The 144,179-nt window shown below is 42.6% G+C and overlaps 1 protein-coding gene across 1 annotated transcript; it reads left to right on the forward strand.

The window, feature by feature from the left end:
- The first annotated feature begins 24,820 nt into the window (after positions 1–24,820).
- On the forward strand, positions 24,821–88,814 carry LOC309558240 (galanin receptor type 1-like). Its single transcript, XM_082261279.1, has 2 exons — positions 24,821–25,276; positions 86,997–88,814. The coding sequence occupies exon 2, from the start codon at positions 87,139–87,141 to the stop codon at positions 88,438–88,440; it is 1,302 nt and encodes a 433-aa protein (XP_082117405.1). The 5' UTR covers positions 24,821–25,276; positions 86,997–87,138; the 3' UTR covers positions 88,441–88,814.
- The last annotated feature ends 55,365 nt before the right edge of the window (positions 88,815–144,179 follow it).

The following is a 144,179-nucleotide window of genomic DNA, read 5'->3' on the forward strand; positions in this document are numbered from 1 at the left end:
TAAGTAGTTCTCTCCGCACAGATTTTGTTAAATAAAATATTGGCCAACCAAGTTACTGTGACGGGAGTCACCTTGGGCAGGGGGCTTGTGGAACCCAGCTTACCTTAAAGAGATTGGAAAACTCCTTGTCCAGTTTCCCCGGCCCCTCCTATGTGTAAGTCACCCTGTGTCTATTGGGGGCACAGGGTGACCGAGAACCCCAATCGGGTCTGTAATAACCAGACTCACCGTACAACCACATCGGATTTCATGTTACCCCGTTTATCCTGGGTTCTACATGTGTAGTTTGTGTAGAAAGAATGAAGGGGCTTTTTCACTTAGGGCAGTAACATTTATGAACAATATCCCTCAAGAAATATATGAAGATAAAAAAATTCCATGTTTCAGACTGTTAGAATATTGTAGGAGTGTCACAGACCATTGCATATAAGGCTATTTCTGCACTTTAGACTAGAAGTTAGGAATAATTGCAGACTTAGATTTAGATGTAACAGTAAAATCCACTTTTTTTGCTGCAGTATAGATTGCTCTCAGTGGCTGTAGACCTAAAAAATATAATCTCGTAAAGGAATGTGATCAATCCAGATCCCAAGAGTGTCTGTTTAATGTAATACGAGGATATTAGGACATCAAACCTGGAATGGTATTTTTCTAGCTTTGCAGGTTCGCTATACCGGGTCATTAACTTAATATACAAACAGCGACTTCTGTCACTTTGACACATGTGATATGCTGCTTGCCCTCCACTTAGTGCTAATGTACGATGAAGATGTTTGACATGTGGCTGCCTCACTCATTCAGGCAAAGAAAATGATGATGTGCAAAGTGCAGTAACTATAACGACCAATCCAAAATCATCTTTTATTAAAGTAAATGTAAAGAGCTCTTTAAATAACCTTATACCTGTGTCACAATAATAATGGTGTCACTGCCAACAACTTGGCAGAGAGAGTTAAAGAAAAAATGACTAAGCTCACCTTCTCCTGTGGAGGTACTCTTTAGCTGCCCAAGCCAATGAGGTATTTCTCGTAAGTATTGAGATTCTGGAGAATTTTGGTTGTCACTATTGTGATATGGCCTTTCATGTAGCCACATAGGCAGCAACCTCATCATCTGGTGGCCAACCATCAAACTCAAATAAGCTTCTTTTTCATTCACTCTACGTGAAAAGCTTTCATCATGCAGTAATCTTAACCTGTGCTTGATGTATACAAAATAATGCGCTTGAAGCCACAGATGTGGATTGTTAAAGTTTATTAAATCCCAAACATTTTTTTTTAAATTTTGGATAGAGTAATAAAAATGGTTAAAACCCTTATTTATTATTATGTTAAATTGCAGGAAAATATATAATGATGTGAACATTAGACTATAATATGACAGTTAACCTAGACCACAATAACATTGAACCATGTTAACTTGATATGCACAGAACTGATAAAGAACAGCATAAACAGTGAAAGGTATAAATAGCATTGAAAAGTCTCATAGTAAGTCTTTGCAACGACTGTTAAAAAAAAAAAGTCCCGAAAGTATGTTCCAGAGTGTGTCTTTATGCCCTGGTTGTAGGTATATGTAAATTTTCCTTGGTGGGATACCCCTAGGATGTGTTTGTGTAGTACTTTGTTTGTAAACGCCTAATTTGTAAACTTAAGCCGGCTAACGTTAGGGCCTGTCTGTACTTAGGTGCTCTTATTTACTACTCCTGCATGCAGTAGTTAGCTCCTAGTATAGACTAGTCCCCTTCCTGATCTGTAAGCAGCGGTAATGATGAGACTCACAGTAGTGTTTCACCAGTCCTGGCAGCGCAGCAGATCTTGCTCAGGACAAGCGGTTGGCAGTCCCCTTTGGCTCTGCTCTCTTGTATTCGGTGCCCACAGGCTCAGTCCCAGTGCTCCAATCCTCACAAGCTCCACTCTAGCTCTCTGGTCCTCAGTGGGTCTGTCTGCCTTCTCTGCACCCCAGTACAGGTCTCTCCCTCTAGGCCTTATGGGCTCTATCACAGCCACACAAGACACCACTCCTGCTCCCACCTTTTCCTGGCTCTTGTAGTTTACTGTAAAGCTGTATTCCTATACAGTGCAGATCCTCTTTAACACAGCTCAGGCTTTAGGACATGCACTTACAGTGAAGTTCTCAATGGATTCTGACTCAAATAAAACTGAATGGAAGTTAATGCTGAATAGCTTTAGTAGCTCACCGATAGGTTTCATCTACTATTTGGAATAGCTGCTTGAGAGCTAATAGATGAATATTGAAGGTTTTAAATAGCCTCACCAGCAAGATTTTTTTGGGTTCCCAATTTTGTCCCATTTAATGCACAAATTGTTCTAGTCTGCATTCATAGCTGAGAAGCAAGCAATCAGAGCATGCCAGTGAGATATAAGAAGCTAGTAGGTGATTCATCCAACCAACCTGCACCAAGATGTGAATATCAATTTTGGGTGGAATTAGTCTTTTTTTTATTCTCATTTTTTCACACAATGCACAGTGATGTCCCCACAGACTGCCCTGCAGTACATATACTGTTCATCCATGACAGATTAAATGAACCTTGCCCTTTTCAGATTGTGCATGCTTCCACTGAGCTGGTGTGATGTACTAATAAATATGAATAATAATTTATTTTCTGTCGCAGTACATAACATATATGGGAAGATGTGTCATGCACAGACTGGTAAACATAAAACCAGCATCTGTGCTCTCATCTTTGTTTAGCAAAGCTGTGGCAGAATGTTACGTGATCTGTGTGACTATGAATGAAATTGGAAGATCTATCTCTTTTAATGTAATAGTTATTGCAGTGCTGTCTTTCCCTGTATATGGTATGTTTTATAGATGGTGTACATTTCTATGACTGATTTCCAAGCCATTATATTTTAGAGTTTGCGCTGCTCTATAAAAATATGTAAAATATATGAAAGCAACGTTAACTTCTGGAACATATTGTATGCTTTATGCACGGAGCTATCATTGGGCAGTACAATTCAATAAAGAGAAAAAGTAGATAGCGGTTTATTGCTTGAACTGTAAAGTCCTTGAGTTCAACAGCAGATCCAACAGCAGTTGAGTACCCTAACAAATCTACAAGTCTTTCTTCAATGCACACTAGAAGTTTTCCCAACATAGGACAAACTTAGCAGGTCAGTATTGGCAGTTTTTCTATATCGTAAATTGAAACTACACTGCACCTGAGCACCACAGACTAAAAATGTTGTTTAATTAATTTTTAATATTTAAAGCAAACTTACCCTTCCATCCAGCCTGCCCTGGGTTAGGGGTGCGCAGCACCCCACTCCCACAGACACTGCCCTGATTGCAGATCCCGATACCCATATCCCGGTGATCATGTGATAAAATGAAATAAAAAATTGTGGAAAAAAAAAATATTTTATTCAATGAATTCATTTTTAAAAAACAAAAGTGTGACAAAAAATTACAACTTCAAAAAACTCGCCATGCCTCTTACTAAATACACTCTGTCTACTTTCCAAAAAAAGGAGTCATTTGGGGGTATTTGTACTGTCTTGGCATTTTAGGTGCCTCAAGAAATGAGATGTCTCTATCAGAATTGATACATTTTCAAATATACTGTATATGCCATAGATCGTAGATGTTATAACGTTGACACAAACCAATTGATATACACTTATTGGGATTTTATTTTCACCAAAGACATGTAGCAGAATACATTTTGGCCTAAATTTCTACATTTTAGGTACATCACAAAAAAAATAAAACACGTAACGATGAAATACCACCAAAGGAAAGCTCTATTCGTGTGTAAAAATGTCATTTGTGTATAGTATTGCATGACCATGCTATTGCCAGTTAAAGTAGCACAGTGCTGAATAGCATAAAATGCCCTAGTCATGAAGGGGGTAAAACCTTCTGGAACTGAGATTGTTAAGGATAAGAGGTATTCTTTCAAAGACACTGCAGTCCATAGTTTGGACAGAGTGGACAACTGGTTTTGCAAGAGGCCATCTACGTCTAACTAGAACAATCATTACTAAACAGGGATGGGGCCTTGAATACGATCTAACATCTACATATAATGCTGTTTTCACACCACCATCCTGGCGATATAAAAACAATTCACACCTTCATCCATGTAAGGGTCCTTTCACACGAACGATCCGATTAGATCTGCCTGTCAGTTTTTTAGGTGGATCTGATCGGATCCTCCATGCATCCCTATGAGGCAGCGGATGTCAGCGGTGACATGTCCGCTGACACCCGCTGCCATCCGCATCCGATCCTGTCTGTGAAATCCGGATGGATGGAAACCCTATTTTCCATCCGTCCAGGGGATCGGATCGGATGGGATCGGATGAGAGCGGACAGCCCTCTTTTTACCATGGTTACCTTCTTGTCAGGAGCGGAGCTTCAGCCAAGCATTACTGCTCAAGCCGCCTCTGCGCATGCACTCCCTAGAGTTAGGCTTTTAAGAATATGTGAACCCTCACCTTGTAAAACAACCCATCACATTTAAAATAGAAATAAAAGACAAAACTTTTATGTATACATATAAAAAAACATTGTAAATACAATTTTTTTCCTTTTTATAAGTGGTCACATAACCTTCTCAGCAGCATAAGGAGCTCAGAGAGCTGGAGGAGAAGAAACAACAGTACACCAATCTCCCCAGTGAATGGCTGTGCTTTGGTGGGGGGTTATGTCAGCACAAGTCTGATCACTGAAAGAGAGCAGACTGAGTTCCCAGCACATCCAGAAAACTGTTCATGCTGTGCTGTCATGCCTAGTGTGATCAGTTTTTAATAGGAAAGCAGAGAGACTGTCAGGTACACCAGGGGTTTAACACAAAGGAAACAATGCAAAGATAACAGGATATTTTTTCATATAAGTACATGGTACAGCAGGCATATATCGGGAATATGAAATGCTGGGGTGACATATTCTTACCTAACATATGCTTACAATGGTGTTATGTACATGCTTTACACCTTAAAATAATTGTTGCTATAACTGTTTTAATTTAATTTTTTGTTTCTTTTTTTTCTAAGAGTCCATTAAAAATGATATGTAAACCTAAGATTACCCTGTCCACAGGGTGACAACGCTGCTGTGCAATTTACCTGCAGAACTAACAGCATTGTCACTTTGGTAAAAAAAAAAAAAAAAATGGAAAAAGAATGGACCTACTTGCAGGATCAACAGGTGTAACTATAATTTTTATGCTGCACTTTATTGACCAATGTATTTATTAATTATTAACTGCAAATACTATGGTTTTTTTTAAGCAGCCTGCGAGCACTTAGGACTTTAGGACCCAGCAGCCGCAGCTTTGCTTTTATTTAAAGCGGAGTTCCGGCATCGGCAACTATTTTTCAATAAAAATACCCCCGGGACAGTCAGGGCTAGTACATTCCATAATGGACTGCCTATGAACTGTCCCGTTTTACTTACCTTTTAGAAGAAATACTTACCTTGAAAATGTCTTGTCCAGCGCTGCCATCTCAGATGTGGGCAGCTGAAGCCAGCGCGTCCTCTTCGGTGTCCTCTTCCGTGTCCTTTTCAGTCCCACAATGCACTGCACCGGCCCTACTGTCACTTCCGGGGCAGGCGCGTCATCCCTGCACAGCTTCTGGGCAATGCACGCATTGACTCCTGGAAGTGATGACGTTCAGCTCCCAGGAATCAATGCAAGCAGGAAGTGACGGCGCGGGCCGCGGCCGCAGAGGGAGGAAGTGGAAGAAAGGTAAGTATATTTTCTTCAATATCAAGGTAAGTAATTGGAAAAAAATTGGGACTATCCATTTCTTTTTTAGGTGACACAGAACAAGCGGATGGCCCAAAGTGTATTTTGAGGCCGGAACTCCGCTTTAAGCGCTGATCCAGTATGGCGCTACAAAGGCCTGAAGAAGGAGTGCGTGCTCGCAAACCTGTTGCCTGGATTTCCCTGCACCTGGAAGTGATGTCAGGACCAGCCGCATGAGCGTCCTAGGGCTCCGGGAAGTACCGGCATCCACCCCCCCCCCCCGAGTCACAACCGCTGAGGCCATCCTGACACTGCTCCGCTGACAGGGCATCTTGCAGCGCTTTTCTCAATGCTCGGTTTTTGGATATACTTTGTGAGTAACATTCAACAGATTGAAAATAAAGTTTCATGTGCTGCACCTAGTATGGCGCTTGTGTTTTCTTCCCAGCCACTCACAAGTCTCTTCTTACTTGCACACCAAACTGCCATCCTACAGGAGCTTGCATATGGACTTGTGCTTTCAAGTCACAGACTATTCTTGTGAACAGACTTTTAAATGACTTACAACCCCAGTGGGGTACAGCTATACACCTTATTTGCGCCAATATACACTAATACCTTGGTTTGCAAGTATAATTCCTCCCAGCAGCATGCTTGTAATCCAAAACACTCGTATATCAAAGCAAATTTTCCCATAAGAAATAAAGGAAACTCAGATGATTCACTCCACAATCATTTATTGGTATAAATACAGATATCCTGCTATCATATCTAAAGTAAAGTACTGTACAGTATAAGCATACCATCCCCTCGGTTACATAACATTATTTATCCCTGTGTTTGTACTGTATATAAAAGATGCTGATTTCTAACGTATCACAGCGCCTCCCGGCGCTCACGTGACTCCTCTGCTCTCTGCTTGCTTCTTTCCTCCCCTCCTCCCCTGATGACATCAGCGGGAGTGCTCAGCCCTGCCCGCCGGGGAGAGCAGAGAGGCAAGGAGTCACATGAGCGCCGGGAGACACTCTGATACAGTAGAAATCAGCATCTTTTATATACAGTATAGGCACAGGGACACATAATGTTATGTAACAGAGGGGATGGCATGCTTATACTGTACTAAACCACTTTAGCATTGCTAAACCACTTTAACATTGTAAGTCTAATACTGCTCATATATCAAGACAGCGCTCGCATATCAAGGCAACATTTTTTTAAAAATATTGCTCATCTTTCAAAACGCTCATAAACCAGGTTACTCGCAAACCAAGGTATTACTGTATATTTATTCCATTCCTCTGTAACTCTAAACTGGTACCGTAGTTTGGCGCCATTCCACGTGTGCGCACAATTTTAATGCATGACATGTTAGATATCTATTTACTCGGCTTAACATCATCTTTTATAATATACAAAACAATTAGGGTATATTTTATGTTTTTCTTTTTTTAACTCATTAAAGTGTATTTTTCCCCAAAAAATTGCATTTGAAAAACCGCTGCACAAAAAAACGTGTGACATAAAGGATGTCAGCGACCACCATTTTATTCTCTATGGTCTCTGCTAAAAAAAAATATAAAATATTTGAGGGTTATAAGTAATTATGTAGCAAAAAATACTGATTTAAGCAACAAATGTTAGAAAAAGGCCCGGTCAGCAAGCAGTTAATGCCTTCAGAGAACGCTAGCTTAACCACAGTGGCACACATTGTGCTAAGCAGAACACACCTAGAAAGGAATAATTCTATGCATTCCGTTTCCTTTTGTATAATAATTTGCTTCTTTGCAATAAACTATATCTAATTTTATGCAGCGCAGTATATAATTGGTTGTTGATTTTTCTTTTGTTTTAAAAGTAACAGGAATTGATCATTGTTGATGAAAATTTTCCTCCCACAGCTACAGTAATGATGGCAGGCCAAGGATATATTTAGCGATCAGAGCCCCAGCTAGTTTTTCTTATGAATAAACCATTTTATAATATCTCTACAACCCGATGAAAAGAAATGCAAAAAGATGTGATTTACAGAAACATGAAAATTATCTTCATCAAAATATATCATTAAAATTATTTTCTGCAGAAATGTTTTCTACTATTGATCTAATTTTATGACAACAGAACTGGTATATGATATTAAAGTATCCCACATCTATTTTAGTTAATGGTTTCTTCTGAAAGTATTACACAAAGGACCATTTATACATGCCAATTTAATCACACCTCTTCTGATTTAAAGGCTAATTTCAAGTTTTTTAGGGCAAATTTAATACTTTAAAGCTGAATTCCAGGTATAGCAATTTTACACAGTTACATGTACCCAGCTTGGCTAAAAATGATTGCTGCACTGACTGCTAGGGGATACATTATATCACCACTTTTTGTAATATAAAAACTTATAAAATTTATGAAGACCAGTCAATCAAATGTCTATTTTATTATATAATACTATTAAACTGACATTTCATTGTTTAGTATGAGTCACACCTTCAGTTTCTCTTTCACAGTTTTTTTGGTAAATGAAACTCACTCTTTCTAATATGTTAAGGGGTATTTTTATTTTTTTTTTAATTGCAAATATGTTTATCAATCCAAACTGCATGTAAATTCTTTCTGTGCGAATGGGTCAAAAATGTTGTCTGCAGATTAAATGCTTAAATGGGGAAATACCACTTTTTGGCCACTAGATGGTGCTGAGTATCATCAGAAATAAGTGTGCTCATCTGTTCCATCTAGTGACCATACTGCAGTATTTTTCCCATTCATCCATCTGTTGTGCAGCAAGATTGTTCTGCCCCACTTGCATAGAATAAACTTCAGTGGGCAGATATCTGTACAAAATTGTTATAAATACATCTTTTAGAATACTAGATCCAAAAACAAACCACGTCCATGCTTGGTTCGGATGTGTAGGAGTAAACCACGTCTAACACTAAAAGTCAATTTGTGGTTTTCTTGGGTAACTGCACATTTATGTATCTTTTTCTGTTATTCTATATGTCTTTAAGGGTAGGCATACACAACCATAGAAGATTTGAGCAGTCAGGCTGCCTAAGGGTTAACTTTATAGTAGAAGAGCATATTACTGCACACAGAGAATTTCTGACATATTGCTGGATGGAGTGCTAATCTTTAATTTTCCCTATGAGGGGAAAAGGGAATGTATCTTTTGTTGATCAAGTGCCACACTTGTTCGTCAAATAACAGAAAAAAGGGCTCTTAGGCTAGGTTAAACCATGCGACAGCCCTTGCTGCTCCTCAGGAAAAGTGAACTGTTTTGGATTGCTTTTCCGAGGCAGTTGTCAGGCAGTATGTCACCTCCTCAATGCCTGTTTTAATCCTGTAAATGCCACACCATTCACTTGAACAGGTTGGATTCGGTAGCAGTACTGCCTGCCAAATGCAACAAAGGGTGTACTTTTGTCAGGAAAGCATCATGGCCCTAAGTCAATGATTACATGTCGCTCTCTGATGGTGGGTGGCATACCATGAGGTAAAGAGGTAAAAATATAGAAAGTAAAAAATGGGTAGAAAAATATAAAAAAGGATGAGGTGGAAGGGGGGAGTGGGCCCACGAAAAGCGGCTGCCAGCTGGAGCAAGGAGAGGCTCTGAGGAGAATAAACATAAAGAAAGCAGCGCCAGCTTAGTGAAGCATAAGGTTTATTAATACAAAAAACACATAGTGACTTACTCTTAGGTAAGTAAAGGCCGGTAGGGTAGGTGAATGGGATCATCCATCTTCTTGTCCTGGATGAACAGAAAGGACAATGAAGGAGCACGGATGCTCCGAAAGCTAGCAACGCCCATCTTTCCCTCCGCCTCACAGGAAGTGATGTCGGGCTGACAGGAAGTAGGAAGTGGAGCTCCACTGAGAGTCCTCCACCACCACAGCACCATCAGACAGGCTGCCAGACAACAGCCTCCACGCACCACAGGCACCCTGCACCCCTCCTTTCTGCAACGGTATCCAGGACAAGAAGATGGATGATCCCATTCACCTACCGTACCGGCCTTTACTTACCTAAGAGTAAGTCACTATGTGTTTTTTGTATTAATAAACCTTATGCTTCACTAAGCTGGCGCTGCTTTCTTTTTGTTTAAGCATCATGGCCCTGGCAGGGGGCGATACACACGCAGCTAAGCCAAAAGTGTAAATGAGCCTTAATGAGACCTCTGCCTGTCCATGGCTAAATTAAAGGACAACTTTATTAAAGAATATATAATTCTGGAACTGTATAGAGTTAATACATGTAATAATAGCATTACTGTATATAAAGTTATAATTTATTTCAAATGCCATTATTTGTATGTTTCTCCATACTTGCAGGTGGAGGTGTCTAGCAAAAGTAACAGTTACAGGGGTTGTAGTTAAACCATGTTACTTTGGCTGGGGGTGGGGGGTGGGAATGTCAGCATGTTGACTATCACAGCCATCATACAATCGAGAGTCGGTCTCAATGGTTCATGATCATTAGTACAGCTTGGGCTGTGCAGTAGGAAAGCACAGTGAGCACGCTCCAAGCTGAATCACATAGATGTATAGATTAAGGCACCTAAAATGTCCTTATTGGGTAGACTTTAGGGAGTAGTATGGCCAGAGCTTTTTTGTTCATACTTCTGTTCTGGGTCAGAGGAGTGCACTTACTTGTGCTCTTCTGTGAGCCAAAATCAGCCGTCAGCTGGCTTTAGACGTTCTAGGCTCTGGAAGGACCCTGACTGTCACCGCTCTCTGCTCAGACCAGACTGAGAACTGAGTGATCAGCAGTCATGTGATCACTCAATAAGCAGGATAGGAGTTGATGCATCACACATACCTATATAGCATCAAGGGGTATGCAGTTAATGTATAGTCATTAGTCTGGTGTAGTTGATGGCTGAAATAGATGATACTCAGGGCCAGCTCAGCTGCAGAGAGAAGTCAGCTCTGAAAGAGGAAATAAAAACAAAAAGCAGAGCGCCTCTAAGTGTTATCAGTTTAATTAAAAGCAGTGGCGGCCCGCCCATAGAGGGCGCAGGGGCGCCGCCCCCCCCCCCCCCCCCAAACACAAGCAAAAAAAAAAAGATTAAACACAAAAAAAAAGTCAGACTTAGTGCTGGGTATGGGGGGGGGGTTTGACCCCACCCTCGCCTGGCAGAGGTGCCGATTGGCGCTCTTCTGGGGGTCATCGGGGCGCAGAGCAATGCGCCCCGACACACCCCACTTTAACGATGTGTGGGCTGTGATTGGTCCAATCACAGGAGGACATCGGACCTGGTGACGTGACGCCTGAGGGCGATGCACCGCCCTGGCGTCACGTTCACCTTCAGTTCCCGCCCGCCAGCACCGGAGAAGAGAGGAGACAGGAGAGCCGCCGCCGCGCATGAGGAAGAAGAAGAGAGTGTGACTGTCCAGTTCGTCTCCACACCGTAACCACTGCATCCGCAGACAGTGTAGTCCCGCTGCCGCCCCAGGCCGACTCAGAGCAGCACGCCATCTGTGACTAGTGAGGTAAGTGTTCTGACACTGTCTGCTTTGAAGGGGGCACGCACGCTGATCTCTACATTGGGGACATGTACACTGGTCACTGCATTGGAGGCATGCACGCTGATCTCTGCATTGGGGACATGTACACTGGTCACTGCATTGGAGGCACGCACACTGATCTCTGCATTGGGGACACGTACACTGGTCACTGCATTGGAGGCAGGCACGCTGATCTCTGCATTGAGGACATGTACACTGGTCACTGCATTGGGGACATGTACACTGGTCACTGCATTGGAGGCACGCACGCTGATCTCTGCATTGGGGACATGTACACTGGTCACTGCATTGGAGGCACGCACGCTGATCTCTGCATTGGAGACATGTGCACTGATCACTGCATTGGGGGCACGCACGCTGATCTCTGCATTGGGGACATGTACACTGGTCACTGCATTGGAGACATGTACACTGGACACTGCATTGGGGACATGTACACTGGTCAGTGCATTGGGGACATGTACACTGGTCACTGCATTGGGGACATGTACACTGGTCACTGCATTGGAGGCACGCACGCTGATCTCTGCATTGGGGACATGTACACTGGTCACTGCATTGGGGATATGTACACTGGTCACTGCATTGGGGACATGTACGCTGGTCACTGCATTGGGGACATGTACGATGGTCACTGCATTGGGGACATGTACACTGGTCACTGCATTGGGGATATGTACACTGGTCACTGCATTGGGGACATGTACGCTGGTCACTGCATTGGGGACATGTACGCTGGTCACTGCATTGGGGGCATGTACGCTGGTCACTGCATTGGGGGCATGTATGCTGGTCACTGCATTGGGGGCATGTACGCTGGTCACTGCATTGGGGGCATGTATGCTGGTCACTGCATTGAAGCAGGGCACGCATGCTGATCTCTGTTTTGGGGGCATGTATGCTGGTCACTGCATTGGGGACATGTATGCTGGTCACTACATTGAAAGGGGCATGTATACTGATCACTACATTGAAAGGAGGCATGTATACTGGTCACTACATTGAAAGGAGGCATGTATACTGGTCACTACATTGAAAGGAGGCATGTATACTGGTCACTACATTGAAAGGGGGCATGTACAGTATACTGGTCACTACATTGAAGGAGGCATGTATACTGGTCACTACATTGAAAGGGGGCATGTATACTGGTCACAACATTGAAAGGAGGCATGTATACTGGTCACTACATTGAAAGGGGGCATGTATACTGGTCACTGCATTGAAAGGGGGCATGTATACTGGTCACTGCATTGAAAGGGGGCATGTATACTGGTCACTACATTGAAGGGGGCATGTACGCTGGTCACTGCATTGAAAGGGGGCCTGTACTGTGGGGTTTGTGCTAGGGGGCTTGTACTGTGGGATTAGTGCTAGGGGGTCTGTAATGTGGGGTTTGTGCTAGGGGGTCTGTACTGTGGGGTTTGTGCTAGGGGGCCTGTACTGTGGGATTAGTGCTAGGGGGTCTGTACTGTGGGATTAGTGCTAGGGGGTCTGTACTGTGGGATTAGTGCTAGGGGGCCTGTACTGTGGGATTAGTGCTAGGGGGTCTGTACTGTGGGATTAGTGCTAGGGGGTCTGTACTGTGGGATTAGTGCTAGGGGGCCTGTACTGTGGGATTAGTGCTAGGGGGTCTGTACTGTGGGATTAGTGCTAGGGGGTCTGTACTGTGGGATTAGTGCTAGGGGGTCTGTACTGTGGGGTTTGTGCTAGGGGGCCTGTTTCCCAAACTTTAATATAGAAAAACGGCTGATTAACTCACTTGTTGTATAATCAAAGCAAACCTATATACACGAACATCGAGCTCGTCCTCCCATGTCTTTTCCGGTCTGTCTATCGTTCAGTCCCGACGTGTAGCATCACGCCCACCTTCATCACGGGTACAAAGCAGAGACTAGGATCCATGCCTTCCCCTAGCAAAAGCACCTCCCACAGTTTAGAAAAACACAGGTGAGGCACACAGTTAACTCTTTGATCGCCCCTGACATTAACCCACTTTCCAGTCAGTGTCATTAGTACAGTGACAGTGCATATTTTTAGCACTGATCACTATTTGACTTGTGTCACCGGTCCCCAAAAAGTGTCAAAAGAATCAGTTAGTGTCACAATGTCCGCCACAATATCGCACTCCCACTATAGGTCACTGATCACCGCCATTACTATTAAAAAATAAATGCAAATATCCTACAATTTGTAGACGTTGTAACTTTTGCACAAACCAATTAATATACGCTTTTTGGAATTTTTCTTTTCCAAAAATATGTAGCAGAATACATTTATTTATGAAGAAATTTGATTTTGTAACAATTGTTTGTCAGTCTTTATTTTTTGTTTATAGCGCAAAAAAAAAACACAGTGGTGATCAAAAACCACCAAGAGAAAGCTCTAAATGTGGGAAAATTTGGGTACAGTGTCGCACAACCGAGAAATTGTCAGTTAAAGTAACGCCGTGCCACTAAAAATGGCCTGGTCATTTGGGGAGTAAATCTTCCGGAGATTAAGTGGTTAAGTTGAAGGACACTGTTTTGTTACATAGTTTGTGAGGTTGAAAAAAGACATCAGTCCATCCAGCTCAACCTATGATATGTGTGTTTGCTGTTAACCGTACATTGAATACCCCTGTATGTTGTGGTCTTTAAGGTGCCCATCTAATAGTTTTTTGAAACTATCGATGCTCCCTGCTGATACCACTGCTTGTGGAAGAGAATTCCACATCCTTACTGCTCTGACAGTGAAGAACCCCTTACGTATTTTAAGGTTAAACCGTTTTTCCTCTAGCTGTTGTAGCTGTTTTGGTGCCAAGATCAATGCAGTGAGAAATACTGTACTGAGATTACCGTAGTTTAATTTTTTTTAATATCCATGACATCAGAATTATGTTTATCCTCCAATGTCCTTGAGTGACTTTATCTTTGTTTGCCAAAATAAATTAAGAACACGAACACTACAAGGCGCTTCTGCTATATAAATCATACAACTCACAACAATGCTTTAGAGAGTTATAACCTCTGTAATAATCAGGCCACTACTTTAATCTTCAAGTACTTAATTTCCCTCTGCTGGATGCCGCTGGATAAGCAGTAAGTAATATCAGTGTCATCATTTAGAAAATAATGGTTAGATTCTCCAACACATTGTCCAACATATGTTCCTTCACTGACTAACATTCATTTTAATTGCTTGACCATTCATTTATAACTTTCTTTTTCAGAACATCAGCTGTACCTTCGTTGGCCACAAAGACAACATTTGGCACTCTCCCATTTATTATTTTTATCTTCATCTGGTGACATTTGTGTGAAATTGTACATCTTATCTCAGTGTAACTGGTAAAACAGTCGTTCCCCTTTTCTCCATTCTTTACTCATCCAGTTCCATCATCTCTTCTACTTTCTTCCTCCTTCCTCTTGGAGCACTACCCCCATTTGAACTGCTGATCGTATTAGCTCATCTGTTCATACCCTGACTTTTCAAAAAGCCTTAACCCCTCCGACACGCAATTTTGCAGGGTCTGAAGATCACCCTGAAATCAGATTCAAGACCATATAGTGGATATTAGTGGATAATATCTCTTGAGAAGCATACACACAGAATATAGCAGTACAATATATGATAACCCATGCAATTCACTGGAAATGTGCGCAAATAGTCCCTAATTTTCCTATAGAACAAAAAGTATGTCTGGACAGCCGCACTCCAATGCAAATATTTATTGAAAAGAGGATAAAAATACCACAGCTTACAGAGGTACAAGTCAAAGACAGCTGACGCGTTTCACACTACTAACAGTGCTTAATCATAGATACCTTAATTTTCTTAGTTGATTGCTGGCTACATTGGAGCCCTGGTGTCACTGGCATGCTTGATAAGGGATAATCACCCTGCCCACAAAGTAGTGTAGTGAATTTGAATATGTGACTATGTGACTATGACTTGAGTTATTGGCACCTAAAAAATCCTAGCTCCTATACAGGGGCATTCCCATGTGTTCAATTCTTAGAGAAGCTTTCCCTGATGTTGAGGAATTTTAATCCCCTACGTAAAAATCCTATAGGAGGGGACGGACCATTAGGGATATGATTAGTAAGGAGATCGGAAAGGCAGAAGATTTTTTTTTATCTTAATGCAGCCCCCCTAGTACTTACCTGAGCCCCATCTCTATCCAGCAATGTTGCAGAAGTGTCTCAGCTGCCCTGGACCCTCCTCATTGGCTGAGACAGCAGCGCGGCGCGATTGGCTCCCGCTGCTGTCAATCAAAGTCAATCAGCCAATCAGGAGAGAGAGAGGGGCGGGGCCGGGTCACGGCTCCATGTCTGAATGGACACAGGGAACTGTGACTTGGCTCGGGTGCCCACATAGCAAGCTGCTTGCTGTGGGGGCACTCAACAGGAGGAAGGAGCCAGGAGAGCCAAAGAGGGACCCGAGTAGAAGAGGATTCAGGCCACTCTGTGCAAAACCAACTGCACAGAGAAGGTAAGCATAATATGTTTGTTATTTAAAAAAAAACGAGAGTTTACAATCCCTTTAAGTCCGAGTTTCAGAGTGAGAAAGTGATGGGAGGGCCTACATTTTTAGGTTCTATGGGAAATGACTCCTTCTCCTGCTGATAATTGCTCCTATATGATCAAGGACACTTCATTTACACATCCCCAGTCAGGAAAGTCTATTGACATTAAGGGATTTTATACATGTCAGAGTACATATGTAATTTTTTTTTTTTTACATATGTAATTTATGTTTTGAAATGTCAATGCAGATTGTATTATGTGGGGGAGATCACTCAGAAAATCAAGGATAGGATGGGTTGTTTTATAAGGGTTTACATATACTTTAGGTTGTTATCAGTGCAGCCTTACCTATTAGGACTAGTTTCAGTTGTATTCTCTCCCTGTCAGAACAGAAATGTCAGCCTAGAATTAGGCTAAAAATCCACTTGGAAACGAACCTGTCTTTTCCTTATGAAATTGAATCATTACCTGAGGGGACTGCATCCTTATAACAGTTGAAGTGTTGGTGCTTGAACATAAAATTCTCTGCTCTGCTCCGCTTCTCTTCACTGCCACTTTAAACCCAGGAGCCGGAGGATGTACGCGCTGTCTCCGCTCATAGTGTTAAAGAGAAAGCTACTGCACACCGGAGGGATTACTGGTGTTCACAATTATTATGAAGGATAACCACAAGTTTGATATTGACAGCCCTCATTCAGGAACACCCCTCAAATGTGTTTCACCCAATGGGCTTAGTGAACATATGACTAAGCCCTATGGGTGAAATGCGTCAGATGGGCAGCCTTAGACAAGTACTGATAGTGTAACGCTTGTGGATATCCTTCCAAATAAATGTGAACACCAATGATCCCTCCACATGCGGTAGCTAAAGAGTGAGGATTCAGATTATTATGCCCATTGTTGACTGGTCCTCTTTAAAGTTATTGCGTTCTTTTCTTTTTTTTTTCTTTTCTTAACTAACAAACTGGTTTATACCTACCTGCTCTGTGCAGTTGAATTGCACAGAGTGGCCGCAAACCTCCTTTTCTCAAGTCCCCTGATGGTGCTCCTTGTTCCTCTCTGGCCAGTGCCCCCATAGAAGGCTGCTTCCTATGGGGGCACTCGTCTGCATTTCTCCCAAGCCAAGCTGTGTGTGTGTGTCTATTGACACAGACAGCGAGACTTGGATTCCACCCCCCGCTGTCGCATCAATGGCTCCGGCTGCTTCAGCAAAGCCTCTTAGACCAATAAGTGAGGGGAGAGAACAGCTGCAGACGGGCACAGCACTGGATCAAATGAGGGGATAGGAAAGTAAAAGAGGGGGTGAGGGGAAATTCTGATGCCTACACATTTTTTACCTTAAAGGTAAAAAATATTTAAGCTTTATAACTACTTTAACCACTTCAGCCCTGGAAGGTTTACCCACCATCATGACCAGGCCATTTTTTGCAATTTGGCACTGTTTTAATTTAACTAAATATTGCGCGGTCGTGCGACGCTGTACACAAATAAAATAGATGTCCTTTTTTTCCCACAAATAGAGCTTTCTTTTGGTGGTATTTGATCACCTCTGCATTTTTTTTTTCACTATAAACAAAAAAAGTCTATTTTGAAAAAAAAAAAATATATATATATATATATATATTTTGTAATTTGTGCTATAAATCACATCCAATAAAAAAGGTGTAAAAAATCGAATTTCTTCTTCAATTTAGGCCAATATGTATTCTACTACATATTTTTGATAAAGATAAATCCCAATAATCGTATATTGATTGGTTTGCGCAAAAGTTATAGTGTCTACAAACTATGGGATATTTTTATAGAATTTTTATTTATTTATTTTTTTTACTAGTAATGGTAGCGATCAGCAACTTATAGCAGGACTGTGACATTGCAGTGGACAAATCTGACACTAAATGACACTTGTCTGGGGTCCAGTGACACCAATACAGTGATCGCTGCTAAATAATATGCACTGTAACTCTACTAATGACACTGGCAGGGAAGGAGTTAGCATCAGGGGCGATCAAAGAGTTAAATGTGGTCCCTGAGAGTGTCCCTCTGTCTTCTCCTGTCACCGATTTGGCGATCTGCCTTGTTTACATAGGCAGACTACTGTTCTCTCTGCCTTGGGAACGATTGTTGGGTCCCGGCAGACATCAGGTCTGCCGTACCTTCTGACTGGCTCCCCCTGTGTCCAATCGCAGCTAGAGCTGGTCACCGGCGGTGCGTGCCCCAAACTAGGAAGAGCAAAAAAACATACAGATAGAGGCCGCCCCACTGCAGTAAATGTATGTGGGGCGGTCCAGAGGAAGTTAAGGAATGGCCCCCAAAGTATACTCCAATAAATTTGTCATAAATACAGACACTCCCGAGACCACCAACCTCACTTCAGAATGCAATGAACAATCAGAGTATTCAACACCATATATATTAATGACTGCTGTAAGCCTGATTGTCCTGATGATGGTGCCAACATGTTATAACAAAAATAAAATTGCAACAATCGTACGCATAGTGCACTATAATCCATTTATCAATATCCATTGAATAATTCTGTAATACATTTACATACATGGCTTATTTATGCTGGGCGGCCTCTTTATTCCACATAGAAACCTAGACCGTGATGTGACCACTTTTGCTTCAGAATGGCTTGTATTCAGTATGGCAGAGTGATGTTTGTTTTCAGAGCAGTCATATAGAGGCTCCCAAACTATATAGATATTAAGGTTATTCAAATGTAGAAGGGGAACTCAACTAACCACACTCTACAGTAAAGTGTGGGGTGAGATAAGGGACTTTAAATGTGCTGTTTACATATCAACAATAACCTCATTTAAAAAAAAAGAAGTATAAACTTTATTCTAAGTATAAAAGAGCAACCAGCGCTGAAACCCCTTTAAAACGGTGAACCATACATCACTGTAAACAATATTGAAAAAAACTTGCACAGTATTCTTAAAAAGATCAATAAAGCAATCAATACGTAATATAAGTGGAATAAAGTGCCAAGTGCAAACAAAATGTGCAAAAAAGTGCTAGATTGATATAAGCGGTGGCTGAATTGAAATCAGAGGATGATCCGTGCTCCAGGAAAATTAGTGGTAAAATGTATAGAACCTGTACAATCGCTCATTATCTGCACATATCATATTTTACATTTTACCACTAATTTTCCTGGAGCACGGATCATCCTCTGATTTCAATTCAGTCACCGCTTATAGCAATCTAGCACTTTTTTGCACATTTTGTTTGCACTTGGCACTTTATTCCACTTATATTACGTATTGATTGCTTTATTGATCTTTTTAAGAATACTGTGCAAGTTTTTTACAATATTGTTTACAGTGATGTATGGTTCACCGTTTTAAAGGGGTTTCAGCGCTTGTTGCTCTTTTATACTTATACTTGATCGTATGTGGTGACACTACAGAACTAGCTGCAGGGCCTCTGGTGCTCCATTTTTTCACCTCTTCTTTTCCGACACCTGTTTTCTCTTTTGGTAGCGCATAGATTATTATTCATTAATAAACTTTATTCTATTACATAATAAAATATTAGGATTAAAGCATGTCAACATAGAGTCTGATAGATACAGGGCTCGATATGTTCAGGAAACCACATTAAAATTTGTAGCCCAGATGTAGCTATTGTTAACAGAAATTGCGCATACAGGAGTGACGCGTTTCGCTTTTCAATAGCAGCGGTATGGAACAGTACAACTATGTACATTGAGAATCAAAAAACAGAAATATATATTGTTTAGAGAAATACAAAAAAAAAATTACAAGCATATACAAATCAAGTACATATTCCATTCCTCCCTCCTCCTTTTTTCTTTCCCTCTCCTTTTACTATGTTCCTAGTGGATGTCTAACCATATATGTACTTGATTTGTATTTTTTTTCTTTCTTTTTTTTATGTATTTCTCTAAACAATATATCTTTCTGGTTTTTGACTCTCAATGTAGATAGTTGTACTGTACCATATCGCTGCTACGGATTCTGATGAAACATTGAAAAGTGAAACGTATCAATCCTGTTTGCACATTTTCTGTGAACGATACCTACATCTGGGCTACATATTGCAATGTGTTTTCCTGAATATATTGAACCCTGTATCTATCAGACTCTATGTTGACATGTTTTAATATTTCGATTTTATTATGTAAAAGAAGTAAAGTTTATGCTTAAAAAAAAAAAAAATTGAGTTGTTGTTGATAAGAAAACGGCACATTTAAAGTCCCTTATTCCACCCCACACTCTACTGTAGAGTATGGTTAGTTGAGTTCCCCTTCAGAATTTCTATTTTATGGGATGGTGTCTTTATATATCGAAATGTTATTACTCCACCCACACAATTCATGCTATTCATTTAAATGAATTCCCAAATGCTATTGCTGCATACATCTTTGTGTAGCCAGTCACTACCAGGCCACCTGTGTTTCTGGGCCCCATAGCAGTACTGTTATCTGCTTTAGCTGTTTACACTCCTGTTTCTTAGGGATCTGGATATGTGCTGACTTAACAGCATTACACAGTTACTAAAGATTTGTTGATCACATGCTAACGTTGTAAACCTTAGTCCCACCTCATTCCTAAGAGTCCATATTGTGTACGACAAATTCTAACCCTACTGGATGCATGTCACAGCGGAAATCAAGATACTCTATTTTTCCAAATGTATTGAGACACCTGCCTTTACACGTATGTGAACCTAAATGGCACCCTTGTATTAGTCCATATGGTTCAATATTGAGTTGGCCCACAAGTATAACAACTTCAACTCTTCTGGAAAGGCTGTACACAAGGTTTAGGACTGCGTCTATAGGAATGTTTGGCCATTCTTCCAGAAGCACATTTGTGAGGTCAGGCACTGTTGTTGAACTAGAAGGCCTGGCTCGCAGTCTCCACTCTAATTCATCCCAAAGGTGTTTCTATCGGGTTGAGGTCAGGACTCTGTGCAGGCCAGTCAAGTTCCTCCACCCCAAACCCACTCATCCATGTCTTTTTGGACCTTGCTTTGTGCACTGGTCCAAATCATTTGGTGGAGGGGGAATTATGATGTAGGGTTGCTTTTCAGGGTTTGGGCTTGGCCCCTTAGTTCCAGTGAAGGGAAGTCTTAAGGCATCAGCTTACCAAGACATTTTGGATGTCCATTTTATGCTCCCAACTTTGTGGGAACAGTTTGGGGATGGCCCCTACCTGTTCCAACATGACTGCACAACAGTGCACAAAGCAAGGTCAGTCAAATTTGACCTCAGCCAAATAAAACACCTTTGGGATGAATTAAAGCGGAGACTGCAAGCCAAGTCATCTCACCAACATTAGTGCCTGACCTCAAAAATGTGCTTCTGGGAGAATGGTCATACCCATAGACACACTTCTACACCTTATAGACAATCTTCCCAGAAGAGTTGAAGCTTTTATAGCTGCAAAGGGTGTGCCAACTCAATATTGAACCCTACAGACTAAGACTGGGATGCCATTAAATGTCATGTGTGTGTAAAGGCAGGCGTCCCAATACTTTTGGTTATGTAGTGTATGTTAGACCAGTTGGTGACTATCTGTCAGTTTGAACAAGCCTAGCTATTATTCCCTAACGTTAATTAGTTTATTTGCTCATAGAACATCTGTTCACTTAATGCCTGTTGCTTTTTTTCACGATTTTATGTAAACTCTATTGAATGAGGTCCCCCAAGATCCTAGGAAGACAACTGTTTCTAAGATGATAAATGCTGGGAGGTGGCTTTGCTTCTTTATCACATGACCACTGGAATTGGCTCTCACAGCGGTCACATGATTGGGAGCCTATCCCACTGGCTCCTGATCAGAAGCTGTGAGAGCCAATGAGACAGAGACAGCTTTGGTCAGTGTGCTGGCAGTAAGCTTTTCTCATCACTTACACCTAAATAGGCATTTAACCCTTACAAATGAGGGTAGCAGTACTGAGTTTTTACTTTCCCTGGAGTTAGGCTTTGCTGTGATGGGGAAACTTATTATAAGGAGGCACTGTGACAGGATCACCTGATGTAAGGGGGCATTCTGATAGGGGTCTATTTTTTGATAGACATATAATGATTTCATGCTGTATATGAGTAATTGCACAAACATGAGATTTAGACCTCTGCTGGAAGAACATTTTACTGAGTGGACCTCCTTGAACATTAATTTTATAAAAAATTCAGCCCAGCGCTCACTCCAAATGGGAAGACTGGCGTGCTGCTCTCCTCAGGCAGGGAACTCCAAAGCGGGTACATAGAAAAGAAAGGAAGAGGAGGCGCAAACACCTAGTGCATTACCCGTGGTCAATGTAGCAAATATTTAATAAAAAATGCCAAATGCATACTCACAGACATAAAGATAAAAACATGTTACAAGAATCCACCATGTGTGAACTGGAACAAGTCCTTCAGTCAGGACCGCTAACGCGTTTCGGGGGTCAGGCCCCCTTCCTCAGAGCTGGTCTTGCTACATTGACCACGGGTAATGCACTAGGTGTTTGCGCCTCCTCTTCCTTTCTTTTCTATATTAATTTTATAACACTGGTCTAGTAGAACAAGAAACACAGGTTACCATACTCAATCCTCCACTCCTACACCCTCTCTCCATGCTGCAAGTCCAGTTCCTGTAGCGAAAAGAAGGTAGGGTGTACCTGCGCTACGGAAGGTGTATGCAACACTAATACTTGAACATAAATGGAACAGGTGGCTGTGCTGCCTCCAACTTACCACTAGGGTAAAAGGTAATTGGGGTTTGAGTATTTGTTGGTCAGGGGCGCTACAATCCTTGCACAAACCAATTTGTGCAGAAAGTACAGTATATGGATTATAATAATCTTAAATGGTATTAAAAGTGCACTGTGCTCAGAAATTTTGGCTTTTAAGCAAAAGTATGTGCAAAAAAATCAGAAAGTAACAGAAAGTGCCTTGTGCTATTGACATAGTCTGCATTCTATTTAGTTGAAGCAAAAATTAATTAAAGTGCACTTGTGCTATGTAAACCAATCTGTGTGCCAGTTAGCCGGGTGCAGACTTTAAAACAACCGGCTGGTGCTACTTACTTATAAGTGCCAAAGTGCTATAAATAAGTGAATAAAAAGTTGTTGCTATAAGTACATTTATTGTGAAATCCCCATGTTGGGGGTAAAACCTTATAATCATGATCAAAGAAAAAGTAATACAATTCCAATCTGTGTGTGAGTGGCGCCCGGAATGCAAGTGCTAGTACCCGTGGTACAGACTGCTTCCCTTGGAGAGAGACAACAGGAAGTGAGAGGATATCTACCCCTAGGAAGGAAAATTCACTCCTGTAAGAGTTATCATGGGAAAGAGGTGTCTTCACTAAAGATTTATCACCAATCCTTGTTTCCACAACAACCCACAATTTTCAAAATTCAATTGTCAAAGGGACAGAAAGTGAGATGAAATCTTCTGAACAGAGGCACATACAGCAAAACAAGCCTTACAGGGTTGTGTTAACCCTTCCCTATGCTATGTCTGGAGTTACATTTAAAAAATATGCCTGTTCGAACTTACATACAAATTCAACTTAGGGACAAACCTACAGAACGTATCTTGCTTGTAACTCTGGGACTGACTGTAATTTTTTTCTGCTCTACTTCTTTATCTCACTGGTGACTTTCCTACTCTTGTTTCTCCTTTTCAGACATCTTAGGCAACACTAAAAAAATGGATTACCATCTAACTTGGTACCAATCAACAGGCTTGCAGAAACACAGAGACATAGAAAAGTGATGGCAGAAAAAAAGACCAAGTTGTTCATCGAGTCTCTCCCCATTTTTTTATTTTAATTTATAAAGTTTTTTTTTTTTTTAAACTATTTTGTCTGAATATGGATCTATGTTTGGCACAAACATACAATTGTAATTCTTATTCACTATGGACTAGAACCCACAATCTTGGCATGGACATTTACTGTTACCATTTCCTTCAATAGGCTTTATAGGAGATAGTTCTACCATTTGATATTCATCCTGCATCAAATTGTACCTTAACACGTCTTCTAGTTTAGTTGCCAAGAGATATGCCTGGAAATCTTGTTGTCAATGTGCGCTGTACTACTATTGCAATAGAAATGTACTAAAAAAATAGAACATTAAATAACTAGTGTGTAAACCTACCTGAACAATCCATTCATCCTCTCCCATGTTCATGTTGAGAAAGGGCAGCAAATGAGCAAGGATCATTTATTATTTACTGGCACCTTAATCAGCCCTTAGAAGGTATCATTGTGTAACTATCCTGTTAAAATAATTTGACCCAAATGCTCATTCTTTCTGTATTATATTTGCTTGACACATTCCTGGTACATCTTCCAGTAGGAATCCTGAACAATGAATCATTTCTAATAGAAACACAATCGTTGTTCTATGGCTTTTTATAAAAATGGAAAAAAGCACAGCTTCCAACCCTTATTTGCTCTCCTTAACAGAAATAAATGAAAATGCAGAGAATACAACACTTCACAGAAGCACATCTGGGCTGATTGCTCAAAAATAAAGCAAAATAAAATGAAGCAACAATTTTGCTGTCACCTGTGGCAACCAAATTACTTTTTATTGACCAGACCAAAAAATTAAATATATATATATATATATATATATATATATATATAAAGTAAAACAGAAAAACACGGCGCTTGCAAAAATATATAAAGTGCCTAAAATAACAAAATTTATAATAGAATCCACAAAATTGAAAAATATTTATTTACCGCCGGTTTAAATCATCACATCATATATATATATATATATATATATATATATATAAACTGAAGCAAAATAGAACCATTTTCCATAGCATTACCCCAGAGGAGTGCAACAGAAAGTCTAATGAATTTAAATGAGCAGCCTATTTTTCTATATAAGATATATTCTTTATTCTTTCCAAAAATCAAAATCAATCACTGCTTAGTTCTTCCAGCATGGCTCTGCTTCTTTTTTTTGTTTAGGGTAAATCAACACCAGCATATATGCAGACCATAATAAGCTATGCCTAGTGCTTAATAGCTTACCTTTATTGTAGGGAGGAGCACAGTCCCCATTCATAGCTGGACCTTTAAAACCATAACAGCAATGATCACAGCAAGGCAGCTTGCTTCTAGACTTCAGCATCGCTGACAATTTTTTGTTCCAAGCATGAAATCTGCACTTTGCTGATCTGACAGACATTGGACTGAGGTTCAGACAGGACTAAGAGCTGCATAGTCAGCCTTTGACTTTTAACAGATCAGGAGCAGAGGGTGGATTAATGACACAGATCCTCATTTAACCACAAGTCAACCAGCAGCACAAAGTAAGTAACGGTCTGGTTGTTGGAGGGATCACTTTGTAGGCATCCAAGCAGAATGGACATGTGTTATTGAAAGTGCAAGTAGAGTACAGCAGAGCAAGAGAGGATGTATAGAGAAGCATTTGCCTTACAGAGCATGGACTGATCTCTGCTTCACCGGTGAACTATGTGAAAAAGGCACAGTTTAGAAAACAGAACAGGACTTCTCATTATTTCACATCAAGAGGTAAGTTCTATTCTGCACAAATTTTCTTTATGTTTAGTGAATGAGAGAAATGTGATCTTAGTTGACACTGTCCTTAGGGAAGTGTACAGATGCCCCTTCAGTACCATGGACAGCATCCCATTGACATGCATTGGCATTTCCATTTAACACAGCATGCCATGACAACACTAACATCTGAAGGACAAGAGAGAACACAATACAGACTCTGTACCAGGCATGTGTCTAGGTAGAATAGTACTGAAGATAGCAATATACAGCTTATATTGATGTACATTTTCTGCTTTTTTTTATCACTAATAGGCATAGCCTTTTCTCATTAAAAGGGGGGCTTTCATAGAAAATCTGGGTGAGCTTATGGGGTGAAAGGTTCACCATTTAGGGTCTATTATAGAATATGTCATAGAGATAATACAGCCCTTTGTTATATATCGCTATCCATTTCCATGGTGATATGGTAACAATATGATCAATTGCTTTTTGTCCTGAAAGAATGCATGTTGCCAGATGTAAATGCATGGCTTAAAATATGCAGTGTGAAAAATATAGGATCAGTTATCGTAAATGCAAATGAGTTTATAAATAAAAGCGAAAACAAATTGATGTGTTAGTGCAAATGTGTCTTTAGTTGTGTGTGTACAGTATGTCATAAGGGTATTCACACTGTTTTGTTAGTTATCAGCAGTCACAGATGCATTTTCTTTAATACTGATTAATATGAATTTCCCTTGGGATTAATAAAGTGTCTGAATACACCTGTGCTCTTACCTGGAAAGCTGGAAAACATGTAATTATACAGCAATTTGCAATAAATTCTATATTTTGTAAATGTGAAGTTGTTGTCCCTAGCAACCGGTTAAGTTTTTTGCATCCTCACTGTTTATAATGATAGATAGATATAATTTGATTGCAATTCTTATTGCGTTTTGATAGATTGGTCTCTCTCCCCATCGTTGGTGCCCCAAGGACCAGATCTGCGAACCAGTGTAACAGATAATCTTAGTGTTAATGTTTGTTTAAGAACTTTATCTCTTGCATTCTGAAATCATTTTTGTATTTAACAGCAGTCAGCATTGCTTCCATTTAAAGGGTCAAGTTTTGAATAGATGCTCTCAGATTCATTCACCTACCAACTTCTTACATCCCTTCTGAACTTTGGAAATTAAATTGTTATCTGAGTTCCCAGCTCTACCCATGTGCTATGACCAATGCAAGGCAGTTTACCTCTGCCTTTTGACTGTTAAATGTATCCTACTTTGAAATTGCAGCCAAAGGAATAAGACTCCTGTTGCTGCACCAAGAGTCACACATCTTGGCTAGAGAGACATAGCCAGCTAGAGATGTTATTGCTGGAGTTGCCATAGCAAATAAGAAGCAAGTCTGCTTGTAAGTGCCACTGGGTTGAATCACAAAGTAGCATTATTGAAGTATTGGGACCAAACCTTGGTATCTGCTTCGGAAAAGGAATCCCATTAGCTTCTCATTAATTGCATCACTACTGCAAAGAATGCCTGCCTATGACTCGTTCATGCTTTCCATTTGGAAAAAAACTACAACTGTTGAAATGTGTGATCTGTTAAGTGATCTTGAAAAAAAGAATATATTACTCTTATCTACCAGTGCAGCTTCATGACATGAAAGAACGATCTTATATCTTGATGTATGGTGATTTGTTTAAAGTAATTTGCATCAATCCAACCATGCAACTGCGAACACGTTTTAGATACATCACACATACATATTAAATTATGCATGAATCACAGCAAGCAGTGGTGCCCAAAGGCATCTTTTTGACTTAGGATTCTTGAGGAACTTACGTTTGCTCCATTTGTCAGTGTCATTAAAGCCTCATTATTATTTGCTTTGATTAATTGTTAGAATGAGATGCTGTCTAGGTCCAGGAATTGGTGAAAGCTTTAATTACTGACTTTTTGGTACAGTGTAGTGTGCTGTAAGGATATTGGGACTCATAAATGTACTACTGTTTGTCATTGATTCTCAAGTGTAAAAGTGGATTTAAAGTAATATTGAATTTTTTTTTCTTTTAATCCTCTTTTATTTTATTTTATACTTAGTAAAAAATAAATTTCCTATATTCAAATCAGTGTATATATGAAGGCATTCATTTTAGTTCCATTTAGAAAAATAAGTGACACCCTTTTACAGCTTCCTGTATTAGGGCTTAAAGGGTAAGTACACCCTTTCACGAAAAATGAAAAGGTTAACTAAATTGTAATGTACTAGGCACCCCTCTGGACTCCACTACACAGAGTGGCCATGATGCCCCGTGTTGCCATTGTAGTGAACCATATATCATAATGGAAAGGGCTCATTGGTCAGTGTGACCTCTTGACCAGTAGATTCATATTCGCCAGCACACCAAGGATCTTGCAAAAGCAGTCCAAAAAACTTTATTCAAGATAAGATCACATCAGAAAAATATAGTGCAACGTTTCGGTTTCGGGAGAATTATGTCATCATAGATGGGTGTCATCTAAATGCACTGTTTTCTATTGGTGCTATGTCTCTATATATCCACAGCTCACGAACTGCACTGTATCACATGCCTGACAAAGGGGTCCTGTGTGGCTCCGAAACGTTGCACTATATTTTTCTGATGTGATCTTATCTTGAATAAAGTTTTTTGGACTGCTTTTGCAAGATCCTTGGTGTGCTGGCGAATATGTATCTACTTGTAACTAATCCAGTTGCCAACTGGTGATCGCTTCAGCACCCAGTACACACGAGCCTACAAACCAGGAATGTGTGCGATAGGAATATGAACTATACTGACCTCTTGACCACTCTTTCTTCTGGGACACCTTACTCGAAAAAAAATGCCTCTGATATGCTTCTCATTGGTCAGCATGGTTACATTGCTGTGCTATTGCAAGCATTATGATGGCATCAGGGCTACTTTGTGCAGTCTGGAGTAGAAGCCAGGATGTTTGGATAAAGTTCACCTTTTTATTTTTCATGAAGAGGTGAAATTACCCTTTAACCACTTTGGCTATTTGAGCTAACTAGGTGGAAGAGAAAATATTCATACATTTCCAGTAAACACCTTTATAAATTCAGGCTTATATGCATTCTATCTATGCACCTGAGTGAGAGATCCAATCTAGTCCAAAATGAGAGCAAGTTGTGACAATGGATCAAAATAATAATGAAAATTACAATGAAGTTTTCTTAACCACTTGAGAGGAGAAAATCCCCCACCCTTCCCCAATAGGAGAAAAAGGCAGGAGAAAAGAGGGAATTTCATGGTGCCTTACACAAAAACAAAAATATAAACATCAGAATAATTTAATGATACATCAAATGTTAAAATCATCCAAGAAAAAACAATAATGTGATTAACTATAAAATGTATGTATTTATTCAACTGAGCAGAATCAGGTACAGGCAATGTGGGTAATTCAGTATCAACGCGTTTCGCCAAATAGGGTTTCCTCAGAATCCGAATATGAAGAATTAACATCACTTCAATGGCCTAAATCAGCGTCAAGAACAAACATCTTCAGTCAGTGCCAGCCATTCACCGCCTCCCCCGTCCGATCCATTGGCCCGATGCGCTGATGGATCAGACGGGTGAGGTGGTAAACGGCTGGCACTGAGTGAAGCTGTTTGTTATTGACGCTGATTGTGAGACTGAAGGCCACAGTTACCAATAGGCACTCGAGGGTTGATGCTCCCGAGGTGTTCTATGACTGTTGGTCGTGATATGGAAGAAGCTGACTTTAGTGTGCACCAATATGTGTGAATTGGGGTTTGGACGGCACTGATGGGCACTGATAGGCATCAATAATGGGCATTGATAGGTGGCACTGATGGGCGGCAATGATGGTGGCACTGATGGGCGGCACTGATGGGCACTGATAGGCACTGATGGGGCTGCACTGATAATCAGGTCACTGATGAACAGTGTCCTGATTATATGTGTACATGTCCCCTGTCACACTTCCCAGTTACTGGCTCTGCTCTCCTCACTCTGTGACAGCACGTGAGGAAAAGACTGCCCCCTGCACACCCCAGGGAGAGTGCAGGGGGGCGTGGCTCGGGGAGGACATCCATGGACGCCCACCTGGAACAACAGAGTCACGCTGTAGCCATCTTTCGGCTATAGCACGGTTATGAAGTGGTTAAATTGTTCACAGAAGATAGAAATAAATTAATCAACTCAAAGAAATAAAAACTTTATTATTAAAGACTCTATCGAGAAAATACTATAATAATATAATGTACCCGATAACAACTTGAAGTACTTAAACTATACACATCAGGCCCTATTACAGTTAATTCTTAAAAGCCTATCTTCTTTCAGCTGTCAATTTGTAAAAATGTTGGTGCAATCTTCATACATGTAATGTACAATAGCGATGGTCATCTCCATCTATCAGCCAACACGCACACTACTTGGTTCAATGTTTTCCCACTATAGCACGCACACGAGAAACCTCCAGAAACTTGCAAGGGGGGCCCCGAGGTTTCGACTGCCTAGGGGCTTCCACAGGATTTAATACAGAACTGTTTATATCAAATATATGGTGAAATTATATTCTAAGGGAAGAAGGGAGCTGGGATCTTAGCAGACATTGTAAATCATCATGATGTTTGTATTGTTTAGGCATTAAGTCTAATATAAAGTATGTTTATTATTTCATGTCATCCCATTACAACAATATTGCTTATGAACATGCTGTTTGGTTCCTCCTCAGTGTGATCTGTGCCTCTGGACATGGAAATCCTAACTGTAGTCTAGGAATGAAGGTCCCCTTTGGCCATTTTTTGTGCCCACTGATACAAGAGGAGACAACGTAAATTCCCACGCTAACTTATACTCATTGTTCAACTGCTCTTTCTGAATATTTCTGACAGTATTGTCAGAGAGTAATCTAATCCATACATCATGCCTGGAGTATTAGAATTAGCATCAAGTATCTTAAAGAAAACCCATGCTGTGTGTTATGCAGGGGCTACAATTCTAGACCTCTCCATCTAAAAATGTTGGCTGGATGCAATAATATCCTTCAGCTTGCAGTTGTGTCTTTTTACTGCAAGATGTCCTCAGTATTCCAAACTGAGAAGATCCTGCTGCCTGAGGAACGTCAACATGATACACTTTACTCACGGTATATTGATGCAGCGAATAGCCCTGACACCATGTCAGTGCTGTGTTCTGCATTATCAGGGCCACCCAGTGCCACAGAAGAGGCGAAGAGGACCTATCCGCATTGTGTGACTGGCCTGGAGACATGTTGAAATTATAGGTTTAAAAAAAAGCATAACATACTGCTGGGGAAAGGAGGCCTTAGGAGGGTAAAGGGTGCAATTGTGAGGTAAGGGACAAATACAGACTTTAAAGCCAGACAGACCCTGTTATCTGTGGCATTTCTCTTAGCTTTGGTTTCCAATAAATAAGAACCCCAACCTCACGAAAAAATAAAAACATTATTTTAAAATGAAAAGTTTTCGAAGTGTATTTATATATCATTTCTTTCTTTATGATGTTTAGCCCTATATTTTGTTTGCATTTGTTCACATGGCCAGCTGGCTTTGAAACACACTCTGCAGTGGATCACTTTTAGATTGCAAAAGATTTCAGATTGAGTTGGTTTACTGTACAAGCAGACAAAAGGCGATACTTCTATCTCCTAAACATCTGTTTTTTGATCCCAATAGGGATTTTACATTTAAATACCATGACACATCTGCCACAGCTGCATTTTGAAAAGCGGTTGTGACACGTTCCCATTGATTTAATTAATACATTTGACAGGTGTAACCAAACACAGCATGCTAAGCTAGAACTCCCACAAAATGACACAAATGTGTGCTAGTCTGAACTGCCCGCTTCAGCAGTAAAGAAAAATAACAGGCATGGGTGACGCTACCACAACATAAGTTGCTGTGTTGTACTATGATCCTCTGCCTGTGTGAACAAGGTCTACATTTTTAGTCAGGTAAGTATAAAATATCGCATGCAATTTGCAGCCAGCAGTTGGAGCTCTAGGCTCTTTTACATATATCACCATGCTAATCTTAACATGCCCCCCCCCCCCAAAAAAAATAACAAACAGATTTGCATACTGACCATTGCACCAAAGGCACTCATTAGTTAAACAGTTACTTACAATGACTGTTTTTCCACTTCCTGGTTGAGTGAGGCACTGGTGATGTAGCCAGGGCCTCTAAGATGCATCCTGGGTAGTCCATATCACAACAGTGTACATTACCGCCAATGAAACAGATTCACCACTGTGAGAAGAATTGGGAGTAAAAGATAAATAAGGTATGCAAAGAATAAAAAGAGCACAATTACCTAAAATACCTGTTTGAAAATTGCCACTACTAAACATTTCTAAGGCTTGGTTTGTTATATTTTTAGAAAATGATGTTATAAAATCATGATAGGAAAGTACATTTCCAAAAAAGTATATGTAAAAAATCCATACAAAATGTTATTGTACAAATTGTTAAAAGGGTGGCTGGTGTCCATTCAAGTCAACATGATACAAAAAACAACAGTGAATACAATTATACATAATCCCCGAACTGCAGTGATAATGTCACCAAGGCAGAATAAGCCAGGAAAACATTTCAGAAGTTCATTATTTCATCAGGGGTGTGTATTTTTATAAATTGGATCACTTATGTTGGCAAGCATTTTTTAGAAAATACCTGCATGCAACAGCCACAGAATTGTTAAAAAGAGCCAATGATGTCCATCACAGTAAGCCCAGAAAGAGGATGTACTTGCCATTATCACCCACAAAAGGGGAAAAAGGACACATCAAGGGCAAATTCACTATCCAGTCTGCAGAGAAGTTGAAGATGGGGGTGCTAGATAGAAGGATGCCGCACATCCTTATCTCCTGGATTTAGAGGATGGATGCTTCTACCTAGCACCCCTATCCTCAACTTCTGCTCTCCATGTAAAAGTCAATGGAAACACAAAAGCAGCTTCAAACAGGTTGATGCAGCTTAGAAAGAGACCAAATGCAACTCAAATGGAGATCAACTGCAGGTCAAATGCACCTGTTAATTGATTCTGAATTAATTAAAAAGTGTCTCAAACACAAACCAAATGAACCTGAAAGCAAGTGGCATTATCTCAATGACACAACCCCTAAATAATTGTACACTGGATGGCACTGCAGACAAGCAGTGTTAAACCACATAAAAGGCTATCCTAGTCTACAAAAAGTCTCCAGTTTTTCGCAGGCCAGACTTGAATCTGATTTCTTTTTTTATGGCACAACACATACAGGTTTATAAAGTTATAGCCTTTGACGTTGGCACACATGGATCAAAGCGGAATATACTTTTCCTCTCATTATCCAAGCAAGCAGTTTTGGAAAGATGATGGGTGGAAAACAGCACTGGTGGAGTAATAAGGGGACAAAGTATGGTGGTTGGAAAGCATTTTTTCTAAAGCAAAACTGGCAAAATGGCTACAAAATACCCAGTGTATGGTTTTATAGTATTGTTACAATGCTATTTTTTTTTTATATAGAAGAAAGATTGCAATACTTATTTCGCTGATAATAGGTATTGTATGTAGCCCATTCAATGTGTAGATGTTATACATTTGAAAGAGGATTGTCCTTGGTCTTGTATTGTAGTGTATTTTCACATGATACCTTTTCTTGTGGGGTGTGCTGTCTTCTTTGTGTCATGTTAATGCAGAAATTAGCACATTGTATATTCATGAGTACTTCATAAAGCCATATGCAGAGCATGAAATCAAATAAAAAATAGTAAATCTGGCCAAAGGAATTAGACAGCAGTTGGACAGGTATGCATAAAACACATTAGAGTCCATGTATATGTCTATAGGAGTAGACACACTTACCTCTCACCAATATTGAGAAAATATTATTGGTTATATTTAAATGTACATCTTAACCAGAAGCTACTTTTCCCAAATGTGAAAAAACTAAATTAATACCCGCGCTGGTAGATCAGCTAAAAATATGTGAGTCAATAAATATAAAGTGCATAAATAGTGTGTATAAATTTAAATATATGCAGCGGCTGCAACACTAAGCAAATCTTAGAAATGTATTAAAAACCAAAATTAAGCAGCTAACGTAATTAAGCATTAATGCTAGCGCTGCTTAATTTTGGTTTTTAATACTTTTCCCAAATGTTCTGCTGTTGGCTTTAAATGAGACAATAGTTTGCTGAACTGGCCAAAGTTGTTCTCAGTTACAGGTCTGTCAAACCCTGTTTGACATGCCATCATTATCTGCCTAAATATTCTATCTGCTGATAAATGTATGTGGTGCACATGTAGAAAAGGTTTGCTTCTTTTTCTACAGGAAATTTGGATTGATCAGTGCATAATCCCAAATTGATTTTTAAATACACTATATGAACAAACATTTGTGAACACCTATATGAGCTTGTTGGAAGCCCAATTATAAACCCATGAGCATTATTTTGGAATTGGCCCCCATTTTGCATTTAAGGTCAGGTACTGAATTTGGATGAGAAGACCTGGCTCACAATTAGTGTTGGGCAAACGGTTCGCACCGAGAAAAGGTTCGGACAGAACATTGGCTGTTCGCCCGTTCGGCGAACACCCTAATTGGCAGGGCATTTAGCCATTTGTTTGGCCTGCCAAATGCCCCACAATGCACTGCATGCCACATATTGCGTTCTAAACCCTGATTGGCTGAAGTAATGAAGGCTTTGCCCATTCAGGGCACAGACCACTGCCAGAGCCATGACTAGAGAAAGTCATGATAACTTTGCACAATCATGGGTTATTGCTCATAGACCCAACCCACACTATAAAGGGTTCCTTCCCAGAGGAGCCATGTGCAGTATGATATTGGAGTGGAGATAGATAGAACAGGACTCTGTTCATTGCTACTAGCGAGTTAGTGTGCTATTGTGATTCTATTGTGAGTGTAGAGAGTCAGTGTAGTGTGAATATAGTAATAGTGCAGCGACAATGTAGTGTGTCCTTGCAGTTTTACTGTAGTGTCATTGTAGTGTGTCAGGGCAGTTTTACTATAGTGTCAGTGTAGTGCATCAATGCAGTTGAGTCTGTTGGTGTCCTGTATCCCCAGCATGCCACTGAATACAGGAGAGGGCTGGCCACCACAGACTCATAAAACATCTTCAGCATCGTCCAGCAGATGTTAAATGACCTCAGTCTCCTTAAAAAGTAGAGGTGACTCTGGCCCTTTCTATAGAGCACCTCAGTGTTCTTGCTCCAGTACAGCTTATTATTTATGTGCACTCCCAGATACTTGTAACTCTCTACTTCTCCACATCCACTCCTCAGAAGGAGATTGGGGTCACTAGTGGCTTCCTCTTTCTGAAATCCACAGCCAGTTCCTTTGTCATTGTCACATTTAGATACAGATTATTATCCTCACACCATGTGACAGTCCTATACTCAATCTCTTACCCATCCATGATACATTCTACTACCGTAGAGTCATCAGAAAACGTCAGAAGATGGCAAGACTCTGTCTGGTAGCTGAAATCAGTGGTATAGACAGTAAAAAGAAAGGAACCGAGAACTGTCTCCTGTGGAACCCCAATATTGCTGATCACCCTATCTGACACACAGTTTTGCAAATGCACATACTGCGGTCTTCCTGTCCCCTGACTAGTCTACAATCCACCACACAAGGGAAACATCAACCTGTATTGCTGCTAGCTTCTCGCCAAAGAGGTCTGGCCTGATTGTTTCAAAAGCACCGTAGAATTCAAAATACATGACCCCCACAGTGCTTTCTGGCCTTTCCAGGTGTGCATACATGCGATTTAGCATGAAAACGATAGCATCCTCAACCCCCAGTTTTGGCTGGTATTCAAACTGAAAAGGATCTAAAAATGTACTAACCATGGGTTGTAATCTATTTAAAACCAGTCTCTCCAAGGTCTTCATGATGTGGGAGGTCAAAGCCACTGGTCTGTAATTACAGCCTCAAGTATTTTTGAGTATAATGCTAGAAGCTTGGCGCACCTATTTTTGGGCAGTTTCTTCTATTCTTTGCAGGACCTCTCAAGCTCCATCAGGTTGGATGGGTAGCTTCGGTGCACAGGCAACCTGTGAAGCTCTGGTGAACTCCATGCCCAAGAGGGTTTCGGCAGTGCTGGAAAATAATGATGGCCACACAAAATATTGACGCTTTGGGCCCAATTTGGACATTTTAACTTAGGGATGTACTCACTTTTGTTGCCAGTGGTTTAGACATTAGTGGCTGTGTGTTGAGTTATTTTGAGGGGACAGCAAATTTACACTGTTATACAAGCTGTACACTCACTACTTTACATTGTAGCAAAGTGTAATTTCTTCAGTGTTGTTACATGAAAAGATATAATAAAGTATTTACAAAAATGTGAGGGGTGTACTCACTTTTGTGAGATACTGTAGGTCTGGAATTAGCTCAACCTTCTAGGCAGAGCAAACTTCAGACCCTTATCTAATATAATCTTTTCAGACTCCATCAGGATTGTTCGACTCAGATTGTAAATCCCAGTATTACCTATGTCCTTTTTCTTTTTTGCTTGTATCCTCCTCCCCCCTCTACATAGTTACATAGTTTGTGAGGCTGGAAAAAGACATCAGTCCATCCAGTTCAACCTATGATATGTGTGTGTGTCTACTGTTAACCGCACATTGCATACCCCTGTATGTTGTGGTCTTTAAGGTGCCCATCTAATAGTTTTTTGAAACTATCAATGCTCCCTGCTGATACAACTGTTTGCGGAAGATAATTCCGCATCCTTACTGTTCTTACAGTGAAGAACCCCCTGTGTATTTTAAGGTTAAACCGCCTTTCCTCTAGTTTTAGTGAGTGGCCACGTGTCTTATTGTATTTCCTTTCTCTGAATAGTTTGTTCCGTATGCTAGGGTTGCCAGTACAATATTTGTACATTGATATCATATCCCCCCTCTTCTCCAGAGAGAATAAGTTCAGTGCTTGCAGTCTTTCCTCATAGCTGATGTCTAGTTCCTCTCTTTGTTTGACCGGTCACTTGATGCCTTGATTGGGTCTGGTCTGATGTTTACTTATGATCCCCATACTTTTAAATCAATGGTGGTAATACAACTTGTTGCCGCCTAGTTTTATTTTATTTTTAGACTACTAAGAGTAATGAGATAGTATGGATGGGATAGCTTTCCTTGGTTAAGATGGCAAATTGCGTGAGGCGTGGTTGTCGTGGATGTAATATATAATGCGGTGAGTCAGCACGCCGCCCGTGCCCCAGGACGTCAGATTGTGGCGAAACGCGTAAGATCCAGAGACGTCCTGACGTCACTGTGCTACTGTGATCCTGGAAAGACAGATAAGTGTGTTATAGCCGGCCGGCTACGTTATTTCATGTGGGTTTATTCCACACTATTGTAAGTGCACGTTGTTTTATTAGCGATTGAAATTTAATACGTTTTTAAATATGGAAAGTTTTTTATTGTATATATGGGGAGTGTCACTTCATGAGATGTTTTTACCATTTGCTGCATGTTTCTAAAGGAGATCAAATTATTCTGTTAATCCCTCTGGAGCCACAAGACCCAAGTGCGGGTTACCTTTGTATGAGGTCAAATTTTCTGGTAAGCAGGCAATTTTGCTTTGGTGGAGGATATCACATTTTTTTGGTGGTGGAAAGAGATATTATCACAGAGAAGATCCATTTTTGGAATTTGTGTGTTGGACATTATTTGTTATTAACATTTTTGCATAGGTGTGGATGGACTATTTCTTGTGTAATTTCTTTTGTTGTTTCTGATATTGTTTAATGTTATTATTGCATAATGCAAATTGTATGTGATTCAATTACAAATGCACAAGGCAACTTCATTTTTATATATTGTTTATCTTTGTGTCTATCTCACATTTGAGTTGCTGCTTTTTGATTAGTTATTATAGCTCTGTTTCTTATTCCTATTTTACATGAGCCTGAGCCCCCCCCCCCCCCTCCAAAAAAATTTCCCTAAGGGCTCTTTCACACGGCCGCTCCATGTGAGAGCTCCGCTGCGGTCCTTTTTTTTTTTCCATGGAGCGGATGACATTTCTGTCATCCGCTCCGTATGCCCGCATATCATCCCATCCGTTTGCGGATGATATGCGGACATAATGTAAGTCTATGGGGGTCTGCGGATGTCAGCGGATGACACCGCTGACATCCGATTTTCCTTCCTTTCCGTTTTTTGGACGGAACAAAAATAGGGTTTTGTTCAGTTCCAAAAAACGGAACAGAACTGACAGGAAGAAAATCGGATGTCAGCGGATGGTATTCCGCTGACATCCGCAATGCCATAGACTTACATCATGTCCACAAATCATCCGCAAAAAAATAGGATGATTTGCGGACATACGGAGCACCCGTGTGAAAGGGCCCTTAGGGCTCTTTCACACGGCCGCTCCATGTGAGAGCTCCGCTGCGGGACTTTTTTTTTTTTTTCCACGGAGCGGATGACATTTCTGTCATCCGCTCCGTGTGCCCGCATATCATCCCATCCGTTTGCGGATGATATGCGGACATAATGTAAGTATATGGCATTGCGGATGTCAGCGGATGACACCGCTGACATCCGATTTTCCTTCCTTTCCGTTTTTTACACGGATGAAAAAATAGGGTTCTGTTCCGTTCCAAAAAACGTTCCAAAAGAACTTAAAGGAGGAAAATCGGATGTCAGCGGATGGTATTCCGCTGACATCCGCAGTGCCATTCACTTACATTATGTCCGCAAATCATCCGCAAAAAAATAGGATGATTTGCGGACACACGGAGCGGCCGTGTGAAAGAGCCCTTAGTAAAATTGCTTCCCCCAAGCAAAATCTCCCCATCAAAAATATCATGCCTCCAGATGGCACTGGCACTATGCATTCCTTTTGATCACTTTTTATTTTTTTTAAATAAGAAATGTAAGCTTTGGTACTGACCAGGTTGTCTGGTTGCTGTGGTAATTTGCTGTTTATGAGAGGTACTTAGTCATGATACATCAGTGGCTGGAAGGTCAGGCAATGCTACTGAATAGAAAATCCCATTAATGCACATTTCAAGTGCAAAACTACTGTGATAAACCTTTTTACATACTAACAGGATATTGGAATGTACATTTGCTCTAAGTCATGTAATCTTATAAATTCAAGGTTTTTTTATTTTTTTTTAGAAGTTATAGACTCCAACATTTTCTGTAAAGGTAAAATATATTAAAAGTACAGGTGGTCCCTGGGTTATGAACATGATAGGGACTGTAGGTTTGTTCTTAAGTAGAATTTGTTTGTAAGTCAAAGCAGTGCATTTTTAAGTGTAACTCCAGCCTGTGCAGGAATATGGGATGTTCCGGGCGCTTTTGGGTGTTCAGTTGTGTTATCTTGGGCTCTTGTGGCCATGCAGTACTGCAGTGAGGGATGTGTCCGGCGCTGCAAGATGGCTGCTCGGCGTTATCCGGGACCAGCGTGGAGCACAAGCAGCCGGCACTGACGTTCGTACGTTTGTAAGTAGGAGTCGTTCGTAACTCAGGGACTGCCTGTAGTGACTCCTAAATCACAGTTTAAATGTAAAATATAATGAAAACTATTGGAATTAATGTAATTTGCATCATAAAACAAGTCTGATATTTTTTCTGCTCTCCTGGAGGTATAGTACAGCCAGTGGTGTATTTAGGTTTTGTGCTGCCCTAGGCCTGACTAAACTTGGGCACCCCCTAATTTAAATATGACCCACCCCTTCCTGTAAAGGCCACATCCCTTCATATTTATGACCCACCTGTCATCTGTAAACCAGAGACCACAACCAAAGTCTATCAGTGCCCATCGGTGCAGCCTCCTCAGTCCCCACAAGTTCAGCCTCATCAGTGCCCATCAGTGCCGCCTCATCAGTGACCATCAGCGCAGCCTCATCAGTAGCCATCAGTGCAGCCTTATCAGTGCCCATTAGTGCAGCATATCAGTGCAGCCCCATCAGTGAAGCTTATCAGTGCCACCTCGTGCCTATCAGTGCAGCCTCATCAATGTCCATTAGTGCAGGATATCAATGCTTCCTTATCAGTGCAGCCTCATTCGTGCCCATCAGTGCAGTTTATCAGTACCCATCATTGCCGCCTCATCAGTGGCCATCAGTGTAGCATATTAGTGTCCATCAGTGCAGCCTATAAGTGTCAATCAATGTAGCATATCAGTGCCCATCAATGCAGCATATCAGTGCCAATAAGTGCAGCCCAGATAAACAGTGCCACCTAATCAGTGGCCATCAGTGCAGCGCAGCCTTATCAGTGCCCATTAGTACAGCCTCATGTCACTGGATCAGTAAGATTACTCCTTTCTTATAAGATATTTGGACTTGTGTTTGCTGCCACTGATTGTAAAATCATAGGATTATTTCATTTATTTGTATAATGACTAGGAAGTCCATAGTCATTATACAAATACATAAGTGAAATAATCCTATGGTTACAATCAGTGGCAGCAAACACAAGTCCAAATATCTTATAAGATTGGAGTAATCTTACTAACTCAGTGACATATTGCGGTAGCACATATGAGGTGAGCAGGTCCAAAATATTGTTGCCATCATATACAATTAAAAGTCTTAATTGTATGTGATGCACTTCAATATGCTTGCTCAAGGTCAAGGATGTTTAAAGAAATGAAATTATATTATTGGCATAGCTGGGGGCGGAGGAGGGTAGGTGGAGCATTAGGCTGTAGTGCCACAATTTTTGTCATTGGCGGCCATCAGGCCAGTTGTATTAGGTGTGGTCGGCGGCCTGCGGTCCGTCTGAATGTCCTCACCGGCCGGTATTATTATACCGACAGGTAGCAGTGTGACCGCTTTACGGGACTGCCAGACTGATTTGCCTCCTGGATCCTGCCCTCCGGCCCAATTCAACCCATAAGACTGGCCCTATACTAAAAGTGTAGCCCAAGCCGGCGGGGACCCTTTTCGTGTGGGAGTGGCTGCTTTTTTACTGCCCCCCTGCAAAGTGCTGCCCTAGGCCTGGGCCTTGTTTTCCTAGGCCAAGATACAGCACTGAGTACAGCTTAAGGCACATCAAAGGCAGTGTTTTGGGTGGCCAGCATTGTTGGGTTTAGATCTACTTTGAGCTTTAAAACAAATCTATGTTTTAAACAACCCCCGCTCCCAAAATACCCCCAATGTATAAATAGTACGTTCCTTTACCTAACCTTTACCATTCTTTTTTGCTGCCCACTGCCAGCTCCCACTTTGGTAATTCTAAGAAGGGGGCAGCATATGACATTATGACATTCTAACTTGTCTGCGCAGTGCTAGTTGCCTGGTTCTTGTGCGTCATAAAGGACGTGAGGTGCTTTCCTAGCGGTGTGCAGGTACTGATCATCAAAGCATGGTCGGTACTTGCATAGAGTATTCTCAGAGGCTTCAGCCTGCTCATTGGACAATGAATAAAGATCATCACCTCTGTCTACTTTACAGGGTGTTGAGCTAAAAAGCTTCAACTTTTGCAAGTAAAGTGGTATTATATATACATATGTATATATATATATATATATACATATACATATATATATATATATATATATATATATATATATTTACTGTATATATATATATATATATATCAACAGAAAATTGGCGAAGGCGCCTGGCCCTTTAAGAAAAGATATTATAACCTGCTGCCCCTTTAATTGTTTAAAACAATAAATATATATGTATAATAAGTAAAAAGGCGCTGGTAATCTTTTGCTGGATGTAGATACTAAGATGTCACGTATTTCATAAATATATTAAAAATAAAATAGTATGACAATATAAAATTATACGTGCTTATATAAAGTGCAAAATGTGATTCATATGTATCAAGGTGCTTACTAGTGCTATAATTATAAGTGCTGACTTCTATTAGTGCATGTATTATTATCCAATTAGTGCAACAAGCAAAAAAGTGCTTACAGGTGCATAATCTATTTAAAGTGCAAGTGCTGACCTTGATTTTTATAAAAAGCTTATTATAATAAATAAATCAACAAAGTGCTTGCTGGTGCATCCACCAATAAATTAAATCACATATAATAACAATAAGTGCTCAAAATAGTGTCTCTAAAAATCCGGGCAATTCGTGCAACCAGATTGTGCTTTTTAAATCTTTGGTTTTTTCTTTTTCACAGTGCTCCAGGTGCTGGGGTGTATCACACGTGGCCTCTTACCAGCTTCCAACAGGTCACAAGGACCCCCAACGCCTGTGATCCCTTTAACTGGGTGGATCAGACCTCTCCTCGATTCCTTGAATATCCTGCTCCTATGTTACTCGAAATGGACCATATAGTCCCCGCATATAAAGATATAGAAGAGAATAGCCTCCAATAGTGAAATATTGTTTATTCCATTAAAACATACACTAAAGGATGACAATTAGCCTCTTACTATTTGTTGTGCCCTCCTGGCACTGGGCAATTCGGCAGTACAAATTGTTTTGGGTATTAGGAAGATATCCTCCGGGGATCTGCAGCACCCTCCTGTATCTCCTTTCCCTGCTTTGTATTGCGGCGGTCGGCGTGCGTCCCAGCCACTGCTACGAATGCCTGTATTCCTGTTTCCGGGTTTAGCAATGAGTCATTGGGGATCACAGGCGTTGGGGGTCCTTGTGACCTGTTGGAAGCTGGTAAGAGGCCACGTGTGATACACCCCAGCACCTGGAGCACTGTGAAAAAGAAAAAACCAAAGATTTAAAAAGCACAATCTGGTTGCACGAATTGCCCGGATTTTTAGAGACACTATTTTGAGCACTTATTGTTATTATATGTGATTTAATTTATTGGTGGATGCACCAGCAAGCACTTTGTTGATTTATTTATTATAATAAGCTTTTTATAAAAATCAAGGTCAGCACTTGCACTTTAAATAGATTATGCACCTGTAAGCACTTTTTTGCTTGTTGCACTAATTGGATAATAATACATGCACTAATAGAAGTCAGCACTTATAATTATAGCACTAGTAAGCACCTTGATACATATGAATCACATTTTGCACTTTATATAAGCACGTATAATTTTATATTGTCATACTATTTTATTTTTAATATATTTATGATATATATATATATATATATATATATATATATATATATATATATATATATATTTGAAATACAGTGGAGTGGTTATTTTATAGCTGAACTCCAGGCAGATAGAAAACATAAATTTAATCAAGCTACATGTATACATCATAAAAAAAACAATGTAATTGTAAACAAAATCTATTTTTCAGTACTTTTGGCATCATGCCTCAAGCTACTCTTGCAAAATCTGTACCATCTCCTTTGGCTTAGTAACTTTGTAATATGAGGACAAACCTAAACAATTTAATTAGTATCAAATAAGGAAATCCATTATACTACACAATAATGACAACAGTTCAAAAGAAAGGTCAGACTCAGCCGGTACCTGTGCTCTTTTAGATATAGAGATTGACCTGTGTATATCGACTGGATTCCTAGACATTATGACTCATATCAAAGAATATAAACCGATCAGCCATAACATTATGACCACCCACCCTGTATTGAGTATGACCCCCTTTTGCTAAAACAGCCCTGACCCATTGAGGCATGGACATCAAAGTAACATCCACATGAATGGCAAGATCCAATGATTCCCAGCAGAACATTGCCCAAAGCATCACTCTGCCTCTGCCGACGTGCCTTCTTATACTGCATCCTGGTGCCATATCTTCCCCAGCTAAGTGACGCACACGCACCCAGCCATCCACATGATGTAAAAGAAAATGTGATTCTCCAGACCAGGCCACCTTCTTCCATTGCTCCATAGTCCAGTTCTGATGTTTGACCATTGTAGAAGCTTTTGACTGTTGTTATTGGTCACTTTGGGCTTCACAGCCCCATACACAACAAACTGCGGTGCCCATTTTTTTCTGCTTTTACCACATCAACTTCATGGACAACATGTTCACTTGCTAATATATCCCACAAATTTTCAGATGCCATTGTAATGAGATATTCCCTTTACCTGCCAGTGGCCAAAATGTTATAGCTGATTGGTGTACATTAATGTCAAACATGCCCTTGGTTAATGGTAAAACATGCATCCACTGGGAAAATGGGTGCTGGTTTACCATTAACCAGGAGAATTTTGGTAATAATTTAAATTCTGTTATATAAGTTGTTATGATTTGGAATCAAGTTGATATATACAGGTGTACTAAGTGGTACTAACATTTAAGGACTGTATGTGCACAGGGGTGAATACTCAAAACACAGACTGCTTTCTTTCTAAGCATTTGTCCCTGGGTGCATTCTGCCCTAAATATTGTTAACACCAGCTGCACCATCCAGACCTGTCCAACCACAGCAGCTTTCAGCCTCTCATACAGTATAACAGGCTGCCGGCAGCAGGGCTGTATGGTGCGCCTATGCCTTCCACCTGCACCTAAATGCGAGAGTCTCATGTAGCAGAGCTAAATGACCAGTGTGCATGATGCCTAAAGGAGATTGTAGAATCAGATTGCAAAGCGTAGTGTAAGCCAACTAGCAGGTACAGCTAGCTTACCTGCCACTAGATGGCTCTGTTGCCATTAAGGCATGGTAAGGGGAAGGTTGTAAGCACGTGTTAGCTCACCATTTAGAGAAACCCTGCCTGTAATAATGTAGTAATGCACATATAGATTTAAGCTGTGGGTGTGGCCAAGTGAATTTTCCGGCTATGGGAACAGGATATACCAGAGCTGCAAAGATGTAATCCTGTACTAGGTTGATCCAAAGGACCTAGTGCAGAGCTGAATTCCCAGATGATGTGGTACAGATCGTGTGAGGACTAGCTATAGTCACCCTGTCTACCCCTGACCTTTTTCTGCAGTGGCGTGGTACATAGGGCCTTGGGGACCTGGAACGGTACCCTCTTATGTGAGTAGAAGCTGAAACCTAGAAAAAAATGTCATCAGAGATCATGTCCAGCTGGGCAGAGCAATATAACGGACTTTGGTTTTTATATAACGGACTAGTATACTAATGGAGGCACTTTGCCCCCCTGACCCTTAGCAGTGGGTCTAGTCACTCTGTGATGGATAGCCTAAGGCAGTGAACTTAGTATAGATCAGGGAGTGGTCCCAAACCTATGGTGCTCCCAAGGAGGAGAGTCAGGAGGGAAGATGGCTAAAATGATGTGTACTTGTGTGCCACACTGAAATGACTGCTGCAGGATGTATTTTCATACTAGAAACCTCTGTCAGTATGTCAAATATGAAGTTGCAGTAAAGGGCTGAAAATGCATCTGTGTGTGGACATACCTCTATTTCAAGAGTTATACCTCAGACCAGGAATGTCCGTGCAGACCTATGGCCAGTACATATGTTTATATTATAGTTGGTACAAGAGGAGGGGCATGGGTGTTTGATCCAAGAAGAAGCGTGGAGGGACTGGTATAATTCACTGCCAACATCTGCCCAATCATGACTCCCCTACATTTTTGGCATAGTTGGCAGGATAGAGCCCCTCGCTTTGTGAAGTTGTAGCAACCTCTCTGAGCGCATGAGAGGCAAGAGGAGGAGTGGAGGCAGGGTGTGCCTCTGGACTGTGCTGGGTGCATTCTTTAGTCATGGTGTGTTGTTTCTGTGCAAACATGCACTCTGGTTATTATTCAGATGCAAGGGTAGTGAAACCCTGCTATACAGCTCCCCACTACAATGCGGTCCCTCTTGATTTGGACATATGAGTAATCGCTAGAAAAGGCTTTGCAGTCTGCACGACAGGAGTTGCAGAAATCCTGATGGTGTATGGAGACTTTGGGAAACTTACCCATAAGATGTCACCTTATGAGCTTGGTGTGGGGCCTTCCTCTATAAGGTACTCCCTGGGAGGGCAGCGCCATGAGAATAGCAGAGGCATGGCAGGGATCACGCAGAAGGGATGGCTAAGGGGAGTCCCAGTGATCTCCTTCATGAGCCATTGGAATGCCACCTGAAATCTTACGACCTGGTTGGGCAGAATGTGCTGATGATACCAAGGGTGAGCCAGCAGTGTTGAGCTCTGTAGAGAACACGAAAAAGCAAATCAGAAGTTGACTGCCACAGGGCCAATGGAGAAACAAGTGTCTTCTAGTAATACAAACAGCCTAACATCTCTTGGGCCATGTGCCCATCTGTTCCATTGAAGTGGACTCTGCGGGTTTGAAAGCTTAGGAAAAAAAGGATGTGCTTGTAAAAATATACATAGTAAACCATGATGCCAAACATACTGTGAAAAAGATTTAGCTGAACAGAATTACAAATATATAGGTAAGTAAGAAAACTCACATGCATGGTTTAGCTGTGTGTTTACCATTGTTCATTGAACCCAGATTTTCAAATGTGGGGTTTCCACCACCCACAACAGGAGCACTTGATTTTTTTCATACTTACTTCTTTTTATTCATTGCTTTTAGCGTGCACCTCAGCCCTCACAGAGCATATTACAAACTTGTTTCTGTAAAATGCTGTCATGCAGAAATTTTATAGAATGATAAAGCTGTATGTAAAATTCTTCATGATTAATCTGATCAAGAGGATGAAGCAGCCAAACCGTCTCCTCCTGGATGTCAAAAATGCCCTTCCTGCACAATTCAGGAGTCATGCAGTACTTTCCATTAAATTAAAGGCAACTATGTGTTGCAAACCATGTCTATTTATACCATCTTATGCCTAGATCCTATGTAAGATTAGCCGTGAAAACCTTCATTTGTTTGGATGGAATTGTTGCTGTTTTAGTCCAGAAACTCTAATATTTTGTCAAATGTCCCTTCCCCAGGTTATCCTATTATCCTATATCTGTCCAGGATGAGATATTAGGTATCCTACAGCAATACATCCTCCCTTTTCATATTAGGATAGTAGCCGTACTGGGTAGTTTGCTGACTCATTGATAATATGATAGTTCCTAGACTCTGAGTCATGTCGGTTGTACCCCATCTAACACTGGATATACAACCCTATTTATTGCTGACTCACTGAAGAAAAATAGCTCTTAGATTTGGAGTCCTGTTGATTTAACTCTGTCTAATGCAGGACATTCAATCCTATCCAAGGCTGACTCATTGAAGAAAATTAGCTTCTAGACTCAGAGTCATATTGACTGAACCCTTTCTAATGCTAGATATACACAACCATTTTTGGCAATTTCAGCCACTTTCAACCAACTGTAAAAAAATGACCAAAGTGGAAGCAACCCACAGCAACAAGCTGAAGCTGTTTGACAATAGTTTGCATTGATCCATTTCCTATTTTTGCAGTCTTGCAGTAGTAACTTGGAAGTCTCCCACCGTGCCCTCCTTCAATGGATGGATGAGATGCAATACCTGAAGCACATGGACGAAATAACAGTGAACCTACTGTACTGCATATGATCAACATAATCAAATCTATGACATCTGGAGTCCCTGGAATTATTATTATACCGCAGACCCATTCTCAGAGATGCTAGTGGTGGAATTTATTCTATGATACTTTCCGTCAATATAGGTGTGTGTACCTTCTCTGGTCTATGTGTCCCCTTCTCCCTTTCCTATCCATACTGCGTTCCTCTTCCCTTCATCTTACTTACTCTCTGCTTTCCTCCTGTCTCTATTTTCTTTGTTTCTGACCCTCTCACAGTAGCTGTCACCTTCAGTACTGGGCCACTGTTACAACATAACTATTTTATGCTTTTTAACAATTGTCCTTTGCGGTCGGGTCCATGATTGCTTAACCACTTGCCTACAGTGCACTTTCACCCCCTTCCTGCCCAGGCCAATTTTCAGCTTTCAGCGCTGTCACACTTTGAATGACAATCGCGCGGTCATGCTACACTGTACCCATATGAAATTTTTATAATTTTCTTCACACAAATAGAGATTTCTTTTGGTGGTATTTAATCACCGCTGGGTTTTTTAATTCTTACAAAAAAAAAAAAAGAAAAAAAGACAGAAAATTAAAAAAAAAAGGTTTTCTTATTTTCTTTGAATACATTTTGAAAATAAATAATTTTTCTCCTTCACTGATGTGCGCTGATGAGGCGGCACTGGTGGGCACTGATGAGGTGGCACTTATGGGCACTGATGAGGTGGCACTGATGAGGAGGTACTAATATGCCACACTGATGGGCACTGACAGGTGGCACTGATAGTCGGCACTGATGAACACTGATAGGTGGCACTGATGAGCACTGATAGGTGGCACTGATGGGCACTGACATGCGGCACTGATGGACACTGACAGGTGGCACTGATTGGCACTGACGGGTGGCACTGGTGAGCACTGATGGGCAGCACTGATGGACACTGATGGGCAGCACCATCAGTGACCACAATCAGTGCCCACAGTGCTGCCAGTCAGTGCCCATCAGTTCCTAGATGAGCAGGAACTGATGGGCACTGACTGGCAACACTATGGGCACTGATTGTGGGCACTGATGGTGGACATTGTGGGCACTGATGGCAGGCACTGTGGGCACTGATGGTAGGCAGTAATTGGCACTTTATTTACATTTTGTGTAATCAGGGCACTGATGATCAGAGGTGTGAGGCAAGGAGAGCCGTATAACAGCACTTCCTCATTTACATGTGACTGGCTGTGATTGGACACAGCCGATCACATGGGTAAAGAGTTATGTAATTGACTCTTTACCAAGATCGGGGTCGCGCTGTGTCCTAGCAACATGGTGCGGCCATGATCCCCGCTCCGCACACCCATGGGGGCGCGCAAAATAGGCTGTTCTGGTGCGCCATCATATGACGGCATTCCAGAACAATAGATGCACCGCTCCGCGGTCATTTGATGGTGGGCGGTTAGCAAGTGGATAATCGATATGTCATATCATATATGCCTGGGCCCTGATTTTGGAATGACCCCTGTTCTGTTATCTGTATTCCCAAATGTTCTGTATTCATTGTAAAAATGTTATTAAACATAAACGTTCAAGAGTAGTTAAACTTGCATGACAATCACAATATGTATGGCCATTATTTCAATTTTTCACATGATTTTTTAAAATATATTTTTTAAGGAGGGAATGTTAGAAAAATATCTGCAGCAACTAGCAAAACTCATATACAGTGATATTTATTCTAATCTTTTATGCTTTTTTTTTTACTTACTGCAACACCCAGTACCCAGTGCAGAAAACATTGCAGAGTTGGATGACTGCTGTCACACACAATGCAGCAGCTTAGAGACAGTTAATTAAGCACTGTGTAGAGGGCATTTAGAACATAGGAGACCTGGGAGACCTGAGGTGGTTAGGCTCCATGAGTTCCTCAGTATATATAGTGTGTGTTAGGGGGTCTCCAAACTTTCCAAAAAAAGGGCCAGTTTACTGTCCTTCAGACTTGAGGGGGGCCAGACTGTGGCTATTGGGAGTAGAAATTGTCTTGGCGACAGTGGGAGTAAACAGTGCATCTTTGGCATTAGGTTGATAATATCATTGATGTCACTGGGGGGAAAAGTGCTCCATCATTGGTATCAGTGAGAGGAATAGTGCCCCATTGTTGGTGTCAGAAGGAGGAATAGTAACCCATCATTGGCGACAGTGAGAGGAATAGTGCCCTATCGTTGGTGTGAGTGGGATGAATAGTGCCCCATTATTGGTCTCAGTGGGAGGAATAGTGCGCCATCATTGGTGTCGGTATTTATTGCGGGGCTCCATTGTTGGTGTCAGTGGGAGGAATAGTGCCCCAATATTGGTATTAGTGGGAGAAATAGTACCCTATTGTTGGTGTCAGTGGGAGAAACAGTGCCTTGTTGTTGATGTTAGTAACAAGAATTATACTCCGTTGTTGTTGTCAGTGGGAGGAAAAGTGCCAGATAAAGGCAAGCAAAGGGCCGCGTCCAGCCCCCAGGCCACAGTTTTGTGACCACTGGTGTATGTATTACTGGTAAGGCCAGCATCCACCATAGAAGAGGTCTCTTCTCTAGTAATGGTCTACTCTGACCCTATGTCATTTTTTCCAGGGCATTAACCTGATCCATTTGTAATGTCAGCTCTTTACAGTATATATTTATAACCCACTATGAGCGTATTATATACTCAGTTAATATACTGTATGAGCTATTTTCAAGAGTAATGCTATGTTTCATTTTCTTTTGTTTAGTTATCATTAGTTTATATATTTAGGGAAATTGTATAGATATAAAGATAAACAAATATTATTTTAATACGGGACAATTTTTAAAGCAGTGAATGTGACATTCACCACACTTGTGTATGTTCAAATATTATGTTTTAATATTATGTAGTGTTCAATTTAGCCAGCAGATGGAACTCTAATCTAATTTTAATGTATTCAGCTGTTTCATGTTTCATCCTTTGCTAACAGAAGCTGGTAGTTTTCAGCAATGACTTGTCCCTTATCAGACAGCCCAGCAAGCTTTGTAACCACTTCAACTGTGGAAGATTAAATCCCCTTCATGAACAGGCCATTTTTTGCGACACGGCACTGTGTTACTTTAACTGACAATTGTGCGGTCGTGCAACTCTGTACCCAAATAGAATTGATGTCCTTTTTTCCCACAAATTGAGCTTTCTTTTGGTGGTATTTGATCACCTCTGTGTTTTTTTTTTTTTTGCGCTATAAACATAAAAATACCAAAAATTTTGAATAAAAAAAAAAAAACCAATAATTTTTACTTTCTGCTATAAAACACACCCAATACAAAATGTAAAAAAAAAAATCGAATTTCTTCATCAGTTTTGGCCAATATGTATTCTGCTACATGTTTTTGGCAGAAATAAAAAACAATAAGCGTATATTGGTTGGTTTGTGCCAAAGTTATAGTGTCTACAAACTATGGGATTTTTTTATGGATTTTGTTTTTTTTTTACTAGTAATGGCGGTGATCAGCGACTTATCAGATACGAAGTTACACTTTTTGGGGACCAGTGACTCCAATACAGTGATCAGTGCTAAAAAATATGCACTGCCACTGTACTAATGACACTGGCAGGGAAGGGGTTAACATCAGGGGCGGTCAAAGGGTTAAATGTGTCCCTAGGGAGTGCTTTCTAACTGTGTGGGGGGGTGCTTGTACTGTGGGAAGACAGAGATCCATGTTCCTGCTTAGCAGAAACACAGAATCTCTGTCTTTCCTTATCACAGACCGCCGTTCTGCCTCTGCCGGACCCACTGATTGGCTCCCACTGTGTCCAATCACAGCGGAAGCTGGTCGCCAGTGGCATGCATGCACACTACAAGCCTGGAAGTGCAGAATACTTACAGGTACCTGATTTCCCTGGTAGGAGCCTCCGCCCACAGTGCATATACGTGGGGCAGTCGGCAAGTGGTTAAATCAGCTTTGCTGTTTCTGTGTCTCTGTAAGTAACCTATAGGGGTTTGAGAATCATTTGTGTATAACATGTTGTATGATGTGAAACAACAACTTTAATCTAAATATAATAATATACTGTATGTATATATATATATATATATATATATATATACTTAGTTTAACCTCCCTGGCGGTATGATTCTTTCGGATTTTAGGTGCTGAAAGCGGTACCATTATTTTGCATGTAATTCTTGTGAAGAGCAGCCCAAACCAACTGTATACATTTATTATATATATATATATATATATATATATATATATATATATACGTATATATATATATATATATATATATATATATATACAGTGGGTACAGAAAGTATTCAGACCCCCTTAAATTTTTCACTCTTTGTTATATTGCAGCCATTTGCTAAAATCATTTAAGTTCATTCTTCTTCCTCATGAATGTACACATAGCACCCCATACTGACAGAAAAACACAGACATTGACATTGTTGCAGATTTATTAAAAAAGAAAAACTGAAATATCACATGGTCCTAAGTATTCAGACCCTTTGCTGTGACACTCATATATTTAACTCAGGTGCTTTCCATTTCTTCTGATCATCCTTGAGATGGTTCTACACCTTCATTTGAGTCCAGCTGTGTTTGATTATACTGATTGGACTTGATTAGGAAAGCCACACACCTGTCTATATAAGACCTTCCAGATCACAATGCATGTCAGAGCAAATGAGAATCATGAGGTCAAAGGAACTGCCTGAAGAGCTCCTCAAATGGAAGACGTTTGGGACGACCAGAACCCTTCCTAGAGCTGGCCTTCCGGCCAAACTGAGCTATCGGGGGAGAAGAGCCTTGGTGAGAGAGGTAAATCTGCAACAATGTCAACAATTCTGTGTTTTTCTGTCAATATGGGGAGCTGTGTGTACATTCATGAGGAAGAAGAATGAACTTAAATGATTTTAGCAAATGGCTGCAATATAACAAAGAGTGAAAAATTTAAGGGGGTCTGAATACTTTCCGTACCCACTGTATATATGTATATGTATATATATATATGTATATATATATATACGTATATATATATATATATATATATATATATATATATATGTATATGTATATATATACATAAAAAGTACAGTAAAACTGCAGGAAAGGCCACTGGGGGGCAAACTAATGTGATTTTTTTTTTTTTTAATTGTATCAGTGTGTTTGGTGTGCTTTACATTTGAATTTGCCACTGGTTCCACCCCCCTACGAACGTCACGTCGCAGGAGACGGATGCCGGGGCACGGAGAGGATCGGAGGAAGATCCGCCGCGAGACAGCGCCGGGACACATCGCTGGATCCCGGTGACAAGGTAAGTAACCCTGCTTACAGGATCCAGCGATGCTTCTGGCGGTACCCCGAGTGTGGCTCGGGGTTACCGATTTTGGCTCTGAAATTTTACCCCGAGCCACGCTCGGGAATACCGCTAAGAAGGTTAAAAAGGTATATGCTTTAAAAAAGACAAGTACATTTTCTATTTGAATGCACATTTACTAAAGGCAAAACGTCTGTGCACTTAACAAACACAGTTGTACTCTGCAAGTGCAGTTGCTCTAGATCAGTGTTTCTCAACCTTTTTTCAGTCAAGGCACCCTTTAGAATTTTGTCAAGGCACCCCATTCTAAAATGTAAAAAAACTATTTTAATAGTTTTACATCGACACACATAGGACACCCAATGTAAGAGGTAATTTATTCTTTCAAAGCAAATACACTTTTGCACACTTGCGCTGACTAATATTCCAATGTTTCTCCTCTCCCTCAGTTTCTCTCCCTCACTCAGCTAATGTGACCCCGGTGTTTAATGAGAGGAGCGGGGGGGTCAAACAAGGAAGCTGTGCAGGCGATCAACACCCTTCTTATCAATACTGATGTCTTATCAATACTGATGACATCACTGGTTGTTAGGATGCCGGTGGCTGGAAGGTTATAATAGTGCACAATTAAAACCTGTGCCTTTGTGTAACTAAAGGGCAGGCTTGATCCACCTACTGGTTTGCATACATTTTTAGGCAATTTTTAGGCATTTTACCAAGACACACCCAAAGAAAAATCAAGGCACCACAGTGTGCCTGGGAGCCCTGGTTGAAAAAAGGCTGATCTAGAGCAAGGGACTCCAAACTGTCTAAGCAAAGGGCCAGTTTACTGTCCTTCAGACTTTAAGGGGGCCAGACTGTGGCCATTGGGAGTAAAAGTTGTCCCGGCATCAGTAGCAGTAAAAAGTTCATCTTTAGCATTAGGGGGAGGAATAGTGCCCAATCATTAGTGTCAGTGGAAGAATAGTGCTTTATCATTGGTGTCAGTGGGAGGAATAGTGTCTTGCATCAGTGGGAGGAATAATAAACCATCATTGGTGTCAATGGGAGAAACAGTGTCCCATTATTGGTGTCAATGGGAGAAATAGTGCCCCATTATTGGTGTCAATGGGAGAAATAGTGCCCCATTATTGGTGTCAATGGGAGAAATAGTGCCCAATGGTTGATGTCAGTAACAGGAATGATTACCCATTGTTGTTGTCAGTGGGAGGAATAGTGTCTTGCATCAGTGGGAGGAAATATGTTGGATAAAGGCAATTAAAGGGCCGCATCCAGCCCCTGGGCCTCAGGTTGGAGACCACTGCTCCAGAGCTTAGTAAATGAGATGAAGCTTCACTTTGCAAAGAATACAGAATCACCTCCAAGATAAATGAAACAGCATATTTGCTGGCACATAATTGGATGATAAAAGTCAGCAGAGCTTCCCTTCATTTACTAAGTTCTGGAACAACTGCACTTGTAGAGTGCACAGCCTTTAGTAAATCCACCCCATTATCTGTCATTTATTCTTTATACATTGTAAAACTCTCAGAAGTAGAATGACCTTCACTGCTGTTTCTTATATTCTTGAGTAATGTGCTGTCTCCTTTGTGTCATGTTAAATGCAAAAAAATACCTAATTGCATATTCAAAGCTTTGGCTGATACATGCTGCTACTCGGCAGACTAAATTTGGTACACTGAGCATGAAATAAATAATAGCAGTAAAGCAGGACCATACTCTGTGGCAGTCCAGAATAAGCACACACGTCAGCATGTGGATATTGGAGACGCACAAAGCAGAGGAGAAAGAGCAACAAGTGCGCATGGAGTCTAGAAGTCTAGAATCACAATTTGCACATTATTGTAGATGAGAAATGAAGAGGCAACATTGCTTTTTTACACTGTGCTTCATCATTAGCTGTAGACTGTGATAAACTGCTGTAGACCACATGACTACAAGAAAAACAAAAAAAATACTGAACATTTCCCTTAGCAGATGTTACTTCTACCGTCTTTAAAGGCATAGTGAAATTAGACAAGGACTTCATTTTTGATACACTTGTTTCAGTGCTGGGTGCTGACACTGCTAGTATTCAGTGCTGGGCTCCTAGTATTCAGTGCGGGGCTCCCAGTATTCAGTGTGGGGTTCCCAGTATTCAGTGTAGGGCTCCCAGTATTCAGTGTGGGGTTCCTAGTATTCAGTGCGGGGCTCCTAGCATTCAGTGTGGGGTTCCCAGTATTCAGCGCGGGGTTCCTAGTATTCAGTGCAGGGTTCCCAGTATTTAGTGCGGGGTTCCCAGTATTCAATGCGAGGTTCCCAATATTCAGTGCGGAGTTCCTAGTATTCATTGTGGGGTTCCTAGTATTCATTGCGGGGTTCCTAGTATTCAATGCGGGGCTCCTAGTATCCAGTGCGGGGTTCCTAGTATTCAGTGCGGGGTCCCCAGTATTCAGTGCAGGGTTCCTAGTATTCAGTGCGGGGTTCCTAGTATTCAGTGCAGGGTTTCCAGTATTCAGTGTGGGGTTCCTAGTATTCAGTGCTGGGCTCCCAGTATTCAGTGCGGGGCTCCCAGTATTCAGTGTGGGGTTCCCAGTATTCAGTGTAGGGCTCCCAGTATTCAGTGTGGGGCTCCCAGTATTCAGTGCGGGGTTCCTAGTATTCAGTGCAGGGTTCCTAGTATTCAGTGCGGGGTTCCCAGTATTCAGTGCGAGGTTCCCAGTATTCAGCGCGGGGTTCCTAGTATTCAGTGCAGGGTTCCGAGTATTTAGTGCGGGGTTCCTAGTATTCAATGCGGGGCTCCTAGTATTCAGTGCAGGGTTCCCAGTATTCAGTGCGGGGTTCCTAGTATTCAGTGTGGGGTTCCTAGTATTCAGTGCGGGGTTCCTAGTATTCAGTGTGGGGTTCCTAGTATTCAGTGCGGGGTTCCCAGTATTCAGTGCAGGGTTCCTAGTATTCAGTGCAGGGTTCCCAGTATTCAGTGCGGGGTTCCTAGTATTCAGTGCAGGGTTCCTAGTATTCAGTGCGGGGTTCCTAGTATTCAGTGCGGGGCTCCCAGTATTCAGGGCGGGGTTCTAGTATTCAGTGCGGGACTCCCAGTATTCAGTGCGGGGTTCCAAGTATTCACTGCAGGGTTCCCAGTATTCAGTGCAGGGTTGCCAGTATTCAGTGCGGGGCTCCCAGTATTCAGTGCGGGGTTCCCAGTATTCAGTGCGGGGTTCCCAGTATTCAGTGCGGGGTTCCCAGTATTCAGTGCAAGGTTCCTAGTATTCAGTGCGGGGTTCCCAGTATTCAGTGTGGGGTTCCTAGTATTCAGTGCAGGGTTCCCAGTATTCAGTGCGGGGTTCCTAGTATTCAGTGCAGGGTTCCTAGTATTCAGTGCGGGGTTCCTAGTATTCAGTGCGGGGCTCCCAATATTCAGGGCGGGGTTCCTAGTATTCAGTGCGGGGCTCCCAGTATTCCGTGCGGGGTTCCTAGTATTCAGTGCAGGGTTCCCAGTATTCAGTGCAGGGTTCCCAGTATTCGGTGCGGGGCTCCCAGTATTCAGTATTCCAACCGCACAGCTAAATGAAGCCTAAGTGCTCAATCATTTGTTTTTTAATATTAATCAGTTTTTACCACAAGGGTTTAGTTTCATATGTCATTGTCATTGGCAGTTGCTGATGGTTATCATCTGACAGATAAATGAGATTGTAATAAAAACACTTGGAGATCAGTTTATTGATTTTAACTGATGACATTAATCTGAGGAATTCATTTCCACTGGGGTGTGTGCGTGGATTGTGGTGAATTGGAGGCGTTCATGGAAGAAGGAACATTGATTAAAGTCAGTACACGCTGGATTTGAAGCACTGGAAGATTCTATTATATGGATTGAAAGTTGATGAAAACAAAGAAAATAGTTTTCTAAACATTTTAGCAAATGTTTGTTACAAATTATACGCACTGTAAGTATTTTAGTGGAGCACAGTTTATACTGTATATTTGCTTATTAAAGTGTTACTAAACCCAGAACCCTGCATTCACTAATTTGGTCTCCCCAGTACACGGAACATGGAAATGCATGACTAAAGAATTCATCAACTTGGGTCCTCAAGCACTAGAATAAAGATGCAGACAACGTGACATGGGGTTTATTACGGCCACAGCAGCCAATTTATTAATCAAAGAATAAATAACATCACATTTAATATAACAAGTACAAAATTCAACAATGAACTTCTAACAATGCCCAATAACTATTGCACAAAGGAGTCTTTGGGAGTCCTTAAGCCACAATTTTAACTGTAATCGTCCATGTTGTAATGGATCCTATAGTCTCTATGAGAGAGATCTGTGCAGCTTCTCCTGAAATCCCAGTCGAAGTAACACCAAGAAGTGAAAATAGCTCCCGAACCCCCAAACATGAGTCGAGACTTCATGAAGGGGTAAAAAGGAACTCTTTATTGAACAGTCACACAGAATTTATATACAGCATGGACAACCCCCTCCTGATCAAATTACCATACGCAGGTCAGGGTTTGTCGGATTACATTATTATATGCAGATGAAATTGTATATAGAATTAACCTGAACTAATTATCTAGCCATCTGAACAGAAGCAATGTGAGTTCATTAACATTTCTGAGGAACAACGACCACAAACAGCATTCTATTTCCACTCAGCAACTCAACAGATGACAATGATTCAATCAACCTGAGCCAATTAACTTGCAGACAGCCGTCCTCGAGCTCATGCAATACAATACACATTATCCAACAGATGGGCAAATCAGCATATTCAATGATGTCTGGAAGACAGGTGGTTGAGCTGATGACATTAGCATCTGTCACAAGAAGTACACATCTAAGCATGGCTTTGATTATTTAGGAGTTACAGACTTCATGGCAACAGGCCATAGGTCTTACAGTGTAAAGTGGGACCAAATTTTCATAGCTTTTGAGAGATATTGTTGATAACTATTACTCTCCTTTACAGGCAAAACTCTGATTTTGTCACATAGCTCCCCCTTAGTTCCATGGGGTGGCATACTTGCCTAGACCCTAACAGGTCGGCTTGGGGATATCCGGGTAGTAGAGTCTATTTCTCCAGTTCTGTCTGCCAGGATAACCCATCAGCATTGGTGTTCTGCTTCCCTGGCCGATATTGCATGATAAAGTTGTAGGCCCCCAGTGCCAAGCTCCATCTCAACAGTCTGGGGTTATCTCCGACTACTCGGTTGAGCCAAATAAGTGGGTTGTGGTCTGTCATTACTGTAAAGGAACATCCATACAAATACGGCTGCAGTTTCTTGAGCGCCCAAACTAGTGCCAAACACTTTTTTTCCACGGTGGCATAACTGACCTCCCTGGGTAGAAGTTCTCTGCTCAGATATGCTACCGGATGCTCCATGCCATCCTCCTCAACCTGGCTTAAAACGGCTCCCAGTCCTAACATTAAGGGGTCTGGACATCAGAAGGCCAGTAGGTCTCCGTGATGTGGGCCTGGGATCTGGACCGGCAGGAACGCTGAGGGCAACTGGCCTAGGTCCTTCCCCAGTAAGACGTCAGTGGGGAGCTCCCGTATCAACCCCACATCAATCAGACCTGACCCGGCACCCCAATTCAAGTGGACCCTCGCAGTGGGTAGCTGGTGTACAGCTCCCCCTGCCATCCGTACCGCTACTGAACCTCCAGTTCAGGTGGCATCTGGGAACAGGTGTTGCTAGACCAAGGTGAGAGTGGCTCCCATGTCTCGGAGACCTTGTGCGGGCTTTCCATTTAACTGGACGGATTGTAGGTGGTACTGTCGGTTCTCCGTAGTGGCTTGCACCGGGTCAGCTTCGTGAAGGGTACACAATTGCTCCTCAGTGAGTTTGAACCTGGGTACGACTGGGGGAACCTCTGCAGGATAGTAGGGGACCGTTGTCCGTACTGAAGGGGATGACCCTGATCAGATCCATGCAGGTTGGTTCCTGCTCTGGGTACAGTATCGTCGATAGTGCCCAAACTGCTTGCACCTGTGGCACTGTACCCCACTGCGGGATGGGTATCTGGGTGTCCACGGGTTGGAGAAATTTCCCCCCCTCTGTGGTAGTGGGGGTCCAAAGTTGGTAATCATGGGCTTGAGCATTGGTCTGAGGCTAGGTCGTTGCTGCCCGTGGGTGTGGTAGTAGTGAACTGCTGCCCTCACTGGTGGTGTTGGTTTTCTTCCCCATTGGTCTACTCCACGCTGCGGACAATTTGGCTTAATATGCCCCACTTGATTGCGCCCAAAGCATAAAGGGGCTGCCTCTCATGGAATTCGTCCACCAGCCTGGCTGCCTCCTCCACTGTCTGAAGTTTCCTGTCCTTGACCCAGTCTCTGACATCTGCTGGAGTGTGGTAGAAGAATTGCTCCAGCAGTAGCAACTGTAATGTAGTCGCCTGGCATCCCTGCATCCAACTGCTGGCGGCGCGGTGCATGCGGAATGCTCACTCTGTATATGAATTTTTGCCCTGTCTCCTGAGGGCCCAGAATTTTCTTCTGTGTGCCTCCGGTGTGACAGCATACCGAGCCAACAAAATTTATTTTACTTTGTCATAATTCTGAATGTCCTCATCAGGCACTGCTCTAAAGGCTTCTGCTGCTCTGCCTGAATATTTGCTGCACAGTATCGCAGCCCAGTTAGCTTTTTCCAGGTCCTCTAATACACACTGTCTCTCAAAGTCTTGCAAATAATTATCAATATCCATCTCACCCACTGTGAAGCTTTTTAATGCAGCATAGTTCATCTTATGTGGCCGTCCTATTGTAGATCCAGGTAGCAACACATATCCCCTTGTGGTGATCTGGCTCTGGCCTCCCGAGCTTCCCGGATACCCTGTGCTTCCGTAGCTTGTGCCATGATTTGCACCACAATTTCTTGTGAAGGGCTAGGTCCCAACATACTTTGTCTCCATCTTACATCCTTTTGGAACTCTGTTTCCTCTGTGTTTGTCATTTGCAGGTTGCTTGTTCGGTCGCTCTCCAGTAGTTTGGCTATTATCGTGGCTTTGTTTGCTTGTTGCTCGCCCCTAAGCCTCGAGCTTCCAGTAGTTCCTTAATCGTCATTCGTTTCAGCCATTCGTATATATGCGCAATTTACTTCCTCTTTCGGTTTGGGATATCCATTCGGGAGAAAAATCCCACCGCTTGCCACCAGTGTAACGGATTCTATAGCCTGAGAGAGATCCGTGCAGCTTCTCCCAAAATCCCAGTCGAAGTAACACCAAGAAGTGAAAATAGCTCCCAATCACCCAAACATGAGTCGAGACTTCATGAAGGGGTAAAAATGAACTCTTTATTGAACAGACACACATAATTTATATACAGCATGGACAACCCCCTCCTGATCAAATTACCATACGCAGGTCAGGGGTTGTCTGATTACATTATTATATGCAGATGAAATTGTATAGAATTAACCTGAACTAATTATCTAGCCATCTGAACAGAAGCAATGTGAGTTCATTAACATTTCTAAGGAACAACGACCACAAACAGTATTCTATTTCCATTCAGTAGCTCAACAGATGACAATGATTCAATCAACCTGAGCCAATTAACTTGCAGATGGCCGTCCTCGAGCTCATGCAATACAATACACATTATCCAACAAATGGGTAAATCAGCATATTCAATGATGTCTGGAAGACAGGTGGTTGAGCTGATGACATTAGCATCTGTCGCAAGAAGTACACTAAGCATGGCTTTGATTATTTAGGAGTTACAGACTTCATGGCAACGGGCCATAGGTCTTACAGTGTAAAGTGGGACCAAATCTTCATACCTCTTGAGAGATATTGTTGATAACTATTACTCTCCTTTACAGGCAAAACTCACATGTTCTCAGCCGCGCCCCAACCGGCTCGAAGACATTGCGACCTCCCACATACTTCCAATTTTCCCCGCAGGGGACCTAGCTCCTATGAGAACGACCACAAACAAAATGGGGAACGCCATACTGTAGATGGGCCCCCAGGTAAAATGTAAGTAATCACTGACTCCCCCAAACACCCCCTGACCGCCAACTGCTGTGACAAAACACGCAACAGGCATATTCACTTTTTTTTTTAATTCTGTAATTTTATTTATTTTTTAATTAGAGTCAAAAAACACAAACATATTTCCACAACCTGTACTCCTTAGCAAGGGCGGGTGGGCTGGAGATTACCTCTTCTCTTGAATTCTTTGGACTGAACCCAAAACCACCTATCTGCATTGACCCTCACATCTGCTCCCTGCCCATACAGCCTTTTCCTCCAATCAGGTAAGGTCTACACCCCTTGCAACCCCTCTGACCTAGCTCACCCTTCCCTGACCCTGTTCCTCCTTAACCGGTTAATGACCGCCCACCGCAGTTATACTGCGGCAGGCAGCCGCTCCTGCGCTAACCGACATAGGTATACCTCGGTCGCGCACCTGCAGTTAGGGGGCGAGGGCGCACCACCGGCGGCGCTACCGCCCCTGCTCGTCAGCGGGGACACCCGCGATCGCTCCCCCCTGAAAGAGAAGAATGGGCAGCTGTTGTAAACACAGCTGACCGTTCTTCTCCCTGGAGTTATCACAGAGCGCCTGTGATCCTCCTATATAGGAACACAGGCCTCTGTGATCATTTCACAAGCCACGCCCCCACACAGTTAGAAACATGTCCCTAGGTACAAATTTAACCCCTTGATCACCCACAATGTTAACCTCTTCCCTGCCAGTGTCATTATTACAGCAACAGTGCATATTTTAAGCACTGATTACTGTAGTAATGTCACTGGTCCCCCCAAAAGTGTCAAAAATGTCAGTCAGGGGTCCAATCTGTCCATCGCAATGTCGCAGTCCAGCAAAAAATCGAAGATCACCGCCATTACTAGTAAAAAAAAAACCAAATTAATAAAAATTACATAAATCTTTCCCGTAGTTAGTAGATGTGATAACTTTTGCGCAAACCAATCAAAATACGCTTATTGCGATTTTTTTTTACCAAAAATATGTAGCAGAAAACAAATTGGCCTAAAATGTTAAAAAATTTTGATTTTTACATTTTTTGTTTTGGGAATGTTATATAGCAGAATGTGAAAAATATTGTTTGTTTGTTTTTTCAGAATTGTCGCTATTTTTTTGTTTATAGCGCAAAAAATAATAAATGCACAGGTGATCAAATACCACCAAAAGAAAGCTCCATTTGTGGGAAAAAAGGACATCAATTTTATTTGGGTACAGTGTCGCACGACCGCGCTATTGTCCGTTAAAGTAATGCAGTGTCGAATCGAAAAATATGGCCTGGTCATTAAGGGGAAAAATCCTTCCGGTCCAGAAGTGGTTAAGTCATGCCGCCCCTTCGTCCATTTTCTCCTCCAGGCCTCTCTATAGTTTTTGTAAATATAAACTGCTAAATACCTTTTCTCATCAGCAGTACATAGCAATCTTGTGACTTCTATCAGTGCCTAGTTAAAGCTTGTAGGAAGAGTTTTCATTCTACTCTGGCTGTCCTATGAGGCTACAGGACCCCTGACTCTCTGTCTGGACAGTTCTGATTGGCCCTGTGCTGATCACATGCACCCTTCCAAGAAAGGAAAAAAAAATCTCTAGCAATACACACCAAGCTGAGCATGTGCAGAGTGACTCCAAAGGCCCTGTTCTTTCAGGAGATAGACTAGGGACTGCGGAAGAATGTGATAAGAATGTGCCCATGCCATGGGGTGATTCCTGCTATTGTCACACTTTCTTCCTAGGTGGTGATACCTGCTATGGTCCCACTTTTTCCAGGATGGGTGGATACCTGGCATAGGCACATTCTTCTTGTTTAGGGGGGGGGGTTAGGGGTGATACCTGCTTTTATCACACTATTACAAGAAGAGGGGAAACCTGGCATGGGCACATTCTTCTCAGGTAGTGATACTTGCTAGGGTCACACTTTTCCCAGGAGGGGTATTGTCAGGTATGGTCATACACTTCCCAGGTGGTGATGCCAGATGGAGGAGGGAAGTTTGCCAGATGGGGGAGTGGGGTGGTGCCAAATAATATAGGCTCCGCCCTGGGTGCCAAATGCTCTAGGTAGTTGTTTTATGGAACCCAGAAACATAACATCCTAAACGAAATGCATTATTCTGCTCCTCTCTATAGCCTGATACAACCCAAGCAAGGGGGTCTGTCTATGGCTACTGTATATTCCAAGAGTCAAAAAGAAAGAGTAGGCGGAACAAAAATCCTACAGAACAGGCTGGCGGAAGGGTAGAACTGGGAGATCAGGTGTGTGAGTACCTAGAAATAATGAATATACAACCCACCAGCAGCTACCCAGAGCTAAAATAGCAAATTAGGTGGACCTATTCTTTAAAGGCATTGTAAGCATTTCTACCTGCACCATGTGTTTTTTAACTGCATAGGATGTGTACTGATCATGCTGTTACATGGTGTTATTTCTTCCCGTGTATACACAACCTATTGTACAGTACATTTTCACATTTCTTTTTCAGAAATTTCTGTTTGTATAGAAATATAAGGCATGTGGCTTCTGGTTCCTTCAAATTTGACATTTCTACACCACACACGTCATAACATCTGACATAAGCTCCCTCTCTTTTTTTAAACTGTTTGTTATAAAACCCCAAGGGGGAAAGACCTGATATCAGAGATTTATGGTCATTTAGTGAATATGGACCCACAAGAAAAGCTTCTATATATGCACAAATGGGAATCAGACTGTAACCGATCTTTATCCTCTGATAACTGGGAAGATTGTATAGTAAATCTTCGTAAATGCACAAGATCACTTACTGTTTGAGAAACTGCTATTAAACTTTTTTACCAGATGGTATTTTACAACCACCAAACTGCATGCCATCTTTTCATCAGTTTCTTCTGCCTGTTTTAGAGGATGCCCTTCCCTAGGCTCCTTCCCCCATATTTTTGGGGAATATGAGAAAATATCCCATATTTGGTGTCAACTAGAAATTTTTCTATAACTATAACTGGTAACCCTATCATCCTTACCCCAGCCAACTGTTTACTATTCACTCCTATTCCAGAGACTTCTACCCCTCATATGAAAATCATCCATACCATTTGTGTTGCTATACACTGGCTTGGTCATAATGGATCAATCATAACAGTTACTTGTCCTGACTAATACAGCTCTGTTACAGAGACTTAGATCTATAAAAGTGCCATCTGCAACAGTCTTGAGGCAATAGTGTAGTGGTTAGTGTACCAGGCTTATCATGGTGATGTTTGCGGGTTCAAGCCCCAGGTGACTGTACTTTTTTTTTTTAGACTATATATATATAAACGTTAAATATATTGATATTATCTTTAACATATTTTAAAATATAAGTTAAAAAGAGCCATGTGTGTGTGTGTGGGGGAGGGGGGGGGTCACAGCTCGGTTTGCTTTCCACTTCCATAGGTATCAGAAATGGCCAGCACAGTTCTGTACCCCAACTTGTAGGAAACATTACACTGTTGCCCCTACATGAGGGAATTGTGAATGGTTAGAAGGCAGGAGGACAGTGTGTCTATGGTCATAACAGATTAATCATAACACTTACTTATCTAGACTAATACAGCTTTGTTGCAGACAACTAGCCTCATATTCTATACAGAAAATAGAACTAAGGTAATAAATAGCTTAGTGGTTAGAGTTGCAGATTTTAAAACAAAACACCTTATCATATTAAACTTATTTTAAAATATGAGATAGTGACAGCCTAAATTGTATTTCATCCATATACCCAAAATAATTCCAAGGTATATTATCAAAGATTATGATTGATCTGTTATGACCATAGACACACATTGTCCTGCTGCCTTCTAACCATTCACAATTCCCTCATCTAGGGGCAACAGTGTAATGTTTCCTACAAGTTGGGGTGCAGAACTGTACTGGCCATTGTGTTCTGATATCTATGGAAGTGGAAAGCACACCGAGCTGTGACCCCCCCCCCCCCCCTCCCTCCTCAAATACACACACACACAGCTCTTTTAACCTTATATTTTAAAATATGTTAACTACAGTGCATTGCAAAAGTATTCAACCCCTTGAACTTTTCGACCTTTTGCCACATTTCAGGCTTCAAACATAAAGATATAAAACTGTAATTTTTTGTGAAGAATCAACAAGTGGGACACAATCATGAAGTGGAACGAAATTTATTGGATATTTCAAACTTTGTTAACAAATAAAAAACTGAAAAATTGGGCGTGCAAAATTATTCAGCCCCTTTACTTTCAGTGCAGCAAACTCTCTCCAGAAGTTCAGTGAGGATCTCTGAATGATCCAAAATTGACCTAAATGACTAATGATGATAAATAGAATCCACCTGTGTGTAATCAAGCCTCCGTATAAATGCACCTGCACTGTGATAGTCTCAGAGGTCCGTTTAAAGTGCAGAGAGCATCATGAAGAACAAGGAACACACCAGGCAGGTCCGAGATACTGTTGTGGAGAAGTGCAAAGCTGGATTTGGATACAAAAAGATTTCCCAAGCTTTAAACATCCCAAGGAGCACTGTGCAAGCGATAATATTGAAATGGAAGGAGTATCAGACCACTGCAAATATACGAAAACCTGGCCGTCCCTCTAAACTTTCAGCTCATACAAGGAGAAGACTGATCAGAGATGCAGCCAAGAGGCCCATGATCACTCTGGATGAACTGCAGAGATCTACAGCTGAGGTGGGAGACTCTGTCCATAGGACAACAATCAGTCGTATACTGCACAAATCTGGCCTTTATGGAAGAGTGGCAAGGAGAAAGCCATTTCTTAAAGATAGCCATAAAAAGTGTCGTTTAAAGTTTGCCACAAGCCACCTGGGAGACACACCAAACATGTGGAAGAAGGTGCTCTGGTCAGATGAAACCAAAATCGAACTTTTTGGCAACAATGCAAAACGTTATGTTTGGCGTAAAAGCAACACAGCTCATCACCCTGAACACACCATATCCACTGTCAAACATGGTGGTGGCAGTATCATGGTTTGGGCCTGCTTTTCTTCAGCAGGGACAGGGAAGATGGTAAAATTGATGGGAAGATGGATGGAGCCAAATACAGGACCATTCTGGAAGAAAACCTGATGGAGTCTGCAAAAGACCTGAGACTGGGAAGGAGATTTGTCTTCCAACAAGACAATGATCCAAAGCATAAAGCAAAATCTACAATGGAAAGGTTCACAAATAAACATATCCAGGTGTTAGAATGGCCAAGTCAAAGTCCAGACCTGAATCCAATCGAGAATCTGTGGAAAGAACTGAAAACTGCTGTTCACAAACGCTCTTCATCCAACCTCACTAAGCTCGAGCTGTTTTGCAAGATAGAATGGGTCCCGTCTCTCTCTGTGCAAAACTGATAGAGACATACCGCAAGCGACTTACAGCTGTAATCGCAGCAAAAGTTGGCGCTACAAAGTATTAACTTAAGGGGGCTGAATAATTTTGCACGCCCAATTTTTCAGTTTTTTATTTGTTAAAAAAGTTTGAAATATCCAATAAGTTTCGTTCCACTTCACTTGTTGTTGATTCTTCACAAACAATTACAGTTTTATATCTTTATGTTTGAAGCCTGAAATGTGGCAAAAGGTGGAAAAGTTCAAGGGGGCCGAATACTTTCGCAATGCACTGTATAATATCAATATATTACCTAAAAAGGTACAGTCATCTGGGCTAGAACCCACAGCTTTCACCATTTTACAGCCGTCACCCTAACCACTAGGCTATTGTCTCATGACTGCTACAGCTGGAACGTTCATGTTTGATATGGAGCTAGTTAGCCAGACAAGTAACTAACTGTTATGATTGATCCGTTATGACCATAGACACACGTTTTCAGCGTGGCTCTTTATGACGGGGATGGCAGAGCAGGAGGATGACAGCAAAATGAGGACTTTTTAATACAGTAGAGGAACCACAGAACCCAGTACTGCCCTGCTTCCCTATATATACTATTTGCTGTAACTAGGATAGATTTACAAATCTTACAGAGCAGAAGATATATATGTCTGCAGAAAGATGGTCTGTGGGTGTTATTACATTATTCCTCATTGGTTATAAAATCATCCAAATAGAGACTACTGTATTAATAAACTCAGAATTCTGACTTTGGAAGTCAGAATTCTGACTTTTAATCTCAGAATTTTGACTTTTTAAACTCAGAATTCTGACTTTTAAACTCAGAATTCTGACTTTAAAACTCAGAATTCTGACTTTCAAAGTCCAAATTCTGACTTTTAAACTCAGAATTTTGACTTTTAATCTCAGAATTCTGACTTTAAAACTCAGAATTCTGACTTTTAATCTCAGAATTGTGTTTAATAAATTTTAGCATGGTCCAAACTTGTAATCTCAGAATTCTGACTTGCAAAGTCAGAATTCTGACTTTTAATCTCAGAATTCTGACTTTCAAAGTCAGAATTCTGTAAAAAAAAAATGTTTTCAAGTTCAGAAATCTTTGAAATGTTTTTTTTAAGATGGCCCCAGGGCTCTTCCATACCATAGAAAACAGAACATTTTGAACTCTGACAGGTCTGTCTCTGCACTGTGAGCGGAGAAGGACCGGTCATCCGCCTGCTCAGCGGGGAACAGTGGAGCGATCCCCGCTGTGCAAGCAGAGTCTGTCAAAGGGATTCGCCCCTGTTTGTTTGTTATTTTGTTTGCTTGTTTCTTAAAACCAATAAAAATTACTTTGGAAAAAAAAAAAGGGATTCGCCCCATGTAAAGGGGCCTAATGGTCTTTAGACTTAAGGCTGGTTATGGACGGATCGCATTTCGGCCAGTTCAGCAGGAACAGGACTAATTTCAATCCATGTATGGGCAGGCTGGTTGTACTGAAGTCAATCCATTGATTGCCTTTAGTACAACCAGCTTGTCTAATTTTTTTCCATGTGATCACTGCCAGTGGATATAACCGCAAGCAGTGATCATTGTATTCTGAAAATGGGGAAACCTCCCACTGTCAAAATACAATAGCTCCGTTGGAGAGAATGTGGTGATGAAAATTAGTGCTCAGTGTTTTTGTGGGACACATAATTCTCATAGAGCCTGGGGGGGGGTGCAGTTTGGCATGTTCGCCCTGGGCTCTAGATATCCTTGTCCCGGCACTGTTAGGAATCACTCCTGCTGAGCTATTGTGTTCTGACAGTGGGGAGACTTCCTGTCCATCAGAATACACTGATCAGTGCTGCCAGCTATTGCCTGCGGTACTAATCGAGCAGCATTTATCCGACAGGCTGTTTGTACAACCCCTGTCCCCATACATGGATCGAAATTCAGATGGTCCCTGTTGGACTGGCTGAATTTCAATTTATGTATGGTCAACTTTAGTTTCTAATGCAATTGGTTGACCAATAGTCTTCTTTCTATTTCTAGTGCATGCATCAACAGTATGTTTTTTTAGTCTCCCAATATTTTTTTTGCTTAACCAGCAAACAGCAGTTTAGCCTTTTTTTGTTTAATTATTTTTTGAAGAACTTAGGAAAAATTCAGTTCCACTGAAAAGTAATCTCATTACCTGCACCCTGACATGTGTTTAAATAAGATTCTTATCTCAGATTTAATATGAAGGATAGAGATGGTATTAATATGCATGCAAAATGATGAGATATAGCAGACACTGAATTATAGAACTCAAACAAGTGGATATGGCTCTATATACACTGTTAAAAAAAAATAAAGGAACACTTTTTAATCAGAGTATAGCATCAAGTCAATTAAACTCCTGGGATATTTATCTGGTCAGTTAGGTAGCAGAGGGGGTTGTTAATCATGCATAAAATGGTCACCGCCTCCATCTATAACTGGTCTTGATGGTAAGAAGCACTGGAAGGGCGGACGCAGATCAAAAACGAAGAGATTTCCAGTCACAACTTACCAACCAGTCAGCGACCTACCGAATTTACCTGTCTAACAGGATGCGTTAAAAACAGGGGTTTGGTTGCACACATTTGCAAATACATACGTAAGCTGCAGGCCTCGACAAGGCACCCTGTGATCTGCAGTCCCTAACTCTACAATTTAAAGAGTCTCTACAATGAGAGCACATGCATTTAATGGGATAGATGGAGGACAGGTGACTAGAGGGAGCCCACCCCTCCTTAAAGGTACAGGGTCATGCTGAACACCCAGCACATCGCACAATGGGGGCAAAGGTGTCAGTGCGTTGCCTGGCTCAATATAGATATCAATAATGCATAAAGTGGTCACCGCCTCCATCTATAACTGGTCTTGATGGTAAGAAGCACTGGAAGGGTGGACGCAGATCAAAAACGAAGAGATTTCCAGTCACAACTTACCAACCAGTCAGCGACCAACCGAATTGACCTGTCTAACAGTATGCGTTAAAAACAGGGGTTTGGTTGCACACATTTGCAAATACATACGTAAGCTGCAGGCCCCGACAAGGCACCCTGTGATCTGCAGTCCCTAACTCTACAATTTAAAGACCAGTTATAGGTGGAGGCGGTGACCACTTTATGCATTATTGATATCTATATTGAGCCAGGCAACGCACTGACACCTTTGACGCCATTGTGCGATGTGCTGGGTGTTCAGCGTGACCCTGTGCCTTTAAGGAGGGGTGGGCTCCCTCTAGTCACCTGTCCTCCATCTATCCCATTGAATGCATGTGCTCTCACTGTAGAGACTCTTTAAATTGTAGAGTTAGGGACTGCAGATCACAGGGTGCCTTGTCGGGGCCTGCAGCTTACGTATGTATTTGCAAATGTGTGCAACCAAACCCCTGTTTTTAACGCATACTGTTAGACAGGTCAATTCGGTTGGTCGCTGACTGGTTGGTAAGTTGGGGTTGTTAATCAGTTTCAGCTGCTTTGGTATTAATAAAATTAACAACAGGTGAACTAGATGGGCAATAATGAGACATCCTGCAAAACAGGATTGGTTTTACAGGTAAAGGCCACTGCCATTTTTTCCCCTATACATCTTTTCTGACTGTTTTTCACTAGTTTTGCATTAGGCTAGGTTCAGTGTCACTACTGGTAGCATGAGACAATACCTGGATCGTATAGAGGTTGCACAGGCAGTCCAACTCCTCCAGGATGGCACATCAATACGTGCCATTGCCAGAAGGTTTGCTGTGTCTTCCAGCACAATCTCAAGAGCATGGAGGAGATTCCAGGAGGCAGGCAGTTACTCTATGAGAGCTGGACAGGGCCGTAGAAGGTCCTTAACCCATCAGCAGGACTGGTATATGCTCCTTTGTACAAGGAGGAACAGGATGAGCACTGCCAGAGCCCTACACAATGACCTCCAGCAGGCAACCGGTGTAAATGTCTCTGACCAAAGAATCAGGAAACAGACTTCATGACAGTTGCCTGAGGGCCCAATGTCCTCTAGTGGGCCCTGTGCTCACTGCCTGGCACCGTGGAGCTCGATTGGCATTTGCCATTGAACACCAGAATTGGTAGGTTCACCGCTGGCACCCTGTGCTTTTCACAGATGAGAGCAGGTTCACCCTGGGCACACGTGACAGATGTGGAGAAGCTATCATGCTTCACCAGGCCTGTACCATCATTCAGCCCGACTGGTTTGGTGATGGGTCAGTGATGGTCTGGGGAGGGATGTCCATGGAGGGACTCACAGACCTCTACAGGCTAAACAATGGCACCCTGACTGCCATTAGGTATCGGGATGAAATCCTTGGACCCATTGCCAGACTCTACACTGGTGCAGTGGGTCCTGGGTTCCTCCTGGTGCACGACTGGTGCCTCATGTGGCAAGAGTATGCAGCCAGTTCCTAGAGGATGAAGGAATTTATATAATTGAAAAGCTCCTACGCTCGCTTGACCTAAAGCCAATAGAACACCTCTCGGACATTATTTTTTGGTCCACCCCCTGCCGCCAAGTTGCACCTCAGTCTGTTCAGAAGCTCAGTGATGCCCTGGTCCAGATCTGGGAGGAAATACCTCAGAACACCATCCGTCATCTTATTAGGAGCATGCCCTGAGGTTGTCAGGCATGCATACAAGCATGTGGGGGCCATACAAACTACTGAGCACCATTTTGAGTTGCTATAATAAAATTTTAGCAAAATGGACTAGCTTGCTGTATAATTTTTTCACTTTGATTTTCAGGGTGTCTTTGAATTCAGCTCTCTGTAGGTTGACAATTTTAATTTGCATCAAATGATGTGGCATCCTTTCCTTCCTAACACCTACCCAGTCCATATCAGTATAAATATTCAGCATATTTTTCCCTATTGCGATATGATGTGTTTTCAAAGTGTTCCTTTCATTTTTTTTTTTGAGCAGTGTATATTTATATATATTTTTTTATTAATTCTGTTTTTATTACATTTTAAAATAACATCTGCAAACTAATAGATAGGGTGCACAAAATGAAGGATATGTTCAGAAAAAATGACTAGAAAAGTAGTTCCCATTTCTCCATATTATAACTTACAGTTATTTCATAAATCCAAAACTGCTGTCCTTCCACCCATATAAAATAAACTCAGCAATCTGTAGACCAAAACCAGTAGTTTAGAAAATGCACCTGAATTGCTTGTGACAGCACTTGTGGCAAAGTATCTCATGTTGTTTAGAGCAGCTAATGAACTAATAGTTGGGATGTTGATTCAACTAACAATAATGTATGACCTTGGTGTGTAGAGGTGACAGGAGCACTTTAATATTTAAAGACATTAAGGCAATTGAAAAATTAGGAAACAATTCCCATTTATTCCATGTGTACTGTATATTCATGGAACCACCATGTTTTTAAACCATACTACTGTAATTTTTATTTAAATCATCATCATTGCATTATAAATTACATTCTAGTAGATGCTGAAATAAAATATAAGGGGAAGAGGGTTAAACCCTTTAACCCCTAAAGCCTATGTACATTTTTTAAAATTCTTTCTATCTGTATAAAAATATTTGGTGTACCTCTCTCGGCCCGATGGACCACTAGGCCCTTCATCTCTCTCCCCAACTCCCCCCCCCCTCCCTTTCTTTTTGTCTTTCTCCTTCTTTTCCCCCCTTCTTTTCTCTTGTCTTTTTTTTTGCTCTCTCCTTTCTTTTTCTCTTTCTTATATAACAGTTATATGATTACATTTTATAACAGGCTACATTTGCGTTATTCGTCATATCTTATCAGATAATGGAAAACCTGGTATTCTCGTCGCATATATATCTGATACATTGTTCATATGATGCATGTACATTCTGTTCCTATACGGTGTTTAGCTATGCCTGGTCCTTCATATGTGACACAACCCTCAGTTTGGATTTTTTTGTCTTTTATATGTCATGCTTTGGGTGATAACCATTGATGCAGACTTATAGATATTTTATTGTTGTGTCCTTTCCTTTTTGGAAATTAGAAACAATAAAAATATTTTCACAACATTTGGTAAGCAATACTCTCCATTGCTGCTCCACATGTCCTCCTCCATGGCCCAGTGCCAGTCCTGTTATGGTCTGAATGGTGCTCCACTTTATGTGATCCCAGGGTGTCAGGGTCACCATGGGCTATGAAAGAATGCTGCAGTTCACTTTGTACAGCTCTTCTCGGCAGCATTCAGAACTAACCGCCACTGTTACAGGCAGAATATAAAGAGGACCCAGGGACATTGTTTTACTATATGTAGGGAAATTCTTTAACCACTTCTGCTTCGGAGGTTTTACTACCCTTTCGACCAGGCCATTTTTTGCTATTGAGCACTGCACTACTTTAACTGGTAATTGTGTGGTCATGGAGCACTGTACCCAAACAAAATTTGTATCATTTTTTTTTCACAGTAATAGAGCTTTGTTTTGGTGGTATTTGGGTTTTTTATTATAAATATAAGGAAAACAGAACATTTTGAAAAAAAAATATGTATATATATTTTTTTACTTTCTGCTTAAAACATATCCAATACAAAAAAAAAAAAGAAAAGTCTAATTTCTTCATAAATTTAGGCCAAAATGTATATGTCTTGGTAAGTACTCAATAAGTGTATATTGATTGACTTGCGTGAAAGTTATAGTGTCTAAAAGCAATGGTATGTTTACTAGAATTTTAATTAATTATTGTTATCATTGACTTATAATGGGACATTATAAGTCAATGATAACATTGTCACATTGATAGTGCCGCAGACGATTAGGAATAGTCTTGGGGAGATATATTCTAGCTAGTTGCCTGAAGTTCTGCTTCAAGAATAGGTCTGGTAGTCTCCTAAACTAGCTACTGGAGTTGTTGGGCAGCACAAAGAGTTCAAGCAAAGATCAGGCATGGTTGACAACAATGAAAGAGCTTCAGGTCTACAAATAAGGCCCCTTTCAAACGGGCTGTCCTATTAAGTCCGCCTGTCAATTTTTCATGCGGACATTATCAGACCATCCATTCACCCCTATGGAGTGACGGATGTCAGAAGACACATGTCCACTGACACCTGTTGCTATCCGATCCGATCATGTCTGCCAAACCCAGACGGATGGTGGTTCTATTTTCCATCCGTCTTGTGGATTGGACCGGATGCGATTGGATGAAAAGGACAGGCGGTCCATTTTCTTCTGATCTCCCCATAAAGGAGAGCAGAACTCTGACAGGTCTGTCTCTGCACAGTGAGCGGAGAAGGACCGGTCATCCGCTTGTTCAGCGGGAAACAGTGTGCGAGTCCGTCAAAGAGATTCGCCCCAATGTGAAAGGGGCCTAATGGTCTTTAGACTTAAGCTGGTTATAGATGGAATGCAATTTGGCCAGTTCAGCAGGAACAGGACTAATTTCAATCCATGTATGGGCAGGCTGGTTGTACTGAAGTCGATCCATTGATTGCCTTTAGTACAACCAGCTTGTCTAATTTTTTTCCATGTGATCACTGCCGGTGGATATAGCCGCAAGCAGTGATCATTGTATTCTGAAGATGGAGAAACCTCCCACTGTTAAAATACAATAGCTCCGTTGGAGAGAATGTGGTGATGGGGGAATCTAGCAGTTTTCTTTCCTTCAACCTATGGTTGAAGGAAAGAAGACTAGTTAATGTACAGCCTAACGCAGCCAAAATTCCATAGTAGCATGACAATACCGTAACAGTGGCACAACAACAAAAGACCAGTGTTACAGAAAAACTATCAATTCACAGGTGGATAGGGGAAGCTGTTTTTTTGATTTTCTATTTAAAAGATTTACCAAACTAAATTTCATTCTCTTCATTCTTATATATTGTATTTTTCTATGAAGAACCAGATGGTGATTTACAAATCATATTATTTTTATACTTTGCTTGGTTAATTTATTTCTCTTTCTAGCTTTGCTTGAACTAATTGAATAGCATATAAATAGCACTTGTTGCTCCGGTTCAGGTATAATACTTCAGTGTCGGGACAGCAGCTTTGTGTAATGTCAGAGATACCCCAGATGTAGACACTTTATGAATGATTTGTACACTTCACAGGCTGTGCCTTTGCAATGTTTGGTGCCAAAGTAAATATCATCAAAATGTTTCCAGTTTGTCAGCCTTTGCCTGGGGTTTGATAGCTTTCAAACTTTCAGAGAAGGGGTTTCAGAAACATTGTAATTTGCCTCTTGGAACTTAAAGTGTTTTGCTTTTGTATTAGATGATGCTATTAGTTGTCTAGTTTATCTCTTTTTTTTAATGTTTGTGTGGGTATTTGTTTATTTGTTTAGCCAGAAAATACTATAAAACTACAATAACTGGCTAATACAAAAAATAATTTTCTATAGTGGTTTTACATATATTTTAATTTTTTGTATGATTCTCAATGGTAAAAATACATTTTTTTAATATTTAGATTTCAATATTTTTATTGATTTTATGAAAAGAAAGAGAAACACTCATGGTATAAACTGGCAATAACCACCATGAAAAATAACATACAGTTAGCAATGTGTAACACATTTTTTAATATTTAAATATAAATAAATGCTGTAAAGATTAACAAATATTTCTCTTTTTAGCCAGATTCATATTTTATATTACATATGAATGTTGCCTGTGTTTATATCCAACCAACAAATTAACCACTTGACCTCCTGAACATTTACCCCCCTTCATGACCAGGACATATTTTGTGATACAGCAATGTATTACTTTAACTGACAATTGCACAGTCATGCAATGCTGTACCCAAATAAGATTTATGCCTTTTTACCCACAAATAGAGTTTTCTTCTGGTGTATTTTCTGCGTTTTTTATTTTATTGCGCCATAAACAAAAAAAGACCGTCAATTTTGAAAAAAAAAAAAAAGCAATATTTCTTACTTTCTCCTATAAAACATATCCAATAAAAAAATTTAAAAAAATCTAATTTCTTCATACATTTAGACCAATACAGTATTTCACAAAAGTGAGTGCACCCCTCACATTTGTGTAAATATTTTATTATATCTTTTCATGTGACAACACTGAAGAAATTACATTTTGCTACAATGTAAAGTAGTTTGTGTACAGACAGCTTGTATAACAGTGTAAATTTGCTGTCCCCTCAAAATAACTCAACACACAGCCATTAATGTCTAAACCACTGGCAACAAAAGTGAGTACACCCCCTGAGTGAAAATGTCTAAATTGAGCCCAAAGTGTCAATATTTTGTGTGGCCACCATTATTTTCCAGCACTGCCTTAACTCTCTTGGGCATGGAGTTCACCAAAGCTTCTCAGGTTGCCACTGGAGTCCTCTTCCACTCCTCCATAACGACATCATGAAGCTGGTGGATGTTAGAGACCTTGCGCTCCCCCACCTTCCATTTGAGGATGCCCCACAGATGCTTAATAGGTCTGATGACATGCTTGGCCAGTCCATCACCTTTACCCTCAGCTTCTTTAGCAAGGCAGTGATTGTCTTGGTGGTGTGTTTGGGTCGTTATCGTGTTGGAATACAACTCTGTGGGCCAGTTTCCAAAGGGATCATGCTCTGCTTCAGTATGTCACAGTACATGGCATTTATGGTTCCCTCAATTAACTGCAGCTCCCCAGTGCCGGCAGCACTCATGCAGCCCCAGACCATGACACTCCCCCTACCATGCTTGACTATAGACAAAACTCCCTTGTCTGTGTACCGCTAACCTGGTTGCCTCCACACACGCTTGACACCATCTGAACCATATGTTTATCTTGGTCTCAGCAGACCACAGGACATCCAGTCCAGTAATCCATGTCCTTAGTCTGCTTGTCTTCAGCAAACTGTTTGCAGGCTTTCTTGTGCATTATCTTTAGAAGAGGCTTCCTTCTGGGAGAACAGCCATGCAGACCAATTTGATGCAGTGTGCAACGTATGGTCTGAGCACTGACGGGTTAACCCCCCCACCCCTTCAACCTCTTCAGCAATGCTGGCAGCACTCATACGTCTATTTCCCAAAGACAACCTGGATTTGACGCTAAGCATGTGCACTCAATCTCTTTGGTCGACCATGGCGAGGCCTGGTCTGAGTGGAACCTGTCTGGTTAAACTGCTGTATGGTCTTGGCCACCGTGCTGCAGCTAAGTTTCAGGGTCTTGGAAATCTTCTTATAGCCTAGGAAAACAATTCTTTTTTTCAGATCCTCAGAGAGTTCTTTGCCATGAGATGTCATGTTGAACTTCCAGTGACCAGTATGAGAGAGTGAGAGTGATAATACCAAATTTAACACACCTGCTCCCCATTTACACATGAGACCTTGTAACATTAATGAATCACATGACAACGGGGAGGGATAATTGCTAATTGGGCCCAATTTGGACATTTTCACTTAGGGGTGTTCTCACTTTCGTTGCCAGCGGTTTAGACATTAATGGCTGTGTGTTGAGTTATTTTGAGGGGACAGCAAATATACACTGTAATACAAGCTGTACACTCATTACTTTACATTGTAACAAAGTGTAATTTCTTCAGTGTTGTTAGATGAAAGGATATAATAAAATATTTACAAAAATGTGAGGAGTGTACTCACTTTTGTGAGATACTGTATGTATTTTGCTACATATTTTTGGTAAAAAAAAAAAATCCCAATAAGCGTGTATTGATTGGTTCGCCCAAAAGTTATAGCGTCTACAAACTATGAGATAGTTTTATTAATTTATTTCTTTTTTACTAGTAATGGTGGTTATCAGCGACTTATAGTGGGACTGCGATAGTGCAGCAGACAATTTGGACACTAACTGACACTTATGACACTCTTTTGGGACCAGTGACATTATTACAGTGATCAGTGCTAAAAAACATGCACTGTCACTGTCACTGTACTTATGACACTGGCTGGGAAGGGGTTAACATCAGGCACAATCAAAGGGTTAAATGCGTGCCTAGCCAGTGTTTTTGCACTGTGTAGGAGGTACTATTTCTAGGGGAAGGCATGGATTCATGTCCCTGGAACAGGATCCATACATTTCCACTGACAGAACGGCAATCCGCTTTGTTTACATAGGGTGACTGCCTTTCTGCCTGTGTACTGAACGATTATCGGGTGCCGGCAGACTGATCACAGTTGGAGTGAGCCACCGGCGTTGCGTATGCGGGCGCCCTACCCGGAAGAGTCGGATCACGTATATATGCGTGATCTGGCACACAGGTGCCACGCTGTAGCAGTAAAACTGTTATGGGGCAAACCTGAACTGGTTAAGCTGCAGTCTACTTTTTAAATTTACCTACTAGCCTTAGCTCATCTGCTAAGAGAAGCCTACTATACAGAGCTCAGTAGTTAATACTGGCATTTACAAACAAAAGTGACAGGGCCAGAACAATGACTCTCAGTACTTCCCAAATTTCAATACGAGGGAAGGGAAATTAGCAATAAATGTTTATTTGTTAAATAAATATTTTATATTAAAATTTAAAAAAACTGATATAAACAATGGGTTTGTGAAAGAAAGTGTAAATTTTGTATATAACGGAATTCTGTTATGCTTTGCTTAAGTATTGCACACTGCACTCATTGTGCACATGGCACTAATAACATTTTGATTATGTGTTTGCATTCTTTTGAGTCCTGATAAGAAACTAGCCTGCCTATGTAACGCCCCTTGTTACCGTAAAAGTATTACTATTCCGCCAAATAAACAGATCAGTGATTTAGAAAGATGCTGAGTGTATCTTTTCGTGTCTGTTCCCTACTGCAGTAGTTATTATTAATTTGAAACCACTGATCAATGTGATGATAGGAGTTGCCTATCTATAGTATTTCCAGAACAGTTTAAAGTGTATAAACCTAAAGACATAATTATAAAGTTGACACAAATCTAATATTATTTTGCCTAAATAATTTAAAAAAAAATGAATGTGTAGTCAGGTGCTTGACTAGAGACAGAGAGGGGTTTATGACACTGTGCAGCAGTGTTCTCTGTCCTCCCAATGGACTTCAACTGAATAGGTAACATTATCTCACCTCCATCCACCAGGGAGACCTGACAAGCAGAAGCAGCTCAAGTGACTTGATGGTTGGCAGCCTTGAATCACAGGAGATGAAGTTCCAGAAAGAAACTTTACTATGGCAGTTAATAATCTACCGGACTTAAATTCCCAGCAGCATTATTCACTGCTTGCAGACTTTACTGGGACTGTACTCATGTGCACCTTCTTAAAAACTGGGCCCCAACACCAGCTGGCTGAAGAACTAGGGCTAAAGACTGCTCACTGATATAGCTGCTTCACAAGAGCTTTGCCTGCTGTCCATAGTAAGAGGTACCACTTTAGGAAATCTGAAAATGTATTGCTGTCATTTATATAGAGTGTCTAAAGTGGATATAGCCTACTGTTCACAGAGGAGTTATCACAGTATTGATTGTCATTGCTGTTACTGTTTTCTAATGCCATTATGTATTGCTGATTTTGTGGCTTACAAAGTTTACAGTTTTTTAGCTGCAAAGAACACCATTCTATACTGCTTTAGCCTAGAGCAGCAGTCCCCAGCCTTTTTGGCATAGCCATATGGGGAAGGCGGGTGGTTCACGGAGTCTCACAACCCCCCTGCGCTGCACTGTAAAGGAGCACTGTGATATAAAGGAGAAAACACAGAAAGAGGGGTGGGTGGCACTGCCTAGGGGCAAGTAAGATGTAAACCTAGCGAGACTATGGCTAGGTTCAATATTACGTGATAGGCAAAAGATGTACACAGTGCAGAAAGGTATAAATATACACCACTAGTGGTTAAAAAAAAAAATTCAATATTATAGCTAAAAATACATCAAAAAACATGTGACAAGTTTTTATCCAATAAATACTATAGCTCAAATTCATCAAAAAAGTGGCAAGTGATAAACAGTGATATATGCTAATGAGTGAACAATTATATCAAAATTCAAAGGACTATAATATATACTATAAAATCATCAAAGTGCTGTTGTGCAACAGTGAATAAATATATAAATCAATAAATGAACAAGTTAAATCAAATGCACAGTAAGGTAAAAAAGTCTATAAAAATAACAATCCCAAGGCAATTTTGAAAGTGAATGGTGACTGTGAGTGAACTCGTGCTCCCCTCTTTCCCAGGACTGCACTCATCAAAAGGAGGAACCCCTACAGTCAATCACTGGTCAAGGTATGGCTGATGTAGATATGGCCGATAATATTAACCATGGCCACATGAACTGTGGGTGCCAGTTCGTTTAGAGGTCCCCAGGTGGATAAAGATGAGAATATCTCATAGTGTAAATCCATATTAAAATTGCTTTATTAAAGGTTAAAAAAAGATACTCACAAACAAACAGAAATTGAAAGCGGTGATCGGAGAAGTGTATCCGGAACGTATATGCGTTCCACAGACCGGAAGTGGAAGTGACAAAACGATGAGCTACGCGTTTTCGTCGATGTCACGTCATCAGGAGCAGCGTCCATTACATCCATTCCACACCAATTTATACAAGAAAGTAACCAGGCAATGGGACATCAATATCAATCAAGACCGGAATTAGCTGAAAAGAACCCGTCCCACTCTGAATGGAAAAACAAAGCGCTAAAACGTTGCTAAGCAGCGGGATACAGCAAAGTTAGCCATTTAGGCAGACCTACATATAATTCAGTAAATATTATTTGTTGCACTAAATCAAACAAAGTGCAAATGAAAAATATTAAAGATATTCAATCTCAAAATATTGCAACAAAACTCCATGTGATTAAATACGTGACATGAATATTGAATAAGTCCTTTCGGGAATAACATCCATGTGTATATAAAGTGCTGTGATCTCTAGATAAAAGACTCCTCCAACACAAAGGTGACCAAAACTTCTCAGTGACTGTGAGAAAATCCACCACCAGAAGTGCAAGCCTCTCACCTTAATGTCTAACCCAGGTGCCACCCAGGGTCAGACAAGGCAGTCCCCTAACAGGGGTAATCAGTTATCCTCAACAAGGTATGAGCAAGAGGGTCCGGGATCAGCACAGCTCATCCATCCATATCACAGGGCCATAGATGAGAAAAGGGGAACAAAGCAAAGAAATCTAGTGCTCTCTGTATAACTTGATCAGGCAGAAGTTTAATTGAAAATCAGGGTACTAACAAAACGCTGTAGTATACAAGTGCGATACAGCAATGTTTCCATGGAAGGGTGTGCAGCACGGCTCCGCCCCCCCTGTACGCGTTACATCAGCGCTCAGGGCTATCGACTTCTTCAGCAAGGGGGAACATATAATCCATGCAGTCATTGCCCCCAAGAGACATTGCGAGAGCTGCTAAAAATATATTAACAAGCCGGTGATTACCTGTGTGTTATTATGAAATTTGGGGTCTTAGAGCTCAAAATTTCCCCTATGATTGGTACCTGCCAATCAATTTGACCTTCGACCCCGCCTTGGCTGGGCAATCAGAGACCTTTGATACATTAGACATTGTGTGCCCTTGTCCACCTGGATCCAACAAGAGTTCCCTGATAGTAGGAACAAACATTGATCTCATCAGCAGACTACTCACTCCCCTTGTCTCCAAGCATGACACACTGACTGTGTGTACACCCTATGTTGTGACAAAGCTCTAAAGGAAGGGGAAGTAGGGAAGTTGTGGTGACTAGACAAAGATGAGAAGATACTGCAGCCAAGGGAAATGGCATGTCTACAATCTTCAGTTTAACTGGGATCAACCAAGGTCCTTTGTTGTCCTTGAAGCTGAAGCTCATGGGGAAATGACACAGGTTGAGTTAATACCTGAAGTGGTGTCAACCAGGGCCTTAAAACAAAGTCATGGGAAGATTCCTGTCAATGTTTACAACATTACTGACTTTCCATTGAGGTTACGGGCCTGGATGCTGATCAGACAAGTAAATCCAGCTACTCCAGTCTCACTATCTCATCTGGTTGGGGAGCAGCAGATGAAACCCCAGTAGAAAGATTCCACCTGCAGAACACCACATTTTCACCTGAATGGAGTGAGAGTGCCAAAACCCAACTCTTGAGATAGTGAGAGATGATCTCTAAAAACGACTTCTTTATGGGATGCGCAAAAAGGACTCAGAAAATAATGAGTGTCTGTGTTTGTGTATGTGCTTGCTGAGACAGGCTGATGCACAATGATGAGTCTTGAGAGTTGGATATGGTAGTTCAACACATCTCTACATGACTACTGAGTGTAACTTCCGCAGCTGCAAATCCACACCACACAAATAAACGCCGGAGCGTTACACCTTATGCCTTTCCCATAGTGGTTGTGAGGGAGAAGAATGGCTTTCTAAGAATGTGTATCAATTACAGAACACTTAACTGGAGAACTATTTCTGATTAATACACCACCCCACAGAAGGAAGATGATCTCTAATGCCTGTCCAGGGTAAAGGGGTTTAGTGTGCTAGAACTGCAGAGTGGGTACTATCAAATAGCTATTCATCCAGAAGACAGAGAAAAGACAGCTTCCACCAGAAGGATTCTCTTGTTCTCACTGAGTTAACAGTTTGGGAAGTATCCTACCTAGTGATGGGCCAAACACCCACTGGTTCAGTTCGACACCAGAACTCCCGAACATAGAAAATGTTCAGAACCAAACCAAGAACCCTATTAAAATCTATGGGACCCGAACCTCGAAAAATAAAAAATAAACATTTTTAAGGCCTATAGAAAAGTTATTGGTCATAAAAAGGGTATGGGGGCCCTGGTACTTCCCTGTGGGACATGTATCAATGCAAACTTTTTTTTTTATTATCATTTTTAAAGGAGCAGTGATTTTAATGATGCTTAAAGTGAAATAATAAAAATATGAAATTATTTTAAATATAGTGGCAGGGGGTCCCTTAGGCTGGCCATACACTATACAATTTTCTTATTCAATTTCCTTTAGATTTACCTTAAACTATGTAGTGCAAGGGCCTGCCTGACTGCATACAAATTGAAAGTGTTTAGGTTTGACCCTATATTACATGGTTTTGGTAAATCTAAAGGAAAGTTGAACAAGAAAATTGTATAGTGTATGGCCAGCCTTAGTCTGCCTGTAAAGAGCGGTGCATCTGTACGGTGTATAAATCCTGCTGCAGCAAAACTGACATATATAAAGAAAAAAAGATGACATTTAAATTAATTTCCCCTGCAAGCTTTCTTTATTTTGTAAACAACAGCTTGGGAGCCAGTCTATATGATGAGGCCATATTTTAGTGCATGTGCTTCGCCGCTGACAGCTGAATAAAGAAAAAAAACATTGCCAGCAATACAAAAATGTGAAAAAAAACAGCGTGGGGGTACCCCCCCACAATCCATACCAGGCCCTTTTGGTCTGGTATGCATTTTGAGGGGAACCCCCTTGCCAAAATTACAACTAAAATGGCGTGACCCCCCCCCAAAGTACGTACCAGACCCTTATCTGAGCATACAGCCTGGCAGGCCAAGAAAAGGGGGGACAAGTGAGCGCCTCACCTCAACCATCCCAGGTCACATGCCCTCAACATGGGGGGGTGCTTTGGGTTGGGGAGAGCCCCCTGCTCCAAAGCACCTTCCCCGCAACCCTGGGCATTGATTGTGGGGTCAGTCATTATTCATGATGCCCGCTGCAGTGCTGGACCCCAAAAAAAGAGCTTAAAAAACCCTGCCCACGACAAAGGCTACAACTGTCTGCCTGCTCTGCCATCTGACAGTTCTTAAATAGCTTGGGGCGGGGCCACTTGGTGATGTCACCTAGTGACACCGCCCTCTTGTGATGTCACTGACCTAGCATGCACCAGTTGGTGATATCACATATTCACCCATCTCTAATCCTATCTTTTAAAAATAAATAAATAAATTCAATGAAAGTGACATGAAATGAGTTTCAGCATCAGCCATGGTAAGAGGAGCTTTCTAGTGAATTTAATGATAACGGACCCCTGTAATCAAGGGTGACCCCTGTAATCAAGGGTGTGGTAGGGGCTATGATCTCTGTGACACATTTTTAATGTCACTTCTGCTCACCTATCTTACTGGTCTTTCTTTTTCTCTACTGTTTAAAGGATTTGTGCTTATGTGAGGAGGAGCTTTTAGATGGGATGGGGTTTAGCACTAAAAAAAAGTATTACAAGTGTTTCTTCTAGGGGCATAAAGGATTACATTTAACTAGGAAATATCATTCCTGATCCAGTAAGGCAGAATTCTACAACATGCATAGATAGGAATGTCAGGGGGGTTGCTATATTATAGAATGTACTGCACTGTCTTCGAAAATGTTAATATTGCATTGCACCTTGAAAATCAAGTGGACAAAGAACAAATAAAAATACATTTAGATAAGTTAGATAGATGTTACATAGTTGGTCAAGTTGGAAAAATAACACATATCCATCTAGTTCAACCAATAGAAAAAAAATAAAAATACATTTAATACCTCAATATACAGAATCCTATGCCACAGTTGTACCAGAGGAAGGCCATGGTCCAATTTACTCCAACAGACAAAACAAATCCTTCCCCGTGACCTAAGGCAATTGGATATTCCCTAAAATAAAAATATCTGGTATTATTACTTGTAAATGTTAATAGGCAATTATATTCTGTGCATTCAGAATCAGGAATGCATCGAGCAACGTTCAACTGAGATGAAAATATTATATGATAGCGCTACCAGGAAAAGTGATAAGTAATTAAATGTAATCATCAAATAATGATCAATATAAAGTGCACTTGATAATAAATAGGACAATAGAAATTAATATATATCACAATGTTAAGTGCAAAATGCTTTGTGCTAAAATATGACCATAAAATCTCTCATCTTGGTTTTTTACCTAAGTGGGCAGCAGCTTCAGGTAGTACTTTTCTATATTAATATAATTTTAGCGCGGGTTTTAAGTTCACGTTTCACTGGGCTGGCTCAAACTAGTTCCTGAAGGAAACCTTTCCGTATTTGGTTAAACCACTTTTCCTCTAGTCTCAGAATGCCCCCTTGACCCTAAAGTGAATAACATAGCACCAAGTTCACTACATCGACCATGTATGTATTTATATATGTTGATCATATCCACCCTTAATCCACCCCTAATCGCCTCTTTTCAGGGGAGAATAAATTGAGTTCAGCTAACCTTTCCTCATAGCTGAGGTTCCTTATGCCTCTTTTCAATGTAGTTGTTTTTCAAAGAAAAAATCTGAAAGTTTTCATTATTTCTCTTTTCAGTTTTTTCCTTTATTCATGTGGAACATATTCCAGTCACATATTAGTAAATAGAATTCTGTATGAATGTGTGTTGTGGCTAATTGCAAAAGTAATTACAATGTTCCAAATCACTGAATATGTATTTATATTCATTTAATATTTTATTTTACATTAAAAACTTAATTTAGCATTTATTTTTTACCAATGGTGACCTACAGAGTTACAGGTATCAGAGTACTATATGGGGTTCTGAATGCTGCAAAGTCCTGGGTATCATTTAATAGATACCTAAAGGCTGCCATAGCCAGTGAAGGAGGTCCGTTACTGCTACTGTATGCATACTAAAAGGGTTCCATCGCTTCAGGATGCCATCTTGGTGCATTTTGGCATTGGCCACAATAATAAGAGGCCCACACAGTGAATTAACCTAACCATAAGGCCTAGTCCACGCCTATGCAGGTTGCAGTTTGAATATTCCAGGTGCATTTGTGTTTTTCAATACATGTTTTTGATCCATTGAAGTCTATGGAAACAAAAACCAGAAAAAAGTCTCTGGCCCTTTCTATAAAATGCATGGATGTGAACGTGATCCATGTAGTGTGTTTCTGCCAAACTGAAAATGCACTAAAAATGCATAGATGTGAACCTAACAGAATATACACAAGATTACATTTTTTACTTTTAGTAGATTTTTAAAGGGTTTTAAGAACATCAACTTTTGTAATAGAATGGGTGGTTATACAAATAAAGGTCCATTAACACAATGTCGATAGTGAACAATACAGGGCCACATTCAAATACCTAAAAAGTAAACAAAAAGTTGCATAAAGTAGGTAATATACCCAGGATGCAGTATTTGGGTCTGGGTTGAAAATGTTAACAAAGTATGTCTCATCCAAGTTAAAGGCGAAAGGTCATTTTGCATTAGTAAGAAAAGATCACACATTTTGTGTTTTTTTTTTTTAAACATTTTTATTGAGAATGAAAAGCACAATACAGGAATTTGTATAAAAGAACAAGTGCAAGTACAAGTAAGAAAAGTAAAAGCGAGCGTTCATAGGTGTGGGTGGTAGATCGAGGTGAGAGTAGCAACTGAAGGTAATTTCGGAGCACATTTTGTGTTTTGAGGGGGTTTTTTGGCTTTTGGAAAAATGCCAGTGATGATGTGAGTTTAGGGCAATTGAATGAACGTGTTCCATTTCAACAAGAGGGGAATACGAAAACTCCCCCATCAACAAGAAGAAAAATCAAGAGAATGGAGTAGAAGGGTAATCAAAGGGGGTACGGGGAGGGCATAAGTGGGAAGATTGAGAGAGAAAAGACAGAGGGGTTGGAGGAATAGGAAAAGGGGGGTAAGGACACCAGGGCCTATCTGCATGTGCCCCTTCAAGATGCGCCACCTACAGGGAGGTATAGCTTGCTGTTGGTAATGAAGGGTGTTGTATTCATGACTACCATACAGTACTACAAGAATCTTTTTTTTGTGCGTATCTAGGAGAATGCTGGTGAGTTTCAATATATTTTTTTTTCAATTCACCTTTAGTCATCTCTATGACAAATATGATAGTGTGAGGTGGGAACCAAGACTAATCAACTCTGTAAAAGGTGTTTAGTACATATCCTAATCACATATCCTTGTACAAGCTCCTTCATATTCTTCAAGCCCAACGATAATTGTACAAATGTTGCTTACAGCAATGGCTTCAGATGCACTTGAGTGAACTTAACGCCCAATTAAAGCTATTTTTTTTGTTGTTGTTACGCAGTCAGGCTGCTTAACAAGTAAAGAATATGTGGTTTCAAAGTTCTCTCAAGTTATACTGCCCTTTGGTAACAGCACATTGAATTTCCAGACTTATGCTCTTACACAAAGCACAACAGTTTAGGCCTCCAGCAGTTCAACATGCCCCCTACAGGGTGCTACAATCAACCACACATTTCAGAGAACAAGAGGGTCGTTGTTTAAAGAACTGTGCCAGAGAGCAGTAGTCTGAGCCTCCAGCATGCTGCCAGGTCAGGGTAGTTTAATATATCTTGAAATCACTTTCAGTGAATAAAAAAAAAAAAAAAAACATATTCTTTACTTGTTCTGCAGCCTAACTGTATAATAAAAATGTAAAAAATTGCTTAAATCCGGCTTTGATAAAGTAGGAGTAATGATGATGTACAAAGTTAACCAGCGCTGAACAAACTCATCACATTTCACCTGTGATCATTTGAGCATAAAAGGAAAGAAAAATACTTGCTGATTGGTTACTGTGCCTGTTGGCTGCATGAAAACACCAGTAACTGTGTTTTATCACACACATACAGCATATTGTCAAAAGTATTGGGACACCTGTCTTTACACGCACATGAACTTTAATGGCATCCCAGTCTTAGTCTGTAGGGTTCAATAGTGAATTGGCCCACCTTTTGCAGCTATAACAGCTTTAACTCTTCCAGAAATGTTTAGGAGTGTGTCTATGGGAATGTTTGACCATTCTTCCAGAAGCGCATTTGTGAGGTTAGGCACTGATGTTGGGCAACAAGCCCTGGCTTGCAGTTTCTGCTCTAATTCATCCCAAAGGTGTTCTATCGGGTTGAGGTCAGGACTAAAGTCAAGTTCCTCCACCCCAAATTCGCTCATACATTTCTTTATGGACCTTTCTTTGTGCACTGGTCCAAATAATTTGGTGGAAGGGGGGATTATGGTGTGGGGTTGTTTTTCAGGGGCTGGGCTTGGCCCCTTAGTTCCAGTAAAGGGAACTCTTAAGGCGTCAGCATACCAAGACATTTTGGACAATGTCATGCTCCCAACTTTGTGGGATGGCCCCTTCCTGTTCCAACATTACAGAGCACCAGTGCACAAAGCAAGGTCCATAAAGACATGGATGAGGGAGTTTGAGGTGGAGGAACTTGACTGGCCTGCACTCAGTCGTGACTTCAACCCGATAGAACACCTTTGGGATGGTTTAGAGCAGAGACCGCAAGCCAGGCCTTCCCCTTTCAACATCATTGCTTTTGAAAGAATGGTCAAACCTTCCCATAGACACAATCGTGAACCTTGTGGACAGCCTTCCCAGAAGAGTTGAAGCTGTTATAGCTGCAAAGAAGGGGGCAACTCAATATTCAACCCTACGGACTAAGACTGGGATACCATTAAAGTTCATGTGCGTGTAAAGGCAGGCATCTCAATACTTTTGACAATATGCTGTATGTGTGTGATAAAACGCAGTTACTTGTGTTTTCATGCAGCCAACAGGCACATAGGAAGAATTAAAAAATAGTAGGTGCTCGGATTTACATATCGTTTTCTTCCCTATGTCCTATCTCTCATGTCAAGAGATAGTAGAAACAGATAGTAAAACATAATTTCAAGAATCTTGAAATAGGGTACCAGCAAAATAAAACTATTATAGTTGCTGGTTCAGCCAGAGTTGGGCTTAAATTAAACACAGTTTTTTAAAGCTATAGTTCTCTATTAGCATACTATTTTATTGCCTTTGCCAACAAGAGACCATAATGTGACTTGTCTAAACTCAATATAAAAAAGGAACAACACACCCGATCAAGTAACTTCCTTGGTTTATGTATCTTGTATATGTTTTCTTGCTCATTTATTTAAGGAGGATATCTCTTCTAATCTATATTTATTGCATTTTCTTTTTCAGTGTTGGGCATTTACACGCGCATCATGCAAAGCCAATATATAACAGCAAAAGAGAGCAGAATTTCAGGAGGGGATGCCAAACTGTCTCAATTAAATCTACAGCTAAAATTATCAGCGTGCCGTTCTTCCGCCTAGAGGAAACTATGAATTCCTCTTCTGGCTCTCCAGTGTATAACTATTCCCCACTAGACTTCTTTATAAAGGCCAATCTGTCCATGCCAATGTTTGGAAATGACAGCAAAGAGCTTGATTTTGAGGAGTTGGAGAAAATGTTGTTCCTCTTTGATAAAGAACCTGTAACCATCAGTCTTACTGCCATGTATATCCTATCTTTTATGGTGGGCATTGTCGGAAATATAATGTCTATTAAAGTGCTGACTAGGAAAAGAACTGGTAGGACATCCAGTCTGAGTGCCACCAGAAGCCTTCTGATTAATTTGGCGATTTGTGACCTTATGGTGGTTTGCGTCTGCATGCCCATTACAGTTGGGAACTTGATCTACAAAGCCTGGGTATATGGTGACTTCCTCTGTAGAGCAGTGCCCTTCATTCAGGCAGTGTCTGTTTCGGCCAGTGTACTTAGTCTGACTGTCATAAGCGTAAACAGGTATTATAATGTACACAATCCATTGAATGCCAGATCATTTTTTACCCAAAAGAAAATATATGGCACCATTGGTGTGGTGTGGGTACTATCCTCCAGTATTTGCTTGCCTCTCATATTCATGAATAAAAAAGAAGATATAGAGATAGATCCAGCTTTGCCTTCATTAGTGTTCCCAATCTGTAGAGAAATCTGGCCACATGTTATGTTCAAACAGGCCTACAACTTCCTTTTGTTCTGCTCCTTGTACTGCCTACCTGTCCTTTTCAACTTGGTCATTTGTTTCTTCACAATACGTAAACTGTGGAGCTCTTCTGGAAATTTTAAGGACTGTGACTCCAGGAACCAATCTTTGCCAGTTTCCCGACTTAAGATCAGAAAGAAGATTGCCAAAATGGTGGTTGCGTTGGTGTCACTTTTTGCCATCTCATGGCTTCCTGTCTATATGATGGACATATGGATTGATTTTAGCATCCCCAAACCAACTCAAGATGATACTCCATCACCATGGATCCTTCAGCTGAGACCTTTCGCTCAGTGGCTTGGACTCACCAACTCTAGCCTCAATCCAATATGTTATTGTTTTGTGGGAGACCTTTATCGGTCAGCCAAACATATGAAGAGCATATACCACAACAGGATGGTTTCACTGTTTAGTTTCTCCTTTTCTGATGGATCTCCATCATCAATACCTAAGCTTCTGTCTTACAAAAACTCTTTACATTCCACCAAAAGGTCCAAACTGAACTGTCCCTTGTCAATGGGGGAGAACTGTGAAAGTTGCTATCCGGTGATCAGCGTGTGTGAAACACCTGCTCTGACCAGCCACCCATTGTCCTAGAAGCTAATACGATGGAACTGCACACTAATCATTCACTTTGTAAAGATAGATTGTACAAAAGATTCCACTAATGACTTTCATTTGCATTATAGATCTATGACCCAACCAGACAGATGTGATTGTCAGTAGATTTCGACTGCTTTAAATATTTTATTTCAATTAGTGTGAGTAATATTGCTCCACTCAAATCTTGTCAGAGACACTGCGAGTGTAAAATTGTACATAAGTCAATCCTGTGCAAAACTTCATTATAAAAAGAAAGACGAAACTACTGTTAAACAGATATTATTTTTGTATTTAATTTCGTAAGTTAATGTCTTGGGTTTGTCCTCTTTATCTAAGGAAATGGCAAATTTAGCAATAAATTTAATATTTAAAATCTGAATTAATGAACGGTTATATTTAGCAATCACATAGTAATTATTCATTAATATATTTCATTTTTATTTTATGAATTCTTCCATATGTAATCTTTTTTTTTTTTTTTTTTTATTGAAATGCTGCTCTTATTTTAAATGTCTTGCCTGCTACTTGCATAAGGGAAGCCCTAACTGCAGAGCTGCAACTTTATTGCAACACTAAAATAGTAAAAACTGCTAAAGCTGAATTAAAAGCAGATAAATACACTGATGAATGGTATCTATATGGGAATTGTTTTAAACACAACCACCCAGCACAATCCTGCCCGGATGGAACTTTTTCCTCCCCCAGTCTGTGATTTGACAGTAAACAGAGAATTAGCAGACTGATCAGCTGATCCTTCTATCACTTTGCTCTCTCCTCCTATCAGAATTTCACTCATAAGCATTGCAGAACAATCAAATGGCTCCTTGCATTGCTTCTCCTAGTCTGAGCTCTGCTGTACAGGGGATTGCAAGCAGCTGATGCCAGGGAAAATTCAGGTACTTACTTATGCTGTGTGAATTTAAAACAACATACAATAAATTGTATAATAATGAATACAAAGCTACACAAATTTTTTATTTTTTTTCCCCTACAAAGAGTATTTAAAGAGGTCTCTAGCATTTGTTGATGAAATGATTATATACTGATAGATTTGTATCCTGTATATACATTTCTTGATAGCTAAATTAATGTGTCTTCTATATCTGCTGGAGTTCAGCTTTAAGTTGTCATTAACCACTTCTGGACCGGAAGGATTTTCCTCCTTAACCTTCCTAGCGATATTCCCGAGCGTGGCTCGGGGTTAAATTTCAGAGCCAAAAGCGGTAACCCCGAGCCACACTCGGGGTACCGCTAGGAAGATCGCTGGATCCTGAAAGCGGGGATACTTACCTTGTCACCAGGAACCAGCGATGTATCTCGGGGGTGTCTGGCGGCGGATCTTCCTCCCGATCTTCTCAGTGCCCCGGCTTCCGTCTCCTGCGACGTGACGTTCACAGGAGGATGGAACCGGTGGCAAATTCTAATGTAAAACACACCAAACACACTGATACAATGCAAAATTTCAAAAAATAACATTAGTTTGCCCCCCAGTGCCCTTTCCTGCGGTTTTACTGTACTTTTTATGTATATATATATATATATATATATATATATATATATATATATATATATATATATATATATAAATATATATATATATATATATATATATATATATATATATATATATATATATAAATATATATATATATATATATACACATTTATATATATATATATATATATATATATATATATATATATATATATATATATATATATATATGTATACATACATACTTTAACTTATTTATAGTTTTTATTATATTATAATTTATGATTTTGTGTTTCAAAATTTATCATACCCAAGATGTTATAAAGAAGAACGCACAGTAAAAAAAAATCATATGTAAATAGTTGGTTTGGGCTGCTCGTCCTTAAGAATTACATGCAAAATAATGGTACCGCTTTCAGCACCTAAAATCCGAAAGAATCATACCGCCAGGGAGGTTAATGACCAGGCTATTTTTTGTGATACAGCACTGCATTAATTTAACTGACAATTGCGCAGTCGTGCGACGCTGTACCCAAATAAAATTGATGTCCTTTTTTCCCACAAATAGAGCTTTCTTTTGGAGGTATTTGATCACCTGTGCGATTTTAATTTTTTGCGCTATAAACCAAAAAACAGCGACAGTTCTGAAAAAAAACAAATCAATATTTTTTAGTTTCTGCTATATAACATTCCCCAAAAAAAAATAAATCTATTTTTTTAATCATTTTAGGCCAATTTGTATTCTGCTACATATTTTTGGTAAAAAAAAAAATCCCAATAAGTGCATATTGATAGGTTTGCGCAAATGTTATCGCGTCTACAAACTAGGGGAAAGATTTATGCCATTTTTATTTATTAATTTTTACCAGTAATAGCGGCGATCAGTGATTTTTAGCGGGACTGTGACATTGTGGCGGACAGATCGGACACCTAACTGACATTTTTTACACTTTTGGGGGGATCAGTGACATTACTACAGTAATCAGTGCTATACATATGCACTGTTACTATACTAATGATACTGGCAGGGAAGGGGTTAACACCAGGGGCAATCAAAGGTTTAAATGTAAAAAAAAATCAAGCGGCTGAACTGCTGCTATGTTTTCATTGTGCAGGGAATCGCTGACTGAAAAAAAAATCTGAATGATGCCTGCAGCTGCACCCATCATTCCAACGTCCCATCCCACCATCATCAAAGAAAACAAACCTTTAGGATCACTTTAGGACCTGTTCACACCAAAATGCGGGGTGGGAAAGGCACATTCCGTGCACGGTTTTTGCACTGCAGGGGAACACGCTGCCTATGTGAGACGTGTGCGGGTGCTAATTGATTGTTAACCACTTCAGCTTCGGAAGGCTTTACCCCTTTTCTGTCCAGGTCATTTTTTGCAATACTGCACTGCGTTGTTTTAACTGACAATAGCGCGGTCATGCAACATTGTAAAATGCAAATAAATTTGATGTCCTTTTTGGTGGTATTTGATCACCTCTGCAATTTTTATTTTTTTAAAAAAACATGATTTTTTACTTTCTGCTATGACACATATCCAATAAAAAAAATTTTTAAAAAAAAATCAAATTTCTTCAGCAGTTTAGGCCAGTTTGTATTCTGCTGCATATTTTTAGTAAAAGAAAATCCCAAAGAGCTTATATTGATTGGTTTTGCACAAAAATTACAGCATCAACAAACTATGGGATAGCTTTATGGACTTTTTTTTTTAAATGTTATTGTTTTTATTAGAAATGGCGGTGATCAGTGATTTTTAGCAGAGCTGCGACATTGCGGCGGACAAATCTGAAACTAAAGCCCCGTACACACGTACCGAATGTCGGCCGAACGATCGGCCGTCTTTTGTCCGGTGCTGTCCTGTCGGTTGAAAAATGCAAAAGACTGCACACAAATTTTGTCGGCCAACAACAGCCGACTGCAGAAGTGATGTCATGTGATGGTTAACTTTCCGTGTGTTTTTTCTTTTCTGAGCATGCCCAGTCTTGCTAATCTGCTGTTTGTCGGCCGAATTCTGTACTGACTGGCGAACAACAAAAATATTATAGCCTGCACACCCGATTCTGTTCGGCTGAAAAGTCGCTGTCGGTTGTCGGCAGCATCATACTAACAAGCCGACAATCGGCCGATCGTTCGGCGGCCGAATATTTACGGTACGTGTGTACGGGGCTTTAGTGACACTTTTTGGAGACCAGTGACACCAATACAGTGATCAGTGCTAAAAAAAAAAAAAAATGCACTGTCACTGTATAAAGGACACTGGCAGGGAATGGTTTAACATCAGGGGTGATCAAAGGGTTGCTTTATAACTGTGTTGTGTCAGTAATTTTTGGTGACTGTAACATTCACTGCTTTGTAAATATTTCCCATAAAGTATTGCTGTACAAAAAATGACAACTGTTAAAAAAATGATTTGAAGGGCACTAGCACAATTGCTCTAAATGATCTGAAATGTCTATTCATATTAAATACTTGGATTTGTCTGTATTTTTCATAAGCATTGAATAAACCATTTTATATATAAACATAAGCATGGTGTTACTTGTGGTTCGCTTTGCATAAACATTTTTGCACCTTTAAAAAGTGTTACTAAACCCAGGAGCCTGCATTCACTATATCTTGTCTCCTACAGTACACAAAACATGGAAATGCAATTATTTTAGTGAATATAAACTGCTAAATACTTTTTTTTCATCAACAGTATATAGCAGTCTTGTGACCTGTATCAGTGTCCAGCCAAGCACTGGTCAAAAATTGTAGGATGAGTTTTCATTAGGGATCAAACAATTATCGGCAAAGCCGATATATCGAGGGCCGATATGCACTTTCCCCGATATATCGGAATCGGCCTTTTGATTTACCGATATTTCGGGAAAGTGCATGTACCAGAGTGATGCCTGCAGCTAGAGACATCACATCGGTACCGGTGTCCATAGCCGACGGTCGGCTGTCTAGTAATGACAACCGATGCGGCTGAGAAGCCGCTCAGCTGTCATTACAAGGAGTGGGAGGGGACGTTCCCCCCCTTCCACCGCCTTCCGCGGCTCGTTCAGGTCTACTGTCCCACCGGGAGACCCGGGAATCCTACCTTCACCGCCGCCGTCTGACCGGGTCTCCATCTGCACCGCCACCATCTGACCGAGTCTCCATTTCTTTTAATTCGGCGCCGCCGAGTACCCGGAAGTAATGTCATTTCATGACATCACTTCCGGGTACAGGCGGCGCCGAATTCAAAATCTTACAGCATTCAAAACAGCCAAACTTGGCGATTTTTCGGCTAGTGTATGGTAGTGATGTCGCGAACATAAAATTCGCTGTTCGCGAACGGCGAACGCGAACATCGGCGAATGTTCGCGAACCGGCGAACATTGCGAACCGCCATAGACTTTAATAGGCAGGCGAATTTTAAAACCCACAGGGACTCTTTCTGGCCACAATAGTAATAGAAAAGTTGTTTCAAGGGGACAAACACCTGGACTGTGGCATGCCGGAGAGGGATCACACAAAAAAAAAGTTCTTAAAAATTTTAATTTTTTGATAGAGAGCCAATTATTGGAAAAATTTTAAAAAAATAAAAATAAAAAATTTCTTTGGATTTAGCATCTGGGGGGTCTAAAAAGTGTACCTGCGAAGTTTCAGCTCTGTAGCATGTCCGGAACCAGAAAAGAATACGAATTAGGGTTAGGGCTAGGGTTAGGGTTAGGGCTAGGGTTAGGGTTAGGGCTAGGGTTAGGGTTAGAGTTAGGGTTAGGGCTAGGGTTAGGGTTAGGGTTAGGTTTAGGGTTAGGGTTATTTTTATGGCTAGGCTTAGAGGGTTAGGGTTAAGGTTAGAGGGTTAGGGTTATGGTTAGAGGGTTAGGGTTAGGTTTAGTGTTAGGGGCTAGGGTTAGGGTTACGGTGAGATACTTAGGGTTAGAGTTAGTAGCCCTACCCCTACCCCTCTAACTCTAACCCTAAGCACTAAAAATAACCCTAACCTTAGCCCTGACCCTAACCCTAGCCCCAACCCTAACCCTAACCCTAGCCCTAACCCTGATTCTATTTTTTTTTCTGGTTCTGGACATGCTACAGAGCTGAAACTTCACAGGTACACTTTTTAGACCCCCCAGACAATAAATCCAAAGAAATTTTTTTTTTGTTAAGTTTTTTTATTTTTTTCCAATAATTGGCTCTCTATCAAAAATGACAATTTTTAAGAACGTTTTTTGTGTGATTTAGTGTCTAGGGGGTCTAAAAGGTGTACATGTGAAGTTTCAGCTCTGTAGCATGTCCAGAACCAGAAAAAAAGATAATTTTTCAGTAGAGCAGGGATGGTGGGAACCCCTTTTACACCTATATGATCTTTTTTTCCTGGTTCTGGACATGCTGCAGAGCTGAAACTTCACAGGTACACTTTTTAGACCCCCCAGACAATAAATCCAAAGAAATTTTTTTTTTGTTAAGTTTTTTTTTTTTTTTTTCCAATAATTGGCTCTCTATCAAAAATGACAATTTTTAAGAACTTTTTTTTGTGTGATTTAGTGTCTAGGGGGTCTAAAAAGTGTACCTGTGAAGTTTCAGCTCTGTAGCATGTCCAGAACCAGAAGAAAGGATAATTTTTCAGTAGAGCAGGGATGGTGGGAACCCCTTTTACACCTATATGATCTTTTTTTCCTGGTTCTGGACATGCTGCAGAGCTGAAACTTCACAGGTACACCTTTTAGACCCCCCAAACAATAAATCCAAAGAAATTTTTTTTGTTAAGTTTTTTTTTTTCCAATAATTGGCTCTCTATCAAAAATGACAATTTTTAAGAACTTTTTTTGTGTGATTTAGTGTCTAGGGGGTCTAAAAAGTGTACCTGTGAAGTTTCAGCTCTGTAGCATGTCCAGAACCAGAAAAAAAAGATAATTTTTCAGTAGAGCAGGGATGGTGGGAACCCCTTTTACACCTATATGATCTTTTTTTTCTGGTTCTGGACATGCTACATATATATATATATATATTAAAAAAATACTCAAATACCAGCCCTCAAAGGGGCTTTTGGGGACAATATATATATATATATATATATATATATATATATATATCACAGAACAAAAAAAAATACACAAATACCAGCCCTCAAAAGGGCTTTTGGGGACAATAGATATATATATATATATATATATATATATATATATATATATCACAGAACAAAAAAAATTACACAAATACCAGCCCTCAAAAGGGCTTTTGGGGACAATAGATATATATATATATATATATATATATATATATATATATATATATCACAGAACAAAAAAAATTACACAAATACCAGCCTTCAAAAGGGCTTTTGGGGACAATAGATATATATATATATATATATATATATATATATATATCCAAAAAAAACCTCAAATACCAGCCCTAGGAAGGGCTTTTTGGGGTGCTGTCCTTACAGCAGGAGTGTACCAAGAACACTGGCTAACAAGACCGGGAACTGTCCCCAGCTATAACAGCAGCAGCAGCACCAGCACTTTCCCTGCTCTCAGTAACACAGAAATGATCTAAGATGGATGCTGCCCTTGCTTATTTATAGGAGGTGGGAGGGTGTGGGAGGGAGGTATGCTGATTGGCCTGGAATGTGTCTGCTGACTGTGATGTTCAGGGTCAAAGTTTGCCTCAATGATGATGTATAGGAGGCGGACCGAACATCGCATATGTTCGCCCGCAGCGGCGAACGCGAACGTTCGAAGTTCGCCGGGAACCGTTCGCCGGCGAACCGTTCGGTACATCTCTAGTGTATGGCCAGCATAACTCTCTGTCTGGACGGTGCTGATTGGCCCTGTACTGATCACACGCACCTTCCCAAGAAAGTACAATTCTCTAGCAATACACACCAAACTGAGCATGTGCAGAGTGACTCAAAAGGCTCTGTCTTATCAGGAGATGGATTGGGGACAGTGGAAGAAGAGGAGGATCAGAGAACACAGGATCAAACAGCCTTCTTACACAATGAAGAGGATTAACCCCTTAGGTTCCACAGTGAGTATAACAGGAATGATTTACTGCATATACAGTCTGATTTTACTGTTGTGGGTTTAGTAACACTTTAAGTGCCGGTTCACACTGTTCCGACTTGTCAGGCGACTTGGTCGCCTGACAAGTAGCGGACCATGCTTTGCAATTGGAACCGTTCTAATAGGAGCGACTGAACTGATTTAGAAAAAGGTTCCTGCACTACTTCATGGCGACATCCGAGCGACTTGCATTGACTTCCATTATGTGAAGTCGTTGCAAGCCGCGCCGAAGTCGCGGTGCACGGGCGACGGCAAAACTCGCCCGAAGTCGTGTCGCCCTAGTGTGAACCGACACTGTAACAAGTTGAGCATACAGTGCAAAATATATTTGTTGTTGTGGCACCTGGAAAGCACTGTGCCTGCATAACTGTTGGGACTAACATGCGCTCACATAACGAACATTCTTAAAAATGCATCCATACGCATGCGCAGCTATGCGCCAGCGCCGACAGTTAAATGCGAACAGCGTTTTCTGAAATTCAGTCTTATGAGCTAAAATATGCCGCAGCTGTGGCTTCTGAATTCCACAACCACAGATACATTTTACGTTATACGCCCTATCCACTCAACTTCATGGATGTGATAAACAGGCTTAAGAAGTAAGCATTGCCCTCCTTCTTTTTAATCTGAAGATTTTTCATCTTTTTACGCTGTCTATGATACCTGCATGGATTATTAATTTATCATAGAGGGAGGATGAGAAGTCTTCAGATCAGAAGCTGAAATCCACTATGTGGACAGCAGCGCGGGAGAACAAAGGCACTGCTTACATCTCAGGGTACAAGCTCTGATGCATTCTGCGTTTGGTAGCTTTAGAGTGTTGATCAATAAAATACAGTATATAAAAGCAAGTAAAAAAAAAAATAATTTTGTTCTTGGCAAGGCTTATATATAAACTTATTTCACTTCTGTTATTAACCACTTCTGAACCGGAAGGATTTGCCCTCATAATGACCGGGCAATTTTTTGCGATACTTCACTGCATTGCTTTAACTGACAATTGCGCGGTCATCCGATGCTGTACCCAAATACAATTAATGTCCTTTTTTTCCCCAAAAATAGAGCTTTCTTATGGTGGTATTTGATCACCTCTGCAATTTTTTTTTTTTTTTTTTTTGCGATATAAACAAAAAAGAGCGACAATTCTGAAAAAAAAAAAAACAATATTTTTTACATTCTGCTATATAACATTCCCAATAAAAAAAAATTAAAACATCTAATTTTTCATAATTTTAGGCCAATTTGCATTCTGCTACATATTTTTGGTAAAAAAAATTCCCAATAGGTGTATTTTGATGGTTTGCGCAAACGTTATCGCGTCTACAAACTAGGGGAAAGATTTATGTCATTTTTATTTTTTAAACAAGAAAAAAAATGGGGTAGCAAACCCTGAACATGTATATCTAAAGCCGGTGCAGCTATGGACCAAGCAACATGTATATTAAAAAAGAATAGCGCAACCATGCAAAAGAAATGACTATTAAATATGGAGACAATCCATAAATAAAAATGTCCAGCCTCTCTAACCCTTGGAGACAACACTCCTTGCTGGGATGGATGTGCTAATGCACTACAAAAGACTCCTCCTATCTACTTGATAGTGGACTCTGATAGAGTACAGGTGTGTGTGGGGGGTGGGATGCTCAACCACAGAAGTCTGGTCAGACCGAATACATAATAAACAAGAAAAAAAATGGGGGAGCAAACCCTGAACATGTATATCTAAAGCCGGTGCAGCTATGGACCAAGCAACATGTATATTAAAAAAAAATAGCGCACACATGCAAAAGACATGACTATTAAATATGGAGACATTATGTTATGTTAAACATTTATGTTAAACATTATTACATTATGTCATTTTTATTTTTTGTTTTTGTTTTTACTAGTAATGGTGGCGATCTGCAATTTTTAGCAGGACTGCGACATTGCGGCGGACACATCAGACCCATAACTGACATTTTTTACACTTTTGGGGGGGACCAGTGACATTACTACAGGAATCAGTGCTAAAAAAATATGCACTGTTACTGTAATAATGACACTGGCAGGGAAGGGGTTAACCCAGGGGTGATCAAAGGGTTAAATGTGAGCCTAGGGGGTGTTCTCTAACTGTGAGAGGGGATGAGCTTGTGGAATCCACACAGAGACCTGTGTTCCTAAATAGTAGGATCACAGGAGCTCTGTAATGATTCCAGAGAGAACAGCAGTCTGCTTTGTTTTCAACAGCAGACCATCGTTCCCTCTCCATGGGGAGTGATTGCGGGTGCCCGGCAGCAATCGCGGCCACAGGCCCCGTGGATCGGCTTCCTTTACCTATACGTCGGTTCATGCAGCCGAGCTAGCCTGCTGCAGTATATCTGCGGTGGGCGGTCGGCAAGTAGTTAAACGGGCATTATGTTTCTGAAAAAATAAGTAGCACTTGCTAAGCCCAAACTCTTTTTCAGTTTTGGATAGAGTAGGGAATGGGTAAAACCCCTTAGGCCCCTTTGCACACGGGGGCATCTAGTTATAATGCCAAGTGTCTCTCTTGGGGTTTGCCTGCACGCTTCAGGGACAAAAGACTGGATCACAGAAGACCTGCATTCCAGGCATTCTCCCCTGAATAAAACCTCAAATCCGGAGCAGTACTACTTCAGTACTACAGTGTATAATTGTGTAATACAACTTATTTCTCTAAATAAAGTGCAATAGCATATGAACCATATACAATTATTCAATATAATATAAAGTGCCAAAATCCAAACACAACTCCTATGCAATTAGTGATATGCCATTATACTGTAATCAAAGTTAATAATAAATATCTGTACTGTCGTGCAATCTAACTGATAGTCTGTATGTAGAGTTTTTGTTTTTACTCAATAAAAAAATTCTGTTTAAAAAAGTTAATAATAAATAGTAAAGTGCAAAGCACCCATAAATTCATAAATCTCAGTAAAAAAGTCCTTTGATAGAATATTTCTTTTAGGATACTACTGTATTTCAACGCAGTGTAAGGAAACTAAATCCACAATGTGCTTGTGCTCTCCTCCACCAGGGTGCTCTGGCCATTCACCTCACAATACGACCCCTGTTTTACCAACGGGTCATAATCAGCTGTTCCCCTCAGGGGATAATATAGGATCTGTATAGCGTGCAGTTCCTCCGTTTCTCCTATGACCTCCTGGCAGCTCCCAGAACGTCAGGTGTACTCAGTACACAATATATAAAGAGGAACAAAATACAGCATCTAGTGTTCCCTGTTTGACAAAAACTCCCCTACTGAAGAAGTCCACGCCCAGGGACGTAACACGTATAGGGGTGGAGCCTGTTTATCTGACGTTATCCCGCAGCCATATTGTTACGTGAGGATTTATATGACGTGTTTTAAAGCCAGCACTGCTAAAGTGCCTTGTTTGTGAGAGTATTTTTGAAAAGAGGAACAAAATACAGGATCTAGTGTTCTCCATTTGACAAAAACTTCCCTACTGAGGAAGTCCATGCCCAGGAATGTAATGCATATAGGGGTGGAGCATGCTTATCTGACGTTATCCTGCAGCTATATTGTTATGTAAGGATTTATATGACGTGTTTTAAAGCCAGCACTGCTAAAGTGCCTTATTTGTGAGTGTATTTTTCTAAAGAGGAACAAAATACAAGATCTAGTGTTCTCCATTTGACAAAAACTTCTCTACTGAGGAAGTACATGCACAGGGACATAATGCACATGAGGGGCAGAGCCTGCTTATCTGACGTCATTCAGTGGCCATCTTGTTATGTGAAGATTCATATGATATGTGTTATAAAGCCAGCACTGCTAAAGTGCCTTGTTTGTGAGTGTACTTTTATACCTTTTTGTCAAATGGAGAACACTAGATCCTGTATTTTGTTCCTCTTTATAAAACGACACTCACAAACAAGCCATTTTGCAGTCCTGGCTTTAAAACACATGTCATATGAATCCTCGCATGGGATGACGTCAGGCTCCACCTCCCCATACGTGTTACGTCCATTGGTGTAGACTTCCTCAGTAGGGGAGTTTTGTCAAACAGAGAACTCTAGATCCTGTATTTTGTTCCTCTTTATATATATCGTTTACCCCTGAGTACACCTGAGGTTCTGGGAGCCGGCAGGTGGTAATAGGAGAAACAGAGGAGCAGCACGCTATACACATATTATATAATCCCCTGAGAGGAACAGCTGATTATGACCCGCTGGCAAAACCGGGGTCGTAATGTGAGGTGAGCAGCCAGAGCACACTGGTGGAGGAGAGCAAGAGCACATTGTGGATTATTTTCCTTACACTGTGGTGGAATAGTATCTTAATAGAAATATTCTATCAAAGATCAGGGCAGGGACTTTTTTTCTGGGCACTATGAACTTTACTATTTATTATTAATTTTGATTACAGTATAATGGCATATCACTAATTGCATAGGAGTTGTGTTTACTTTGTGGCATTTATATTATATTGATTAATTATATAAGGTTCATATACTATTGCACTTTTTTTTAGAGAAATAATTTGTATTACACAGTTCTACACTGTAGAACTGAAAAGGTAACTCCAATTTTGTTGGGGGGAAATAGCAAATAAAGAAAGAACAATAAAGCATATAAAATTTACGACAAAAGTCATATTGTAATTGAATGTTTTTAAAAATTAAATTTTCTTTTCATTCTGCAGCTGTTGTAATTTTCTGAATTTGCAATGCAATATTTATTCTGCTCTTTTATTTTCATTTTTGTTCTGTTTTCCTCTTTTCTTTGCTATTCTTTTATTTTCTATTCTATCCCTTTATTTTTGATTCTATTTTTTTCTATTCTGTTCAGTTTTACTCTATTCTATTCCTTTATTTTCTATTTTATTCTCTTCGGAAATTGTAATTGGAAAACGTTTCAAATCCGAAAACTACTTGGATTTGAAAACTATTTGAATTTGAAAACAATTTAAATTTTATTCAAAAACTATTCAAATTCAAATTTAGTCCAAAATGTTGTTTCATTATTTCGGATTTGTTTAAGTGTTACTATTGTAATTCGGAAATTCGTATACATCCGAAGTTCTGAATAACAAAAAATATGTCCGAATTTAAATTCGGAATGAAATGAACCGCACATGTCTACTCAGATCCTCACTGATGTTTGTTTTTTTTGTTTTTTGAAATGAGCAGCCAAGGCGTCTTCAAACCTTTTAAAACGCTATAAGAAGGCAGAAGGACAAAAGCAGATAGTCTGGCTGTGTGCCACAAGGGTGTGCAGCCCATTGCATTGCATTGTGTAATGAATAGTAAACACAGTTTCCAATGCTTCAATTATGAATGAACACAGTGAGTGAGTGTGTTCACTGTGTTCATTTAGAAAAGGAACATACTGGCTAGCCCCTTCCGGCCACTCTTCGTCCTGAAACATCCCCTGCAGCAGCCGGTGGAGAGGAGGGAAGCCAGCAGCACTGCAGGTGGAGTGGGAAGCGCAACACGGGGAAAACCTGGGCAGTAGGGAGAATTGGCACTGCACATAGTGATTTAGGGTGTGCCCAGGCACACCCGACAACCCCCTGCACATTATGCTAAAGGAGAGGAGTGACATCACGTCAAAGCCCATATTACTCTATCAGAATCTGCCCGGTGGGCTGCTCAGCTTCTGTGCTGTCTGGTGGACAATGATGACACATGAAGTCTTAAAGTGACAGAATGTGTAATAAAACTCAATATAAAGAACTTTTGGGGGGACCAGAGACATTACTACAGTAATCCGTGCTAAAAATATGCACTGTTACTGTACTAATGACACTGGCAGGGAAGGGGTTAACCCAGGGGCGATAACATGGTTAAAGGTATGCCTAGGGGGTGCTTTCTAACTGTGGGGGGATGGGCTTATGGAGCCATCACAGGGACCTGTGTTCCTAAATAGGAGGATCACAGGAGCCCTGTAATGATTACTGAGAGAACAACGATCTGCTGTGTTTACAATAGCAGACCACCATTCTTTCAGGCGAACCTGCCGCTGTATATAGGCGTCGGCTGGACGACAAGTGGTTAAAGGCTTGTTACTGCCAATATGCAGTTAAATCTCTCAGCAGCAATGATATGTATCATAGATAGGTGCTAGGCAGGAGAGTAGCAGGTAAATCATAGTCTGCTCTATCTACTTATCAGGGGAGCCTGATTGCTAGTTTTGCCTGTTGCATGTGTCCATGTGTGATTCATCTGGCCTGAGGGAGTGTCCCCACTGTATCCAATAGGGGAGCCTGTTGGACAGTGGAGGAAACCCAGCCAGTGACACACAGGCTTTTGCAACTATCCCAGTGGGTTGGCACAACAGTGGTGCATCCTGGGATATGTTATAAAAGGCAAAGGTACATGTGACAGGGTGTCTTTGGGCGGGAAGCCAGGTCCCAGAAGGAGGGTGACGGCTGTCTCTCCTCCTGTCTGATGTGGAAGGTGGTCGCAGGCTGTCGGCCTAGTGAGCCAGAGGTGTGGTGCTGAGCCAGGAGGTCCAGGAAGCTGACAAGTGGAGTTGAGGCAGAAGCAACCTTGGGAAAAACAGTGTCTGTGATTCCTAGGAAGCTTGCCAGGGGTCTGCCCAGGAAGGGGACCGCTCCAGTGGAGAGTCAGTGGACAGAAGTTCAGAACACACAGCAAGTGAGAAAGGGGTGCCAAGTTCGACCCTGAAGAGTAACTTAAACAGGATCATACTTTCTATCTTCACTTCAGTGGCAAGGTGAGGCAGCAGCCTTGCCGCACACATTTCAGCTAGTGTCCTCAGAATTGTGCATAGTTCATAGTTTGAGTATCCCACTCACCCCTTCTCCTACCCCAGTTCTAAATAAAATACAAAAAAATCAACATCCCCTGGATTGATTATTGACTGAGCCAAGGACTTGAAATGCTATTTGTCTGCTATCAGTTGTTAAGGGTAACCCAGGGGAATCCAGAAAGTGCAATTCCCAGCAGTCCTCTAGAGGGCAGTGCTATAGATATTTAGTCACTCATGTAGCCCTAGATTTATAGTGGCCTCACATGTTTTGATTTTTTATCTGATCGATGTGCGATTCTATCAAACCAATTGAATAGCCATACCTTCCCATCCAATCGATTTAAAATAGATTCAATCAAACTGAGTCAGTCAGCTAAGGTGATTGCACAGCACGGAGATATTTTGTTCATGAATACAATCGTATTCTGAACAATCAAATGATGAGATTACACGGTGGAAACAGATCTAAATCCACTTCCCCGTTTGTGGCATATTAAAAATAGAGTAATCAGAAAAGAAATTGATCATTTATCGATGAATGTATGGCCACCATAAGAGTGTGATATTGACATTAGATTGTGAGCTCTTTTACAGAACTGGCACAAGTATGAATGAACCCTGTGCCCTCTCTAAAGCACTGTGTCATATTTCACAGCTGTAAGAATAATGGAAATAAACTACAAGAGTACATCTGATCCTAGGGGGCAATTAGTTCTCTTTTGTTGATAGGAGTTACATTATATTTGTACTGATGGCAGGTTGTAAAAAATCTCATATATGAATGAAATGTGCCACATTTTCGTGGTGAATGAAGCAGTAAAACTGGCGTGTTGATGGGGAGGGGGGGGGGGGATTTACCAACACAATACACAGCTACAAGCCATGCACTTTTAAATTATTTCTTTCAACACTGCTTTTAGTGGTGATGTATTGTAAAACCTCAATCAATACTTTCTTGGTGGTAATGCTTTGTATAAACAGGACACCATTTACATGTTAGAAATCATGATTTAAGAAGATCAATATAGGCTATTTATAGAGATGGCCACATGCGGGAATAAATAAGGGCAGTGGCAATTTTACCTAAAGCTCTAGTTTTTTTTTTTTTTATGAAGACTATGCCGGCATTAGAACATACCCTAGGAATCTGATATTTCCATTGTTAAAACAGAACTATGCAACTTAAATAAATAACAACATGTAGGTCTATGCCCTGTGTAAAGCGAGAGGCACAGCCAGGCTGGACTGAACAACCAGGAGGGATAGCTTTGGACACTTTAGGATGAAGATGGAGGAAACTTGCCATCACTGACCTTTTCCTAGCAGATTCTGTGGCTTGGTTCAGGACAGCTTCGGGGCCTAAGTTGAGAAATGTGTAGAGCCACCTTTGGGCAAGTAACTTGTAAGCAGGTTGAAGTTACGCTACTTAGATGATGCCCTGGATGGGAGGGTAAGAGTCAACGCCTTTCCCAGTTCTTTGGTTTTGGCGGGTTATCTTTGGGTCCGACCCTCTGGTCTTGTGATAAAAAAAAAGAAGGACAGTGGTCCGGAGCCAAGGGTGGCAGATGGAGGAGAGCCACCTAGTAGAGAGGTCCAGTGTCCATAAGAGAACCCAATAAGGGAGAAGATCAGAGAGCCACACCCAGTAAGAGCCAAGGAACGTCGCTTGCTACTGTCGTGATGTAGACAGGCATCAAGACCTAGGGTGCGTTCCTGAAGATTCCAGTGCTGGAAAATGCCAAAAAATTTATCCTTTTCTTCATACATGGACTCTAGGTGGCAGGTATGTTAGGAGTAAGGATGTATGAAAAATCTTGTTGTTGTATGTTGGACTTTGAGATGTTTATTTTCCACTTCCACTAAGTAAAGCTTTGAAACTTTGTTCCCGTCTGGTCTGAAGTTACTCAAGGGGTGTAATGTAAGTAACTGGCATACATGGTCTGTAGTTGGGGTCACTAGATTAATTAAATTTTTGTAGTGTGCAGATACAAGTGGTTATCCATGGTACCGGAAGCCTACCTAGCAACCTGTCATTGAGCGTGTGCCTGGGGCAGGTGGGATAGCCTCTTGCGGTTAGGGGAAGTTGTCGGCACTCTTTACGTGAGTGGTCTGACTCCCATAGCAATGGGAGTGGACTCGTGCAGCAGAGGTCCCCAGCCTGTACACAGGTACAAAAGAGTCAAGTGAAGTTTAGTGCATGCACGGAGTCCACACTGGGTAGACTGCAGGACCCCATACCGTTATTGTGAGTGAGGTAGCGGTGATACGCCGGATGGGTGGATGTGCACAAGGCTCAGCGTGTCCCTCCTAAATGCATGTTACAGAGAAGTTGTACATTGTCAAGGGGAATTGAGACTTAACTGGAGAACAGTTATGGTGCAATTGCACACAGTGTACGTTCATCTCTAAAAGCAGGGGCCCGCCTCAAGGTTGACCATTCCCCCCATAGCTGCTTTAGCCTGGTCCCAGGGCATTGATGAAAATGGCAAAGAACAAAGGTACCCCACGTGTAATACAATGATCCCATCCCAAGTGCCTAGTGTAGGCCAGAAGAACCCACCCCGGGGTTAGTCATCTGATGTGACCCAGACTTGGTGCCCAATGAGTTATTGGGAAAACATGGAGGAAAGGTTCAACTTCAGCCCTACCCCTCCTACAAACTGGTCACATCTGGGAAGTGTAAATAAGTGTTCTGCACAGTGATTCTATAATTTGAGACAGGCAAGAAAGTATGGTTTTGTAAAAGAACGAATGCCCCGTACACACGTTCCGATAATCGTACGATAAAACTCACTTTAGACCTGATCGCACAACATAGCTTTCGACAGCCGATCACGACAGTTGGTCCAACAAAATCCGAAGGGACAAACAGGAAAAATGTTGTCGTACAATAGCCCCCCGAACGACAATCATTTCATCAGTACACTATGCGTCCGCTAAAAATCGATCGACAAAGACTTCGCATGATCAGAAACACTAAAATAGCACGGAAAAAGCCTGGCTGCCATTGTTTTTGTTTTGCACCATCTGATACGTAGCTAAGCAACCAGGAAGCTTTTCCCGAATCGTACGACTAAAATCAAACAGTTTGTACGCATTGTTGAATTCGATGTTAGTATCATGCAACAAAATGCGAACGATTAGTCGTCCGACTATCTGAACGTGTGTACGGGGCATTAATCTATACTCGCTTCTATGTTGTAGCATTGATATGATGCTGCAGCTGTCCCACGTTGGCTGTAAGCCCAAAATTGAGCGATCACATGATGGCATATTGCTCAGTTCTCGGTCTGTTTGGACTGTCAGTCATATATAGGTATGCATATGTGTGTTTATGCAAGTACTGTTGTGAATGTATGAAGAACCATTGATTTCTATGAACAGCTGTATGCAAAACCTGTGGCTCTTGCTGCATAAATACATCAGAAGTTTACACTGTATAACCCTAGGAGCCCATGTGCATGAGGTTTCAGTTACAGAATGCATGCAATTAAAAAACAATTAGTTACGATGACAACAAATATGACAGCTATTTAACCTGGTTCCAAGAAGACTGCCACCAATGGTTTTGTACAATTAACTTATATTAGCTGACCTTGCTAATTAAGTAGGAAAACAAGGCTGAGCTGGCTTTATACCCAGAGATGGAGAGAACTCCCCTGGCACAATTCACTGTCTCTGCAATTCTACAGCGGCCTGGTATTCATTAGGACAATTATTGATTTACTCCTGGGAGCAGCTGTGATGTAAAAGCTTCCATGGGAAATGACAAGAATGAATCCCCGTGTTGTACAACATCCTTGACTTTATAAATTCTATATGAAATGTAGAGGTGAGCCAAGCATTTTATACAAACCAGATTTGGACTTGATTCATGCAAATTCAGCCTGTGTTATTATCTCTGAGCTTTCCTGTGCAATTCACATGCAATTCAGTGTGGTGCGATTTTAGCCGAATCATTTTGAATGGGTTAAAATCGCACCGTATCATTCCAAAGATGTGTAGGCACCTTTATTGGAGCCACATGACAACCGGATTGCATGGTCTCTTTGTACCATGTTATCCGCTGCAGGTAAACCGCACTGCATTTGCAATGTGTTTGGGGTGTCATTAACTTTGAATTGAAACCCTCAGTGGATGGCAAACACAGGGCAATTGCAATGCGGTGCGGGAAACAGGCAGGGGTTGCTGCGTTTCGCACACCGCATATGTGTGAATCCTATCTGAAGGATAACATTTTAATTCATTTAAAAATAATACAATTGTTGTAAATGCAACTAGTGTAAATTCCTGAATTCCATTGGGTATCAGGCTAATGTAATCCTTTATACAGCTGACGCCAGTTGGGAGTGTCATAGTACAGCACACATACAATCGCATTCAAATCGAATTCCATTTGAAATCAAATTTATTCTATTCTAAATTTGAATTTCGGAAGATGGTTATATTATTTTTATTTCATTCTATTCTATTGTTTATTCTATTCTATTATATTTGAACTCCCCCCCCAGTAACAATGGACCCCCCCCCACTGCAGGAACAGACCCTCCAGCAGCCAGCAACAACAGACCTCTCCCTCAACAGTAGATGCCTCCCAGCAACAATTGACCCCCCCAGCAACATAAACTCCCTACCAACAATAGACCTACCCAGCAACAATAGACCCCCTCACAAAAAAAGATCCCCACTAGCAACAATAGATCCCCAAACAGCCAGCATCAATAGACACCCCATCACTATTTGCCATTACATACATTCAGTGCTGGAGGTGCTGGAACTGCGTTCCCCTCCGCGTCCCTGCTGAAAAAAAACCCTGAGTACTGTAAATATCTCCTAAACATGCACCGTTTAGGAGATATTTACTTTGCATGCAGCCAGTGACATCACTAGCGCATGCGCTCTGAAGGAATGGCCACCCGTGCCGTTCATTTGGGGCCCTGTGCCGTGAACGGCGTCTCCCGCATCATTGCGGCCCTGGCCAATCAGATGGCCAGAGGACGCGAACCCGGAAGGAAGACGGGTGAACATGTCGGCCATGTCAGGGGTGTGCGGGCGTTGCTGCGGGAGCTTCGTTCTAAGGTAAGTATTTCATAATGACCTAGTATGCAATTCACACTAGCTCATTATGCCTTTGTCTTTCAGGTTTTTTTTTTTATTTATTTTTTTTGGAGGTTTACAAACTCTTTAAATAGATTTATGCTGGGTACACCTACAGCTACCCTGGAACTAGAACGGGTGCACAGGGTGCAGGGTCTCCGTCCTTCCGCAGCCTCCTCGGAGGTCCCACACCACGATGTTCTCTACAGGGTTCACTTTTTCACCAAGCTTGGACTCAGATCCCTCTTGACTTTGACGATGCCGCCATCAGGATTTATCCTGATATCTCCAGACATATGAGGGTCATGAGAGGGACGCTTTCTCCATTGCCAAAACACAAGCATTGGCTGCGAGCGCTGATTGGATGCTGGTTTTCCAGCATGCCCGTTCAACAGAAGCTGGTCGTGAGATGAGGAGCTGTACATGGACCAAAAGTGGTGAGGTTTCTGCCCGTGTGTACCAGACTTGTATAAAGTACTCGAAATTTCTACTTGAGTAAAAGTACAAGTGCTCGATCAAAAAATTACTTGAGTAGAAGTGGAAGTGCTCGCAGAAAAAGTTACTTAAGTAGAAGTACTAAAGTATTCAACATTTTTTTTACTTAAGTATTGCAAGTAGTTTTTTCAAAAAATTTGCTACTTAAGTACTAAAAGTAAAAAGTACCAGTAGTTTTGAAAAAAAAATTCTACTCAAGTACTGAAAGTAGAAGTACAAGTACTGTGTTATGTAGTTATTAAAGAAATAAGTCAAAAGTTTGAACATCATATTGTTTTTATTATTTCAAATGATTTATTCAAATGATTAACCTGTGTTTGTTAGTAGTTTCTTGATGCACTTTAAGCGCTGTAGCACCATTTATTTGTTTGTTTCATATTTTCTTTTTATTGGAAAGATTTGGTATAGCAGCTTTTATTATACACAGCCTTTATTTTCCTATGCGCTGATTTACAAATGACATTATACACATTTTTTTGAGCTTTATGCAACCTGCCATCTACTGTTCTGGCAGTGGTAATTTTTTTTAAAAGTAACGAGTAACTATGCAGCACAAAAAAAAAATACTTGAGTAGAAGTATCGAAATCATCGAAAAAATGTAGTGAAGTAAAAGTAGAAGTAGGAGAAAAAAATTCTACTCTAGGAAAGTACAGATACCGCATTTCGGTACTTAAGTACAGTACTTAAGTAGTTCTACTTCGTTACTATACATCTCTGGTGTGTACCCAGCTTTAGGAAGCACCTAGACACAGGGGACAGACATGAACTTTGTCTCATGGGGGAGAACAATATAAAACAATTGTAATTATAGTTTTTCATTAACTTTGGTACAGAAAAGTCAGGTAAAAAAGGGTTAGATTTACTCACTTTATGAGCTCTTCTATTACATACAAATAATATGAAAAATAAGCCATACATAGGGTAAAAAAAAAGTGAGAAAACAGATAAGGCCTTTTTAACTATTTTTCATTACAAAATTAGTAAAACAAGGTCTGATTTTAGAAGATACTGTATATATTAAATAAAAAGCTTAAACAGCAGAATACTTATAGATAATGAGAAATCAGTAGATGAGAGAAGGAAAGAGGGCAGGCAAGAATATATTATTTTTTTGTTGTATTAGTGAGCAAACACTGCACAGAATGAAAGTCATTTCATTGATGTTGAAGAGCAAGAGGTGATAATGTCACTAATGGTGTCTATCAGACATGCCAGCTGTGACCAATATAATGGGAAAAATGTTAACGCTTAACTTCAAGCGCAAAAAAATGTTATATACTATAAATGTGTTAGGCACAAAAGGCATAAATCTGATTTGTGCACATCTAGTGCCGTAACAAACCCAGATTTTACATTTACAAGTAGTGGTCACCAGTGACGGCTGGCGATAACGTTTTTTGGGGGGGGCGCAAACCTCTCCAGGTCCTTATCTGCAAATGGAGCCTCCATCCTCAGCTGTCACTGCTCCTGTTACCTGGCGGCTTCCGTATTCCATCTCCAACTTCCTGATTGGCTGTAACGCGAAACCTGAAATGACGCAATGGCGAATTCTGATTCCCTAAAGTCAAAAGTGGGAGGGTTCAGGGCACAGAGCACAATGTAAAACAAGTCAATTAGAGCCTCAGGCTCTAATCACGTGCTTGTTAAACATTGACAGACCTAAAAGACTTGTATTAGTACGGCTCCCCACAGTGCACTGCACACACATAGAACAATTTATTTTTAAATAAATTATAATATGACTAACATTTATGAACTTTAAGATGTTAAAAAATGTTAGTCATATTATTATTTATAAAAAAAAAACTTGTTCTTTTATTTGCTTTCCTATTGCCCCTGCTCCCCTTATGGACCTGCCGACACTGGTGGTGACATTATCACAGCGCTACACCTTACTTGTGCAGGAAGCAGAGCTGGAGAGGGGCTCAGCAGGTACACCCACTACAGCTTGTCTGCAGAAAACTACAGAGGGGTCACAGACCAGTCACCCTGCACAAGGATGCAACAGAAAGCAATATACCACTCAGGTGTAAACACTGACAAGGATAACAGACAGGTGCCGACCCCGTCTCGCCACTGCATAAGACCAAAGAGAAAGTGAAAAGTGGCCTCACACTGCTGATATCGTCCAGTAAAAGTCCTTTATTGCTCCAAGATGGAACAAACAGCACCAGGACTTGACATACAGTTAACACTTTTCACACAAAAGAGTGCTTAATCACACGCATGTTATGATTAAGCACTCTTATATGTGAAACGCGTTAACTGTATGTGAAATCCTTGTGCTGTTTGTTCAATCCTGGAGGAATAAAGGACTTTTATTGGACAATGTAAGGAAAGGCCTTCTGTGCACAGTTCCCTTTCATGTGCGGAAGAACAGGGCACTGGCTAATGCATATGTGCGTGCGCACACCTGTGACAGATGCTGGCGCCTAATGGGCTATTTAAACCCAGCCAGAGCTCAGGATCAGCGCTGCTTTGTCTTCAGCCTGCTCTGTAACCTGCGACCCTATGAATCTGTATTCTGCTTCCAGTTGCTGGTCCGGCTTGTCTTGACCATTCTCTGAACTCCACCTGCTTCGACCTTGACTTGTCCCCTGACTTCTGCTTCTGTCTGCTCCATTGGCTCCTGCTTTAACTGATTGGTTCCAGACCTGGCTTGTTTCCTGACTATGCACCTGCCTGTGCCCTGTACCCGATCCATCCTGTCTGCGTATGACCTGGGCTGCCTGACTCTGCTACTCTGCCTGCTGTTGCCAGTACCAGCTGCCCGCCTGCTTGCTGGAGCCTTCTGACAACTTCTCCTGCCCAGTGTGGACACCTGCCCTGCTGCTAGCAAGACTTACAGGCACTCGTGCCACTCTGTACTCCTGCACCTCCAGTCTACACTATCAGGAGCCCCGAGTCAGAGCTGTAAGAGAGGTCTTCTTTACCATATCAGGCTCTGCTGCCAAGTAAGTGATAGACGATATCAGCAGTGTGTGGCCATTTTCATTTTATCTTTACCCTGCACAAGGTGAGAGCAGCAGTGACTGGTCTTTATTACAGGAAGCTCCTGCACAAAGGCAAAGTGCATGAGTATGATCATGCTGGATTACTGCACAGATTTGGGAGAAATGCACAAAAGCATAAACGATTCAAGTAAGAATACACATAACCCTTGTATTTTGACTAGAATTAGAATATTTACTTAGCCTTGAGTTTACCTTGGAAGTGGTTGTAAACCCTTACATATACATAGTGAAGTGACTAGCCTAAGGTGATACACAGAGATTAAACAAATCACCCTGCATACGTTGTACCTGTCTATCTGCAGCAATTTCTCATTCACATCTATTCAAAGTTTACAGTTTACACAGAATATTTGATGGTCAGAAGGCAGGGGACAGGGATATGATGTCACACACTACAGAGCACAGAGAGGAGAGCTGATAGTAATCTGAGACCTGAGTAGAAACATCTACACAGCACATTGGGACACATGCACAGCTGAAGCTGTTAATAACAGGATTGGCTGATGGGAGGATGGGCATCCACCCCCCCCCCCCCGCCACATAGGCAGAAGAACGAATGTTACTTGCAGAGCTGTGGTGTGAATAGACCAGCTCTCTGCTAATCTATTCATAGCACCCACCCTGATACACATTTTCAGCTGCTTTTATCTCCAGTGTCAGAGAACTTGTCAGAAGTTATCATGCTGATAATAGAAGAACAGAGCAGCATAAAATCTTTTCACTTAGTGCTTTGGACAGAGATAAGTAAACACTACAGATATTTGTGCCCAGGTCAAAATTCATGAATCAGGTTTACATCCAAAACGTAAGAAAAAAAGTTAGAGGGATGGTCACAATTGTATAAAACAAATATATTTATTACATCCAAAGAAAAATCATTTACATAAAACACAATGAACAGAGTAAAATAATATTCTTCATTGGAATATAATTAGATACAAAAAATCCCTATATGTAGTGTAGGTCTTCAAAGCCAAAACGTTTTGCCACAGACTTCTTCAGGGCTATATAGACCTTACAGTACTTATCTACAAAAAAATATACATAAGTAATTTGTACATCCAAAACATATATTTCCTTGTGCATGCAATTGCCAGGTCTGTGTCCATATGCCATCTATTGTAGTTATGTGCAATACATTTGAAATATATGTTTTGGATGTTACATAGTTACATAGTAGGTGAGGTTGAATAAAGACAATAGTCCATCCAGTTCAACCTGTGTAGGTGTGTGTGGCTGTAATCATCTCACATAGCCCTGAATGTTCTGATCCTTGAGATGTACGTCTAAGAGTCTTTTGAAAGCTACCATACTTCCCGCAGAAACCACCTCTTGTGGTAGAGAATTCCACAATCTTGTAGCCCTAACAGTAAAGAACCCCCCACGTTGCCTGAGGTTAAAACGCGTCTCCTCTAATCGCATTGTATGCCCTCGAGTCCTTATGCAATCCCTTCGACTGAATAGCTTTTTTTCTAAGCTGAGATCCCCATTGAGATATTTATAAATTGCTATCATATCCCCCCTCAGGCCTCTCTTCTCCAGGGAGAATAAATCAAGCGATTGCAGACGCTCTTCATAATTAAGGTCCTCCAATCCTCTAATCAGTTTAGTTGTTCTTCTCTAGACTCTCTCCAGCTCCAACACATCCCTCCTGAGGACTGGCGACCAGAACTGGACAGAATACTCCAGATGCGGTCGGACCAGAGTTTTATGAAGTAGAAGGATTATAGTCTTATCTCTGGAATACATCCCTTTCTTTATGCATGCTAATATTCTGTTGGCTTTGGCAGCTGCCGCTTGACATTGCATGCTATTGCCTAATCTATCATCAACCAAGACTCCCAGATCTTTCTCCATTTTTGATTCCCCCAAGGGTTCCCCCCCTAACGTGTATTGTGCTTTTATGTTTTTAGTCCCCAAGTGCAACACCTTACACTTCTCCACCTTACACTTCTCCACATTAAACCTCATTTGCCATGTTGTTGTGTCGTCTCAATCCCATTGATTGGAAGAAGCCCGGAAGAAGGAAGCAGAGTGGGCGGAGCAACTATCGGCAGTGAGGGAGCTGTGGAGGAAGAGCCACGGGGGGACACGTGCGGGGGGGAGCCGCACTAGGGAGCCGCACCAGGATACCGGGAAACCGGGCGCGGAGGACCCCGGGGACCAAGTCAGAGAGCGGCGGTGGAGGTCGGACACCGCCGCACCGTGCTGAGGAGAGGAGGAGAGGGAGTGTTCCAGGAGGAGGAGGAGGAGGAGACCGTCCGTTCTCAGTGTGTGTGGCAGCAGCTGTGAGTAAGGCAGCAGCTGCAAACAAGGAGAGGGAGAAAGCTGTGTGACTGTGCTCTGTGAACAGTCACAATAGCTGTGTGACTGTGCTGCGACTGATTGCTGTGTAACCGTGCTCTGCGACTGATTGCTGTGTAACCGTGCTCTGCAACTGGTTGCTGTTCAACCGTGCTCTGCGACTGATTGCTGTGTAACTGTGCTCTGCGACTGATTGCTGTGCAACCGTGCTCTGCGACTGATTGCTGTGTAACTGTGCTCAGAATGTGCGCAGAATGTAAAAATGATTTATATATATACAGTATATATATATATAGTAAGGTCTATATAGCCCTGAAGAAGCCTGTGGTGAAATGCGTCAGTTGACGACCTACACTACATACAGGGACTTTTTGTATCTAATTATATTCCAATGAGAAATATTATTTTACTCTGTTTATTGTGTTTTATGTAAATTATTTTTTTATGGATGTAATAAATATATATATATATATTTTTTTTTCAAATTTCTTTTATTGATCAAATGTAACATATCCATCACACAAAATATGCATTAGTCCAATATGTAGAGTACATGAAGCATCTGAGGCTAATGTCAGCAACTACTTCGTCAGATCCATAACATATAATTAGAGCTCCATAACAATGACATGGTATCAACGAGTGTAACAGTAAATCCCATGATATCAAACCACGGGGCAAATGACATGTAAAAAGAAGTAATGCACAAGTATGCAATAGGGACAACCACTTCATAAGTACCAGACAAAGGACAATCAGGTAAAACCCAGAACATGGAGAGTAGGTAGGGAGGGTCAGTGGGGCAAGGGGGGGAGACAGGAGAGGGGGGGCACATGGAGGGGTGGGAGGAGTCAGAGGGGCAGAGGAGAGAATGGAGTAGACAGACATAGTAGTGGGTGGAGGTGAGGGGGAAGCTCGGCTTGTAGGAGATGGTTAGAGTCGTCCCGTGCGGGCGACCACAGTGCAGATCAGTCCGTAGGTGAACCGGCGACCCTGCCCAGAGCCATGCCCTCCGCAGACAGGATAAAAGAGTTCCAGCACGCCCATGTGTTGGAGTATTGCTCCTTCCTGCCTTGAGCCGTAAGAACCAGGTCCTCTAGCTCATTAAGCCATTTGACTCTACGCAGCCAGAGAGAAATCGTAGGGGGAGACGTGCTCTTCCAACAGAGGGCTATACAGGATTTAGCTGCATCCGTCAGGTGCCTGAGCACCGAGCGTTTGTATCGCTTAGGGGCAATGCCAGTGCAGTGCAGCAAGAAGAAGGCCGGGTCATCCGGGATGATGCGTTCCGTCATCAGCTGGGAGATCCTATGGACCTCCGACCAGAATCCCCAGATCAGGGGACAGTGCTAGAAAACGTGGGATAGGGTGCCTCTCTCCTGCAGACAACGCCAGCACCTATCAGTCGCCTCCAGGAAGATGCGGCTCAGTTTGTCTGGAGTATAGTACCAGTGCATGAGAGTTTTGTAGTTGCTTTCCTGGACGCGGGTGCAGATTAACGATTTGAGAGAAAATCGGATAATGTTGCGTCTCTCCGAGTCAGTAAATGTCTTCTGAAGCTCTCTCTCCCATTTGGAAATGCCCGGGAGGACAAAGTCCTCCGGCGGCATGGAGAGGAGTTTGTACATCTGTGAGAGGGCATGGGGCAGTGCTCCCCTTGTTACCCGTAATTGTTCCAGCGAGGTGTGGTCTCTTCCGAACTGTGTCGGGGGCCCTAATCCACGCAGAAAGTGGAGAAGCTGTAGTGCCTGCCATCGGGTCAAGCGAAAGCGTCCCGTTAACAACGTCAGCTGGGAGAGAGACACCCACTCGTGACCCTCACAGAAGTGCGAGACCTGGAAGGCTCCTTCCGCTAATAGAGCAGCAAATCTATCCCCCGCGCAACCCGGGGGGAACCGCGGGTTCCCTAAAACCGGGAACAGCGGGGAGTGACTGTCCGCTAGACCCTTGGAGGCCACCACCACAGCACATGTCCTAAGTGTCGGGCCCATGGTGGGATGACGTCTAGCTTCGGCCGGAAGGTCCTTCAGAATCAGGGGTGCCCTGGACAGACAGAATGGAAACAAGGAAGCCTCCAGACTTACCCACTGCTTCAGGTCAGCGTGTCTCGCCCAGTCCACCCATATGGCCAGATGTGCCGCCTGATAATAGCAGCGGACATCGGGGAGGGCAACGCCGCCGTGTCGTTTAGGTAGGACAAGGAGTCTGCGGGCCAAGCGAGGCCTCTTCCCGGCCCAGACGAAACACGTGAAGACGGAGTTTCCCCTACCGAAGAAGGACGCCGGGATGTGGACCGGGAGTGTCTGAAATAAATAGAGGAGTTTCGGCAGGACTGACATTTTCAAAATGTTGCAACGGCCAAACCACGAGTGGAAGCCTTTAGAACATTTGTCAAGCAGAGTGCGAATCAACGAAAGGAGAGGCGGGAAGTTCAATCTGAACAAGTCCGCTGGGTCCGGGGAGAGCCAGGTGCCCAAGTATGGGAGTCCTTCTGTGGCCCATCGGAATGGAAAGTCACTGGCCAATAAATCTCGCAGGTCCGGTGGTAGGGCCACCCCCATGATCTCCGACTTGGAAAAATTGATTTTCAGGTTGGACAAGGCCCCGCACGTCTCAAATTCCTTTAGGAGACAGGGCAACGAGATCAAGGGTTGGGCGAGTGAAAAGAGAAGGTCATCCGCATAGGCAGACACCTTGCAAGTGGAAGCTCCCACCTGTATCCCGGAGATGTTTGGGTTCGCGCAAACCCGAGCCAGGAAGGGTTCAAGGGAGAGGGCAAATAGCAAGATGCAGATCGGGTCCGAAAGGACCCCGTTCGCCTTCACCCTTGCCCCCGGATGGGTATAGACCCCCTGAATCCAGGCCATCATCTGTTGACCAAGACCGAAGCGGCGCAGAACCTCGAACATGTAGGGCCAACTAACCCTATCGAACGCCTTCTCGGCGTCGGTACTCAGGAAGATAGAAGGCGTGTGGCCAACACGAGCTCGATGGATCAGGTCAATGACCTTGGTCGTGTTGTCCCTCGCTTCCCGTGTGGGAACAAAGCCCACCCGGTCCCAGTGGATCAGGTTCGGCAAAAAGGACTGGAGGCAGAGGGCAAGAAGTTTTGTGAAAAACTTCAAGTCCGCATTGAGCAGCGAGATCGGGCGGTAACTGCCGCACGCCGAGGGGTCTTTCCCTTCTTTGGGAATGACCGAGATGTGAGCACTCAGCGTTTCCTCGCGGAACTCGCAGGTGCGGCCCACCGCATTAAAAAGCCATAACAGGTGGGGTGCCAACAAAGTATGAAGTGCCTGGTAGTAGGCGACTGTAAAGCCGTCCGGGCCAGGTGCCTTGCCCTTTTTTGCCGAGGATATGACCGCCACCAGTTCTTCCTGTGTAAAAGGGGAGTCCAGAGCTTCCCTGTCAGACGAGGAGAGTCGCGGCAGGGAGATCTCGTCCAGATAGGACGAAAGTGAGAGCAGGCGAGATGGCTGCTGAGGTAAGCCGTAAAGATTAGCGTAGAAAGCTCCGAAGCACTGTGCTATGTCTTTAGGCAAGTGGACCTTAGAGCCATTAGCATCGATCAGGTGGGGGACGTATGAAGCTGCTTGTTGCTCCCGGAGGGACCGAGCCAGTACCCTGCCGCACTTGTCCCCAGATTCATAACTAATCTTCCCACCACGTTGGATTGCCGCCTTGGCCCGATAGCGCAAAAGGTCCGCAATCTGATCCCTGAGGCGCGTCAGCTCCTCTCCCACCCCAGGGTCAAGACCCCTCTTGTGTCGGTCCTCCAGACTCGCCACCTTCGCCAATAAGTCGGTCAGTGAGGCTTCCCTCTCCCTCTTGAGGCGTGCCCCATGTCGGATGAGGACCCCCCGGACCACCGCATTATGCGCTTCCCAAAGCACGCTTGGGTCACTGTCCAGCTCCACGTTCGTCTGAAAATACAGCTGCAGATGTTGAGTGACGTCAGCGAGCACCTCCGGCACTTGCAAGAGGCTCTCGTTCAACCTCCAGTGCCAATCCGAAACCCTGTTCGTGCCACTGAGGTTGACCGTCAGGGTTACCGGGGCATGGTCCGACCAAGTTATAGTGCCCAATTCCATCCCCACGACCGACTGGAGCAGTCTGTGCGGAAGGAGGAACAGGTCAATGCGCGAGTAGACCTGGTGTGGCGTGGAAGAATACGAGTAATCTCGTTCACCTGCGTGTAAAATCCGCCACACGTCTACCAGTTGAAGGTCGTGCAGTAGTGTATGGATCTGTCTGCGTGTACCCCGAGGGACCGACGAGAGGCCCGTAGAGGTGTCCAAGCGAGGATCCAGCGGGATATTGCAGTCACCTCCCAGGATGAGTTTGCCTTCTGCGAAGTCCAACAAGGACTTCAGCGACTTGCGGAGGAAAACCTCCTGATGTACATTAGGGGCGTAAATCGTGGCGAGCGTGACCTTGACCTCACCCAGTCCCTTCAGGAATAGAAACCTGCCCCGCGGGTCCACTTTGCAGGCCTGCAAGGTCCATGGGAGCCGGTTAGAGATCATAATGGAGACCCCCCGGGACTTGGACTCGGCATTGGGGGCATGATATACGCAGGGGTAAAACCTGTTCTGCAGGAGGGGGAACGCACCCTCCCTGAAGTGTGTCTCCTGTATGAAGGCGACATCTGCATGTAGTCGTTTCAGCTCACCCAGCAGGACACGTCGCTTCTCGGGCACATTAAGCCCTCTGGCATTAAGCGTGGTCACCCGCACGGGATCCATGAGGCCAAGCGAGAAGAGGAGAGACCTAGGAATAGAGAAGGGGGAGGGCCAGGAGAAAAGAGATATAGAGTAGGAGATCCGAGCAGAGGCTTGGGGTTGGCGGGGGAGAGGATACTGGGGGAGGGAGGGAGGGAGGGAAACTGGTAGGAGCGGTAGAGGGACAAGAACCGGTAGGTTAAGGTAGAGGGAACAAGGGGAAGACGAAAACAGACAATAAGGGAGGATACGTAGAAGTGGTAGTGGAAAAAAACAAACTTTAAGACGTCCCGGGACTCCTCCTCCAAAAGGGCGGAGTCACACCTAAGGACGCAGGCCTATTGGGGACGAAGACCTGAGAACTAAAAACGGAAGCGGGAGAGTCAAGCCCATGAGCCAGAACTCCCCCCATCCGTTGGTGCATACCAGGAAAGGGGACGCACGGAGGAGGAGGATGAAACCCCCCCCCCTCCGCCCGCTACCCCAACATAAATAAGAAAAAGACTGCCAACTAGTAAAGTGCAAAATCAGAAGAAAAAGAAAAAGGAAAAACATTCAAAACTGAACTGTATTGCAATGAGCACAACCCGTGACAGCCACCATCCACCCTGTAAAACCAGGAAAGGGCAAGAACGGCGGCCGTCGTATAAGCCCGGGGTCCAATCCCATGGAACCGCACTCTCCAAGTCACTGGAACCGGGGGGGGAAGGCCCCCGCCGTCTATACCCGATTAAGCCTTGCACCCAAGGGTGGGCCGGTGTCTCTTATCACAGCGGGCTCGGAGGTGCAGGACTGCTGATTGTACGCCCCCCCCCCCCCGAGATTAAGACAGATGATAACCCTGAGAGATACTATCCAGCCAGACCCCCTGCGGTCCCAAACCCTCCCCCCCCCCAAATCAGAGCCCCACCCGCAGCCCACAGCAGACACCCCTCAGTGATCCCCCCCGGTCTCCCCCCCATAGATCCCATCATCCAACATAGGGAACGAGATCCAGGAGGGCGGGCCCATCCCCCCACGAACCCCCCCCACCCAGCCCCACATCCCGGCCCCCCTCCCCCCCCCCGTCCAGACCAAAAGTAACCCGGTTTAGCCATAGAACACACTAAGTCCGAACCAGTTCCAATACCCCCTCCCCCTCATCCCACACCCGTGCATTGCAATAAATCAAAGTCCCATGGGGGTAGTCAAGGATCATGTTCCCCCCTTATTTCCAAGCATGCATGGCAAAGACACTGTGGATAAGGCTGGCGAGGGGGAGCCAGTAGACACCGGGGCATCACAAAGTCACTGGGGACAGGGTTGGCGAGGGGGAGCCAGGTGAGACCGGGACAGCACAAAGTCCAGGAGCAGCAGTCTGAGGACCTCAGCCCCCTCAGCGGCGGTCCGGTCCAGGACGGGTAGTGACAAGTGGGGTGACAACCGTATCCGAAAAAGTCCGGGGGGGGGCAGACAGCGTCTCAGTCCGTGAACGGCGTAGCCGCATGAATGACAGTCACGGGAGGGAGACATGGCCACAACATGTAGGGGAGACGGCGAGGAAGCGGGGGCAGTCCAGCCGCCATACACAGGGCATCGGAATAATCGGGTAGGGGGAAGAGGGGGGATCCAGCCCAGCGGCTCAGTCAAAAAAGGGGAAAAGTCTCACCTCAATGGAAGGCTCAGCAGTCCAGAATCGGGAAGCATCAGTCCTCCCTCACCGCCGTCGCCGGCTCAGGAATCAGTCTGCGGCAGCCCCTTGGTGTACGTGGAGGAAGGCCTCTCTCCTGCCCGGGTGTATAAGGCGCCCTGCGTCCCGGAGCCGGGAGATGTTGTAGCCAGTTGGGGACCTCAAACGGGGGGACCCCCAGGAAGGTAAAGAGCGCCTGCAGATCATCCGAGTGGCGCAGTGTCATCGAAGCTTGGCCCTTCCGAATCGTCAGGGCGAAGGGGAAGCCCCACCGATATGTGCAGCCCAGCTGCCGAATACGATCCAGGAGGGGCCTCAGCAGGGCTCTACGCTGTAGGGTGGCCCGCGACAGGTCCGGAAGAATCTTCACCTTGGCTCCATCGAAGTCGACCTCCCCTGCCTCCCATGCTTGTCTGATGATGGCATCTTTGTGTGTGTAGCGGTGCAGCCGGCAGATGACATCGCGCGGCCGATCAGCATCGGAGGACCAGGGCCCCAAGGCCCGGTGCACACGGTCAAACTCCAGCGAAGCGGGAGGGATGTCCGGGACCAGACGGTGACAAATGGCGTGGACCGTGGGCTGCAGCGAATGCCGCTCTGTGGCCTCAGGTAACCCACGCAGCCGTAAGTTGTTTCTTTGGCTGCGGTCCTCCATCTCCTCCAAACGCAGCTGCAATTCGGTGACATGTAGCTCCTGCGCCTCCCGAGCGGTCTCCAGCAGGGCCACCCGCGCTTCCAACGACTGGACCGAAGATTCTCCCTCTATCACCCGGGCAGTAAGAACTTGGACGTCCGAGCGAGCCGCCTGGATATCTCTGGCGTGGGCCTCTTCAAGCCTCAGGGCCAAGGCCTCAAAGTCCCTCTTCGTAGGTAAGGCCTGGATCAATGCCCGTAGATCTCCTGCATCCCCAGGCGGCAGTGTAACAGTCATGGGGGGAGCAGCGGGTGGCAGGCGCGGGGACCCCAAATCCAGCGGCCTGGGTGTAGCCAGGGAAGTCGGGGCCGACGCCATGGGGCCCGGGGAGACCACACGTGTCCGGGCCTGTCCCACGCGGGCTGTCGAGGATCGGGTCCCCGGGAAGTATCTGTGTAGTTCCGAGTCGGGCGAGGTACGGAGAGGCTTCCTGGGTCCTCTCCTACGGCCGGTGCTCATTCCGGGGTGGTAGCTGGCAGTGAAATCGTGGTGGACAGGGAGAGACGGCGGGAGCTCTAAAGATGTGCGACCTCACTCCGCCATGTCCAGGACACGCCCCCATAAATATATATTTTTTATACAATTGTGACCATCCCTCCTTTTGTGGTATTTAAAATCCAACATTTTTTTCTTACGTTTTGCTCATTATTCAGTTATGGATGTTGGCCAATAGCGGTTCTTTAGGTAATATAGCTTTACATCTACTTTAAGATAAAAAAAACCTTCTGTGCTGTAGGAGCCCCCCCCCCCCCCCCCATCCCTCCTATCATTACCTGAGCATGATCCTGATTCTGCGATGTGCACAACAGCAGCGGCTCTCAGTGCTGTCTCCCTCCCCCCTAGGCAGATTCATAGAAGTGGCAGACTTTGTCTCCCGCTGCTGTCAATTAGGGATGATCGAACTTTTGAAAAGTTCGGTTCGACCAGAACACCCGAACTTCACGAAAGTTCGGTTCGGATTTCAGAACCCCATTGAAATCAATGGGACCCGAACTTCTGTAATCAAAAAACACCATTTTTAAGCCCTAAAACCCAATAAATGCCCCTAAAAAGTGCCTAGGGTTCTGGGTCATGCCCCAGGGACTATTAATCACACAAAAAAAAGTTCTTAAAAATTGTCGTTTTTGATAGATAGCCAATTATTGAAAAAATTAAAAAAAAAAAAAAAAAAGAGATTTCTTTGGATTTAGTGTCTGGGGGGTCTAAAAGTTGTACCTGTAAAGTTTCAGCTCTGTAGCATGTCCAGAACCAGAATTACAGCATACCAAACCTTCAAAAATGACTTTTTTGCTTAACCGCACCTTTCTTTTGCTCCTAATCAACGGCTCAGCCAATGTGTATGATGGGGACATAATGCAGTGCACTGGGAACAAGATTAGAGGTTTTTTTGGAAAAAGGTGCTGTCTCTTTAAATGTGCATATAATTAACGGGTGTATTTCCACAATGGGGCTTTTATTACCAAATGTTTCAAGAAGTCCAAAGATGTATGTAATTGCACTTTATTTCATGTAAAATGGTGTTTGGTGCACTTTAACTTGAAATCTCACAAGAAACAGACATATATGCACGGATACATTGAGGGTTAGGGGTAGGGGCCACAATGTAGTGCAGAGTGAACAAGATTAGAGATGTTTTGGATGAATACTGTTGTCTCTTGACTTTGAATAGAAGTAAAGGATGCTTAAAAATTGGGCATTTGGTGGTGCGGACGATGCCTTGACACCATATCCCTATGAAAGTGCTGGTAATGAAAGCAATAATTGCCTTTGTAAGGAAAAAAATTACAATGATATGCATCTGTGTGACAGGTGCGCAAAAATTGTTGTTTGGGTGTTGGCGGAGCCATACCACTGTAAGCCCAAAGAGCTGGTGTTGAAGAAGGCGTAAAAATTATGAAGGTGTGCACCTGTGGAACAGGTGCGCAAACATGGTAGTTTTGGTGTTGGCGGAGCCTCCCCACCATAACCCCTAAGAGCTGGCTTTGAAGGAGGCCCAAAAATTGTAAAGGTGTGCACCTGTGGAACAGGTTCGCAAACATGGTAGTTTTTGTTTAGCATAGCCTCCCCACCTTAACCCCAAAGAGCTGGTGTTGAAGGAGGCCCAAAAATTGTAAAGGTGTGCACCTGTGGAACAGGTGCGCAAACATTGTAGTTTTTGTTTTAGCATAGCCTCCCCACCTTAACCCCAAAGAGCTGGCGTTGAAGGAGGCCCAAAAATTGTAAAGGTGTGCACCTGTGGAACAGGTGCGCAAACATTGTAGTTTTTGTTTTAGCATAGCCTCCCCACCTTAACCCCAAAGAGCTGGTGTTGAAGGAGGCCCAAAAATTGTAAAGGTGTGCACCTGTGGAACAGGTGCGCAAACATTGTCGTTTTTGTTTTAGCATAGCCTCCCCACCTTAACCCCAAAGAGCTGGTGTTGAAGGAGGCCCAAAAATTGTAAAGGTGTGCACCTGTGGAACAGGTTCGCAAACATGGTAGTTTTTGTTTAGCATAGCCTCCCCACCTTAACCCCAAAGAGCTGGTGTTGAAGGAGGCCCAAAAATTGTAAAGGTGTGCACCTGTGGAACAGGTGCGCAAACATTGTCGTTTTTGTTTTAGCATAGCCTCCCCACCTTAACCCCAAAGAGCTGGCGTTGAAGGAGGCCCAAAAATTGTAAAGGTGTGCACCTGTGGAACAGGTGCGCAAACATTGTAGTTTTTGTTTTAGCATAGCCTCCCCACCTTAACCCCAAAGAGCTGGTGTTGAAGGAGGCCCAAAAATTGTAAAGGTGTGCACCTGTGGAACAGGTGCGCAAACATTGTCGTTTTTGTTTTAGCATAGCCTCCCCACCTTAACCCCAAAGAGCTGGTGTTGAAGGAGGCCCAAAAATTGTAAAGGTGTGCACCTGTGGAACAGGTGCGCAAACATTGTCGTTTTTGTTTTAGCATAGCCTCCCCACCTTAACCCCAAAGAGCTGGTGTTGAAGGAGGCCCAAAAATTGTAAAGGTGTGCACCTGTGGAACAGGTGCGCAAACATTGTCGTTTTTGTTTTAGCATAGCCTCCCCACCTTAACCCCAAAGAGCTGGTGTTGAAGGAGGCCCAAAAATTGTAAAGGTGTGCACCTGTGGAACAGGTGCGCAAACATTGTCGTTTTTGTTTTAGCATAGCCTCCCCACCTTAACCCCAAAGAGCTGGCGTTGAAGGAGGCCCAAAAATTGTAAAGGTGTGCACCTGTGGAACAGGTGCGCAAACATTGTAGTTTTTGTTTTAGCATAGCCTCCCCACCTTAACCCCAAAGAGCTGGTGTTGAAGGAGGCCCAAAAATTGTAAAGGTGTGCACCTGTGGAACAGGTGCGCAAACATTGTCGTTTTTGTTTTAGCATAGCCTCCCCACCTTAACCCCAAAGAGCTGGTGTTGAAGGAGGCCCAAAAATTGTAAAGGTGTGCACCTGTGGAACAGGTGCGCAAACATTGTCGTTTTTGTTTTAGCATAGCCTCCCCACCTTAACCCCAAAGAGCTGGTGTTGAAGGAGGCCCAAAAATTGTAAAGGTGTGCACCTGTGGAACAGGTGCGCAAACATTGTCGTTTTTGTTTTAGCATAGCCTCCCCACCTTAACCCCAAAGAGCTGGTGTTGAAGGAGGCCCAAAAATTGTAAAGGTGTGCACCTGTGGAACAGGTGCGCAAACATTGTCGTTTTTGTTTTAGCATAGCCTCCCCACCTTAACCCCAAAGAGCTGGTGTTGAAGGAGGCCCAAAAATTGTAAAGGTGTGCACCTGTGGAACAGGTGCGCAAACATTGTCGTTTTTGTCATAACCAAAATGAGGTTCTGTGAACGTAAAGAGAATGAGAGGAGGGTTTGAGGGTGGCACCATGGTCCAGGCTTAAACTGAGGCTCAACTGCCACATCACAACGATAGCCTAGTCTACAAGGTCTGCATCAGGTGCATCAAAGCTTGATATCCACGACTGATTCATCTTAATGAATGTCAAACGGTCGACTGAGTCGGTGGAGAGTCTAGTTCGATGGTCTGTGACGAATCCTCCTGCTGCGCTGAATGCCCGTTCCGATAGGACACTGGAAGCAGGGCAGGCCAACAACTCCATGGCATACTGGGCCAGTTCTGGCCAGTGGTCTAATCTTAAGACCCAGTATGCCAGTGGATCGGATTCGTCACATGAAAAGCCCTCTGTGTCACTTTGTGCCCTCACGTAATCGTCCACCATGTGATGCAGACGGTGTCGATGCGATGTGGCAGCTGAGAGGCCTGGGCGGTGAGGACTAAAAAAAGACCGAAAGGCATCCGTCAACCGCACGCCTTCTCCAACGCTCCTCTCGTGACCACCAGTAGAATCCATGGTAGGTTGTCCCCGCCCCTGCACCCTACGGGAGTCGGGGAACATGTTCACCAGATTCCTCTTGAGACTGTCCTCAAGGGATTTGATCCTGTGGACTCTATGGGTGGATGGGAAAAGCTCCGAGACTTTACACTTGTACCGGGGGTCAAGTAGGGTGGCCAACCAATAGTGGTTAGTCTCTTTAATGGCCTTGATTCTGGGGTCCTTTCGCAGGCTCTGGAGCATGATGTTTCCCATGCGTCGCAAATTAGCGAAGGCCTGAGAAGCTGACTCCTCGGGGTCACTCATAACGACATTATCTTCAACGGGCTCCTCCTCCTCCCAGCCACGTACTACTCCAAAGTGTCCCGAGGGAGTCAAACTAGGCCTTGCAGATTGCCGCATGTCTTCCTCCTCCTCCTCCTCAAACCCTGCAAAAGTTCCCGCAGAATCGTCCTCCTCCTCCTCTTCCACCCCTGGATCCTGCTCGGGCCTCTGGGAGCTAGGCATAATGGGGTCAGGATTCTCAGGATAAAGGGGGCCTTGAGAGGCAAGGAAGTCCTCCTCTTCCTCCTGCTGCTCTGCCTCCAGTGCCCTGTCCATAATGCCACGCAGAGTGTGCTCCAACAAAAACAGTACCGGTAGGGTGTCACTGATGCATGCGCTGTCCCGGCTGACCATCCTTGTGGCCTCCTCAAATGGCGAGAGGACAGCGCATGCATCCTTAATCAAAAGCCACTGCCGTGGTGAAAAGAAGCCCAGGCGCGCAGAGCCAGTGCTGGTGCCGTACTCGCATAGGTATTCATTGAGGGCCCTCTGCTGCGTGTACAGGCGCTGCAGCATAGCCAAGGTGGAGTTCCAGCGGGTGGGCATGTCACAGATGAGGCGGTGTACCGGCAGGTGAAACTCGCGCTGCACTTCGGCCAAACGTGCAGTGGCACTGTACGACCGCCTGAAGTGACTGCACACCCTTCTTGCCATCCTTAGCACATCCTGCATTCCCGGGTACGAGTTCAAAAACCGCTGTACCACGAGATTCAGGACATGCGCCAGGCATGGCACATGGGTTAACTTTCCCTGACGAAGGGCGGCCAGGAGGTTTGACCCATTATCAGTAACCACCATCCCTGGCTGCAGCTGGCGTGGTGTCAACCACCTCTGGGCCTGTGCCTGCAGAGCCCCAAGAATCTGAGGGGCAGTGTGCTGCCTGTCCCCTAGACACACAAGCTGCAGCACTGCGTGACACCTTTTGGCCTGAGACATAGAATAGCCCTTTGAACGTTTACGTGGTATCTCATCATATTCAAAGGACCATTCTGCAGAGGAGGGCATGGAGGAGGTAGAGGAGGAGGAGCAGGAGGGGGTAGAAGTGATCGATCTACCCGGATCAGCGACACCACCAGCTGTTTGCAGACGTGGGGGCAACACTGGCTGCAGCACCGTGCCCTGGCTACAATCCCTTCCACTGGCAAGCAGTGTCACCCAGTGAGCAGTGACAGAAATGTACCGTCCCTGCCCATGTTTGCTTGACCAAGTGTCAGCCGTCAAGTGTATCTTACGGCTGACTGACTTGGCCAGGGATGACACTACATTGCCTTCCACGTGTTGGTATAGGGATGGCAGGGCCTTACGGGAAAAGTAATGCCGACTTGGCACCTGCCACTGTGGAACTGCACATTTTGCGAAGTCACGGAAGGGAGCAGACTCTACCAGGTTAAATGGTAATAGTTGCAGAGCCAGTAGTTTAGCCAAACTACTGTTTAGACGCTGGGCATGTGGGTGGCGGGGAGTATACATTTTTTTTCGTTCCAGCATGTGTGGAATCGAAATTTGGCGTCTAGATGATACAGCTGGTGGTGTGCTGGAGGTAGATGCGACACTGCCTGCTATATCATCATCCCTGCCAGTGGAGGCTGCCAACAGGTGACGAGTGACTATAGCAGGGCCAGGAACAGACTGATGTGCAGGTGGAGCAGGTGGAGCAGATGGAGCATGAGGAGGAGCGCGAGGAGAACTAGGAGGCCGACTGACCAATCTTTGGCCCTTTTGTGGGTTCTTTAAATGCTCCTGCCAACGGGCCGAGTGGTGGGTTGTCAAATGCCTGTTTAGGCAGCTTGTACCCAGGTGGTTGACATTTTTGCCACGTTTTATACCCTTCTTACAAATCTTGCAGATCGCAACTGTTTTATCTGCATGGGATGTCTCAAAAAAGGCCCAGCAAGATGAGGTGTGTATAGTGGCCCGGGAGACAACAGGTGCGGCCTTAGATGGAGTAGGCCGTCTGCTCTCCCCTCTTGCTTGCTCTGCCTCCTCCTCAACCTCAGACCCAACATCTGACTCCATCAAAGACTGAGCATCAGGCCTGGCCTGGGAGACAACAGGTGCGGCCTTAGATGGAGCGGGCCGTCTGCTCTCCCCTCTTGTTTGCTCTGCCTCCTCCTCAACCTCAGACCCAACATCTGATTCTATCAAAGACTGAGCATCAGGCCTGGCCTGGGAGACAACAGGTGCGGCCTTAGATGGAGCGGGCCGTCTGCTCTCCCCTCTTGTTTGCTCTGCCTCCTCCTCAAACTCAGACCCAACATCAGACTCCATAAAGGACTGAGCATCAGGCTGGAGTAGATGGCCGACACTGTGGTCAAACAGCTCAGCTGACTCCTCTGCCATGTCTGAAATTGGGTCTAAGGGAGGACATGAGGTGGACATGGACTCATCTGTATTTGTTCTGACAACTGCAGAAGACTGACCACTTTTCTCTGCCTGGGTCACTGTAGTTGCAGATGATGCCGATGATGAGGGTTTGTTCATATAGTCCACCACCTCCTGTACATACTGTGGACGTATAGCTTGGCCACTGCCGGAGAACAATCCAAATGGTGGCCTGGCTGAGGACTGACCACCACGTCCACCCCTGCCTCTAGACACCCTAGAAGCTGTGCCCCTTTCCGCAGCAGGGCCCCGTATGCCTTTTCTTGGTCTACCAGGCATATTTCTCAATGATGCGTTGGCAACTGTGTGCGGTGAAAAACGCACACTGCTATGCGACCCACAGTTGTCGCTGGATACAGCACAGCAGTTGCGGTTCACGCACAGTAGCAAAGCCTTTTGCACAGTGGACCTAACGCTTTGAACAACAGGCGTTAGGTTGTCACTGATGCGTTGGCAACTGTGTGCGGTGAAAAACGCACACTGCTATGCGACCCACAGTTGTCGCTGGATACAGCACAGCAGTTGCGTGTCACGCACAGTTGCAAAGGCTTTTGTACAGTGCACCTAACGCTTTGAACAACAGGCGTTAAGTTGTCACTGATGCGTTGGCAACTGTGTGCGGTGAAAAACGCACACTGCTATGCGACCCACAGTTGTCGCTGGATACAGCACAGCAGTTGCGGTTCACGCACAGTAGCAAAGCCTTTTGCACAGTGGACCTAACGCTTTGAACAACAGGCGTTAGGTTGTCACTGATGCGTTGGCAACTGTGTGCGGTGAAAAACGCACACTGCTATGCGACCCACAGTTGTCGCTGGATACAGCACAGCAGTTGCGTGTCACGCACAGTTGCAAAGGCTTTTGTACAGTGCACCTAACGCTTTGAACAACAGGCGTTAAGTTGTCACTGATGCGTTGGCAACTGTGTGCGGTGAAAAACGCACACTGCTATGCAACCCACAGTTGTCGCTGGATACAGCACAGCAGTTGCGGTTCACGCACAGTAGCAAAGCCTTTTGCACAGTGGACCTAACGCTTTGAACAACAGGCGTTAGGTTGTCACTGATGCGTTGGCAACTGTGTGCGGTGAAAAACGCACACTGCTATGCGACCCACAGTTGTCGCTGGATACAGCACAGCAGTTGCGTGTCACGCACAGTTGCAAAGGCTTTTGTACAGTGCACCTAACGCTTTGAACAACAGGCGTTAAGTTGTCACTGTATTTTGCTGCCTAGCAAGCACGTATACCTGCTGTGATACAGCAGCACTGTGCCACGTGCTCACTAAACAGAACCCTCACACTTTCCCTACAGAAACTAAATTTTCAAATCTAACTAATGTAGTACAAAGTTCCCTAACTACACTAGATATCCCTTTCCACTAAATAGAAAGCTCCATACAGCAGAAGACTGACACTGTCCCTTAAGTTTTTTTTTTTTTTTTTTTTTACTCTAAGAACCAGCACAATCGCTGTATCTAACTACACTGGCTGTAAGCTAAATACAATTCTGCTATATGGAGCTTTAGAACCACTCGATATGTAGGAAATGTAGTGTAGCAAGCAGGAGTCAGACAGAACTGCTTCAACTCTCTTCAACAGGCTCTGGATAATTGTGCTAGGGGTTAGGCGGGGCCATCTTATATAGTGTGGGGCGTATTCACTCCTGATTGGCCTCTGGTCCCCGTAGTCACTCCAATCACGTTCCTAGGAGACTCCTGCCCCCTCATTGGCTTTTGCAGACGTTTCTGGGCCAATCACGGGCTTTTAAAGCCCAGTTCCTGTCCCAGTGCATTTTGGGCGGTTCTGGTGGCCGAATACCGAACTTTTGCCGCAAAAAGTTCGGTATTCGGCCGAATATCGAACATCCAATGTTCGGGTCGAACCGATGGTCGACCCGAACCGTTCGATCATCCCTACTGTCAATCAAATGCTGTGATGAGGGAGTGGGGGGCGAGGCTGAGTTACCCAGTATGTGTCAATGATGGATGCAGACTGGACGGTCCAGGAGCGGGCACACACGGGTGCCTCCTGGAAAAGTGGCTTTCCCTGAGGGGAAGTCGCTTAAGGGGAGGGACCTGGAGCGACAGCGGAGGACCCTAGAAAAGGAGGAATGGGGCTGCTTTGTGCAAAACCATTGCACAGAGCAGGTAAGTATAACATGTTTGTTGTATTAGTTTAAAAAAAAAAAAGGTTTAGATAGACTTTAAAGTGGAGTTCCACCCTAAAATGCACCTTTTTGCCATATTCTTCCTCTCTGTCACCTGAAAAAAAATGGATAATCACACATTTTTTTTTCTTTACTTACCTTGTTTTAGAAGAAAATATACTCACCTTACTTCCTCTTCCTCCCTCTTTGGCCGTGGCCCGCGCCGTCACTTCCTGCTTGCATCGATTCCTGGGAGCTGAACGTCATCGCTTCCAGGAATCAATGCGCCTGCACCGGCACCGTTCGTCAGTTCCGGTGCAGGCACGTCATTCACTACTAAACAGCTTCTGGGCATGCCCAGAAGCTGTGCAGGAATGACTTGCCTGCACCGGACATGACGAGCGGGGCAGGTGTAGGGCATTCTGGGACGAAGAGGACGCCGAAGAAGACGCGCTGGCTTCAGCTGCCTACACCTGAGATGGCAGCTCTGGACAAGACATTTTCAAGGTAAGTATTTCTTCTAAAAGGTAAGTGCGACCTGGGACAGTTCAGAGGCTATCCATTGTGGAATGCACTAGCCCTGACTGTCCCGGGGGTATTTTTATTAAAAAAATTTTTTACGAGGGTGGAACTCCACTTTACGGCTGGGTTCACACTGCTGTGCGGAGCGTCTCACAGAAGGGCTCCGGTGCATCCCTATTCTCCATTTCAGGGACGAATCTGGCCTGAATTGTAGGCTGTATTCAGACTTGAAATGAACAAGAAGACGCACAGGACTCTTCTGCAAACTGCTCTGCAGCTGTCCTTTAGCTGTGTGAACCAATTCCATTGAGAGCCGATCACAGTCTCCTGACATGCAAATTGGATCCGGGGACACCCTCATCCCATTAGCACTAGTGTGAACCCAGCCGAAGTGTCAGAAGTGACTTATGCAGATAGTAGAGGGTAAAGGCAGTAGGCAGACATCAGGCTAAGTGCTTTTGATTGAAAGCACACACTAGAAAGGAAAATGCTTTGTTCATTTTTAATTTCAAAGGTTTACAACCACTGAAAGTTCCAGCAACCAAGCAGAGTGATTCACTCTAGCTCTAGACCTAGAAAATTCGGCAAACATGACATTCTGCCGTATTTTGACTTGTTGTTTATGGTACTCTATCCTGCAAAGTCTCAAAAAATTACATTTTCTTCTTCATCATCAGCTTTCCAGATAGGACTACCCCAATGCCGCCGAACCAACATAAAAAAAGAAACATTATTTTAACATCATGTGCAAAGTCTCCAAAATCATACCTCTGCAATATATAGATTGGGATATTCTGATCATTAAGGATTTACTGTTTAAGACATCAATAGAGATATATATTTTTTTCTACTTTTCCAAAAAAAAAAAGGCATTTAAAAATATATAAGGCCATAAGCAGAAAAAAATTATAAATTGCTAGATATTAATGCTGCAAACTAGAATGCAGAAAGCATTGGGTGAATTGTCATGGAGCAGAATATGTTTACTTATCTGTAATGCTGTGTTACCATATCACTATTCTGGATTTGAAATGATAAGGAAACATAAAAGTGTCTTGTTTCCAAGAATTTCAACAAACAATAATTATAAAGAAACTGTGTCTCAGAAACTGCTCAAGTGGGTAATTATATTGTCTCTATTCCCAGCATGCATTCGATTATGGTTTGGCAGCGGGGGTTTGTGGATTGAAATACTGGTTATAGAAATGACTGCATTAACTATAAACCCCTGAGTTATCTCTACCTACTGAGAACAAAAAACTAGAGTTTTTGATCTAATAAGCAATGATTTGTATTATTGTGTATCTTTTTTTATATTTAAATGTCTTGATGGTATTTTTTCTTTCTTTTAGAGCATGTACTTAATGTGTAATTCCATTATTGAGTAAGGTTTAACATTCATCTCCAGAAAAGAAAACCTTTTTGACCTAATTCCCTGTGACTAATCTTTTTTTTTTCTTTTTTTTATTTAGGAAAAATATACAGTATGTAAAAGCTCCAGCCAAACCGAAATCTACAATCACATAGGCAGCCCGGTCCAAGTTTCCCGCTCTGTAGCATAGGAAGGCCCGGTCTACAGTGCCCATGTCACTTTTCTACATAGGCTGTCATTACAGGGTCCTGAAGCCTTCAGTTCTGATTTCAGGCAAGAGATGAACAGAGATCTTCACTGGACCAGTGAATACAATGGAAGGCAGCTTCAGAACACCAGTCACTACTGCTAGAAGAGGTGCCACAGAGATCATGTTAATTTAGGTAGGTTTTTAATGGGTTTTAAGGGTTTAGCTTCCATAAGCTGTCATCGCAGGGTCCTGAAGACTTTGGAAATTACTTCAGGCAAGAGGTTGACAGAAGACCACAGTTAGCTGGACCAGTAAAGACAATGCAAGGCACCTTCAGAACACCTGTCACTACTACTAGAAGAGGTGCCACAGAGATCAAGTTGATTTGGGTAGGTTTTTTGGGGGTTTTAAGGGTATAGTTTATATAAGCTGTCATCGCAGGGTCCTGAAGTCTTTGGTAATGACTTCAGGCAAGAGGCTGACAGAAGACCACAGTCAGCTGGACCAGTGAAGACAATGGAGGGCAGCTTTAGAACACTGTTCACTACTACTGAAATAGGTGACATGGCAATCATGAGGATTTGTTCATGTTTTTGTGAGTTTTGAAGGGTTTAGCTGGGTTTTTAAGAGTTTAGCTCCGATTAGCTGGGTGTGAAGGTGGTAAATGGAAAATTCTCTCCTGGAGTCAGGCATTAAGCAATAAATAACAACATAAAGTGAGGCGCCTAAAAAAATCTAAAAAGATCTCAAAGTGATAAATACTGTAAGTAAATAAATTACAACTACTGATAGCAATAGTGGAAACAATTAAAGTGAGCAATAAATATATATAACGAATAATTAAACCAATCCATGCAGAAACTCCAATGAATCAATCCGTGAGTAGAGTTCCCTTCTGAAATATCCACCACCACTTAAATGAGGACAATACCGCACTCACCAGATTCCCAGCTGCTAATGCAGCTTACAGCGCAGTTTTATTAAATGGGGCCTCACCTGTATGGAGCTCGAGCTCCATCCACATTCATGCAGGGCCATCTTACTGAATGGGCACTTGCCCGGGGGGCCCCACCTGCCTAGCGACCCAGCCCCAGCCAAGCATTAGTCCCAATTCCTGTGTGCATCCGGCTGCCGAACTTAGCAGGTGGCAAGCGCCTGTCGGCCCTGTGCTGCTGTCAGGCCACTTGGGCCATGGAGGGGGAGCCCACAACTGCAGGAATGCCTGTCTGCCTCCACAGGAACAGGCAGACACAGGACAGTTGAGTCTGACTCCCTTTCCATGTGTGTGTGTTCACCAGACCCAGCCGCTGAACTTGGATGCTGTCATTAGCCTGGCACTGCTGTAATATCGCCTTATCGATAATTTGCATTTTTAGTCTCGTGGGTGATTGTGTAGGCAGGGCCCCAGTGCACTGCATTGCCCGGGGCCCTTTCATGCTCCTAAGATGGCACTGCATTCATGGGGTATCCTAATGGTAACAACACACATCCCTTTGGGATATCGAACCACATGCACCACCTCTAGGTAGGAAAGAGCACTCACTGCTAGGAGCCAGACATCAAAGGGGCCATATATAGTGTATTATTTTTATTTTAGAAATTATATAGTCAAGACTTAGAAGTAAAAACATTACTTAGAGCATCCAGGCGCTAAATGGGAGAAAAACGTTTGGCAAACAGTTATATTAATAATCCTCTGCAGCTAGAGGGGAACCGGAACACCATAGTGTTATGCAAAAGTACAAAGAACAAAAAATTCCTCTTGACCAGCACTGAGGGATTAGTTGGTACAAAACACTTAGGGCATGTAATACCAGGAAAGTCTTAAAAGTGACTGTGCCACAGTTTATAAATAAAAAGTTTTATTCCAATAAATGCAAAGTCAGAAATCCCATGAATAAAAATATTGTTGACAGCCAGTGAATAATTGACACCATCAAATAGTCATGAACCTCGATCTCACATATGCAAAGACAGGCTGACTCCTGCATACCAGGGCCGGTACTGGGGATGACCAAAGGGGATACTGAGACCCGATGGGCAAAAACCAGATGAAGCAGGTAACCAATCACTAGTAGGAACAGTGGGGGATCAGCAGTGCTGAGGGACCCACTATAGACCGGGCAGAGGAATACGGGAGGCCGGTGAATGTCGCCAGTATTGACAGATGGCACACTAGATCTGATATCACCATCACAGAGCGATGCCTGATCGACTGGCCACAACGAGGCTTGGGATGGAACGCAGATGCAATGGTGGAGCTGTTGGAAAGCTATCAGCAGGTTGTAGTCATGATAAAGCGTTTCGGTTGTGGCCCTTTATCAAATCATGTGACTTGGACAGCCAAAGGGATTTAAATAGGGAACAGACAGGGAGATGGAAATTAAATCTTAAAGGCCTTCTAGCTCCTGCAGCACCAGCCACCATAACAATATGCATTACACGGGATACTATCTTGCAAAAGGGGAATGAAAAGTAAAAAACAAAAAATAAAAAATAACATTAATGACAGTTTTAAAAACCTAAAGCATTATAAAATTCATTGTGAATAAGCCAACATACCAATAAAAATATATAAGTGAAAATTGCCCAAATATGACACAATAAATACTTATAACCAAAATAAATGAATATTAATTGTCATAGATTGGTATTGGTATCAACTACTATAATAAAAAAGACAACAAAATACAATATTTTGGTATATCAATAAGAGGAAAAGGCAAGATAAGAAACTATTTAGAGAGTGCATCACCTGTGTTTAGACATATTAATTCTGTAATGGACACAAAAGGTTTAATTTCTAACTGCTACGGTAGGTTACTACCTTCTTACCTAGAAGACTACCCATGTAAAGCCAAAGAAAAATGGTACTTTATGACTTTCCTGGTATTACATGCCCTAAGTGTTTTGTACCAATGAATCCCTCAGCACTGGATCAAGAGGAAATTTTTGTTAGAAGTGAAAACATGCATCCAGATGCCAAAGAAGTAAAAACAAACCATAGTGCACTTACAGAAATGGCCGCCAACTCCGGGACTGGAAGTGTTGGCATGACGTCAGTGCGTTAAACAATAAATACAGCAAAACAAAATAAAACTATTTTCAATATATACAGTAAATGTTTGAACTGTATTTGCATTTTCTATTAAAACCCAATTGGGGTTCATTTGTGTAATTTTCAATGCATGTTCATTTTGCAGGGTTGAGTCTTTCTCAGCATTCTCTGAAGAACACTGGGGGCTGTATGACTTACTGGATGATTGTGGGCAATAATTCTCTTATTAAGGTGAAAATTGTCCTTTAGTAAAATAACTTAGGGTTTTCTGTAGGAGTGTAATGTTATTTTCATGTGGTGTCTTCAGCTAGTTGTGGCTTAGACCATTAAAGCTAGGAAAACTTCAGTCAAGTCGTTTTTAGTGCTGCCATTTTTTTCCTTTTTTTGCACAGGAACCGTTATCCTTCAGTACCAATGTCAGTTCACAATGGCTTGATGCTTTCAGCAGTGCAAGGTAAGGTAGTTATGGAGTTATGGTCAGGGAGTATATTAGTGATAGCTGTTAATATGTACCTGGGCTTTACCCATGCAGGGCAAAACATTTAGCTTACCTTAATGCTTAACTTCCACCAGGGGCAGACTGGCAAATTTCAGCCCAGGGGGCAAGTACAAACCAGAGTCCCATGGTGCAGAGACTCAGCCCCCCTCCCACTCTCCCTCTTCCCGTCCTCCTCCTGACCCCCATTCCAGGCTGAAGCCTTGCTCCAGGTACTCTCTACTCACCGGCTGAATCCGGGTTCCCAACCTGGCCAGCAGGGGGTGGTTGGGGGGAGCTGGGACAGCTTGGTTGGGGCTGGCCAGGGGAGAAGATTCTCAAGTGGGGCATTAAACCGGCCTCTGCTCAGACACAGTTTACACCATCCATGCTGGGGGGGGGGGGGGGTCTAGGGCAGCGCTCTGTCCTTGTCTTCATCCTGCACTCAGTAGGTCAGCAGTGGGGACTTTTTTTCTTCCCTTCACCAGGAATCCTTTAGGCATGTCTTTGGCAGAAGCGGTGCAACCTTTTTACAGGAAATCAGAGCGGCCCAGGGGGCAATTTCCCCCCTGCCCCCTGGCTCAGTCCTCCCCTGACTTCCAAGGAATATACTTATCTTCACTTTACTCCTCACTCAGCTCAGTTCATCCACCAAGAGCAATGTGGAATACTGAGTATAGGTATGGAAACCATGTGACTTTCTCTCTTTCCTCCCACAATGCACCAATAGGTGACTGAATAGCCAATCACCAGATCTGAGAACTGCAAAAGGTTCTTAGCCCTGTACCAACTTGCTCAGGACCTATTCTATTCATTCCTACAATAAACTTGGCCTCAGGGAAGCAGTGGAGATCAAAGAGAGATAACGTATAAGCAATGCAGGGGAAAGGCATTTAAAGTATTACTAAATCCACAACAGTAAAATCCATCTGTATATGCAGTAAAGCATGCTTGTTATACTTAATGTGGAATCTAAGAGATTAATACTGTGCATTGTCTTAAAAGGCTATTTGATCTGGTTTTCTCTAATCCTTACCTTCTTCCACTGTCCCCAACCAATTTCCTGATAGTACAGAGCCTTTGGAGTCACTCTGCACTTGCCCAGTTTTGTGTCTTTTGCTAGAGAGTTTTTTTTTTTTTTTTGGGAGGGTGTATGTGATTAGCATAGAGCCAATAAGCACTGTCCAGACAGAGGATCAGGGGTCCTGCAGCTTCATAGGACAATCAGAGTAGAATGAAAACTCCTCCCGCAAGCTTTAACTAGACACTGATAGAAGTCACAAGACAGCTATATACTGCTGATGAGAAAAGGTATTTAGCAGTTTATATTTATTAAAACAATTGCATTTCCATGTTTTGTGTCTTGTGGAAGACCAGATATAGTGAATGCAGAGTCCTGGATTTAGTAACAGTTTAAGTAAATCTGTGACTTTGTATTGCCCTACATGGGAAAAAACAAGGAACTAGTCTTATAGTCTCCATGTAGCTGATCTTTTCATCAGTTTTAACTTCCAAAGTCTTGTTCCACACTGTGTCTCCTTGTGGAAGCAGCCAGCTTGGTAGAGGCAAGGCTTTGCTTCCTCAGGACAGAGCTGCCACCCTATAAACTGGAGATCTGGTGACTGGTGAAACAATTATCAGGAGCAGTAAAGGAAACACATAACCAGAGGATGAATAAAGCAGAAGCAGAAAGTTGGTTGCACTGCAGGTCAACTTACAGGTACAACTTTCCCTCCCGCAAGGAGAACAGTAAGCAGCATAGCAGTGACCAAATCTTACTCCAAATACTGTGAGAGTAGCTGTTAGAGGCATCATTGCCATAGATGACTTTACACTGCAGATTTAAAGAGGTATATAAAACCCAAAACCAAGAATGTAATACATGGTAACATGGTAATCTGGCCAGTAACACAGCTCCTTTATTTGAGTGCCCCCACTCTGGATAAAGGAGCACAGGGGGTACCATGGGGCAGCAGCACTGTCAGTCTGGGGGGAGGGGAGTGTTGGATGTGCTAGCAGATTTAAATACACTAGCAATTTGAAGCCAAACTCCAACTCACACTTTATAATCCGTTTCAGCAAACTGTTTTGTTTTTGGGATAAGTGTTTTCTATAAATAAATAAAAGCTGACCATTGTAAGCACCCCTGTCAGTGGTAAATAGTTTGTCTCATCCCTGTAACTGATGCATTCTGCTGGAGAGCTTGTTCTTTTGAAAAACTACAGACTTGCTAGCTGGATTAAAAGATGAAAACAAAAGAATGAAAGCATAAAAAATGACATTATTGCATACACCACAGGTAAGAATTGCTTGCTTTTGGGTTTAGTTCCTCTTTAAAAATATGAGGCCTTAATCACAGGAGTGCTAAGTCACATATCAGGAAGTACATTATGATTTTTTTCAGGAGAAAGTCAAAGGCAAAAGGTACATTTTTAGGACAGTGCTTAGGCACAGTTATACTTCCTAGCATTTCCTATAAGAAACAAAATCTGCACATTTTCAGTTCACGTCTGCTATAAAAACAGAGTCTCTTTAAAAAAAAATGACTTTCCAGCTAGTTAATGCCCTTAGGACTGCTGGTTGTTTTTTCATGCTTCTAATAGAAGTGGCGTGGGTAAGCAAATCCATAGGCAAGTCATTGTACTTTACAAAACGAGTGCAAATTTTCAGGCGGGATTCAGGGCAATTCAGGTTTTCTTGTAAACCTCAATGGGAATAAATGTTCCACTAACTACTTTGTTGACTCTCTTAGGTTATCTGACATTTACAGGACTCACCTAAACTCAAGCTTTGCTGAACCACATCAACAGAACAATGATAAAAGTGGCAATATATTAAATGGCAGCAATAACACTTCAAAAGAACATTTGAGAAATGTTCTGCTGACCTTTTTGCAGTTTTTCTCAGTACATTAGTTTTAGGTGTCAATATAACACTCAGAAGCTTTGGTGATGAAATTTCAGAGCCAAAGAAGTAGTTCAAAAATGTGTTTCCTTACCCCTTCACTTCTAAGTTTAACATGCCCTATATTGTCAAAAGTATTGGGACGCCTTCCTTTACACACACATTACATTTAGTCCGTAGGGTTCAATATTGAGTTGGCCCACCCTTTGCAGCTATACCAGCTTCAACTCGCTCATCCATTTCTTCATGGACCTTGCTTTTTGCACTGGCCCAAATCATTTGATGGAGGGGGATTATAGTGTGGGGTTGTTTTTATAGGGTTTGGGCTTGGCCCCTTAATTCCAGTGAAGGGAACTCTTAAGGCATCAGCATACCAAGACATTTTGAACAATTTCATGCTCCCATGCTTTCCTCCCAGTAATCCAGTGCACTGCAGCAGAAACTCAAACAGTGTTTGGAGCCCTGGCCGATTCACCTATGTGAACTGCAGAATGCTCAATGGAGCCCTGTTAAGTCACTGACTGACAAGGCTTTATTGAGTGAAACGTGTTGTCAGGTTACTGACTAACAGGCAGATATGAGGATTCCTTTTCCTTCACCCAACACAGCCCTTGGCCTCAGGGCTGCCTGTGACGTCATCCCCTGGTGCCAGGTTGATTTATTTCCTCCAGTCCTCGATCTACCCTGCGTCCAGCAAACTCCGCCATTAGGTTGAGTCATCACCTCAGCCGACTCTCCAGCAGCCGTTCTTCGGATAAAACATTGATCATCACCCTGGACCATCGTTGCCACAAGCAGCCTTGCAAGAGCCCCCTTGCCTCCTTAGAGCAAACACCACGGCCATTAGCTTAGGCACCCTGCTCCATCAGCCACATGATTGCCGCTTACATCTCCAACTAGAGGCAAGATGGCTCCCCCAGCCATGGGCTTTTTTCTATGGGAGGAAGTGAAGCTGGTTCTCAAAGACATACATATTCAAATAGCCATGAAGGATCATGTTTGGAGTTCTCGTCTTTTTTACTTGTAAGATTGTTTCCTTTGACTTTGTAGTTTAATAAACATATTTTATTGTTTTCATGCAAGATAGTTGTTTTTAATTGAAATTTTCTTTTTTTTTTTAGCAACTATGAGCAGCAATATGTCCTAAGCACTTCAGAGAGAACTTTCCATTTTGATTGCTGGTCCCTGCATACACTGCTGCCCCAAAGCTACTGTGACCTGCAAAAAGTTGCCCTGTGTGCATTCACATGATGAAAACAGCAGTAAAAAGTTCAAGATATCAAAAGAACACTGCAAAAAAAGAACTACAACATACCATTTTCTTATGGACTGGCAAAAATGCTTAATTTTGACAAATAAGCTCTCTCTAGCAACTAAGGCCCAAGAAAAAAGGGTTTAAGTTGGTGACTAGATGGTACAGATGCCCTTCTACTATAAAACATATTGACCCTTCTTTGCCTGACACTTGTTGGAGATGCTTATCCACTATAGATACCTTGCTCCACATATGGTGGGACTGCCCTCACGTTCAGACACTATGGGAAACAATCCTTGCTTTGTACTGCAAGCTGATGGCGACTTCTATCCAAGCCCCCATCGGAGGTAACCCTTTTGTCTATGATCCCGGGCTTTCTCAAATCAATTAAAAAAGATGTACTGCAGCATTTCTTAGCCGCAACCAGGGCAGTGATTCCTTGATATTGGAGATCAACAGATGTGCCTTCTCTGGGTGATTGGGCTACTGAGGTGGATCGTATTAGAGACTTGGAGCGTCTGTTGGCCCAGGAAACCAGAAAAGAGGAACAATTCTCTATCACTTGGACTTCATGATCCATGTTTCGTTACTTGGCAGAATTTGTCAGGTGGGATGAGGGTACACCAGATACAACTACCCTTTAGCCGCAATGGAGTGTTCTTTTCTTTTCTTTCTTTCTACATCTTTCCCCATCCTTTCCTCTTATCGTAACTACTTTGCGACTTTGAATGCATCTAGAGAAACAGTTTCTAAAAGTTTCCCATTACACAACGTATTAAGTTATTTTTCAAGCATAGTAATTGTGTTTCTCAACACACTGTATGATATCCTAAAGTAAAATATTGTGCTTACATATCAAACCTGCTGTTTATGATGAGATGCTGCTCTATATCCATACCATTGTTCTCATACTGTTCTATTTTGTATATTTTTTTTCTCAACCAAAATGTGTAGACCGTCCTACTGGTTGCGGATCATGTTTTTCTTTATAATAATTACTTGAACTACTGATGTATTATGCAATGATGTTATGTTTCCTCTTGAATAAAATAAGATTGAACTAAAAGAACACTGCAAAACAAAGTCTAAGAAATGGGAATGAGGGAGCATTAAAGGAAAATACAGTCTATTATAGTGTTTAAAGAGACCCTGTCACCCACTTGAGTCAGAACTTCACTCAAAAAGTGAAGTACCGGTTATTTTCATAGGTTTTTTTTTTTTGGGGGGGGGGGGGGTGCAGTACGGTTTTTCTGTCTCACTAAGATGTTGCTGATCTTCCCTCCTCCATCCCCACCCTCAGCCTCCTGGAACATGTTACACATCCCAGGAGGCTGCAGGACCAGCCTCCCTGCACCATGCGATCTTACATATTTGCAGTGGGGAGCCAGTTGTGATTCATCAGGACATCACAGCCGACCCTCAAATCCAAGATGAAGGTGCAGGATACTTGCAGTGGTGAGAAGAAACATCTGCAGAAAGACAGAATTGAAATACATGGACTAGTATCTATGGACTTTTAAGTACCAGTATTCGTAGCTGCTTTTTTTGTTACTAAAAAACTTGGTGAAGCTCATCTTTTAAAAAATGTAGATAAAAGCACAGAAAAATCAAGAATTTTCAATGCCTACTTGTGTTTTTCCTTACCATAACTTTTTATGTAGCAGTCAAGGGAGGAATGAAGGGGAATACCATAGATCAGCCTTTCTCAGCCAGGGATCTGTTCTTCCAAAGGTTTCTAGGGGTTCCAATCAGAAATTTCTGAATTAATGAATAGCATTGGATAAAGCACCATCAGGCAACTGTTGCACTGCTCACTGGCTGTAAATCAAGCCTTCTTTGGACAGCTTGGTTAACAGGCATGGTGTACCTAGATAAACAGCTCAGTATCATGTGATTGCTATGTAGCACACTCCTAGGTAGGTGCTAGAGGAGCGTATAGTTTTGGGGTCTTTCTGCTTACCAAGAAGATTGCCAGGAAAATTTAGATTGCTCTCTGCCTACCAGGGAGCAGGATCGATTGATAGGGTCTGCTTATGGTGTTCAGGTTCAGCTCAGCTTGTCTGAATGTTTCACACTGGTCCAATAGGGAGGCATATTGGACAGTGGGAGGAAACCTGACAAGTAAGGGCACAGGCATTGTTACAGCCCTGGCCATTAGCAGAGGAAAGTGGCTCGTTACATGCTGGGTGACTGTATAAATGCTAAGGGCACATGTGCTTAGGGTCTTCGGCTTGGAGAGGGGGGTCCCGGAGGGAGGGGGTGGCTGTCCCTCCTCTGTAGAAGTTGCCATGCGACCTTGGGTAGTCAACCTGAGGCCCTGAAAGTCAGAGAGAAGCTGAACCCAGAGGTCCTGCAGAACTGACTAGATGAGAGACACCAGGAAGGATCTGATTCTGCCTACTGTGAGTACAGATCTGTGTCATGGGGCTTGTCCTGTGAGGGCCATTACTTTAAGTAGAAGAGTCAGTGGATGGGTGTCAATCAAGGGGATGCTAGAGAGTGTCCTGAAGATAAAGTAGTTGCATCAAGTCTGCTGCTAGAGAGAGCAAGACCTCATTCTTCCATACAAGTGGCAGGATGGTAAAAGCAGTGTGTCTGCTTCCACAAGTAATCTGGTGAGGCCAAGTGAGAATTGTCCTTATCTATTGTGAATAGTTCAGATGTTAGTTACCTTGGTGGAGGCCGAAGTGCTGAGAGGGCTTCCCTTGCAGCTCGGTGCGGATCACCCCTGGTGGTGAAACAGGAGATGACACGTCCCAAGGAGCACTGGATGCGGATGGATCCCGGATGGATGGATGGATGGCGATTCAGGACCGCTTCCAGGAGATCTATAGATGCTCAGAGAAAAGAGACAAAGGTTAATACCAGGCCGAGGGTCATACACAGATAATCAGTCCGAGGAGATGAAGGTACAGAGGGCCGCACAAGAGAGAGAGTCCGTGGGATCCAAGCCAAGGTCGGTATACAGGAGATCCAGCAGAGGTGTCTTTTAGAGTAAGGGGTGGTCAGGCAAGCCGAGGTCAAACGAAGGAGAGATGCAGGTAAGTCAAAGGAGCTAGCCGGGATAAACAGGAACAACAGGCAATCGAACAGGTCACGGGTACAGGAGCTGATGATAAACCAGCACTGAAGCACAGCCAGAGAGTGTCTTATATAGGGCCAGGGCTGGGGAGATGGGCATGGTGACACACCTGCTTTGCATCCAGCATTCTATTGTTGCTGAATGCTGATTCCTTTCCTGACAGTGCCCCCCCCCCCCCCGAGGGGCAGCCTCTGGATGCCCTCTGACCATGTTTTTCCGGAAATTTGCTATGAAATTCTCTCAGAAGCTTAGGAGCATGGATATTACCCAATGGTTCCCAGGAATTGTCCTCCGGGGGGTATCCTTTCCATTTAATTAAGTATTGAGTGCGATTGCCTCTCCGTCGGCAATCTAAGATAGTCTCAATCTCAAATTCAGGCTCCCCTTCCACTGCAACTGGAGGAGGTGGTACCTCTTCTCTCCCCGGGTATGGGCTCGGTATTGCGGGCTTCAGTAGCGAGGCATGAAACACCGGGTGAATTTTGAAAGAACCGGGCAAGACTAATTCAAAGGCCACAGGGTTCACCACTCTCTTGACCTCGAAAGGACCAATGAATCTTGGCCCCAACTTCTTGGATGGGCAAGAAAGTTTTAAATTAGTTGACGAGAGCCAGACCTTATCTCCCACCTTGTGTGCAGGGTTCACCTTCCGTTTGAGGTCAAAGAATTTCTTATAATCCTGTTGGGCTTTCTGAATATTGTCCTGTAGTAACTGAAAATTAGCTTTAATGGCAGCCAGACGATCCAGGACTGCGGGAACCGTGATTTCCTGGTCCAAGTTGGGCAAGAAAGAAGGATGGAAGCCATAATTAGCCCAAAACAGGGTTTGGTTGGTTGCGGAGTGTACAGAATTATTGTAAGCGAATTCTGCGCATGGGAGCAGGGAGACCCAGTTGTCCTGAGAGCTGGTGCAAAAGCATCGGAGGTACTGTTCTAGAGTTTGATTTGTTCTTTCCGTCTGCCCGTTGCTTTGTGGATGGTAGGCAGAGGACAGGGACACTCCAACCGCCAAGGCCTTGCAGAGCTCCTTCCAAAATCTAGAGGTAAATTGAACGCCTCGGTCTGATACTATATTATTCGGAAGTCCATGTAACCTGACCACCTCTTTGATGAATGCGTTGGCTGTTTCCAAGGCAGAAGGAGTGCCCACCATGGGCAGGAAATGAGCCATTTTTGAAAGTCGATCTACGACTACTAGGATGGTGGTAAACCCTTCTGAGGGCGGTAGTTCAACTATAAAGTCCATAGATAAACCTTTCCAGGGCTGCTCTGGAATCGGTAATGGCCTCAACAGGCCCCATGACTTGACTTTAGCCCCTTTGCTCCGTTGGCACGTAATGCAGGAATTCACATACATTCTGCAGTCCTGGTGCAGTTGAGGCCACCAAAAGCGGCGTTGAATAAGTTCGTAGGTTTT

The sequence above is a fragment of the Pelophylax lessonae genome (genome assembly GCF_965119305.1).
Source record: "Pelophylax lessonae genome assembly, chromosome: 6".
NCBI lineage: Eukaryota > Metazoa > Chordata > Amphibia > Anura > Ranidae > Pelophylax > Pelophylax lessonae.

Excerpts from the sequence above, each read along its gene's own strand:
- LOC309558240 (XM_082261279.1), top strand. The coding sequence starts at position 87,139 with ATGAATTCCTCTTCTGGCTCTCCAGTGTATAACTATTCCCCACTAGAC.